The following is a 123,350-nucleotide window of genomic DNA, read 5'->3' as shown; positions in this document are numbered from 1 at the left end:
CATAGGAAAAGCTGTATTGAAGACGTGCCGTGAAGGAATCTGCTCGATGGGTTGACTTCAGTGTGTATGACCTGTTTTCCGTGTAAAACCCTTTTAGTGGGCGGACAACATGAATGTCATTCCAACAGACCACGGCTCTATTCAGTTGTATGTCGACGGACCCATCAACTTTTATATTTCCGGACACACAATACTCACGATGTAACCATTTAGCAGTATTACAATCAACATTTGTTTGTCTGTTTGTTTGTTGTTTAACGCCGCACTCAGCACAATTTCAGCATTATGACGGCGGTCTGTAAATAATCGAGTCGGGACCAGACAGTCAAGTGACTGACATCATGAGGTTCGATCCACGCAATTGGTATCGATGACATGCATCAACCAAGTCAGTGAGCCTGACCATACGATCCCGTTTGTCGCCTCTTACAAAAAGCATAGTCGCCTTTTACAACAAGCATGGCTTGCTGAAGACCTATTTTCCCCGGATCTTAGAATTAATAAGCCAAAATAAGTTACTCGATTATGGGATATTATTTCAAAGTAATGGTTCACTTGTATGATAAGAATGAACGAATTGGACCATATTAAAACCGGTAGTTAAGTATGACAGTAGTTGTTATGGCCACCAACGATCTTGAGGACGATAGGCGTAAGATGGAAAATATCTAGTTGACGTTTTGAATCGGTAGTTAGTTATTTACAGCCACAATATTTCAAACATTGACTTACTTGACGAATCTCACAATGGCGATTTGAGGTAGTCTGTCCCACTCCCCTTGCAGTTCAGCCTACGTCGTCGGCGTCCTATGACGTTTTGACGCACACATCTCCATATCATGTCCCAGAAGTGTTCAGTGAAAGAAAAGTCTGGCCGGGCTCTTTGCTGTCCATGGCATTCTATGGATGTTGTGCTGCTGGAGGCGAGGATTAACGACTCGTGCACAGTGAGCACGGGCGTTACAGTCCTGAAATACAAACGTCTACTCATACGCATCGCAAACAGGATAACAAAGGGTGTCAGTGTGTCGTCCTGATAGTACTGTCCTATGACCCTTGCTTGCACAATATAGAGTGGGGTTCGCACAGTCATAGTGATGCCACCCCACACCATAACCGATCCACCGACAAATGTGTCATGATGTCTCAGGTTGACATTGGCTTGACGTTCATTTCGACATCGCCAGACAAGACCACGCCCATCACGGAAGTGGAACTTTAATCGGGACTCATCAGAAAACATGGCACGTGACCAGCAACGATAACCCCAGTTTTGACGTTGTTTACGAAACTATTGGCGATATTGGCTAAATACAGACTATGAAACATAGAATATATTCGTCACGGCAAGTTTCCAGCATGCCAACAGCACGTAGACTAGTTCATAAACAACAATGAATGCAATCAAGTAAATCACATCTGTATGATAAGCAGAATCAGTAAGATTAACAGAGATAATGGTCCACAGAGATTAATCGACCTTCCTCGAAAGCGTCAAGATAGGAATGATACCGTACGCATGTGTGTGGCGCTACTGCATGAAGAACGTGCAAATTTTCGGATGTTTTTTGGTGTTTTGTTTTACAGACATAAACGTTCTTGCGTGAGATGTTTGTCGTCAACTCTTTACTGAGATTTCCAAAACGATTTTGATGCGAAATTCCTTGATCTATGTTATATAAACTAAAAATGACTTTAGATGTTTATTATAAAAAATATGAAAAAATCAACACCTGGTTATCGATTGTCCAATATTGGCACATATCATTCTCATTTGCCCAGGTTCCGTATGGCACACATGAAACAACCGATATTCAAGATGAAGGTCATCTGTTCTCAATATCTTGTATTACCACCATCAGAGTCCAAAACAGACTGGCATCGTCATCTCGTGGAAGCAATCAAATCCCAAACTGTGGCCTGGGGAATGTTCACACACACTGCCTGCAGTGCTTGTGCCAATTATCGGAGGTTGTTGCAGTGGATGATCCAGTGCATCAAATTGTGGCCATACTCTTTGACCTTGACACCATTGACGTCGCAGTCGCAGTCCGTCAAATTAACTCCTCGAACTGGTCCTCTAGTTCCTCGCTGTCTGTGCAGAAATCTGACGCAATTCTGGCATTGCCGTAGTTGTAGAGGTTGCCGTGGTGATTCTTTCAGGTAAGTGACGTAGCCGTATGAATCTGTCATGTGCTCTAATTGTGATACGTTGTCGACCAGATATGGGAAGGTCACGTGTTGTCCCGTGTGTCCGATAATGGTTGCACAGTCTTGTAATGGTGCTTGGCATGTTTTCACTGTTCTCCTGCTGTAGGATTGTGATTGCATGCAAATGAAAACCCAACGATTTTATAGCCTAACAAATCATGTTGCACGTGCATGTCATATTGGTGTGTTTCGGCGCCAGGCTCTCATGTGGTTGTGTTTTTGCGATGTTTCCATCTTCTGCAGTTCCTCATTTTTTCCAACAAATCAATCTCATGGATCAATCCACGCAGAAATGACCAACTCATATTTGGTATTAATTTTGTATTGATGTCGACAACACTCTGTACATGTCAGATATTTACGATTTTACTACTTTTGCGTTTATTTTTATTTTTTGCAGACTGAGTATATTACATATCAGTCACTAATGTAAAATATCCTTCCAAAATTGCAAAAATTATAGGGTAAATGCAATGCGACCTCATCATTCTTGCTCAAATGTGAAAAACGGCACTTATTATTATTATTATTATTATTAAATCCTTTCCATAATCCACATTAGTGCGATTCCGACCAAATCATGCGCATGTGTCTATAAATGCAAATGCAAGTCAAATGATTAACCGAGAGAAACAGGGTAAGGAACAGCACATGTCAAAAAGGGATCTACATCGTACATAATTTTGATCACCGATGCGTCAAAGTTGGAAATGTCTTCCATAAAACGTTTTGAAAGCCTTGAAAGAGAAAGAAAAAAACCTTTTTCAGTAAGTTTAGGAAAACATCTGCATGTTTATTGACTTCACAACTTGTGCCATATATCTGATAATTAGGGATTACACCGTTTGATGTGATCTACAATCGAGCTGTTTATAGGTCTGCATCATGTTGATATCGATGGAATTAGTTTAAAATTTCGAGATTCTTCTCATGATAAAACGAAGCAAAGAACGAGTTGCAATATGTTTGCAAGAAGAGGTAAAATCATTTTATTGAATTCCCCAGATAAACTGTTTATAGACAAATCCATACCATTGATTGGTCATGTAAATGTATGACTGCTATCAATTAACTAAGAATCCACCATGATTGGCAATTTGATCCTATTTGAAAGAAGCCCAACTTACGATGAATGCTGACAATAAGATGGTAATAAGATGATAAATGGTAATAAGATGATTAAAGAGCAGACACAGCAGCCAGAATCAACCGTTCGATGATGGAATTAGATACAAGTGATAAGTACAGAAGAACACGTGCGACTGTTTGGGGACATTTGCCTGTGCTGAAATATAATTCTATCAGGTGTTTGATTATATTTCATTGGACACCTGCACTCATGGCTGCATTGCTGGGTATATCGATGGATGAACACGTATATAAGACGTGATTGGGGGCGTTTGACAGTGCCTGGGGCTGAAGGAACACCTTGAATGCACGTAAGTCATGTTAATATTCTGATGTATACACCTGGAAAATGGTAAGCGCCACTCATTCCTTATTTTCGTATGTCCCGAACGGCGTATGATTTGAAAATAACTAGTAGTAGACATTTGGCATTGATCTCATTTGATTGAATATATAAGACCACTGTATGTTTCTCCAGATGGTCACAAGTGCGGAGTCATATCATATGTTGAAGCAATTCAAAGGGTAGACAATTAAGTATTTCCAGTGAACATTTACAAATTGTGTTTATATAAAACGTCATTGGGCGTCAATGGCAAAGTAGCGATAAAAAGTATATGATTGGCTCACTGAAAATCAGTTGGACAACAGATTGTCATTTGACCACATGATCGATTTCGATTTCTGTATATCAATGTGTATGTCACTGCATAAACAAAAGTGAATATATTCACTCAGAAAATACATACAGGATGCAATTTTTGAAATGGCTATTTTAAAGGAGGAATATATAAGACGTGGTGCCTAATATGTCCAGGTGTATCTATGTGTGAGGATTACATGTCTTCTTCATGCTCTGTTGACGTTATATCACCTATAGAACTGTTCTTAAGTTTGCAGTGAACCATGCACATTTGTAACAGACACAATACTTACTGATAACTAAAGGATCTTGATTCTCTATAGCAATGCAGACTTTACATTTGCTCAAAATATAATTATCATCATTCAATAACCAATGCACCATAAGCGTTTGTTTGGGAATAATTAGAAGTGAAGATACAAGGTATTCCAGAAAAAAGTGAGCGTATCCTGCCCCACCGGTGGCACCCATCACAAAACGCATGCAAAGGCAAGTCAAGGGTTCACCTGAACAAAACCGTGCTTTGCCATCCTGGAACTGAATGGTCTGGCCTATGCGCTGGGCAAACGGGATTACCCCTGGGCGTACCATTTGGTCCACATAATAACGATGCCAGGCCATGTTCCCTTGCATGATAATAAGAACCGCCTGCTGAGAACATGATGCTGCCACCATCGTACCTATCGTGCTCTTGGACTGCTGCCTGATAGTACCTTTCTCCACGCTGTCTCCAAAATCGTTGTCTACCATCTGCAAAGCGTAAACGTAAATTTGATTCGTCAGAAAACATGTATCTCCAATGCCGACCTCGAAAATGCTGTGCCCAATGTTGTCTTAGAAGCCTGTGTGCCACAGTCAGACGCATGCCTCTCGAAGGGCGTCTTTATATCAGACCCGCAGTGTTCAAACAGTTTTGTATCGTTGACGTCGAAAGTCGGATTCCCGTGGCAGCCCGAAAGTCGTCCCTCAGTTCTGGTGCAGATATGAATGTGTTCCTCAACGCAATAGTGCGTACATATCGATCCTGCATGGGGATTGTCTTTCCATGCCTTCCTCTACCACCCTAATCTTAACCCCACTCTTTTGCCGACATCACCTCACGATTTTAGATCTACCAAAGTGTCTGGCAACTGCGCACAATTATGCATTACCTGACCAATGAACCATGTGTTTGGGACGTGTATTTGGTTGGCACAGTCCAGTGACCAGGATGTGTCACCAGCGACGGCATGTTTTGCATGTGCAATGTGCAAAGTGTAAACGAATTTGCCGTACGCGTTCAGTGACTGTGTCTCGAGCAACATAGATGGTCATTTCTTTCTTATAGCTGAAATAGCAGGGTTCCCTTAAACATTGTTCCTAGTATATGTAACTAGCTTTTAACGTGTAATAACTTGGAGCCGATCCATTGCCCATTGAATAAATTGTTGTACCTGATGTCAACTGCCACGCTTTTCCATTACGTGCGCACGTGTTTATTTACGCAACGTTTGATAAACCAACCTGACTCTACTTCTTTGTGGTTTAGTGAATAACAAAAGAATAGTATTCAATGCAAACAAAACAACGCATTTCAACGCTTTCAAAAGTAACATATGGATTCTTCTTATACCTACAATGTCTAGACTATGTCGTCTAGACTGCAATCATGACAGGTTAAGTACTTCATGATATATATGTTAATTTGTATTTCATTTAGGACTCAACTCAAACACCTTATATTTCAGAAAGTGCTTTTAATCATGTTTGATTGGGTGTAACACATATACCACAAATATATACCATTTTTTAACATAATGTATAAAATTAACATTTTCTATAAAATTACATAATATTTATTGAACATTTTCCAGTTTCAAGATGCAGCTAACCGGGAATATAGCCGAAATTGTCGGCATATCTGGAGTGAAACAGATATTTGAAAGAGACAGTGGAATAATAAGAAGGTAATTGCGTGAAAGACTTCTTGATTACTTCACAGTCGGATTTCTCAAACGACAGTTGCATTATGAAAATATACGCGACAAAACCCCTTCCATACTCACAGGAAATATCTGAGCAACAAACATCTGAACTTTGTCCAAATAAGAAAGAGCTAGTTTATCGCTGCTTGTCAGTTCGATGTTCGAGGTCGTAGACCTTCATAACCTTGTTCAAACCTATGAGCATGGGCATGGAGCTAACAAACCAAGCATCAAAGTCAGGGCGACTCTGGGATTCGACACCACAATTATCAGCTTGTTGCACAGCTGTTCGAATTGCAACGTCTATGTCCATTGGGACATCAGTGCCCAGTGACTAGATGTGCCTTCATAAAGACAACGCAATCGTGACATGGCATAAACACATGCACAAAAGTTAAGCGCCACCCACCATATTTGTTAGTTGTTACTTTTGGCACTTAATGATGACTACTATAACGAGATTTACGATTGTTATAAGCGGTATATGTAAACCTCATGTGATGCAAAAGTTGTCCCAAAGCAAGTTTATCTTGCAATTGTGTTCCAAAAGAATATGAGTAGAAAGGAATTTTACCGAAGACCAGAAATTGAAGGATTATAAAACATTGAAAAACATTTTTTTTGTCATGTAACTGTCATGATATCAGCAGACCATATCAGGTGTCACATAGACACCATAGAGAGTGCAGAGTCTATTGCAAGACAGAAACTTCAGTAACGTGTGTATGATCCACGGACATTGACCACAGCTTCAACCCTACGCCTCATACTCATTACAAGTCGTTGAATGCTTCTCTGAAGCAAACGGATCCCTTCTTCATGAAGTGCGGCTTCAAGTCCAGCGAGATTTTGAACTGGGGGATCACGATGTCTGATTTTCCGGCCAAGAATGTCCCAGAGATGCTCAATCGGATTAAGATCCGGACTACAGGCCGGCCAAGGAAGAGTGGCAATAGCTTCTTGACGCAAATAAGCCAAAACTCCCCGAGATCTGTGTGGTCTAGCATTGTCGTCCATGTAAACAGGTCTTGTCTGAAGAGGATGTTTGTCAAAATGAGGGACTACCACTGGACGATGAACGGCATCTTGGTATTGTTGGCCATTCAGGTTTCCACGAATTGTCACCAGCGGAAGTTTGCAGCCGAAGGAAACACAACCCCATATCATGACAGACCCCCGCCACATCTTCTGGATGTCCCTGGGTGTAAAACGAGTGTTACGTTGCCTCCAAACACGTATTCGACCATCAACAGTTCGTAGCAGCATTCGACACTCGTCAGACCAATGGATCCTTCTCCAGTTGGCCAAGTTCCATCGACTACGGGCACGACACCATATCAGACGATTCCGCATGTGCCTCTCAGTCAGTTGAGGACGTTTTACTGGTCTTCTGGCGTTATAGCCAGCCGCTCTGAGGCGACGCCTTACGGTCATCGTCGAGAGTCTCTGATGGGTAATCCACTGCAGTCTTAAATCTGTTGAAGTGGCAAATGGATTTCGTCTGACTATCCTGAAAAGACGTCTATCCTCTCTGTTAGATGTCTTTCTTGGCCTACCAGACCTATGCCTGTCATTGACATCATTGGTTTGACCATGTTTGACAATCAAACGAGTGATAACACTGTGATGACGACCCGTTTGTCTTGCAATGGCCCTGCATGACATGCCAGCGTTTTTCATGCCTATTACTTGCCATCTTTCAGCGTTCGTTAACTTTCTCCTCACCATGGTTGATTTTCAACCTCTATTGGAAGGGGAATCTCATACAGGAGCAAAATGCAACCACGTGTCTGAAACTTGAATTTCACTATTTATAGGGTAGGAGAACTGCAACAACACGTAAAGCATGCTTTCCTTCTGGTATCTGGACAAATTTGGGTTCATGAAACTATGGAAGCCTAGTTCAGTCATACATCATCATATTTCGTATTTCTGATTCCCACACGTGAAATCAAAAGACTATGAATATGGTGGCGCTTAGCTTTTGTGCATGTGTATATTAATTAATTCAGTCATTTGACAAAATCGAGTTTTCTTTAACGTCTTTTGAATTTACTATTACATTAGTATTAACTCATATGTGATTAATTCGTGTAACTGATCCAATTTAAGACCATCTGGGTGTTGTCGCTGCTGTCTGTGACGGTCTGGCTGGCACTGCAACTCTACGACAACATCCACACGTATTTGATGTATCCGACAATAGTCAGCAGGAGGATTGTCTCCCCTGGCAGCATGGCATTTCCGGCCGTGACCTTGTGCAACGTCAACCCACTGAGGTAGGTGGATTTTGTTCCCGTTTATAGCGATATTGCAGGAATGACACGAGAGAGGATCAATCAAGCAATGATACCAGTATTCATAATATAATACACGTAACTGACAGGCTCGTTGCATTAAACTAACGGTATACATGGCTGTGAAGTGCAAAAATCTCGGAGTGTGTTCAAATCTAAATAGAAAAGTGACCATGGGATAATGTTATAAAATAACTGAGTGTCATCCCTAAGACTGAATATTTGAAACTACTTCAATTTTAATGTCCAAGGGAAACTCAAGATATAACAAAATATTTTTGTTGTTTAATATTCCTAGCTTTTAAATTTTCAGGTACTTGATGTCAATACATTTTCATTGAAACAGACGTCTTTAGAAGTTAAAATTCGGACCCGCGCATACAGTATTTTCAGTAGCTGGATGTAGAAATACCTCAATATCTCAAAGTCCCTGGTGCCATGAAATATGTGTCTTCTTCAGAACACGCAGTTTGTTCGCCATGGAGGAAGGGGATCATGCTTCTCCGACTGTATACGAAGCTATTACAGAGTACTACAGGCTGATCAACCCTTCTCCCGACACAAGTGATGGACAGACAGACATTAGGACAAAGAGGTTTCTGGAAGTCTTGGGACCATACCTGGACAGGATCTCACCACGTGACCTCTACACGGCAGCGTCACACAAGGCAGAAGCGTTCATACATAGGTGAGAAGAAATCACCATCAAAACCAAGTTAAGTTTTCAAGGAATCGCATGGACGCCAGAATGCTTTGGATAAATTAATTCATAATCATTAATCAGTGGAATTGTAGATGTGAAATGTTAGACCTAAGAGATAGACCCACATCATCTCACAGTAAGCACACCCATCCTTCATTTCATTTGCATATACAAGGAATATAGAGAATCTCACCCGAGTGTCTTTTGATATCAAATATATCAACACGAGTTGATAAAAGTGGAAAAATTCCGAGGCTTGCCGAGGATTTTTGCCACTTTTATCAACGAGTGTTGATATATTTGATATCAAAAGACACGAGGGTGAGATTTTATTTATCATCCAACATCATTCTTTCAACTTTTTCAATTTGTAGACAGTAATTAGCAGTGACTTCAGTGTAAAATGTACTGCAAACAGCTTCAGTAGCAGAGCCATTAGTGATGTCATTTGATTGTGATGTCATGGTAGCCAGTGACGTCACAATTGTCTGCAAAGCATTGTGATGTAATTTCATTGCAGTGTAGATATCGCTTGATCTAATCCAAGCGATATCTCCTGTGGGAGCCAGTTTTGGATGATAAAACACATTAACAAATAAAATAATAAACTTAACCTTGTTGAATGAGATGGTCAAAATTCAAGTTCATGATATTATCATCGTTTTCAAACAAATTATGACATGTTTACATAAATATATAATAAACCCTGATATTCACGTTTTGAATGTCGTGCATTTGTTTCCAACTTGAAACAACGGGTTTTTAGTTTGCATACTTGTTTTGCCGTATATATTCAATATTTTGTTGGGATTTTCAACTTTTTTCAAACGCAGTTTCTCTTTTCAATGAACACCAAGAGTATGTGTTGTGGGATAAGGATGATTGCTCTCCAGTCATGTTGTCATTTTCTCATCCGGAGCGCGAAAAATTAGTATGTCACCGTCTGTAAAAGTACATTTAACATCTTTTCCCCGTTTTTATTATGCAATAAAGTGACGTTTACTTTATGTATATTTCAGAATTGTTTATGTAAACATAGGATATATTTCAGAGCGTAATGAGTATTAAGGTATATTTGAAAATGGTTTATTTTGTGTTTTTATAATGGTATATTTGGGATAAATATTGGTATGATCGAGATGTTGTATGGGTAAAATATAATATTGAAAATAGTACTGTGTAGTTGTATAATTGAGGATAGTATAGTTTGTATAAGTGAGATGATGTATGTTTGAAATGGTATAATTTAAATGTATCTTTCAGGTGATAATGTATACTATTTATAAATATATTCAGCTTTGTATATTTGAGGTTGTTTATTATAGTAGCATATTTAACAATGGCATTTTCGGTATATTTGGCATGGCATATGTATGACGGTATCAACAGGTGCGAGTGGAGGAATGAGCGCTGTGGCCCTGATGACTTCACTCCTACCCTCACGGACGCTGGGTTGTGTTACATCTTTAACCAGAACGCGTCTCTCCACACGGAGATTTCAGGTCAGTTTCACCATCATGCGTCAGTAGATTCGTTTGGTGTTTGTTTGTTTGTGTTTTAACGCCATACTCAGCAATATTCCAGCTATATGACGGCGGTCTGTAAATTATCGAATCTGGGTCAGACAATTCAGTTATTGATATCATGAGCATCGATCCACACAAATTTACGGGTGAGTTTCGATTTACGTTTTGCGTTGATTTGACTTAAATCGTGAAGATTATTTTCATACATTTACTATCGAATTATTCGTATGCTATTGATGAAATTCCAATGTTACACAATATATAGTTTTCATCATGACGTCGCTGATTGACCCGTGAAGATCCGGGGTAGAAACAATGCTTGCCGTAAAAGGCGACTGTGCTTGTCGTAACGGGATCAAGTAGTCAGACTTCCTGACTTGGTTGATGCATGTCGTCGTATCCCAATTGCGTAGATCGATGCTCATGATGTCAATCACTGGTCCATGATTATTTACAGACCGCCGTCATATAGCTCAAATATTGCTGAGTGCGGAGTTAAACAACACACAAAGAGACAAACGCTCTTCTGTATCATCACCTTTTCTTCATTCCCTGGAATTACTAACAGAAAGTCGGCACCAGCCAATCAGAAAGTACCTTTTTTTAATATTTACAGCACTAGTTCCATTTTAGACTAGGTTTTTAAAAGTCAAAATTTGAAAACTGAACAAAGAAATTGTGGAATGTCAAACAGATTGCCGAGATTTATTGGCAATACTTCCCTCGGGATATGGAAAGTCTTTTCCCTTTCAAATGTTCGAGAGATGCTTAATGATTTTGACGGAATCAGTCATACAGCCCGCAATTGTCGTTCGCAGTTCCTCGTGTTTACCTTTTCGAGGTTGCGTGATTAGAAAACACATTTCCACTTCCATGTTCGCGATCAATTTGGTCGGGTGAAAGGTCGATCTGATTCGACCTGTCTTTGGAAGTCCTCCGATCTATGTGTGGCCGTAGCGCGCGCTAAGATCTGAGATTGTTTTTTCGCGATAGGGGTGAGTGAGTGAGTCAATATTTAACTTCGCGTCGGCACTATTTCAGCCATATAGCAATTTTTGCGATGGGCAAAGCTGATAATATACCTTATTATGAATGCCCATGATGGGTCAAAGTAAAATCATTTTTCAGACTTTTTGTAAATAATATCACAAAAACATACTTAAATAATGCGTAATAAACTGTTTCATTATTTTCATATACGCTCGACTGTGTATATCTGTACAGGAAGTGATGGTGGCCTAAAACTAGTCCTGTCGCTCGAACCGTGGGACTACATTCGAGGACCACGTGGTACGATAGGCGCATTAATCTACATCCATGACCAGGCAGAGCTCCCGACACTGACAACTAGTCGCGGAGTTTCGGTTTCATCCGGTACATGGACCTCTATAGGTTTAGAAGAAACACGGGTAAGCGACACTCACTGTTAGTATTGTACACTGCTGAAACAGCGTGGAAGTCACTCGCTCGATAAATACAGAAAGTTATTATTATTATTACAGGAATCGCGTCTTGCTGCTCCTCACGGAAACTGTGCGGACACTGATCTCAAAGAACTACCTCTTGGTACCCTGTACACAACCACCAACTGCATGATTAACAATCTCTTTCGATACGTCCGGGAGGCATGTGGATGTCTACATTTCTTCATGCCAAGTGAGTTGTGTATTCAAGGTTCTAACATTAAACGTCAACGTCAATCAGTCTCTATTATCTGCCGAAACATGTTCCAAAGAGCGTAAAAAGCAAAATAGTGGTAAAAATAATATGAATGGATCACTGACACCAGGTATTCACAAAATTGGTAAGCACTGGTAGCACAGCGCTGAACATCGGGCCATGGCTGTCAGAATCTGGACATGGGATCAAAACCAAGAAGGCGTTAAATTGAGTCTCCCTCCCATCCCACTGCTGTTTAACATTAAGCTGACTCGTTCATATATAAGTAGTACAATTAACAGGGGCGATATTGCCCCACACGTTTTTACCAATGTGCGAATTGTTTTAGGTACATCGAATACAACCTACTGCACATTTTCAGAGCTGATCGGATGTGTGAAGAATCGATTAGGTAAGACACCCATAGTTTTAATTGTCTGTCTTGAGTAGAAAAAAATAACAAAATAAACTTTGCATTTAGATACTACTCTAGTAGGGCTGATGTTGCATTATAATTAAGTGTTCCTATACGATTACTCTTTTGTTTTCGTCCGGCTTTCTCCAACATTTAGTTGACATGTCGTCATATATAAAAAAATATTGTTTAAAAGGGGCGTGAAATCCAGCTAACCCACTGGAATAGTGTTGTTTAACCTTTCAATTCAGTCACAGAAAGGATACTTGATTGTCATCATGTCTAAAAATGAAAGAAAAACTCCCATCTATACCGTCATTTTCTTTTTGACTAAAGTGTCGTTTGTTCTTGCTTTTTAAGTTGTTGGCCTTTAAAAGGGGAATATCAAAACGTTTTTAGAAAAATATCAACCATGGATTATATTGTCTTCAGACAAGATGGATAGGGCACCTCAGTTCTCAAACTGCACCACCCAGTGCAACGTGACCCGTTACAATCTCATCCTATCTGAAGTAGAGATGTCGAAGAGATCCATCATAACATCGCGTCTTGAAGACCAAAGTGACGTCAGTAGCTGGCCGGATAACCCAGATGAGAACCCTCTCTACGTGCAGTCCTGGGCGTTCCTTAATGAAATCGACCCCAGTGTTACAGACAATGTCTCAGCTCTTGCAGATCTGCTTGAAAATATATATTACATTAGCAATGGCATCACCGGAGACTTCCCCATCTTTCAGGATGCCCTGAACACATCATCCGATCTGTACCGAACATACGATGACTTCCGGTTTGATCTAACATTACGAACAAATATTCAGATTGGTACCAAATCTTGTAACAATTCATCGAACTTAAATGGGTGCTTGACAGCTTACATCGCGGCTGAGCAGGTTAATTATATAAAGAATGCTTTAGAGACATGTTCCATCACTGAAAGCTTTTTCCATGACATTGAAGAACATTTTGGACATTTTGAGGAAGCTATGTCTACGCTTTTGGAAGGAATCTCGTCCGAAACTGAAAAGAGGAATACGTCTTCATCGGCCCCGGATATAATGGCCAACGTGATGGTCAATAGGAGCGTGGATCTTGACCGGATCAGTGACGACTTTGCCAGATTGCGTGCCAATGTTTCAGCTCTTTTGGCCACGTATGATAAGATGGTTTCCCAATGCAAGGCTTACAAAGATGTCATCGAAGAGTATTGGGCGCAATCAAAGATAAGCAAAGCTGGGATTGAGAACATGATCAGGTAAGGTGTTGTCCAATGACAGTCGCCTTTTAATACCGTAAATTTATTCAGGAGATCAACACAGTGTGATAATTTAGTGTACATCATGTAAAGACCAAGTTATTTTCACATGCGTGTATGTCGCAGTGAGAACATTTAATCTGAAAAGACACCGCGTCCATATGATAATTATATTATAATTAATTATATATTTTCAGTTTTTAATTTTTTGAGTTTTAATTTTAAGAGTTATTGGGTATATACAAACATAACTCACAGCCTTCATTACTCCTGTCGTGTGTGCGATGTGAGTTTCTCTATTCTGAGCCTATATTTTACTACATCTTACAACAATGCATTTGGGGGGACAATAGTCAGAAGCGTAATCATTTTCCTCAGATCTTTTCTCGGACAGTTTATCGTTTTCGAATTCTTCTCTAAGATATCAAAATCAATAAGACGGTTCCTTAGTACTCACGATGGTATAGAAAGAAAACGTTCGTGAGAAGAGAAGCTTCGTTTGTGTCGGGGAAAGTCCTATCAAACATGTACATCTTCATAAGGTGGTACTTGTGGACCAATCTTCTGAGGCGTTGTACAGATACGAGTACATACTTGTAGGCGTGTCAGGATTCTATGATCATGAGCTCAAATGTTTGATTGTGATTCATGGTTTGTCACCACCATACACGCGTCCTGGAACGTTTTAGGCCTGCATCACTTTGGACCCTCCTCACACATTAAGCTGACACCCCGTGATGTCTCACCAAACAAATAACGTCACAGGTTTCCTTAATGCTACTGATCTAACGTTACCAAAAACGTTCTTGCAACATTCCTACAACATGACATTACTTTATACTTTTATTCATGATTGACGTGCGTGTCATATATTCACATCACTCCTTGACAGTGTTGATCTTTATTATGTTAAAGGTGTTGATGCATTTATGGACTGTTGCTTCAGGAATGTGGTTCTTTGAGCGGCCTTACTCTACTGGAGGCCATGAGGCTGATGGGCTGATGTTGACCTCTGTTTCTAATATCCAAATTAGTTTCTTGGTTCAATTAAAGGTCATGCTTTAGGTTTGAAAGCATATAATTTCTTACCCAGGACTGGATTTTGATTATAAAAAAACAAGAAAAAGCAACAGATCTTACAATAGTTTCTTGTAATTTATATAGAGTCACAACGTTTCTTAACGTCATGTTATGACGGGGGCACGGGGGGGGGGGGGGGGGGGGGGGGTGGGGGTCCAGTCGTCTAAGGGGCCGCGATTCGCTGTGCAGAGTTGCGTCCCTTGGGCACGCCAGAAACCTATGATTGTGGGTTCGAATCCCAGTTCGCCCCGATTATGTTTCCAGGTTTGTCAGCACCATATCCGTGCTCGTGGCTTTCACCGAAGTGGAAACGTCTGAGACCTGCATCACTTCGGGCTTTCCTCCCACCTTAAGCTGACACGCCGTGATATTATTGGAATACTGTTAAAAGCGGCGTTAAACCCAACTCACTCACTCATGGTATAACGTATGATTCCCACAACGTATCCAAAATGTTGTGATAACAGAAATACAGTTCAAACGGCGTTTAACCAAACCACCCAATCAGTATTTCTGCATTTAGGAACCCCGGGCCTAACCTGATGAAAGTTGACATCGGTCTGGTCGACATGGCGTACACTGAAGTCAGGCAGATGGAGGGCTACCCATGGATGTCTCTGATTGGTGAATTATAGAATAACATAGTGATTACAAAACGATGGTAACTTCGCGCAATGATAAAATTAGGTACAAGGATTGTAAACTGAGGGGCAAAAGAAATATCTTATATGTGACTGTACTGGCGCTCAGTCAGCACTCAAAGAGTACTTCTACATGGTTTATGATATAAAAAAATTATAAATTAAAAACAAAATACATTTCGCATAATAAACAACAGTTTATGGGTTTCTCAGAATCTTATCTTTGAAAATCAATAAAAATATATTCTGGTGCAAATTTTCAACATTTCAAACATGGTAGGCACCAAGGGATTCCAAATTCGTTTCTTACCCAAGCTTCATGGAACCAATTTTTTTTACACAAGAATACGCAGTCACAGATTACCCTTTACAAACTGTTGCAGGAATGAGTGATGGTTAAATAGACACAATCAAATTAACAACAGTTCTTTTAATTTTCAATTACATAAAAACACAAATGCGGTATACTTTCTTTTGCCCCTCTGTTTATATTGTATTAACACCTAATCCTGTTTTCAGCAATGTTTCAGGTCAATAACTGTACACTTATCAAACAAATAATAACTTCCATGATGTTTTCCTGCGGCAAAAGTGTACCATACAATCCTATTTGTAGTGTTGGTATTCACGGCGTTGCGCGTTAAGACAATAACACCATTATCTATTAGTTCTTTTCTTAAATAATAAGTGTTTTATGTTCATCATGCTTCAAGGCAAAACAAAGTATTCTGAAATCTCCTGTATAATGTACATAACACTATTCTCATTCAAGGCGACATCGGCGGAACTCTTGGGTTGTGCCTAGGTGGCAGTGTGTTAACATTGGTGGAAATTGTTGACGTCATCCTCACGTGGGTTTTCTTCAGAGATAAAGGTAAAGTTATGAAGTCAGGTTGATTTCAATGAAACATTTTCTCGTTTAATTTTTTGGTTATTGACAGGAAAATGAAGGCTCATAAGGAGCCCCGTTTGCACATTCGTGATTTCCGTGAAAAACAAACAAATTACACTTTCAAATTTTAAAACAGAGTCATTAATACACCCGGGACCCAACACACAATTTCTCGTCGTCTTCATACGTTTCTTCTCACTTGGTTAGGTCAGCCGAAGAGCATGACAGCCATGATTTTTGTCAAGTTTAAAAGGATAAACAAAACATATATTTATCACATTCTTTTATCACTATTACACATATTCTCCAAGATTCTAAACCTAAAAAAACATTAAATAAAACAGTAATTCGCACTCTTACGTCTCCTGATGAACGTATTGACCAAAATGTGTGGTGGAAAACGAATAATGTTCCTTATTACATACTTCGGTTTGATTTTTCACAATTTGAGAAAAGTTGTAGGTTCATTGCAGTGCACATGACACTTGATATTTCACTGAAGTGAACATAACTCTTGATATTTCACTTTAGTGAACGTAACACTTTGACGGAACTATTTTCATACAAAAGTTACCTCCCCGCAAATTGTCTCCCTTTATTGTAATTGTCTGGTCCTCACACAAACTGTTGACTTTCCTTTTACGTTAGTTCCACTTAGACAAGGCAAAATAATGACAGGTGGTCATTCATGGAGTTCGTATCGTTAACTTTCTTGCCGTTTGTTATTCTCTTGAAAATAATTCGTTATAAAGTGTAAATTTACCATTTAAATCGTCAATCGAGACTGTTTGTTTCGCAAAGCGCCATTTTTGTTACTTGACTAGCGTGTATTCCTTCGCTTCCAACAGCGGTCTCGTAGGTTTTGTAGAAGTTGTTTTTGTATATCATCATATCCAAATGTATGATAAAGAATTTTAGTGACCTTATATATGTTTTGTTACTTTTGTTTATATTCTCATACGATTTTGCATACTCGGAACTACTTTATAAGGTGCAATTACTGGTTTATGTTTCAAGGTTTAACATTTGTAATGAGACAAATTAATTTCCGGTAGACAACTACACAAAAAGCATAAAACAAATAGGATATTCCGTGTGTCTTGAGAAATATCATGTTCCTCACATCTCGTGACGGGGGAAATGAGATATTTTCTCTCGTGGCTACGCCACTCGTGAAAATAGCTCCTTTCCCCCCGGCACTTGAGACACACGGAATATCCTCTATGACTGTCATATACCGGCACTTAGACATGACCTGGTTCTATTTTGGAGCAAAATATCGATGCAAATAAAAGGAACTAACCCCATTCCAAATTCGTAAGAAATGTCTAAAAATATTGATTTCTAAAACCTACGTTGTATGGACTTATACATATCATTATATTTGTTGCTCTCTGCTGGGTGCTATGTACGAAGTGAACCCGTCATCTACAGCCGTGGACATGCAGGATCATGACATGAGTGTTTAGCTGTGCTAGGGTCAGCTACGTGCTTCGTTCCATACATAAAAACGCGAAATCCCTTTCCATAATCACAAGAAATATCTTCTGAAAGCAGATTACATTGTAGTCTCCTATTATGTCATGACCACGTGGTTATGGATCAGTTAGTGATGGTACCAGGTATTCACGAAAAGGTGGGCGTATCCTGTCCAAAGGTGCCACCCATAACGAACACATGCAAAAGCAAGTCAGGTGTTCACCCGAAACAAAAACCACGGAAAATCATCGGGCATAATTATGGTCACCTGTGCGTCAAATTTGTCCATCCACATCAAGGAAAACCTTTGAGCAAGAGTTGTATGAAATTTTCTCTGCACGAAAATGCTCGATTGTGAACTATTCAAACATTGTTATATGATGTTAATAGGTGATTACCATAATTCAACAGTAAAAGGACTCCAGTCTTATCAGTAAGTGAGCTAATGGTGTTTTACTCCTGTATGCAATCAAGTCAAACCAATGGTTGACTGACGGTGCAACAGCCGACCGTGAGATGATTATGACACGTGGCCAGCCAGTCAAACATTGTACCCGCCCGATAATCGTTCAATCAAGTCTGTCCCCGATCCGCCGCGTGGAGACGAGTTAGGTGAAATACCAATATTAAGATATGAACCTGAAATGAGATCTATATATTTATTCAAATCATACTAAGGGATATTTTTTGTTCCAGATAAATGTCAGCTCGAAACCGAATTGAAGGCACCAGACAAGGGCACTGATGAACGGACACAGTGCCCATTATAGAGCTCCCTGTGGTGGAAATGAACACATGATTATTTGGACTTGAAATGAAGCTGAAAATACGTCAGTTCCTCGGCAGTGTCTAATATACCTTTCAATATATTCAGCGATCACATCTCCAAGCAAAAAGTCACATTCAAACTATGTCTCGCTGAGAATGAACAGTGTCAAAGCATACTTTAACGCTACAATTGCACAGCTACCTTGTCAAATCTTGGCCAGACAATCTAGCATCGATCTACGCAATTGTGATACGATAATATGCAGCAACCAAGAGAGCGCCTGACCAAGCGATCCCGTTAGTGCCCTCTTACGAAAAGTATGGGTTGCAGAAGACCAATTCTAAACCGGATCTTCACAAGGCACATTTGAAGTCATCTTGTTGCATTTGACATACAAAAACCCTTTCCATTGCCACAAGAAATCTCTTCTTAAAGCAGAGTCGATCTTACTATAGCATGAGCATGTGTTTATGAACCACTGTCATATAGTGATGAAACCAGGGCCCACTTGCACGACGCGATCTTAGCGCTACAACTATTGTAAGCCTATGTTAAGTATGGGAGTTACGATCATCTTAGCGCTAAGATCGCTTTGTGCAAGTGGGCCCAGGTGTTCGCTTAAAGGTGAGCGTATCCTGCCCCAGCGGTAGCACCCGTCACAAACACATGCACAATCAAGTTAAGTGTTCACCTGAAAAATAAGGAAGATGGAATATAAAACATGCAATTGAATGGAACATAATTTTTGTCACTGATGCGTCAAATTTGGAAATGTCCTCGACATGTCTACCATAAAATGTTTTGAAAGCTTCACTAATGCCTTGCTTGTTTATGCCACAAAATGAGTTCTATGTTTTGCACTGTTCTTTAGCTGCATAAAAACACTGTATTTGTCGCGGCGATTGACAGAGATTACACTCGTTGCCACAGAGATGTAGCTTACGTAACTGACAAAACCATGGTTCCATTATCATAAAAAGGTAAATCACTATGGGGGAGTATGACACCAGGTGTTCACATGTTATATGGGACCACACACACCTGTAGCAAGGGGATCCTGGTGTCCTAGTCGCATTTCGCTGAACAGAATTGCAACCCTTTGGCGTGCCAGAAAACAAATGGTCGAATATTCGTCCTAAAATTTGTTTCTAGGTTTGTCAGCACCATACCCATGCTCGTCGAATTCACCAAAATGCTTTATTTGTTGTTTAACGCAGCACTTGCAGCAATATTCCAGCTATATGACGGCGGTCTGCACATAATCGACTCTCGGGCAACCCAATGATTGACATTATGAGCATCGATCTACGCAATTGGTATACAATGACATGCATCAACCAACTTAGGACCCCACATGAAGCTGACACCGTGGTATTACTGAAATACAGTTTAAAGCGGCGTTAAACTAACTCATTCATACGTTCACTATACGTCTGTAGTCATGCCGTCACGTTCAGCGTTTTTGAACGTGTTGTTTTAAATCTTTAAGTTAACACTGAGTGAGGGAATGTGTCTAACGCCACAGTAGAATACTCCAGCAATGTCATGTCATGACGACCCGTAAATAGCTTGATGTAATGAACATTATCATCCAAAACTGGCTCCCACAGGAGATATCGCTTGGATGCGATCAAGCGTTATCTACAGTGTGAAATTACATCACAATGCTTTGCAGACCATTGTGACGTCACTGGTTACCATGACGTCACAATCAAATGACATCACTAATGGCTCTGCTACTGAAGCTGTTTGCAGTACATTTTACACTGAAGACACTCCTAACTACTGTCTACAAATTGAAAAAGTTGAAAGAATGATGTTGGATGATAAATAAAATCTCACCCTCGTGTCTTTTGATGTCAAATATATCAACATTCGTTGATAAAAGTGGCAAAAATTCTCGGCAAGCCTCGGAATTTTTCCACTTTTATCAACTCGTGATGGTATATTTGATATCAAAAGACACTCGGGTGAGATTCTCTATGTCTCCCACGCCGTTAAACAGTTCACCGAACCTGACCACCCGATCTGTTTGGTCGCCTTTTCGCATATAGCTATAGGTTGACAAATCGGACATAACACCGAACCAATCGTTTTGAGTATTTATTTTCCAAACAATGAAACAAATATATATAAAACATTTTTTAATATCTGATTAACAATGAGGGTGTGCACTTTATGATGAAGCAATAATAATATCATTCGCATACACATTATGATGAAGGTTAAAAGAGCAACATGAAAACATTCAACTTGTCCTTACTGTAAGGCTGAAATGATATCACAGGCTTTGCATGCGACAAATTCTTTATATATTCATTCTGGTATAAGTGTTTAAGAATTATATTTTAAATCTAGAATAATTAAAAAAGTAGTTAAATGGTGTCACAGACATTACAAGGCACGCGAACGGTGTTTACAAAACATTACAGCGTTACAAATAGCTAAAAGTTTTTTTCAGTAAGACAGATAACTTACAACGACCAGTACGTGCCAAAATAGAGGTCCTGCTTAATTTTTTGGTAATATTTTCTTTTCTTCTGATAATGTCACTCTGATAGATCGGAATAATAGTACTCAAAATGTCTTCATTGGTGTGACTTTCATGGAACAAAGCAGACGTAAGCTCACACATAACTTAGCGTCGTCCTTTGACACCAGGAGATAATGACATACATGTATTGAATAGGCGGTGCGTAATGGCTCTGAAACACTTATCAGTCATCGATGACTGGTTATGACTTTAACCTTAGTCTAATGCTATAATTAATACGCGATCTTCTTTATACGAATTCCCACCAGATTAAGGACAAAGAGTCGAGAAGAAGTTCTGTTTAAGTACATGTACGAATGTAGTAGTGTGTTAAAACCGGAAATCAAATTGTGTCTTCCTTACACTGTTTTTTTAATCTGTTATTAAAAGAGGGACTGGGTTTTGACGCATTTTCAAGCGTGATTTAAGTCGGGCGTTAAACCCACTCTATGTCATTATACATATAAATCTAGTAGCCATGGCGCATATGGCGCAACTGAGCCTAGCTTTAGGGAATTAGTGAGTTTTGTTTAACGCCGCTTTGAACAGTATTTCAGTCATGTCGCAGTGTCAATACATATTTGGGAGAGCCTGAAGTGATGCATGACTTTTATGTTAAGTACTTTTGTGAAATCCATGCATGCTGACAACCAAGAATAATAATCAGAGCGAACCTGTGACTCGCATCCACGAGGAGACAAAGGGAGGTAACTCTGCACGGCACTTTGCGGTGCCTTACATTGGACGACTGGGCTTGCAGTTCTCTCGGTCCCTCTCTAGGGTATTGCACGATGTATTACGGTAAATAATTGTTATACTTTTAGGAGTTACGATAGGAGAACAGTATGTTGAAAATAGGTAAATGTATGAGCGGGCAGGTTTCGTATAGTGACTTAACGTTCCGATACGGTTCCTAATTTCACCCCAATGTAGTGCAATGTATATGCATTTTTGTAATCACATAGGATTTAATTTGAGCAGAGGCAGTCAACCCAAAAGTCTTAGTTTTCTGGTGTACTCATAAATGACAGTCACAAAAGAAACACTAGTCTTCAATTATCTGTGAAAACACAGCAATTCGGGGTCAATTCATGCACCACCACCATGGTGATTTGAATATTGTGTGGAGACAGTATTCCTGTAGACAATCAACACAGATGTATTTTCACTTCGCGTATTCTTGGTTCCATGAAGCTTGTCGTGCCGTCTGTCTATCTTCAAATCGGGACACGGTTCTGTAAACAAGACAGAATAACGTAAATAATAGTAAACTTCAGGTCTTCTGGTGATTTACAGGACGTCCATCAATGAAATAATGAGAAATAAACCCGAATCGTTCGTTTAATTGAAATGACAAACTTGATCCGTCACTGAGTGTATTCATGATCAAGTTTGAATAGTTATGTTAAAGTACAATTATAAGTATTGCTATAGGTGATCGTTAATACTTCACGGGTGCGTACTGACGATCTAATATATACATCAAGCCAGACTCGTCTTCTTACCCCCACCTCCTTTAAAGATACCGCTTTCAACTTACTTCACAGTTTAAGTTTATGTTGTTTCAAAAGACCCTGTCGTGTATATTTCCGACGTTTGCGTACAACCACTACTACGATGATGATGATGGCGGTAAGAGAACCGCCAACGATGATGCCAACAGTCGCCCCGACATTGTCTGGACCTGAAAGGTATTCGTATTTTTAGATTTACTTTCAACTGTATTACACATGCTTGTTAAGATGCATCAAGATTTACATTCAGTTGTATTTCACATGATTGTAAAGATGCGTCAACATTTACATTCAGTTGTATTTCACATGATTGTTAAGATGCGTCAACATTTACATTCAGTTGTATTTCACATGATTGTTAAGATGCGTCAACATTTACATTCAGTTGTATTTCACATGATTGTTAAGATGCGTCAACATTTACATTCAGTTGTATTTCACATGATTGTTAAGATGCATCAATATTTACATTCAGTTGTATTTCACATGCTTGTTAAGATGCGTCAATATTTACATTCAGTTGTATTTCACATGATTGTAAAGATGGTCAACATTTACATTCAGTTGTATTTCACATGCTTGTTAAGATGCATCAAGATTTACATTCAGTTGTATTTCACATGATTGTAAAGATGCGTCAACATTTACATTCAGTTGTATTTCACATGATTGTTAAGATGCGTCAACATTTACATTCAGTTGTATTTCACATGATTGTTAAGATGCATCAATATTTACATTCAGTTGTATTTCACATGCTTGTTAAGATGCGTCAATATTTACATTCAGTTGTATTTCACATGATTGTAAAGATGGTCAACATTTACATTCAGTTGTATTTCACATGCTTGTTAAGATGCATCAAGATTTACATGCAGTTTGGTCACCTCTTACTACAAGCATTGGGAGAGGTGGTGTAGTCTAGTGGTTAAAGCGCTCGCTCGTCACGCCGAAGACCCGGGTTCGATTCCCCACATTGGTACAATGTGTGAAGCCCATTTCTGGTGTCCCCCGCTGTGATTTTGCAAGAATATTGCTAAAAGCGGCTTTAAACCATACTCATACAAGCATTGACTGGGGCGGAAGATTTAAAACACACAAGGGTGAGGGAGTGAGTTGGGCTTTGACGCCATTTGTTATAGTATTTATGTCTGTCAGCGTACATCTTCCCGCGGCAAAGGTGTTAACGTACTTTATAAGAAAGTCCAGTTTCCACCCTTGCATAACTAGGCTGGTATTATGGAGTTTTGGCTGGACTAACGAGTCCATAGCATAGCATAGCATAGCATAGTCCAATCAAAATCGCGCAACGGAATCGAAATCCAGTTCGTAAACTGTCGTGCAGATTTCGGTCGAATGCAGGATTTGCAAAGCATGTACACCGCCAACTCGTTGTCAAGAGATATTTTCCATTTTTTTCATGTTTTTAATGAAGGTGCTCACGTGATTTGATGCATTTCGCGACGTAAAACCCGTTTTATCACAATATAGATCTTGATTATCGATTAGATCGTCTGGACTGGGCGCCGCCATTTTATTTGAAGCAAATGCAAGTGATACGACAGGTGGAATCTGATTGGTCCATAGGAGAGGCTTGGAAAGCACAAAACTCGTAATAGCCACTGGTGGCACTACGATCGAGCCCAGGAATTCCAGCATAGTTCGGCAAGGGTGGAAACTGGACTTTTATAGTCAGTTAACTCTCTTGCCTCGAGAAGATGGTCAGCGTAATGTGGGAAGAAAGACAAACGTAACGCAGTTTGTAAACGCATTGGTGAAACCTACCTGTACCGAACCCACTATCGGTATCTTTAAGCTAAAACCACTGAATCATCTGTGCCCCAGTTCAGTTATTTAGTAATATTTGGTAATAAGATTCAAAAGAGCTTCGACAAGCATTGCATGATTGAAAGGCGGCCCTGAAATTGTTGACCATTAATAGGTACCGTTGTATTCCGGCTTCTTGTCCTCGATTACAAGACACTTTGCCGACACGTCTGGCATCCAGCTGAGCTCGTTGTTGGTGCCCTTGGAACACTGGTAGGTTGTCTCCCCTTTCACCGTGCCCTTGTTACGGCAGCCGGTGATTGAAACGGTACTTCCAAATGTGTAGTTACGGCTAGATTTTGTAGCAAACGGTACGTCAAGTAGACCACAGGATTGTGCTGAAACGAAACCAACAATGTGTGAGTGCCATATGAAGTCCCGGGGTTATGATTCGGACGAGAGGTGCACACAGACCATCAGCTCGTAAACTCCCGTTCACCTTGATATTGACACAATTTATCATTACGAGTTTGGCAGAGACTTATTTTCGGTGAAATGTGTTTCTGTGACAATTAAACCCATCTGACTTTCCGTTTGGTAACTCAAGGTTCGAACAGGATCAAATATGACGTGACAAGCAAGTGACGTTACATCCAACATTATGACGTCACGAAAGCCGTAGAGGCCGGCTAATTTAACCAACGTGTATGGATTTAAAGATATAAGAGGGCGACTGGCCAATCAGACAGCTAGATTCTTTAACAACTAATGATAAGTTGTTTTATGACCAATTATCCTCGTGGCCTGTGTATTGTCGAGCCTGGCACCGACAAATCAATGGTTGATAGCATGGGTATCGCTAACGTGGCGTACGAAGCTGGATCAGCTATGACGCCGTTCCACATTCAAGTGCTACGACCCCTGAAGATTCGAGTTAGAATTGATCTTCAGCAACCCGTGCTTGTCTTAAGAGGCGACCTAACTTGGTTGATGCATGTCATTGTATCACAATCGCGTGGTTCGATGCTCATGATATCAATCACTGGATTTTGTGGTCCAGACTCGAGAATTTACAGACCGCCGTCATGTAGCTGGGATGTTGCTGAATGCGGAGTTAAACAACAAACTAAATCAAGCGCTACGGCTGTCGTAATTCCTGTAGCGTAGCTCCCTGGGTCCGTCCTACACCGCCGTCTTAGCGCTCTGATTGTAGAACGCATGTGTCAAAGTTCGGGAGTTACGGTCGTCTTAGCGTTTAGACCGCTTTGTGGAACGGGCCAAGATAGTTAACATTGACTTGCAATAGTCGTAGTGATATGCTTGCTTTGTGAAACGGGTTCCTGGCATATCATGGAACCACGGCAGGCCTGTTATAATTACAATGCGTATTAGAATGATGAAATAAAGTGAGTGAGTAGGTTCTACGCTGGTTTCAGCAATATTCCAGCGACATGATCACGGCAGGGGACACCGTTGTACTCATGTAGAGAACCGAAGCAGGACCTTAAACCACCGTGCTACACCAACCCACAGAACCCCTGTACTCACTATTCCACACATGTCCATGTTAAAAACCCGTATCAGGTCAGAGTGATATTAATAATACGTACTGGATAGCTGGAAGCTTTTAATCTCAGTAAACCATCCGGCCGCCAGCCTGGAAGCATTCGCCACTTCTGCATTGCCTGTTACGGCATAGTCGAACCGACATTGAACGTTGCTCCCGCAAACGCTGTCAAGGTCTGCGTCGGTGATACCCGACCCTGCAGGTATCTGGGAAGCATCGTAGATGGGGATGAAGTTCATGTCAGCGGCGTCGTTATGCTTGAACAAAGATTCACTTTGCAGCACGTTCCCTGAAAAAGTCAATAACAAATATTCTTTGAATCATGTATATGTTCAGTGGAACCATGGGTGGCAAAGTTATTTGAGATGCCAAAATCCGTTGTGCGAGTTGCAGTCTTCCGGCGTGCCATGACCCCATAATCTCCATTTCGAATCCCCGATTTCCCCTTATTGTGGCATTAGGTCTGTCAGCACCAGACCCACACTTTTGGACTTTGTATCCATGTGAAATTTTAACAAGTAACAAGTTATTTCAGGAGCATGTTTGTCTGATGCATTTGAGTGCATCAAATATTAAACCAAGACTAGAAGTACCTACATGTTTTGCCAAATGTTTGATAGACGTCTTCATTCGAGGCCCCGATGTCAACGACATCTCCACTCTTCGTGGTGAAGTCGTCAGCTTCCATGTCGTTCCAGGTGCCCATCAAACCAGAAGTCGTGTTCTTGTAAATCAAAATATATAATATTTCATCTCTGTAGTAGTGCCAATAGTTGTTATTCCTGGCTAGATTGTGATCATTGGTTTGAGAACTTTTTGCCTGTCTAAAACCCGAAACACAGCTGACTTGCGATAAACCTGCAAAACTGTGCTTCTGTTCGATTTCAAAATCTTGTACAACTCTGGTATAACTGTTAAAATGTAAAAAAATGCTTCCAAAAACATTCAAAAATTGTAACAAATCCAACTTTATAAATGATGGTTATCATCATCATGATGGCTTTAATGTTGGCAATGTCTTATTAAAAGCAAAGGCTCGAGTTAATGCAAACATAAAAAGGAATCGATTGAGAAATGACATTTCCCTTTTCTCATCGTGATTGTTTCGATGCTGTCCTTGTCATTTAATGAATCAGGAGAATCAAAACACGGTGATAACAGAGTAATTGGTCAAGAGTTCACGGTAGTTTTCCGATTACAAACAAACATGAGTTGATGCTCTGATATAGTTTTTAACGAATCAAAATGAAATATCAAGACAGTATCAAAGGCAGGTCAGGCTCGAACACTTTAAAAAGATACCTTTAACACTAGCAGAGTAGTGCGGGCTCTTAGGTTGACCGAGGCAAATCGCCATCACTCGGTTTACCCACTCTGCGACGAGCCTACCCTGTCGTGTTTAGTAGTTGCATTTCCTTTGTTTTTTGAGCGATGGACTTATGTGAGTATCATTCATGTGTTGCATTCATCCATGTATGTGTGTGTGATGGTACATGAATGCTTATGGGGCCAGTTCATCAGTGGCTGTTGAGGAGATGTACCTACTGTGTTTAGAAATTTGAGAGACGATACCTATTATTTTAATTTGGGACCGATGGCTTTTGCTCTGACAAGTTACACGAAGCCAGATGACAACCCCGATGATGATGTGATTCAACATTAACGTGTAGATTTACTGAGAATAAGCCTGCTGGTACAACGTGATTGCCAATGGAACAGTATGACTTCATACAACCGATAGTGTTCATTTGAGTTACTTGTCAGTTTCATGATTTTACGGCAATCGTCTCCAGCATGTTAAAGAAATGTGACAGTTATGAAACTGACACAGTGGCCATGGCTCGTGTATGTTTTACTGAGTTGTGCCGTGCTTATCTATTCTATAATTCTTAGCTCTAATAAATGTACTATATCTGCCCTTTCAGTCAATCCTACCAAAATAATAACATTGCATACATTGTTGAATGTGTGAAGCGACCTTTGATCTTGCAAATGTGAAAAATTTAAATAATAATTAACAATCGGTAACTAGCGTATTTTCCCTGACATCCTGTTAGGGTAATAAACCACCAGCTACCGTCAGTTCTATTCCACACAATGAATGCCTGTCAAGGGATTAATCCCCTGAGCAAACAACTGATTTCAAGCATTTTCAGTGTTGTTACTGAAGGGCATAAGGTGACGTAAGTTGTGGATACGGTAATCATATGGATGAGCAGACAAAAAAAGCCATAAAATGTATTTGAAAAAAAATCAAGGTGGAAGCAGGCCGACTGTGTATCGGCCAAACCGTCATAATGGTTAACATTGTGCTGTGCCCGTTTTCAACCCCAGTAAGGGGAATCCCCTCAGTGGCGGAATTTTTCGTCTGGGGGAGGATTTGGTCTGTCGTTGCTTATCGCGGATCGTCTGTTTTACGCTATTTGCCTTTTTCAACATTTATTTTTTGTCAAGCATTTGTGATTAAGTATGCCCTAAAGTATTAAAATTAAAAGTTGCTAGGTTGACTTTACTTGCCATCATTCTGATATGCGTCAGGAATATGTAATTTTAGAAGTTGATATAAATTCTTAAACATCAATAATGCAACTAAGATGATGATCATAAATCTCAGTTGGATGTTCTACGGGTTATTTTGAACTTTCTTATCCCTTTACATGCATCAAATAGAAAATGGCCATTTTGTATTTTAAACTGACGGCCAAAAGACAAGTCCAAACATAATCAATTCAAAACACATCGTCCAAACACAACAATGCTCTAAGCAGGTAGTCATAGACGTCCACGGCAGTTTTTTTGCAGCTTGGGAAGCCGAAACTACATGTGCAATAAAGGTATATAAATGATACGGACGGCATGTTAGACACTCACAATACTTAAAAACCACCACAGAAATGCCACGACTGGCACCCGCGTTGTTCGGGCATGATACAGATAGGAGCAACCCATGCCCACACTTCTGGAACTATTGGTTGCTCCCGTGTTGCTGTAACTAACTTGATGCAACGTTACAGGCAGACCGGGCAGACATCAGACAGGCGAAGAACAGGCAGACCAAGGGTAACTACGCCCTATGAAGACCGGTACTTGCGTACTTTGCATCTCCGGAATCGATTAGGGCATAGGTTAGTCGACAGACAATGGCCAGGCGATTCAGGGCTCACGGAACTAGGGATTACAGATGAAAGTTATGGACGGCGCAACATGTTCGTCAGAAATTGAGATGGGCCCGGTCTGTACGTCGTTGGCAGCGACGTGACTGGCAGAGGATCGTCTTCAGTGATGAAAGCCGTTTCTCTTTGTACACAGCTGATGTAAGACCGCGTGTTTACCGCCGAAGGGGAGAACGAACGGCGCGCACTGTGTTCAGGATTAAACCTAACTCTCTCACCCACTATAAAATATCCATCGCTGGGTTTGTGTATATTTTTGAGTTCCTGAAACTCTATTGATTCGTACATGTACAACACTATATTTCATTTTTAAGGGCTGTTCAGAGTGTCAAAATAGCTCCAACCTTGAAATCTGGCGGCATGTTGACGATGACGTGGAGGAGTCGGTTTGCTGCCGATACTTGCACCCCCACTCCGGACTTCATGATGATGGTGAAGTTGTCGTGACGGTTGTCGTTGGAATCAGTTGCAACGTTGATCACAGTGACACCCCCTGAACATTATAACATGATATTCTTAACTGACATGATTTCTTGGTTTAATGATATTATGCTATGATATGTAAATAATCAAATTTGGACCAGACAATCCAGTGCTTGATATTTTGAGCAACGATCCACCCTGCTCCCTAAGAGTATACAAAAACAACCAAGTCACCGTCCTGGCCACCCAATGCCTTAGATCGCCTCTTGCGACCAACTTTGGGGCGTATTCTAACCAGGAATCCCAACGGGGTGATACATATTAGTATTTTCCCCCTTGAGAATGGAAGATTTTCCAATATCCTTATTTGACAAACTGAAGTATCATCTACTGAAAGGCCAGTTAACACTTGTTACCACTAAACTCTTGCTTAAAGATGACCGAAGCATCAAACAGCTTGACTTTTCCATCGACAAAGACATCGAGACGCCTGCCACTGTTGAGCCCGGGGGGAGCGAGACGTATCTCCACCCTGGAACCAGAGTCACCCGACATGGCCACTGACGTCAACACGGTGGCGTTGAAGCGGTTACCGTCAGCTGAAACATACATCTATTGTTTATAAACGTCGGAACCAGTTTCAATAGCAACAACAACAAAACAACAATACTAAAACAGAAACAAATGTCTATAATGTCATCTTACGATGGTTTTGTTGTCCCAAGTCGAACTTCCCCTGAAGAGAAAATTGGTCTGACTTCACCAGGTAGTAGTCTCCCTTGCCACCAAAGTTGTACAGCTTTCCGTCAAATGTCGTGATATGGGGGTCTCCGTACGCGAATGCTAGAAATGAACAATATCTTCAATATCAATAATTGCTGTTGCTTTTTCTGATGTCATTACTTATTTTAGTAGCCTTTTAAAATTATGCCATATGTAGGTGTGTAGGAATATCAAAATTATGAACTTGTCCCTTGACAAGTTTTTAGTAAATTGACCAACATTTTGTTATCTCAAAATCGGTATTTTACAGCTTTCGGTTTTCGTTGATTTTGATGAATCAGTTTGCGTATCCCTGTGGCTTTTCTCATCACAAAAAATGAAATGATCCATTTCTAGGCCATAATGAAAAAAAAAGCCCCACACATTTTGAGCAGCCATGGGGACATGCTATGACTTCTTACAATATGTTACACAATTAGCTAAATGACACTCTGATAAACCAATCAAAAAGCGTGTCCTAAAAGTGGAATTGAAATCAGAAGAAGGAAGTAAACAATACAGACTTGTGACTTTGATTGGTCATACATGCCAAATGTAACACTCGATTCGAATATTTTATCTAAAGTTACTAAAGGTCTTCTCAATATAGGGGTTGTCCGCGGGCAACTGAAGCTGATGATGTTTGGTGCTTTGTTTGTCTGGTGATCTCACGTAACGGGTCGGTCTTGATCTCAAAACCCCTGCCCCGATGGAATTGGCAGATATTGGATACTGACTATTCTCTGGCAATGACGTTCGAATTTTCGATTATATTCGTTCCGCCGTGATATTGCGATTGTTATGGTATTGCTGACATGAACAAAACATATTTCTCTCTTGAAAATGTAGTCATATCGTGTCTTATTGTTTCCTGTTACAGCCCTCTATAACTCCTATTTTCTCCCCGATTTAGGAGTCGGTTCTCGTTACAGTCCCGAGTGGACCCCTCATCTGCTTTAGGAGGGAGGTACCCTTCTTAAGGAGGGTGACACCCATAACAGCCCAGAGTGACCCAATATGGCACACTCACCTGCTTAAGGAGGGGCCACTCGTTACAGCACCGGGTGGTCCAATATGACACCCTCACCTGCTTTAGGAGGGGGTACCCGTTACAGTTCCAGGTGGTCCAATGTAGTACCCTCACCTGCTTTAGGAGGGAGTACCCGTCATAGTGGCCCCCTAGTGGCCGAATATGACACCGTCGCCTGCTTTAGGTGGGGTATCCGTTACAGCACCGGGTGGTCCAATATGACACCCTCACCTGCTTTAGGAGGGGGTACCCATTAAAGCACCGGGTGGTCCAATATGACACCCTCACCTGCTTTAGGAGGGGGTACCCGTTACAGCACCGGGTGGTCCAATATGGTACCCTCACCTGCTTTAGGAGGGGGTACCCGTTACAGCACCGGTCGGTCCAATATGACACCCTCACCTGCTTTAGGAGGGGGTACACGTTACTGCACCGGGTGGTCCAATATGGTACCCTCACCTGCTTTAGGAGGGGGTACCCGTTACAGCACCGGGTGGTCCAATGTGACACCCTCACCTGCTTAAGGAGGGGGTACCCGTTACAGTCCCAGGTGGTCAAATATGGTACCCTCTCCTGCTTTAGGAGGGCGGTACCCGTTACGGCACCGGGTGGTCCAATATGGTACCATCGCCTGCTTTAGGAGGGCGGTACCTGTTACAGCCCCAGATGGTCCAATATGGTTCCCTCACCTGCTTTAGGAGGGGGTACCCGTTACAGCCCCAAGTGGTACAATATGGCACCCTCACCTGCTTTGCAGCACCTTGTTGTCTAATATGGTACCCTCACCTGATTTAGGAGGGGGTACCCGTTACAGCCCCAGGTGGTCCAATATGGTACCGTAACCTGTTTTAGGAGGGGGTACCCGTTACAGCCCCAAGTGGTACAATATGGCACCCTCACCTGCTTTGCAGCACCTTGTTGTCTAATATGGTACCCTCACCTGCTTTAGGAGGGCGGTATCCGTTACAGTCCCGGGTAGCCCGCTGGTCCATGTAATAATTACAGTGACTGTACTCCGTCCACAGACAGCAATAATAGAAGGTGACAACATCCTCTATCCAGTGAGACAATGAGGGGACGTGGCCGGGTTTGTTGTAGGGGGCGGCGCCCCAGTCGTGGCTGCGGTCGGGGGTGCTGCCTTGGTAGGTGTCGGCAGCGTAGATAAGTAGGCCGTCTTTACCGTAGCAACACTGATTTCCTGCTCCTGTGGATCTGAAAAATACATTTCTATGAAATACTTTCGGGAAGTAATAAAGATAAAACAGTGACGCGGGGTCTAAAAGTTGTGCCCTCTATAGAGTGTTTTCGAACTCTTGGTCGTTCCGGTTATAATCCATGTCAAAGGTCTGTGACTTGCATCTCGTCACTTGAGAATTTCCCCTCACATGAACCTCACGCGCCATCATAGAATGGACGTATTTCTCGAAGCGGCGTTAAAGCACGAGTTATTCACTCATCCACTATTGCATACTCAATTGTGAGTGAGTGAGTGAGTGAGTGAGTGAGTGAGTGAGTGAGTATGGTTTTACGGCGATTTTAGCAATATTCCCGCAATATCACGGCGGGGGGGCACCAGAAATGGGCTTCACACTTTGTACCAATATCGGGAATCGAAACCGGGTCTTCGGCGTTACCAACGAACGCTTTAACCACAAGGCTACCCGACCGCCGCTGCATACTCAATAAGTGCATTCTATATATTACACATGAAACAAAACGTAATAATATAACAAAGCCTGAGAAGAGTTATGAAACACTTATACCCCATCATCCCGAGGAAAGAGTGTCCACTAGCCTATGTCAAAGCCTATTTTGCCCCCTTGCCATTTCAAGCCTACTTTTCTTGGCGTGACCACATCCGGTGTTGAACGCGAGTTGTGTCCCTTTCGATGAAAACGCGATATCCAATCAGGTCGCTCTTCTTATTTCGAATGGTTTGACAATGGTGACTATTACCATTGTAGACGACCTGGTGGATCAGGTAAGGCAAAGATTTGAGATATATGCTTATACAAAGACACACCTTGCATTTATCTAGGATTCCAAAACTAAGTGCCCTTGTCCAGCAATTTAGTGAAAATCGTTATTTCAATCTATTTCGTCGGATAATCGAGACTGTTTTTTCTCTGGCGTTGACTTTTTATATTCTAAATTGTGATTATAAATGATTTTTTCTTCGAAATATCAGAGTTATTTTAACATGTTATTTTAACACTGTATACATGTAGCACCCATGTAGAAACCATGCATTAAGCCTCCCCCTCATTATTTTTCCTGTCATGAGTGAAATAAATAATACACAAACAAACCCAAAAAGCCACGACAGTAGAAAAACTAGCATGAGCATGAACTGGGAATTGTTTAATTCCCATTTGGGAATTTTTTTCTGGTATTTGTTACAGATTTGGGGCCGAATATCAGCCTCTGATCATGAGCAGGTTTAGATCCCAGCATACGTACGATGGTTGGAGGGACCGGACGCAGTGTATTGCCTCTTTATGGTAGAAGCAGTTGTCAGGGCTAGACGAGAACATGCTGCACCCAGACTGCGTCTGCCAGCGGCCGAAGTCGGACAGTCCCTGGGCGAGGTTACATGGACAATACAACAGCTTGTCCATCCACGACATGTCGACTTTGTCCTTGTTGTACCACGTCATGCACACCTTAGGGGCCCAGTTGGAGCCATGGAGCCTGCTCATTGCACCATTAACGAACCATCCGAAAGGTGTTACTTCTGATTTTACTGCTCTGGAATAGATTGAAAATGTTTTAATAATATCATGCAGATTAAGTGGTTCTATTTGCATCGATATTTAGTCTCTAACTTTATCATTTATTTTCGATATAAAGCCCTTTCGCTGATGTTGTCACTGGATAATACAAGTACATAAATGATATTTAATAATGATAACAGGCTTAAAGTAGTGTAATGCTTTAAGAAAATAAACATGAAATGATTTCTCATATATTTTACATTTGACATAATATAAATGCTAATTATGACTCTTTTCAATCGTTAATGACGTCATAATGGCGTAATGGTCGTTGACGTCACACCAAATGAGGGTCGTTGACCAGAGTCACTCTGATTGAAAGTAACGTCAACTAAGTGATATTCCACTTGCCATGTTACCCTTTCATTGAATATTCTGCTGATAAAGATTCACAAACCCACTCTAAAACCCACGTTGTATGGGCGTAGACATACTTTTATGTTGGTTGCATGGTGGGATGTCTTTTACTAACTAAATCCGTCATCACCCGTCACGAACATGCATGACAGTGTGTGTCTGTGCTACGTGCTATTTAACAGCATTGTGTCTAGAAATCAAAAGACAAAACCCTTTCCATAATCATAAAAAAATATCTATTAAAAGTATAGTCCATTGTACGACTCCTACTATATCATGAGCATGTGTTTATGAGTCACTATAAAAAAGTGATGATACCAGGTGTTCGCGAAAAGTTGATCGTATCCTGCTCTACCGATGATATCCGTCATAAACACATGCAAGGACTAGTCAACAAGAAAACACGGAAACATATGGTAAGTAAAACTAGGCAATTGCATCGGATCTCTTTTTGTCAAATTTGGACATGTCCGCGCGAAACATGTCTACCATGTCACCTCTTGAAAGCCTACCTGTAACCCTGATCAACAACCTCCAAGCAAGAGTCTTATGAGGTTCTTTGAAATCTTAGAAAGAGCATACTCGATTGTACCTCACAAGTTGTAAAATAGTCACCAAAGGCTGGACTTACATCTTAGTGTTGGCCCGTGTGCGGAAATTCCTCTTTAGCTCCACTTCCACATAGCCGACCTCAAACACGCCACAATCTTCCGGCTGACACTGGTGGTCCGAGGGAGTGAAGCTGAACTCTCCTGTGTTGGCTGCTTCAGGGGAGATGATGCGTAGAATCTTCCAGATGATCTTATGTGAAACATCGCACGCCATATTGATGATGTAAACTTAAGAATTTCACTGACAATAATCATTCACATACAATTTGTGGAAGAGAAACACATGTCTCGATGCCTTTAAGTTGTCCAGACTCCACAATCAACTGAAATCAGGTAACGCAACACCTGTCGTCACCGTTAGTAACCAGTTGCCACTGTTCCTCCTGACTCATGAAGATCCGGGGTAGAATAGGTCTTCAGCAACCCATGCTTGCCGTAAAAGGCGACTATGCTTGTCGTAAAAGGCGACTAACAGGATCGGGTGGTCAGGCTCGCTGACTTGGTTGATGCATGTCATCGATCCCTATTTGTGGATCGATCTTCATGATGTAAATCACTGGATTGTCTGGTCCAGACTCGATTATTTACAGACCGCCGTCGTATAGCTGGAATATTGCTGAGTGGGGCGTAAAACAACAAACCAAACCAAAACCATTGTTCCAACTCTCGTAATATTACAATATACAGTTACGTATCATTTACCAGATGGTTCGTAATTGACGAGAACATCTTAAAACAAATTAAACCAGATCCTTATTACTAATGCCGCCGATAAAACGTTGATGCTTCGTTAAGCAATATTAACGACATTGTGATGTCAGGCGAGTACTTTCATTCCTTACAATAAAATACTTAATGTCAATGAATCCAAGATTAGCAACAGGTGGCAATTTTGGCATTGGTTATTCGGACGCCCTTTTCTACTGATGACGGTAACGTTAACTTGCCGAACCTGTGAAGGACTTAGGTTATCATTATGTTCATTTCCAGTTTGAGATAAGCATTTGTTTCTTCATATATCAAACGTTTTTGCTATGTTACTGGGTTTCTCCCATCCCTTGCCCGCTCACCTGGTCTCCATCCTCTCTGTAGCCAACTAATCGGATCTCCACTAGAACCCCCTCGTCCTTTGACAGTGAATCTGGGTCCCATCTCATAGTGAGGCTTGGCGGGTTGACCTCTCTCCAGGGGTTACTTTCGCCCGTCGCAACCAACTCTAATCTTTGGCTCACTGCATTCACCATCACTGATAATTCATAAAACAAACTGTCATGCTAACGTTGAACCAACGACATGGGGATGGTGCAAGTTTTTTGTTGCTTCTGTATACTAACACGTCTATGAAATTTCGGAAGGTCCACAACAAAAGATGTTCCTTTTATGTAATTCTTTCTATGTGAGGCTTAGAACTTATCAATCAACCCTCATAAATCAAAGTGTTTGAAGGCTGTTTACAAAATATTTCATCCAACAAACAAATTTAAAATAAATGGTCACACAATGTAACCCCTCGAGCCAATATGTCTTTGGCATTTATCACAAACATCAGGTGCTTGGACATACACCAAACCCAGAACCTCATATGACAGTTCACATGTTACAGGCCAGAGACTCGTTCAACAAAACGATCGTAGGACTAAGACGATTGTATACGTACCTCCCCTACCTTTACATAGAATTACGACAATCGTAGCGCTACGATCGATTTGTGGAACGATGTCCTATCTGTAAAGTCAAGAGTTTTTTCCCGTGTTAACATACGTGAAGTTTATAGTCATGTCACTTTGAGACTTACCAATATAAATCTCTGTACTCCCAACATAGTTCATGCCGCCATCTATAGACACCGATACCGTAACAAAACCTTTCTGGGATAGTCTTGGCACTGGACACTTCAACCTCATGGAGTTAAACCTGAACCCCTGAGAGGTTACTGAACTCTCGCCACTCCCGAACCGACACACAACGTTCACGTTGTCGTCCAGACACGGACCGGAAATGTCCAGAAGCTCCCCTCCGAACATTCCGGCTACCTTTGGAAGAATCTGTAAATCTGAAAAGTTTCAATAATTTATGTTTCAAAGCATCAATTAGTATATGTAGGTGAGTATACAGGATCTCCAGGGACAAAAGGTGTCGAAAATATACTTAACGATAGAAATCGACCTATTAGGTATATAAATAGTATATAGATTATGTTGTTATGTGCTATCTCACGCGATGCTGCTGCGCACATTACCATACGTTTCACCATGGACCATGAGAACAGACATTCTAAAAAAATGTGTCATTTATGGAGAGAATATGTTGTATCGTGTGTACGAAGATACATGATGATATATAATCATGAAGATTACAAGTGATTTACCTCTGTCTCCTGCGCAACCACCGATCGCAATTGAATCTTTCGATATGCGGTATATGAATCTTCCAACGACGTCACTTCCTCTTTTGTTGGGAAGGTCAGGGAAGCTACATCCGGTACATACGCTTGTCCAGCCAACGCCGTGGCCTCCATTAATACCAGCCTGTAATGAGATCACTCAAACAGTTGAACAGCTTGTACGACACTGTAAATACAGTCATAAATCATTTATTTTTGGTATGTCAGCACTACATCCGGGCACAAGGTTCACCAACAAAGTTTTAAACGCCTAAGACCTGCATAATGTTAGGCTTTCCTCCATCATCAAGTTGTCATCCAGTGCAATAACTGAAATATGATTCAAAGCGACATAAAACCAACCCACTCACAAATCCCCTTGACAATACGAGGCAGTGTAGGTCACCAGGAACCCTACATGAATGGTGATGGTAGTCGCGTGGTTACAACGGTGTGTGTGCTGAGTGTCATCATATGTTTGGCACATATCTTTGCTCATGATATCAACCACTGGTTCACTTACATCCGCTCTCTACTCTCACCACTACAAGGACAAAACACTGTGAACAATACAAACCATGAATACACGTGCCAACATCGGTAAACAACCTCTTGAAATATTTATCTATTTTGGATACCATGTCAATACACATATGTGTCATCGTATCCCAGTTACGTGGATCGATGCTCATATCAATCACTGTATTGTCTGGTGTAGGCTCGATTATTTACAGACCGCCATCGTATAGCTGGAATATTGCTGATCATGATTGCGGCGGTACACAACAAACAAACAGACGGCGTGGAAGTTGCTCATAATATCAACCACTGGTTTATTTCATCCAATAACGTGATAATTCACAGGCCCTTCAAAACATATTAAGAATATAGTTGACTGCAGCGTTAAAGGTATCCATCAAGCGCTCTTTCCAAGCGCTGTTTAATCCCACGTCATCGTGCGCTTTTACCCGTCCTGGGTGTTTCTACACATATATCATGTGAAGTGTTTATTAACAGTAACAATGGCATCATACGTAAACAGGGAAATCCACCGCGTCCAGGTCCATCTATTTAGGTTGTCCAGCCTTAATGTCCCCTTAAGCAACAACAACTCACACACATACACATGTGAACTCAGTACAGAAGGGCCACATCTGCACTGAAAACATTAATCCATACCCGAATTCGTTCGTATTGATGCTGGTCATTTGAGCAGGTAACTGGCAATACAACGAAGCACATCACATATAAGACTTTCCATAAGGACATCAACTTGCAATACGACATATCTTGAGAAAAGACATGACCTCGACACAGGCCACACATGTGTTGGACGTACAACAGCTCCTCTGAATGCTGACACGATATGAAGACCTACAGCATGCTTAATAATTGACTACAATCAGCCACACATCGCCGAGGTGGGTTCAAGGTCGGTCGATGTTCAGACAGTCAGTTATACGGTCAATACGGCTCCTGCAGCAACCGAGCGAGACTGAGGTCAAAGGAATAGGCCGGCTGGAACGCAGATCTATTTTTACTCTTATTTGTTTAACGAGCAATATCGGTGTGTACTGTCCTTTTGAACAAAACCAACACGCTTGTTTTGCAACGGTTCATTCGAAGTCATTCACATTTCTGCTAAGTGGTGTTGGGCCTCAGAGTTGTTAACGAGGCATGTAATGCATGTATCTACATGTAACTACAACAGATGAGGCAGTGAATAGAGTTTTTGCTTGATAGAAGTACTGGAGTGGTACACCAGCTATAGCATCTTCGTTGAAAGGTAGTTGAAAGCGACTTGCGGTTTATATATTACATACTTGGTAGAATTGCTGGAGTGGTACACCAGCTATAGCATATTCGTTGAAAGGTAGTTGAAAGCGACTTGCGGTTTATATATTACATACTTGGTAGAACTGCTGGAGTGGTACACCAGCTATAGCATATTCATTGAGAGGTAGTTGAAATCGACTTACGGTTTATATATTACATACTTGGTAGAACTGCTGGAGTGGTACACCAGCTATAGCATATTCGTTGAAAGGTAGTTGAAATAGACTTGCGGTTTATATATTACATACTTGGTAGAATTGCTGGAGTACGTGGTACACCAGCTATAGCATCTTCATTGAGAGGTAGTTGAAATAGACTTGCGGTTTCTATATTACATACTTGGTAGAATTGCTGGAGTGGTACATCAGCTATAGCATCTTCATTGAGAGGTAGTTGAAATAGACTTGCGGTTTATATATTACATACTTGGTAGAACTGCTGGACCGGAATGTTCATAGTGAGGTAGTTGAAGACGACGAACGTGTGCATCTCGCAGGCAACTAGGACCATCTGGAATGTCGCGGTCTGAAATAGAAGTTGACCTAGATCACATCAGCATCTGAATAATATCAAGAAATATTACTATTATAGTATTAGTACAACGACTACTACTACCACTACTGCTACTACAACTACTACTACTGCTAAGTACTATCACTACTCTCCCTGACTACAACATTCCTCCAACGATTATACCAATACTGCATTCTCGCGACCACAGTTCCTGTCAATGACACTAGTACCACAACGGCCATTGATCACAATCATGGCCATCCACTCTCTACCTTGCAGGTGTTTGTTGCTTTGCATCCCATCTGGGCGTCGTCTACAGCGCCATACCACGTGACAACCAGCGCCACCACCGGTTCAAATGGTTCCCAGCCAATGTTGGCATCCAGCATGTACGTTTGCAGCTCTTTGAGAAAGTCCCCGCTTGTATTGGTGAATGCTAATCTGTAATAAACCTTTCCATCGTCTTCACTTAGGATACTTCTCCCAGAGAAATGGAACGGAGCGGCAAAGGGTAAGTCCATACCCGGATCACGTGCACTGTCATTGAAGTGAGTCTCCTCATATCCGACCCGTGAATCAAATCCTACAACTCCATCTTTATTTACCTGAAACAATGAAAATGAATTGGTCACTACGATTTGTTCAGATTGTACGAAATACCTTTTGTTTTTTATTTTTTCAAATTTTTAATTTGTTTGTTAGTTATTCAACGCCACCACTAGCTGTCTTGCGTCTATTCGACGGTGGCACGTAAATAATCGAATCTGGGCCAGACAATCAAGTGATCGATATTATGAGCAATGATCCACGCTGTCGAGGCATGATGATATCTATTCGTCCACGAACCTGACCACCCGATCAATTTTGTCGCCAGGGGGTTTGAGATAACTTCTTCGCATTTCGAATATATTGAATCATGTACGCACACATGTTTGAAACCTTAGCCTGCTCGAAATGTGTTTTAAAAGACTATACACAATGTACTCACGTAGACAGTGTCGTACTTTCTACCGAAGACGTTGATTTCGTACCCAAGGTATATTGGGAGGTTGCCGTCTGTCTGTAGGGTCATATCTCCAGCCTTAGGGCCGAACAGGTAGAGACTCCCAGCTACAAACACATCGAATATCAGGTAAAACCAAAACGCGGAAAACAGTATGAAACCTCGTTAATCTGGACCCTGTTAGCTCTGAAGACGACTTTTTATGAACTTGTTCAGAACGTCTATACATATTTACGGCAATGAAACTCTGTACTATTGATTCTTAAAATCATTAATCCAAACAATTACACTAGGAACGATATAGTCCGGATTAACGAGTTTTCACACTACAGCTTGTCTAGTGTGGCAATAGGCTTCCTGAGAAATTGCAGATCTTGATGCCAATCATTGGGCTGGTAATTTTTAAGCCTGCAACGTTCAACCGATTGCGCAAACTTACTTAATCTCCTAATCTCCCTATTGATGCTGATCTGAATCTCAAATAACGCACATGGCCGCCTTCACGTTCTGCCAGTTGAAACATCTCTGTTGAGTTCCCAGACCTAATCGTATCCATGTGTGCACTACTGTCATGTATTGACATTATAATTGACGTTACACAGCAACAATTACCAATACTATGTTGCAAGACGCTACAAGGGTAGCGAAATTATTCCGGCTCGCATATTGCGTATAGGCATATGTGGGTACATTCAACCGGGAATAATTTCTGTGAGATATCTTAGAATGTAATTACGAATCACACGGGTGGCCCAGTCGTCTAAGGCGCCGTAAGAGTGGCGACGCTTGTGTACGCCAGAAACAAATGAGCGTTGGTTAAAATCCCGATTCTAGGTTTGTCAGCACCCTACCCTTGTCCGTGGATTTCACCAAAGTGATAATGTCTGAGATCTGCATCACTTCGGTCTTTTTTCCCACATCAAGATGCCATGATGTAACTGAAATACTGTTAAAAGCGGCATTAAACCAAACTGACCCACTCACTCCTCAAGCGATACTTTTCCCGAACGAAGTCCCCAACAATAAACACCCAGAAGACAGAATGTTCCCTTTAACGGTGTCCGGACTAAAAAACTGTTTGTGTACGTACATATTCATGACAACCATGGTATATAAGTGTCGACAATGACGGAGCTCGACTTACTGCTACACTCGGCGGTGATGTCAGGGCTCCAACCTAGTCCTCCAGTACCGCCTCTGGTGCACGTGTAGGTGGTCTCACCACGGAGCACGCCCATGTTGCTACAATCGGTGATGGTGACGGTGTTGTTGAGGTTGTAGTTGTAGTTATCTTTCATGGAGTACTGTACGTCTAGGAGGCCGCAAGACTCGCCTACAGTAAGGGAGGTGATTTGAATAATTGACATTGGCTGTAATCACTTACTTGTGAACCAAATCGATGTAGATAATTTGTGTTCACATCTGATGAGCACGACATGACCTTGACACATAGGAGGTCATTATGGCATATTTTCCCGTTCGATATGAATTAAGATTTCAACCAATTCTTTTTGAAAGAGCGTTATTAACCGAATCATATTTACTGATACCTTTGTGATGTTAAAGAAAGAGATGAAAGACGATGTAAGTCTTCACTTATTGTCACATCTATACGAGTTATGAAGTACTAATTTGATTTAATAATTTTGAGTTTTTTAATTGTCGGCAATAAAGTTTTAATATAAGAGTGCGTACTGGTTTGTTGGAAGCTCTGCAGCTCCGTGAACCAGCCGGCCGCCATTTTGGAAGCATTCGCAATGTCAGCATTTCCAGTAACAAGGTAGTCAAAGCGACACTGGGCATTTTCCCCACAAGTTGTGTTGAGGTTTTCTTCCGTGATACTGGAGCCCTGGGGAGCGGCGAAAACGGGCATGAACAGCATGTCGGCGATGTCGTGATGCGAGAATAAGGACTCCCTTTCTGGCACTTCCCCTTAAAAGAGAATGATACTACATGAACTGTATGAAGGTTTAGTAAGTCGTTATCTCCACATTCGTCTCTACCATTCAGAGATTGAAGTATGCGGTCTGGCTGGTTGGGTTCATCGTAGCGAGACAACGTTGATCGTTGTTCTTGACATCAACCACTTGTCTATTTGGCTCAAATTTGTACAGCTGTAAAAACGTCAAGTGCGTCGAAACACAACATTCACTCGTTCATAGTATTTGTTTAACACCGTACGCAACAATTCTCTTGCGATATAAACAATCGAATCGAGTCTGGACCGGACAATCCAGTGACTGATATCATGAGTATCGTACCACGCAGGATTGTCGATACTTACATGTTTTCCCGAATGTTTGGTAAACGTTCTCTGCTGATGACGTAACATTTATGACCTCTCCGTCCACAGCTGTAAAGTCATCATACATGTCTCCATCCCATGTCCCCATCAGGCCTGACGTCATGTTCTGTTGAGTGAGTGAATCAGGTTTCAACGCTGCTTTGACCAGTATTAAAATATATTATTATTAGGTAACAGCGAGGAGTGAGTATGGTTTTACGCCGCCTTGGGGAATATTCCAGCAACATCACGGCGGGGGACACTAGAAATAGGCTTCACACATTGTACCCATGTGGGAAATCGAACCCGGGTCTTCGCGTGACGAGCGAACGCTTTAACCATTAGGCTACTTCACTGCCCCACTTGATGTAGGAGGAAAGCCCATGTGGTGCGGTGATGAAGTAAGTGATGCAGGCTGTTGAACGTATGTCTTATAACAGGGACAGAAAACATATTTTGTCCCTAAAGAAATAAATGATTACTGCTTATGATCACCTGGAAGTTGGGCGGCATGTTGACGATGACGTGGAGGAGTCTGTTCACCGCCGCTACCTGTACCCCTACTCCTGACTTCATGATAACGGTGAAGTTGTCGTGACGGTTGTCGTTGGGGTCGACAGCAATGTTGATGACAGATACACCACCTATATGTTTTGAGATTATTCTTATGTTCAAGATGTTTTAGGCTTAACAAAATGTTTAGATGCCGTCATTGCGATTTCCAAAAACAATTAAGTGTCTTTCATGGTTATTTACGCTGTGTCTGAAATGGTCACAACAGACACTATTTCAAATGAAAAATGGTTACATGAGCACGTGTCTTTTTGACCTTCAGTTGCAAGGACAACTGACACAAGGCTTTACCGCTGAACTCTTGCTTAAAGATGGCAGCAGCATCAAACAGCTTAAACTTTCCATCGACAAAGACATCGAGACGCCTGTCACTGTTGAGCCCGGGGGGAGCGAGACGTATCTCCACCCTGGAACCAGAGTCACCCGACATGGCCACTGACGTCAACACGGTGGCGTTGAAGCTACTACCGTCAGCTAAAACAAACGTACATTTTATATATTATGACATTCATATAAATATTGGCATACTCAGTCAATGGTCAAGTCAGTGATCTACATGGCATATACAATCATATTAAACGTTAATATCTTCCATAATTCCATATTACCATGGGCTTGTTGTCCCATGTCGAACTTCCCTTGAAGAGAAAACTGGTCCGACTTCACCAGGTAGTAGTCTCCCTTGCCACCAAAGTTGTACAGCTTTCCGTCAAATGTCATGATGTGGGGGTCTCCGTAAGCCATGGCTGTCGCAAGAAGCATATCGAAATTCTTACTAGAAACAGAGAACTCAAAACTGCGATATTCAGCACAAGTCAATGTATTTCAAGGGACTGTACACCTTATACTATGCTCTTCTCAAACGTCACCTGCTTTAGGAGGGCAGTGCCCGTTACACCACCAGGTGGTTCAATATAGTTTCCTCGCCTTCTTAAGGAGGGCAGTGCCCGTTACTGCACCGGGTGGTCCAAAATGGTTGCCTCACCTGCTTTAGGAGGGTGATACCCGTTACAGCACAGGGTGGTTCAATATGATTGCCTCCCATGCTTTAGGAGGACAGTGCCCGTTACAGCACCGGGTGGTCCAATATGGTTCCTTCACCCCGCTTTAGGAGGGCGGCACCTGTTGGTACAATATGGTACCCTCACCTGCTTTAGGAGGGCGGTACCCGTTACAGCACCGGACGGTCCAATATGGTTCCCTCACCTGCTTTAAGAAGGCGGCACCTGTTGGTACAATATGGTACGCTCACCTGCTTTAGGAGGGCGGTACCCGTTATAGCACCGGGTGGTACAATATAGTTCCCTCACCTGCTTTAGGAGGGCGGTACCCGTTATAGCACCGGGTGGCTCAATATAGTTCCCTCACCTGCTTTAGGAGGGCGGTACCCGTTACAGTCCCGTGTGGCCCGACGTTCCATGTAGTAGTCGCAGTGACTGTATCCGACCCACAGACAGCAGTAGTAGAAGGTGACGACGTCCTGTATCCAGTGGGAAAAAGCGGGCACAAACCCGGGTTTGTTGTAGGGGGCGGCGCCCCAGTCGTGGCTGCGGTCGGGGGTGCTGCCTTGGTAGGTGTCGGCAGCGTATTTCAGCACCCCATCACTGCCGTAGCAGCACTGGTTGCCTGCACCTGTAGATCTGAAGGTAAAGACTGTGACTTGACCAACAATGTGTCGACATACATGTATGTTGCTCGATCCATTATGTGCGGACACGAGTGGACCAGTCGTCTAAAGCGCACATATCGCTATGCAGTTAGGCTTGCCTAAGCCTATGATCATGGGTTGTAAACCAAGATTTAATATTTCTGACAGTGGCGTTTATTAACATTCATTCACTCAGTCATTATAGTATCAACTTAGCACAACTACTCTACTACTTCTACTAAAATACGGCTCGCTTTGGTAATGTTTTAGGTTGGCCGCCACCATACCTGTGCTCGTGGAAAGTGTCTCGGACCATCATCATTTCTGAGAAGCCCATATCACGCTGACACACCCTGAATGAACTGAAACGCTTTTCGGAGCTGCGTTTAAACCTAACTCACTCACGCACAATTTAATCAGACAGACCCATGCCAGCTGTTTTAACGTGATCCTTTGGGAATATAAGGCCCAGTTTCTATGGATGTAGGTACAACACTGGAGTTTGTGTTTGTTAACAGGGCACGGTAAAACCCTTGTGTGTCAATGTTCAATCGCCCCGCTTGATGCCGAGTTCCTTCAGTCTCACGGGCAAGTAGTGTGAGACGAATTTTGGTGTCTCGGATATTGCTTGAATTTTACCCAGGGCCACATAAAACGAACGCTAATTACTCGACTCTCTGTCAACAACATCCATATCTCTTTTTGACGTTTTGACTTCATCCCTAAATCTCGAAATAACTTCATACCAGTAAAATAGGTGACCAACCATGAGATAAGGGACCTTAGGGTGAAACATCACATTTTGACTTTTCATTATATATTACATTACAAAAATACAATTCACAAGCTTCAATTTATATTTATTACAGAGAACCATCATGGCATCAAATACTTTGACTCATTTTCTGCAAAGTCCCATTTTCAGACTCATAACTGTTTATGTAATAATTGCAGTTTTTAGATATAATGCCTGATTAATTGAACGCAGACATGTATGCTGAAATATTTTGAAATAATGATTTATAACATTACCAACTAACGAGAGATAATAGATATTTTGTACATCCTGCACACATGGCCAATTTTACGGAAGAAAGTTGACGTCAAACGTCTTTCTTTATGACGCCACAGTACAATTGTATCCCAGCACCAATAAGATCTCGTTTCTACACCTCAACGCAAATACTGTTACAGTAACAATACACCCTTTTATTAGCCATATATGATTGTTGTAATGCAAAGACCATTCTTGACGTAAAGTGTTGATATATTTAATAAAGATAGTCGCTTGCCCTACCGTCTCGTTTTAGTTGAAATTAAATTGTACTAGGGTCTATGATCTCACTATGGTCTTCATTCGTAGAATAAAATGTACATAATATCACAAATAACCTTTAACAAGCAAACACAACACAAACAAAAAAGTTGGTCCAAAACAGTGACTTATAATTTCAAATGAAAAATGGATATATGAGCACATGTCTTTTTGACCTTCTGAAGACACATCAGTTGCAAGGACAACTGACTCAATTAAGGCTTTACCGCTGAACTCTTGCTTAAAGATGGCAGCAGCATCAAACAACTTGAATTTTCCATCGACAAAGACATCGAGACGCCTGTCACTGTTGAGCCCGGGGGGAGCGAGACGTATCTCCACCCATATATGATTGTTGTAATGCAAAGACCATTCTTGACGTAAAGTGTTGATATATTTAATAAAGTTAGTCGCTTGCCCTACCGTCTCGTTTTAGTTGAAATTAAATTGTACTAGGGTCTATGATCTCACTATGGTCTTCATTCGTAGAATAAAATGTACATAATATCACAAATAACATTTAACAAGCAAACACAACCTCAAACAAAATAGTTGTTCCAAAACTGTGACTTATAAGTGACGAGAGAGTGTTATACATTTGGAACACACAAAAGAAGAGGAAAAGTATATTTCAGGTTTTCTTATCAGAACTTTTAAAAAATACATGTTGGACAAATGGATTGCTCCTGATCTAGTAACCCACTGTTCAAAGCATCTCTTTGTCCCTGGTAGTTATAATTGTTGATACTTACGATGGTTGAAATGACCGGATGCAATGGACAGCCCCCTTGTGATAGAAGCAGTTGGATGAACTTGATGACCATATGTTACAGCCTAGGTCAGGCTGCCAGCGACCGAAATCCGTCAGGGCTTGACCAAGATTACATGGACAATACAAGAGCTTGTCCATCCAGGACGTGTCCATCTTGTCCTTGTCTGACCAACGTGTACAGAGTTGGGGTGGCCAGTTGGATCCGTACTGCGTGGTCATTGCATTGTTTACGAACCAGCCAAAGGGGAAAGGGTCTTCAGGGCTCATAACTCTGAAACAACGTAACGGTTTATATTACGTTATATTACTTACAACGTTGTATAGGTGAGTTTGTAACTTTAGTTTTAAGCCGTGTGAACAATAATTCAGTTATGTTAGGATGTATTAGCTTATATAAAAAAAGGAAATCGAATGTGATGAACGTCACGTTTACTGTGATGAAAGCCTTGGTATAACTGAAATAGTTTTCCAAGCAACGTCAAACATACAACATACAACATACGAGGTGGGGTAGCACAATGATGTTTGTTTGTATGTCGTATAACACCACTCTCTGCAACATTCGAGCTACCTGTATATGACGTAAATGATCGAGTCTGGTTCAGACAATGAAGTCAACGTCATTGTGGGCAACGATCCACACCGTCGGGGTAAGAGGACACATCATCAACCAAATCACCGAGCCTGACCATCCGATTCATTTGGCTACCTCTGCCGACCAGTGCATGTTGCTTGGGTTTATTCCTAACCGGAATCCCCACGGGGTAGCATTGTGATATAGTTTTCAGTATTATTTGATACTTTTAGAGATAGTATTCGGTCACTTTCTCCAGTTGTGAAACTTGGTAATGATACCTTACACCTTTGGACTGACCATAAGTGTTGTATATTCACAATGCAGGTATGTACTAGTAGTAAAATGTAACACGGATGTTTGTGAGAATTCTTTATAAATACAAGAACATGTCATGTTTGTTTGTTGTTTGACGCAACACTCAGCAATATTCCAGCATATGGCGGCAGGTATGTATATAATCGTGTCTGGACCAGACTGTATCCTCAGGCATTAGGGATCGTGAGGTGCTTGGTTAGCTTTGTGATAGAAGCATTTACCCGTATAGCTGAAGACCACGTGTGGTGGGTTCCTTACAAATTGCTGTACTATTTCAAAAAATAGCTTACACAACGCACTCGTCTCGGATCATCAAATGTACACAAACACAAATAGGCAGTTAAATGTCATTACTGTGCATCTATAATTCAAAATAATTCCACGAATTATTCCCACTTGTAAGATATGTGAAGCTTATCCGTGATATCTTCCACCGTTTTCATTGTTGCAATAAACAGTGGTGTACAAATGTGATCTACTCCATTTAGTAGCGACAAGGACCTACACTCTTGACGTGGCCACGGTGTGGTAAGGAGTCTGCAGCTGTACCTCCACGATGCCCACCTCGAACAGCTGGCAGTCAGCTGGTTGGCACTGGTGGTCTGCGGGGCGGAAGCTGAAGTTTCCTGTGTTGGCGACAGAAGAGGCTAAGACGCTCAAGGTCTTCCAGATGATCTGAGGGGGAATAGTGAGGGGTTTGCATACATTATACTGCATTTGAATTTGTCGGAAGAAACTTATAATTCACGTATATCATGGACGTTTGCCACTACGGTGCTGGATAAAGTGGATAAGGTGCTATCATACTAAAAGGTTCATAATCAGGGCGAATCTGGGTTCACCGAATCCTGGCATTTGAAAGGGATACAACACTGCTTTCCAGTCTCAGCCGTCCAACACCATTTGGCCACCAGTGAAAATTACACATGCGGGAGAGGGGAGAAGTGTTTGTCCTAACCCCGAATGTTAACATATTTGACCAAATCCGAAGGAGAGCGTGTAACATGTGTTCTAAGCGGAAAAAATAATCTGAAATAACACGTTTAAATTTGAAACACACTTTCCATAAACCTTGGGATACGGTCGTATGTTCTTAGATATATTTGGTTTCGTCAGTGCCCCGGAAGGATTCAGTTTGAGTCTGATTTGATCTTCAGCAAAGCATCACGATGTGGCTCCGTGACGATGTAGCTCACCAGTGACAGCTTACAGATATAGCAATTCTATTACAATTGTTAGCAAGAGTTAGCTACTTAGTACAAGAAACATGCATGCCCCCGCACCTAAATGACTTTTAAATATTTTGGTCTATCTGGCATTGTTAACACTATTTTGAAGTCACATTTCGACCATGATCATAAGGTGTGAGTGATTGAGTGAGTATTATTCTACGAGGTTACTTTGCACAATTCGAGCAGGATAGTGATGTAACAATAGCATAGATGCAGGGAGCATATCAAACTGACTTTGGTTCAGGTACGCATTAATAATCATGTAAATACGCTAATCATTTAAATACATCTTTGTCATCAACACGTTTTATCAAGAAAGAACCGACTCGGTTTAAGGTGGAAAGTGAGTCACATACCTGAACAAACAGTGAACAACTTCCGACAGGGAAAAAGGACAGATGTAAGCATTATCTCGATTAATGAAAGCAATCATAACGAAATGGTATCTAAATTGACAGAATACAATCGAAAAGTTATAAAAGATGATTCCAAGATGATTACTGTCAAAACACCACTGCAGTCAACACAACTTTCACATCAAGAACTACAATGAGACTGTAAATATGACCATGTAATATTTCTGTTCATGATACATTCCATCGTGGGATATAAAGAAAATATAGATTTGTTCTATACAACCTTGGTATGTTTACCAACACGCTTAGGATATACTCTATATGCATCTGAACTGCCGGGCAGAAGAAAGTTTACACTTACAATTGAATTTGACCAAACAATTACGAACGTCATCAAGACGTTACTAGGCTGAAACCACTGTAAACATTAGGTCCAAAACACAGCTATAATACCCGCATAAAGTATACAACCACCGAGTTATAACCATTTCTTGTGTATTATTTGTAGCCACCATCCAACATGGGTGTATATTTTCTTTGGCCGAGCAGTGTATATCCTGACTGACTGGTCGATGGCTTACTGTAATTTATAGTTAAGCTAACTGCACTGCCAGAGATCTTTTCGTAGAATTACATCTTAGTAGGGGCTTTCTACAGAACTGTCCCTCTGTCCCAGGGGTAGTCCATAGAATGTCCCTCGTTAAAACGTGTTGTGTGGAGTACATGTAGTACCCGTTTGAGAGAAAAACAAAGCAAATCTGGCATAGTAATACGCATCCTCAACATGCCAACTTTAGTATCAGCCTTTACTTTCTCCATGTCAAGTTCTCACCTCTGTCTCCGTCTCCCTGTAACCCACCAGCTTAATGTCCACCCTCGCGTCTGGGTGAGAGGTAATCGTGTCTGGGTCCCATGTCATATTCAGTTCTTGGGGTGTCACCTCGAACCACGCCGGGTTCAGTACTAGACTTGATTTAGGCAGACGTAGTGGCATAACTAGAAAACATAGACATCAGTCCACCATGGTCAACCACTATTTCCGTTTTATTGCAGGGGAAAGGAAATGTGGTTGAAATGTTACCCATAAGGTTTGAAAATTGGATGTGATACCTTTCCGATATATGCACACGTGATTATTAATAGCTGATTGGTCATGTTTAGCAATATGGCGTCATTTTGATAACGTTACAATGTGACGTCATCAAGTGTTCGCGACGTCACATAGTGATAGCGATAACGTTAAAACAAGAACAATTAGTTGATACATATATAATTCAATGTGAAATTTCCTTAATCTGACGTATTACACAAACAAATAAGTCCTTGTTACGAACAATAGAACTGCTGTAAAATATATCCAAATTATGAGAAAAGGTATAATTTGCTTTCAACATAATTGTGCGTAGAACATTTTCAAATTTGTTTATAGTTATGACTTTCTAAGAGGACAGGAAAATACACAAGAATTTCAATGAAGCAGAAAGAACATTAATACGTGATATGAAATTATAAAAGTAATTGATGAATACTGCAGCTGTCACACAATAACATACCAACGTTGATAGCTCCTTCTCCATTAAACATGATCCCACCATCCACCGACACAGCTACCGTCACTGACCCTCTCTGTGTGAGTCTCGGCACTGGGCACTTCAACCTCATGGAGTTAAACCTGAACCCCTGGGAGGTAAATGCACTCTCGCCACTTCCGAACCGACACATGACGTTCACGTTGACATCGTCCATACACGGACCGGAAATGTCCAGAAGTTCCCCTCCAAACATTCCGGCATATTTTGGGAAAATTTGTAGCGTACCTAAAAGAAGTGAGAGGGTTATTTGTGTTTAAAGACGCTTTAAATTCATTCTTTTATATCACGGCGTTTTAACTTTAGCTTGAAAGAGAGCCTTCAAATGAACACCGTTTGATCCGTGAATCCAAAGATTGCGGGTTTGTTTCATACCGACCAAGGATCATCATAAGGGAGAAACAATAATTCAATCCTACAATTAGTGGATCAGGGCTAGATGACGCAATTGTGCGCAAGAAATACGTATACCATTGCATCCGTGAACGGTATTAAAGTGAAGTTAAGCAAAATAAATACAACCCCACATGAACATCTATTAAGACCCATGCTGGATGAGGTTAATATGACCATATTATAATAAGACAAACAACTGTAGTGCATACTTCCATCGACAGTGCAGCCTGAACGTTCAAGTTGATCATTAGACACTCGGAAAATGAATCTGCCAGCGACGTCACTTCCTCTTGTAGAAGGCAGGTCGGAAAGGTTACATCCGGTACATACGCTCGTCCACCCAACGCCATGACCTCCATTTATACCCGCCTTCAGAACACACAAAGCTACAGCAGGATTGTTATCATAAAGATGCATGGAAAATATACTAGATAATATATAACACGCTGTAATGACAACATATACTCGACCGTTGACCATTGACCAATTCATTTTCATTTTTGTTATGACCACAAACATTATATAAATCACATAGATATCGCGTATCGTCAAAGTATCATATCTCATGTAGTTATAATATTTGACTTCGTCTATCCGAAAAACGAAGAATGAATACAGTGTGTCACCGTGGCTGTAAAATGCAGGGCAAAAGAAATAAATAAAAAATTGGATTACTCATTACTGTGTCCTGTGAAACTACGACGACCATGTTCCTGGAGACGTCTGTGCACGTCATCACATGTGAGGTACTTATTGACATGACGCATGGAATGTCGCCAATGATGCCCGCATCAAATATATCACAATCGAATAACCGTTTCTTGTATGTTTCATTTTTAGCCACCATCAAACATGAGGGTATACTTTCTTTTGCCCGGCAATGTATGTTGAAATACTTAATACATGCACGTACCTGGTAATAGTACTGTACGGGCAAAGGCATGTCGTTGTAGTTGAAGATAATGAACGTATTTAGTGCGCAGGCAACAAGGACCATTTGGAATGTGGCTCTCTGAAAGCAATAAAGGACACTGTTATATTTTTGTTTATTAACTATAACGTAAATTTATTTCATTAATTTAAAAAATGTCTTAGGCGCTGCAACAAACTTACAAAGTTGCGTACCTTGGGTGTATCAGGATTCTTTGCTGATGGACGGTTCAAATCTCTCATTTACCCCCATATAACCATTGTCAGCAACTTAAAAGATGTGACGCAGTGATACACGTGTACATGAATCACTGAAATACTTCAAAGCTCCTTTAAACACAAGTCACTAACTCACTTTGTGAATTTTATTACTGTGGGAATGTGTGTTGCAATCTGAGTATTTGATAAACCTTGTCAAATGGGAAGCAATATTCTTGACTTCATACTGCGTGTGAATACTTACTAATAAGTATTTTTCTAAGTTCCAAATTTTAATATCGTGGCGAGATGAACCATGTATTCTTTGTATATTGTATACAAGCTTCACTTCAGTTAATGTCTCTCCTCTATGCACACAATGCGGTTCAGGTTACCAATATAAAAAATGACGTCATTCATTGTATTATTACGTCACTGTATTTTGAAGTGCGAAATTTAATTGAAACGCCATCGATAGAATTACATTTAAAGTCAAAATAATTAATACCAGCCTAAAAAATGGTGAAAGCTCTGAATGACACGGAACATGGCGATGTCATGTATTACCTGACACGCTCCCTCTGCACACGGCTCCTGTGACGCGGCTGTGACGTTTTCCCACGTGACCACGAGAGCTACAGTCGGTTCGAACGGAGAGGTACCAACTGTAGCATTCAGCATGTAGTACTGTAGCTCCATCAGGAAGTCTTGGTCTTCACTAGCGTTGTTGAAATGAAGTCTGTAGTAGATCTTCCCCTCCGAATCACTTGTGATGTTGTTTCCATCAAAATGGAACGGTGCCAGAAAGGGAAGATCATGGTCGGGGTCACGGTCGCCATTTTGAAAACGGACTTCTTCGTACTTGACGTCCGGGTCAAGGCCAACAACACCATCTTTGCTGACCTTATTCATAGACATACAGCATGGGTTAGTAGTTTCTGCAAGTAGGGTTGTGAGTTTACTGTTGTTGTTGGTTTGTTGTTTAACGCCGCACTCAGCAATATTCCAGCTATTTGACGGCGGTCTGCAAATAATCGAGTCTAGACCTGACAATCCAGTGACTAATGCCATGAGCATCGATCTACGCAATTTGGATCGATGACATACATCAACCAAGTCGCCTTTTACGACAAGCATATAGTCAAGCATATACCTTTTATGGCAAGCATGGGGGTTGCTGAAGACATATGCTACTCCGGATCTTCACGGTTCGTGAGTTTACTGAAACATCGTGACTGAATTTGTTTATTTGTTGTTTAATGCCGCAATATACCAACTAATTCATGGCGACCTGTAAATAATCGAGTCTGGATCAGTGATTGACGTCATGAACATTTGTCCCCGAAACTGTCCCCGATATTCGAGGATATCCAAACATTGAAGTCACCAAGCCTGACCACCCGATCAATTTGGTCACTACCTACGGCCAGCATATGTTGCTAGGGACCTATAGCTATATGAGTCATTTATTATATCCCGGGAAGCTAACGGGGCGACAGACGACCAGCTAACAGACGACCGTGAACATGCGTATATAGGTACCAGGTATATGATACTCTTCGCCTACTCTTATTTTCACCAAATACAGAGAATCAAAGGAGTTTATTATGGAACGCTATAGGATATTGAGACACTGACACGTTGCGACGTTTTCCAGAGAAGCATTGCATCATTTCACGAACGAGACCCATATTTTACGTACGCGTCATGACAAGAACAATTACGAAAGCTATTCAGAACTCAGTTTCACTTCTGTAGTTAATGTGAAGATACATTGCGTAGACGTCAGCAGGCAACAAATACGTACAATGACTACTTCCAATGTGTGTTTTTTTCCAATTTGGAAATGACAACAGGGTTTTGCTTTAAAAGGCCAATTACAATTACAGAAATGTCACGCGAAAATGGTGCAAATTTAGTATCGCGATATGAATCGTATCTTGAATCAAATATCGTGTTACGTATCGTGACTCAAGTATCGTACGTGATGTAAACGTATCGTCCCATCCCTAAATTGCTTGTTACATGCAAGCGAGCTTCAACCAAATGTGGCAGGCTGGACCTAGCTAGGGAAAGTAGAGCCAATCAACAGTTTTTCGGGCATCAAAGATGTGACAGAAACGTGATACACTTCTATAAACGAAACATGCTACCTGTGACATCGTAAGACAGTCCCTCAGATGTACTCACGTAAACGGTGTCGAACTTCCTGCCGTAGTAGTTGTAACTGTTGCCAAGGTTGACGGGTGCGTTGTTTGTGAGCAGGGCCACGTCTCCTACCCCGGGACCAAACGGGTACAGGCTGCAGTCTGTAACACAGATCAGTGATGACTTGCTGAACGCTTGAGAAATGATTTACTCGATTATAAAGCATGTCTTATGTAAAACTTCTTCTTCTAATTCTTCTTCTTAGTCTACTTCTTCTTCTACTACTTCTTCGTCTTCTTCTAATTCTTCGTCTTCTTCTTCTTCTTCTTCTACTTCTTCTACCTCTACTTCTTCTTTTCGTCGTCTTCTTCTACGTCTACTACTTCTTCTTCTGCTTCTATTTCTTCTTCTTCTTTGTCTTCTTCTTCTACTTCTGCTTTTTCTTCTACTTCTTCTTCTACTTCTTCTACTTCTACTTCTTCTTCTACTTCTTCGTCTTCTTCTACTACTACTACTTCTTCTTCTTCTACTTCCTGTTCTTCCCTTTCTTCTTCTCCTTCTTCTTCTTCTTATTATCATACATTCATTTTACCGCAGGTATCCAAGTACTAGTATCTGATCAAATGCGGTTTTATTTGTTCCCCGACCAGTGGATCCAGTTGCACTCTCAACTCCATGGGCAGTATACAACCAAAGCTGCCTAGGGGCGCTGGAAGGTTTTTTACATCCACCTCACATATAGGTTCCCATTCCATGCGTGGACCAGAGGCACAATTGTCCAGTCACTTGTCCAGGGTTGCACCACACGTTTTGACACTTGTATTTCGGGTGTATGTACGTATTCGTGTTTCCATCAACTGGTCATCTACCATCGGACGAGTGGGTTCTTTTGAGTGCACATGGTGTATGTATTGTTGGGCCCAAGGCTGAATAACAACCTGGTCACTATATAATCCCCTTTTATGGTTAATCGACTATTTAACATATTTATAAACATAAGGACCACTATTCAGTATTCCAGCAACATCGCAATTGTGGATAAATAGCTAATTTAACGATAAACGCTACGAATAATCAGGTCAATGCGTGTTGTCGTCAAGCTATGTCACTGTGAGGGGAGCTTACTCTGGAGGCCGTGATGGTGAACATACTCAAGAAAAGTCTATAATTCCATAAGACTTCAGCACTCTTTTCACAACCTTCTCTCTGGACCTACAGGTGGTACATTTTAACACCAACGTTAACATGCCAATAAAAGAACCGATTTGCAATCAACAATATTTGGCTTCTTATATGGGTATTTGGAGTCAACTTCAGATGCCTTCAACCGTCTATCTTGTAAATCACGCGAGGGTACTGCAAGTGTACACAACACTCATCTCGGTGTCTCAGCCCGATATGCCGGCCTAACCAAACAGGACCTCTAGCTGACACAGGCCCGAGGCCCCTGCTACATATATTCCCACGTGGTATACTCTGGCAGCTACAGTGTAGGGTTTCTTCACTAAGGCGAGGTGTAAATATGACGGACGTTGTGTGTTTGCCGTCAGGATAAAGTTTAAAACACATGACATGAAAATAAACCCTTCCATTGTTATCTTTGTCATGAATAAAATGTTGAAATATAATCCGCGGTTCTGTCGTAGAAATAAATGTATATACATCTTAACGTGCTCCCGGTCTGAGAGAATAGTGGATCAAGCCAACAAAATCATGTACATTTATATATATACACACAAGCACACACATGTGCAGACACGCAAGTACATTCTTATTTGTGCATACACAAATGAAATGATAATTAATATTGTTGCATAAACCGTGTGACGTCAACACACGGTGTCTTATGTTCCGCTGTCTTGATCATGAAATATGTCATTTTGATCTATTCTTTAATCTCTACATAATTTAATTAAAGCCTTTGATAGTCTTTCACTAGCAATGAGATTCACCTGATGAAGGAGCAAGAAGTAGCTCTGAAACTTCGTACAAAGAATAAAAAAAGTTGCTATCCATAAAAAGTGTCATGTATTCACAGTTTAATCAGGTGACTATCTGAAATACAAAGCAGTTATGATGTAAACAGAATGAAAGTATTTGTAAACCAATTAGCTCAAACTTGCAATGTCTTTCCAGTTGAATATCAGTTAACCAATACGTTACTATTGTCCTCACTATGTTCACCAATGGTGTAAACGTCTCCAACTACTGGTATTCCTTCTACAGTGAGTGGCAATGAGTGGGTTTGGTCTAACGCCGTTTTGAACTTATTTCAGTTATATCACGACCTGGCACCTTGATGAAGGAGGAAAGCCGGTTTTAGACGTTTACCACTTTGGTGGTGGGTGGGTGGGTGAGTTTGATTTTACGCCGCTTTAGCAATTGCAATATTCCAGCAATATCACGGCGGGGGACACCAGAAATGGGCTTCACACATTGTACCCATTTCGGGAATCGAACCCGGGTCTTCGGCGTGACGGGCGAACGCTTTAACCACTAGGCTACCCGACCGCCCCTACCACTTTGGTGAAACCGACGGGTGTGGTGCTGGTCGCCATACCAAGGAACATAATGGGAAAGAATCTGCGAATCGAAACCAAGAGATGATCATGATCAGTCAGAGGCAGCCCTGCACCGAGACTCAGACTGTAGGGTCACCTGGGACCCTCCTCGTACATTAAATTGACAAGTACACACTATATAAAATTCACGAAATAAACTGAAACAAAAAACGCATGTCTGCAAACAGATAAAGTATGTGAATTCCACGAGGACACGTGTTGCGCTGACAAACCAAGTAGAAAATTGAGAATTAATATTTACGACAAGCGGCATATCTAACATAGCTATAGAGAATATCGACGCCTTAATCCACATGTCCGTTTGCCATCATGTGTTAAAATATATAACCGTTAAACGTAAAACAAAACGTTTTAACTTTTTAAATAAATAATTTACAAGCGTTAGGGTTATTAATACATAGTATTACCCATTGCATTAATCATATTGTCACCTTGTGTGGCATACATTTCTTACCTGAATATGTGACAAGACAGAGTACAGATAATAATCGCAACATCGTTGTGTGGAAATAGCGATGACCTTAAACCCTTGCTTGAAGATTGTACCCCCCGCACCGCGCACACGTTGTCGGCGAGGAATTGGCGTGGCCGTGTCTTAAGAACGGAACCTCAAGTACATGCACGCACAGATCCGGCCATGGTTAGCCCCAACTCAGAGCGAGGCCAGCTCGGTCGTCTAGCAAACACACTGGAAAGGGCACACCCCCCATGATCTATCTCAATTCTGGGTCATATTGCCCACGTCTGAGGGTATTGTACAGTGGTTATGTAAAATGATAGCTGTGATGCATCTAAACGACGTGTGCCAATGTATAGTGTGACTCTAAAAACAGTGGGTATGAAGAAGGGTTTCTATAACTAACGTGTTTCTTGTATTAAAGTGTTCAGTACTTTCTGCAAGAGCGTATTGAATGACGTGAATTGTAGTTGAAAGAGCTCTTGGATGTATGAACCTGAGGTCTAGCGTGTTAAATTTCGACATGACATGACTTTGTATTCTCGCGGTGTAGTTCAGCGGAAGAACTGCGACGCATTAACAGGAGATGTGAATATCTAGGTCAGGACATGTATGTTGAGATTCATTGTGATGTCATGTCATTGTCACGTCTTTTTCTTTACTTATAAGCAGTAGACACTCTGCACTTGTATACGGCAGACGAAATTTAAAATTAAGATAACAATATTTTTTATTATATTCAACAAAATCACTTGATTGTCTTGTTTGTTTACCGGCCCCCGTCGTATGGCACGAGTACTGCTGTGCAGCGTCAGGCAATAAATACTTACTTGTACGCTTGCCCTCTTCGCCTAATGATTTTCACTGAATTTCAGTTGTCAGTTTATATATTTTCACAGCTTTTTGCCAAATGGAATCTGTTTAGGCGGATAATGTAGATTGGTTATTCTCATGCATTGATGGGGCGGTCGGGTAGCCTAGTGGTTAAAGCGTTCGCTCGTCACGCCGAAGACCCGGGTTCGATTCCCGACATGGGTACAATGTGTGAAGCCCATTTCTGGTGTCCCCCGCCGTGATATTGCTGGAACATTGCTAAAAGCGGCGTAAAACCATACTCACTCACTCACTCACTCATGCATTGATATTTTTATCTACATGTACATGGCTTTGCTTGACATTGTTTCTTGTGCTAAGATGGCATCGTGTTTATTGCGCTGACGCATTGTGTTAATTGTGTTGATGACATTGTGTCTATTGCGCTGACGCATTTTGTTAATCGTGTTTATGACATTGTGTCTTTTGCACTGAAGTCATTGTGTTAATTGTGTTGATGCAAACGAATAAAGCGACAAAGCCCTTTCCATATCCAATAGAAATCTCTGCATAAAGCAGAGTCGATTTTACGATTCCGACATTATCATGAGCATGTGTTATGAATCACTAAGAAAAGTATTAATACCAGGTGTTCGCCTTTATGATCCCCGACCAGTTGGTCCGTTTGAATTCCAGTTGCCATTCTCAACTCCCAACCAAAGCTGCCCAGAGGCTCTAGAAGCTGTTTTACATCCGCCTCACATATCGGGTACCCATTCTCTGCTAGGTGAACAGAGGCACATTTGAACGAAGCTACTTGTCCAGGGTGACTCCACAAGTTTGACACTTGTCACTGCTTGTGTTTGGGGTGTATGTACGTATTCGTGTTTCCACCATCTGGTCATCTACCATCGGACGAGTGGGTTCTTTTGAGTGCACAGAGTGCATGTACAGTATGTATGATATTGTGTCAGTTGTGTTGGTGACATTGTGTCTGTTATGCTGTTGGCATTATTTGAATTGTACTGATGACATTGTGTGATTGTGCAATGAGTATATTGTGCGGATAACATTGTGTCATTTGTGCTGGTGACATTTTTTCTATTCTGCTGATGTACAACACATGTAATATATAAACAAATAAAACAAACAAATGAACTTTTCACCAAATGGCTTGGACCAAAAACATAGTTCGTTACATGCTTCAGTTCGTAATAAGCGTGTTCGTTACAAATGTAGACAACTGTTTTTGTATTGCACTGATGACATTGCGACAAATGTGATGTATATCAATATTTCAGATAATATAATCATACTATAATGCTGAATAGTGATGAATAAGTACACGTGGTGTACTGTAATGTTGTATGGCACTGTACATAATACATATTTATGATGCTGTAATCATGATATTAATTAAACATAGTGCGGAAAAGTGATGAATCAGTCCACGAACATGGTGTAGTTTAATGCTGTATGCCACTGTGTAGCAATATTTAAGGAGATGTAATATATCATAATGCTGAAGAGTGATGAATTACATAGATACTCTCAACAATCTGGTGTTGTGTTGCTCTGCCTGGATAATTTTGGAAAGGGGTTAGCCATGCAGTCATCCCCGTCCTACATGTATGTATTTTCAGTTATGGGACAAATGGCATGTGTGATGAGAGTGGGAGGATACCGATGCCTGTTACATTCTCGAAGATATTGACTTTGCCATGTATGTAACCAACTACAGAAGGAATTGTGTATTAGTGAAATCTTTCTCATTGTCTTTACGTGATGTCATCAACAATAATCTGCAAGTAATTGATTGATCCTCGTAGATACTTTTAACATATATCCTGTTCTGTGTAGGACCCCGTGGAGATTCCGTTTTGGAATAGGTCCCAGGCGACCTATGCTAGTCTTAAGAGGCGACAAAATGGGTCTCAATGGTGATCATGGGGTAAAATTGGGTTTAATGTGCATATGCGCGTGTGTGTTCTCTAAAATAAGACGGGGATACTCGGACATAAATCAAAATTTCCAAAATTGTACGAAATATAGGTCCTATTAATAGTTGTATGATAATAATGAACGAATTGGGAACACATGATTACAACCGGAAGTGAAGTATGGGAGTGGATGTTATGACCGCCAACGATCTTGAGTGAGTGAGTATGGTTTTACGCCGCTTTTAGCAATATTCCAGCAACATCACGGCGGGGGACACCAGAAATGGGCTTCACACATTGTACCCATGTCGGGAATCGAACCCGGGTCTTCGGCGTGACGAGCGAACGCTTTAACCACTAGGCTACCCGACCGCCCCCCCAACGATCTTGAAGAACGATAGGGGTAAGATGGGAAATCTCAAAGTTGACGTTTTTGATTCAGTGGTGCGAAATACCCGCCACGATTTGTCAAACATTCATTCCATCGACGAGGCATACTGCGTATAAGTCTCCCAATGTCGATTTTGGGGAAATCCGCCCCACTCCTCTAGCAGCGACTGGCCAAGTTCAGCCAACGTGGTCGGCGGCCTATGACGCTGACGTACACGTGTCCCAATCATGTCACCGACGTGTTCGATAGGGGAATCGTCTAGGTTTACTGCTTACCCAGGCATTCTATGGATGCTGTGCCGTTTGAGATGGGCATTGACGATTCGTGCACGGTGAGCATGTGACCCACACGCCTAGCAAACGCCTAGCATACGGGACAACAAAGGGTGTCAGTATGTTGTCCCGATAGTACTGTCCAGTTACTCTTCCTTGAACAATATGGAGCGGGGTTCGCTCAGTCATAGTGATGCCACCTCACACCATAATCGATACACCACAAACTCTTACATGAGGAATCAGGTTGACATTGGCTTGACGTTCATTCTGACGTCGCCAGACAGCCTATCAAAGAAGTACAAAGTGTATCAGAACTCATCTGAAAACATGACATGTTACCAGAAACGATTAATCCAGTTTCGACGTGTACACCATTGACGTATGTTGGCAATATGACAAATTGTAAGGAGCCCCACATCACGAGGCCCTCGAGCATTGGGATGAGCTGCATGTATACGATTCTAATCGTCTGACCAGTAACTCGTACTCCAGTATCATGGTGTAAGTTTGCAGTAATTTGGTTCACCGTTTGATCTCGATTTCGTAGAGCCTGGTTTTGGATCAATCGATCCTGTACTCTGGTCGTTGACCTTGGACGCCCTGAACTGGGTCTATCTTCAACATTTTTGGTTTGTTGGTACCTGTTCCACAGTCCGCTAATCACAGAAGAGCCGTGAAGATCCGGGTAAGAATAGCTCTTCAGCAACCCATGCTTGTCGTAAGAAGCGACTAACGGGATCGGGTGGTCAGGCTCGCTGACTTGGTCGAAGCCTGTCATCGTATCCCAAATGCGTGTATCGATGCTCATGATGTCACTGGGTTGTCTGGCCCAAAGTCGATTATTTACAGACCACCGTCGTAAAGCTGGAACATTTTCGAGTGCGGCGTTAAACAACAAACAAACGAGCTAAACACAGACTGTGAACATTGAACGTATTGGCCACTGCACCCTGGCTTCTGCCAGTTTCGAGCATGGCAATAGCCCGTATACGTAGACGCTCCGTGCGTTGCATACGCCGCATCGCTAGTTTATACACAAACAATAAATGAAACCAAGTAAATCACAACTGTTTGACAAGCAGAATCCATAAGACTGACAGAAATAATGGTCCTTGAAAGTGTCGGGGCGGTCGGGTAGCCTAGTGGTTAAAGCGTTCGCTCGTCACGCCGAAGAACCGGGTTCGATTCCCGACATGGGTAAAATGTGTGAAGCCCATTTCTGGTGACCCCCGCCGTGATATTGCTGGAATATTGCTAAAAGCGGCGTAAAACCATACTCACTCACTCTTGAAAGTGTCAAAATCAGAAATGACACCCTGTGCTCGTGTGAACCGCTACAGCACGAGGCATGTGCAAACTATAGGATGTGTTTTGGTGTTTTACAGACATAAACGTGCTTGCATAAGATGTTTGTCGTCAACACTTATCCTTATCCTAATACTAGGTATTGACATTTATATTTCATCATCCCTACTTCAAAGACTACATAGAGTGGATAACCTACTTAGACACAGTGTACTGACTCCAAACGGATCAGTCCTGTTATTCCCGTAATGCCGAGCGCCAGGCAGGGAATCAAAAGTACTTAGTCTATCTTTTAACGTCTATTGGTAATACGTGGCCGAGGATCGAACCACCTGCCTTCCGCACTTCGGGCTGACATTCTATCCACTAGACCACGGAGTTGTGACTGTGGTGTGTGAAATATATCGACACAATGATCACTTCCCAGCAGGCACGACAATGTTGAATCAGTGTTGAACACAATGTCGGATTACAACATTGTTGAATCAATGCCAGATTAAATTTTTTGAATCTATATTGAAAACAATGTTTGAATTCAACTTATCTTCAATATCGAATAGCCAATGTTGAATCAATGTTGAAAATAAGTTGAAATCTGACATTGTTTTCAACATTGATTTTCAATGTCGAACAGACCCGTGAAGATCCGGGGTAGAATCGTTCTTCGGTAACCCATGCTTGTTGTAATAGGCGATTATGTTTGTCGTAAGAGGCGACTAACGGGATCGGGTGGTCAGGTTCGCTGGCTCGGTTGATGCACGTCATCGTATCACAATTGCTGCGGATCGAGACTCGATTATTTACAGAACGCCGCCATATAGCTGGAATATTGCTTAACGTGGCGTTAAACAACAAACAAATAAAATCAATATCGAACAGTCAATCTTGAATCAATTTTGAACCCATTGTCAGATCTCAATATATTTTCAATATCGAACAACAATGTTGAAACAGCGTTGAAAACAATATGTCGATAAAAAAACAACAACCGGGAAAGGCATGTGTGTGGGTAGACCTGGCCACCTGCCCCAATCGGCTTGATATTACTGGAATACATACTAGAAGATGTGAACGCTGTTCATGAGCGCTGCTTCCTATCCAAAGAAGCAGTTGCAAACAAGACACGGTCAATAGGAATAGATTCAGGATGTTGTCCCACCTGATGAATTATTAACGCGGTGTTCAGGTACACAAGCGTGAGTGTTATATGTTGCAGCACACGGACAGGTAATGCGACACTGGCTGATTTGGCCTGCGTCAACCGGCTGTTAGAGCGACAAAAATCTGTCAGCACAAACAGGTCACTGAGACCGTACCAAGTGACGTCTCACTGAAATATATTGCTTTATGTGGCGAAGCGACAGATGCATGTCTTACATGGGAAAAGCGTGCATATATTAATATAACCAAGTTGTTGACATATCGCTACTGGGCTCCAATTGTTTGTGTTTTCAAATGTGGATAAGACCACAAAATTATTCCTCGATTATTCCTGAGTTTTTTAAACATTCCTCAGATATCATTGTACCTTACCTTGAACTTATATTTAATGTTATATTAGAAAATGGAACATTTCCAGATGCATGGTTAATAGGGATAACTGTGCCAATACATAAACAAGGTGATCTAAATAATATAAACAATTACAGAGGTATTTCACTGCTAAGTATATTTGGTAAACTATTCACAAACATAATAAATAAAAGGTTAGTGTTTTGGGCAGATACCCTCAACAAAATCAATGAAGAACAAGCTGGATTTAGAGAGGGCTATTCAACTATTGACAACATTTTTATCCTCCAAGTTTTAGTTAACAAATACCTCAGTGTCAAGGGTGGGAACTTTATGTGCTCTCCGTTGACTTTGCCAAGGCATTTGACTCAGTGCAGAGACATAAACTATGGAACCATTTAAGATCACATGGCCTCAGCTTTAAGATGAACAAACTATTGGGTAGCATTTACGAGAATATTAAGGTGTGTGTGCGAAACAATATTGATATTTCAGAAACATTTATTAGTCAGTTAGGAGTAAGACAAGGATGTACCTTAAGCCCATTTCTCTTTACTTTTTTCATAAATGAACTGGCTGTACAAATAAATACCAACTGTAATTATGGTGTTCAGCTCCATCCAGATATTACACAGATATTTTTACTTTTATTTGCAGATGATATTGCTCTCTTTTCATCAACAATCAAAGGACTGCAGTGTCAAATTATTGAACTTGAAAGTTACTGCAATAAATGGAAGCTAACAGTTAACATGAGTAAAACTAAAGTTTTGGTATTTAAGAATGGAGGTCATTCAGCAAGTAAAGAATATTGGTCCTTTAAAGGACAAAAAATAGAAACTACAGGATTTTATAAATATCTTGGTGTTTACTTCAGTAGAAACTTGTCATGGCATAAACATTTGTATCAAGCTGCTTTACAAGCAAGAAAGGTCTTTGTAAGTATCCATAAGAGTTTGAAAGTTTTAGAAAACATTTCTCATCAATCTTTTTTTAAAATATTTGATATATAGATACTCCCCATTTTGTTGTATGGGGCAGAAGTCTGGGGTTTACAGCACTTTGATGCCATAGAAAAGATTCATTTATATGTTTGCAAAAAGTTTTCCAGCTTGGTGGTGTATGGAGAATGTGGAAGATTCCCTCTCTATGTATATTCAAATATAAAAGTTATTAAATACTGGCTGAGACTTATTGACATGCCCTCATATAGATTGCCAAAAAAGTGTTATAATATGATGATAGTTTATGATAATAATGGGAAAAGAAACTGGGTTACAGGTGTTAGAGAATTACTTTTCAGTTGTGGCTTTGGTGATATTTTGCAAAACCAAAATGTGTATTCCAAATCAATGTTTATACTTTCATTAACCCAGAGATTAAAGTATATTTATTTACAATCTTGGACAGCATCATTGACTCTAACAAACAAGTGCTTTTATTACAAAATGTTTATATCAGAAATAATTATGGAAGATTATTTATCAAAAGTTAATGTTAAAATATTTCGAACGGCTCTTTCACGTTTTAGATGTTCTTCTCACGACCTTTTAATAGAAACAGGGCGCTATGTAAACATTCCTCGTGAAGAAAGAATCTGTAATCTATGTAGTTTAAACTCAGTAGAAGATGAATTTCATTTCTTACTAGTATGTCCAGTGTATTTACATTTTAGAGAAAAATACCTGCAAGCTTATTATTACAGGTACCCTAATATTATTAAATTTGTTACACTGCTGTCAAACACAAAAAGAAGTATCTTACAAAATGTTTCCATGTACATATATTATGCCTCTTTATACCGACAGAACCTTATGAAAGAATAATCTTATCTGCTTGGTATTAGGAAAATATTGTGTATATACATTAAGTACATATTTATAGATGTTTGCCTTATGAATAAACTACAAACAAAAGAGTTAGAAATGGTATTAAACTACTAGGCTGTCATATGATATTGTGGGATGTGATATTACAAATGGTTTAGTATAGTTATATGTATATAAAATGATATGATGTGACATGACATGATGTGATATGATATGATAAGTGTTGTGGTGTGATATGATACATGAGGGGATATGATGCAATATGTTATGTGTATTATAGAAATTGTGTAAATACTGTGGTTTTTTTTAAAATTAATTATTTTTTTTAGTGTACATATTTTATGGCTTGCGGTCTTCCAGTGTTGAATAAATATTGATTGATTTATATGATATAAATTGGCATGGAATGACATGGCATTATATGGTATGATATGATAAGATATGATGGGACAAGCTATGAAATTGCTAATGTGTTGTGTGATATGACATGTTGAAATGTGATATAATATAGGTGTGATATATGGTACGATGGTATGTATGGTTTGGTATGTTATGATATGATAATGGTATATGAAATAATACTATATAGTATGATCTTATAATAATGATACAATATGAAATGATGTTATAGAATATGTTGTATGATATAACAAGTTGTGATATGGTAAAATAGAAATTATGAAATTACAGGGTATGGTATTGTACTGTATGTGTGAAATTATGTGACTGCGTTGAGATGCGAGGTGGAATGACGTGAGGTGATTTGGTGAGATATGTACATAAATTGTATAAAATTGTATATTCTTCAAATTGTACTATAGGCCTGTCGCCTCTTCAGTATGTGAATTAAAGATTGAAGACCACAAAAATAAATATAAAACGTCAACGCCCGAGTCCATTATCTGCCGAAACAGATATAATTTCATTTGCAAAAACATTATAGGTGAGGTGAAATGGGGTTTAACGTCGCGTCCAAGATTATTGCACTTACATAACGACGTGCATGTAAGTGTGTGTGTTTGTGTGACTGCTTGTACTAGTCCGGACTCATGCCGATTTATAGTGCTAGCACACTGAGATACCATGCCGCAGTTTAACATGAATACCCCACTCAGACACAGTATACTGACTCCAAGCCGACCAGTCCTTGTTTTAGCCCCATAATGCCGAGCGCAAGACAGGGTAACAACAAGTACCATCTTTTAACGTCTTTTGGTATGACGCGGTCGGGGATCGAACTCCAGACCCCCAAAAAAATTATATGACTGGATTACTGAAAATCAGTGATGACACCAGGTGTTCGCGAAATTGGTAATCGTGAACAGCCTTGTTTGATATCACTTTCAAAATTGGTTGGCAGGTAGACTTACAAACCAGCCTACATTCACTCTTGCATCAATACCCTCCAGACTGTTTTCAACGGGTGAGGGTTGCATAAAAAGGTTAACTTCAGGATGAAAAATTACTCAGAAAATAAATGCAGAATGAAATTAAATACTTCGCAAAAGGACATTAGGGCCGAGTCGAATTTTAGATTCGGTCAGTGGTGAGAAATAAGAATTTGTATTTGGTCTAATATAAAGTTTGCGCAGAATAAAACGATTTCAGTCGTAAAGTTGACATACATCATGCACGGCTAATAAAACATAACCGCAGTCTAAATTTACTTAACATGACTTTTGCACCAGCGAAATATGAGATATAAACCAAGGGGCCATCCATGTGAATTGTACGGGGAGTTTAGGGAGGTTAAAACAATTCCCAGCAGTATCCAACAAACTATTTATTTACTGCGCACCATCAATCAAATATTGACAACAAAACAACCTATTCATTTTTTCACCACCGCCAACAAACTATTCATTTTGGGTATATTTCAGAACAACCTATTCATTTTAAAATCTCGCCACTCCCCTATAGAAATACAAGGGATGCTCCTTTACACGTATTCATAAAGCGACAAAACACTTCCCAAAATCAGTAGAAATCTCTGCTAAAAGCGTAGTCGGTTGTTGGATTCCGACGATGTCATGAGCATGCTTTCATGAATCACCATCAAATAGTGATGATACCAGGCGTTCGCTGAAAGATGAGCGTATATTGCCCCACCGATGGCACCCGTCATAAACACATGCAAAGATAAGTCAAGTGTTCACTTAAAAAAATATCAACTCAATTATGCTTTTCTCTGAGATAGATGGTGAGTGACAATAATGTTATGGCGCTTCCTCCAACTTTCCGGACATATCGACCAACAATCTATTGCTTACTGATCGATCATTAGAACAAGGAAACAAATGAACACAGCAGGCAATAATGAAATAATATGAAACTTTTAATCAACACTAACTGAATACACATTGCAACGGTTAAATAATATTTCTTCAGTTTTTAAAGTTTGATATCATAACATTTACATTTATACCTGTATGTTCTTTCGATAAAACAACATTCTATAAACGCTATGAAGAAAAGCAACGATTCGAATATGCCACAAATGACGTAAGTGGTGGTTTCCAAGAAGAAATACGCTGCCCTGGATTAAAGCAACTCTTTATGTGTACGCTTCACCCGTTAGTTAAGGGGTTATTGCTCTTATTTAAGAAATAAAATTCTATACTCGCTTCCTAAGAAAATTAATCTAATCCGAGCATCACGCTTATGGAGGGATCCCTGCCGTGAAAACAGATTCGTGAAAAGGCTGTAAAACTGACCGGTACTTGTGACCAACTCGGAGCCAGCCATCACGAGCGTCTTGTTAAGTCCATAAGCTTTTTATTTGAAGGAAAATGTGCTAGTTGGATTACTTCAAGGTGTGACATTGTTGATCGGTTTTTCAAAAATGGTTTAAATAGAGATCGAAGGCGTACCTCTCTACTCTTGTTCAACTTGGTTGGTGGACGGTCACAATTGCAAGATGAAGGTAAGTTGGGGTACATTTTATTTTAGATTCAGTCTTGTTATAATTTTTCTCAGCAGATTGATCAAACTTTTTTATTTTGAAAATGTCCTTTTATCATAATAGTAATTCAATTTATGAATAACGGAGTCCCTTGGAAATTGTCCTGAGAATTTTCATACATGTATGTCTGAGAACTGTTTCGTCCCAAACATTTGCGTATTTGTGACTTTAACGGGTAGGTGTCAAGAAGGATGGTTTTAGAATGTTTTAAAGGTCCTAGACTTGCGCTTGTTAGATATTCAACCGGATTTCCGATCTTGATAACGTCAAAATCGTAAACGTGCAAGTTATAGAAAAGGCAAAAGACTTGTCATATCGTGACTTTATCATAATGGTTTAATCTCAAAGAAATGCAACACTATATGCACGGAAATTAGAGCCATACATCGATGATGTATTTATTTCAGATTTTGTATGTTGAAATATTGAAATATGCTTCATATTGTTCACGTGAAGGTGTCCAAACCATATGCTTTGGAAAAGTGAAATTTTGAAAACTTTATAAAACATGTTGGCCTTATAGCAAAGACAATAATCACTACAAATCGGCATCGTTTGTATAGTGTTATCTGTTGTTGGCACAAGTGTTAATCCCAATCACTTTTGTCTGAAATACGTCAAGCAATGTTCTGAACGCTTACATCCCCAACAAACAAAATATGCCGGTTGTGAATTCTAGACCAAGGTACATCACTCAAGACAAAATAAAGCCTCAAGAAGCGAACTTAAAATATTTAGCTGGTTTCGGGTCACTTGGGCCGATATAACTTACACGCCATGACTCAATTTGAACCAATTCCATTGAGTTGAGTAGGATTTATTTGCATGTTTGTGTATCGTAAACAAAAATAAAACAATAAAATTGTTTGGTTAGAATGAAGGAAGCAAAATAACCTCCAAGAACCTGTAGGTGGTTCACACATCCATGGTAACACGCCCCAGCGAGTAATCGCTCAAGTAGCGCACGTAAAATACCCGAAAATATATGTAAGGCGAGCGCTGATTTAAAATTCACAGACATGATGTAATCTGAAGTTGATCCTGGACGTGATGATGGTAACAGTTTTGTTTTTGTTTGTTGTTTAACGCCGCACTCAGCAATATTCCAGCTATATGACGGTGGGCTGTAAATAATCACTGGCAATCCAGTGATTGACATCATGAGCATAGATCTACGCAATTGGGATACGATGACATGCATCAACCAAGTCAGCGAACCTGACCACCCGATCCCGTTAGTCGCCTCTTACAACAAGCATAAGTTGCTGAAGATCTATTCTAACCCGGAACATCACAGGTAGATGATAACAATAATACAACTAATTAATAACATGCTTGCTTCGTTTCAGGTTTTCATTATATTAACATGTGTAACATACACACTGGCGGCGTCGGTGAAGCAGCATTCCCTAAGCAAACGCCAGGCTGAATATACGCCTCCCCTCCTCTCCAACGTCGCCGACATATTCGGCAAAAACTTCCCCTTCCAAAACAGCGTCGGCCTCAACAACCAAGACCCACTCCTTCCTTCTGTCGGCAACACACCCTTCAACCCCTTCGGTCCGAACTTCCCATTTGGAAATCCTGCACAACAGAACGTTCCTTACAACAGCGGTAATAACAACCACTACAACAATTTCTACAACCACCTCGACACCCACTTTCCCAACGCCAACAGCAAATGTGTCAAGGCGTACAACATTGAAGCTGATCTCGTCGTTCTTTCTGACAGCACGGAAGGATACCCTATGTAAGTTGTCCTGACTTTATAATGAGACACTAACGCTTGTTAAGTATGTGTGTGTATACTATTAGCTCCATATGTGAGGAATGGTGAAATGGTGTTTTACGTCGCGTCCAAGATTATTGCACTCATCTAGCAACGTCTCTCTCTCTGTCCCTGCTTGTACTAGTGCTAGCCCACTCGGACTGGGATACCATGCCGTAGTTTAACACTCAGACACAGTATACTGACTCCGAGCCGACCAGTCCTTGTTTTAGCCCCTTTATGCCGATTTATACATGTACTTTGCATTAAGGGGAAAATGGAATCCAACAGAGGACGCCAAGGGCATCTGAATATTATAATACACCGATATTTATTTCAATTTGTATATATTTCGTTTAATGATAATTATTTATCATATAAGGCTCTTGCTTATTCTGTATAAGCCATATTTTGTGAAACGGACATTGTTTGTAAAAATAGATACAGGTGTCATTTTTATACTGGTTTCAGAGAATTGTGATTTGCTGCAATAAATATTTCAATGCATTTTAAAATGCAAAATACAATAGAAAAACACCAAATTTCCCTATGTGAGATATTGACGCAATGTCTGTAGATAAAATAATTTCAGAAATGTTAAAGAGGCGATTCATATCGAACCTTGGACTACTATTTTAAATCCATGATCACGGTACCATGACAATCTATGTCTATATTGTGTTTCAGTGATGCCATTAACATTGAGAGATCCCAGCGTCAGGACCTGCCCATCTACCTACCCCCAGTCCTCGCTGAGACCACCAGCGGCGTGTTTGACGTGTACGTATCATACAACTGAAGATAAACAATACAACAAATGTTTGTTTACTTCAAACAGATGATGTGTAATGAAACTAAATAAAATCATTTAAATAGATTTAACGATCAAACTCACTGAACAAAACCAGGACAGCTGGAAAGCTGGAAACTGGTTATGATATCAACAAATCTTTATGATATTGAACCGATGATGTATCACTGATTCCAGAGACTACTCCTATTCGTGCCCAACTATCAAGAAGCGACTGAGGAGCTTCGACAGGTACGGCGGTCGTTGTTGGGTGCTGTCTGACCTGCAGGAGGTTGACTACGGATATTGCGCGTAAGTCATACGAGGTTCATACGTTTATCTACATTATATACCATGTACACCGGTCTTACACGAACCTCAACAAATACCAAGTGAACATCCTTAATTCATTATAAAAGTCAGAATTTGAAATTAAGATTCGAAGTATTACAATGTGCATTGTATATTTATTTCTTGTTTTGAACGAATCCGAGGTAACTGAATTCAAGTATGTGACATTATGTTTCCAAACGAGCGGACTATATTTATGTTATATTGAAGTATAATGTTATTTTATATATATGGGCCTGATTGTCTGAACATTATAAAGCAGTGAATTTGAAAAAAAATTATATTGAAAAGATAATCTATGAAAGAGAAAAGGAAAACAATGGACTGATAGTGTATATGTACATAATGGATGAGGCATATTTTGTAACAAAACCTCTAGTTAAGAAAACTAATGAATATATGAAGGTACCAAAAACCCGTTTGCGAATAATTGTTTTAAAAATAAAGTATAAAGTAGTAACTGAGTCATTACAAATCACAAATATTTCGACAAGGAAAACACTTTCCCATCCCTGACAAGTGGGAACAATCTGGCATATGGCAGGTGTTTTTACCTGTATTACTCGGACGCGATCAAAGGATTAAGGATAATCCCCCTGACTTAAACCCTCAGGGGGACATCATCACGCCAAGCCAAATGTTCTGTACCCTGCTGCTTTGTATTCTTTTATCAACCTGCTTGAATGTGTTTTTGTCGATCTAAGGATTTATCAAGCCATTAAAGAATGATTCTTTTATTATTTTTAGTCTTGGTTGAGTTTTTAAAACAAAACGTACAAATATTGTGGGAATTGCTCGTCTGATCGGTTTAATGTCTTTGTCATGCTTGTGCCGGTGTATATGGTAGAACGCACAAAACCTGTTGAATATCAGACACAAACTTCACCAACATTGTTCTTCAGTTGTAATTGTGCAAATAAACCCCTTGGGGGTACAGGTCAGAACCGATCCCCAACGCTCTATCCCCGGTAAGATACTACAAAATTGGTTTGGGTGGTCAGACTTTGTAGCTTGGCTCATTGTATGTCATCACACAAGCAAGGCGTGGATCGTTACTAAATTATATTTTGCCTAGTACTGATTCGATCATGTACAGACCGGTATGATATAGCTGGAGTACTGTTGTCAATGCGCTAAACACGTTCACCCAAATATGTGAACAATACGTTTTCTCAAAAGTTATGACTAATATTGTAAGTTTGGAAGAAAGCATAGTTACACCTTGATGCGTTTAATAATCTTAGATCTATGTATGTTTTTATATAAGTTAACACGCATGAAAATAACTAAACAAATACATCTTGCAATTCGAATAATATAAGACCACGTATGACTTGGTGTCATTGATCGTTAGCCATAAGCAAGTACTTGGTGACATTGATCGTAGGCTATACACAAGTACTTGGTGTCATTGATCGTTAGTCATAAGCAAGTACTTGGTGAGATTGATCGTAAGCTATAAACAAGTACTTGGTGACATTGATCGTTAGCCATCAGCAAGTACTTGGTGACATTGATCGTAAGCTATAAGCAAGTACATCGTGACATTGATCGTTAACCATATTAAGCAAGTACTTGGTGACATTGATCGTTAGCCATAAGCAAATACCTGGTGACACTGATCGTAAGCTATAAACAAATACAAGGTGACATTGATTGTTAGCCATAAGCAAGTACTTGGTGACATTGATCGTAAGCTTTAAACAAGTACTAGGTGACATTGATCGTTATCCACAAGTAAGTACTACTTTGTCAATGGCAATAGGATGATAATCGTTTCATGGAGTACCAATGTCATGCATAAATGACCTGTTTTGACTCTTTCAGCTACAACTACTGTAACAGCCACCACCACGGCAACGCCTTCCAGTCCCGCAACATGTGCATTGAGTCTTACGACATCGTGTACGTCTGGGCCTACTGTGACAATTACGAAATCGCGGCGGTGAGGATCAGAGAGGAAGCAATCCGTGTCCCCAAATACTGCTCCTGTAAAAATGTCAGATGTGCCTGAGAAGCCAGGTCTACCAACAATCAAAGTAGTAATAGAACCCTTGTGGAATCTTCTCAAGCAATTGTTTTATAATATTTTTTAATGAATAAAGTTTTGAATGAGAAAATGGATTGTGATTCTTTAATATATCACGTGGTTCGATGCCCGGTTGCACCACACCATACCACAAGATGTTAAAATATGGTACTTTTTGTTACCCTGCCTGGCGCTCGGCATTAATTATGGGATAACGGACTTGATGCTGTGTTTGAGTGGCTGTATCCATGTTAAACTGCGGCATTGTATCTCAATGGGCTAGCACTATAAAACCGACATTTTGACCGGACTAATACAAGCGCATACGCACACACACAGACAGACACGCACACACATACCCACACGCGCTCTACATATAAGTGCCATAATCTTGAACGCTACATCCCGAGTCCCCGGAAAGAAGGACACAAACGCCAATACTGCAGAGATACCTCATATGCAGCCCCATTCTCTTCCACTGAACGAACAAGTGTACCGTAAATAATGACACCGGGTAATCGGGAAATGGGGAATATGTTTACATCTACCGATATCTTGACGGTCACGTTCAAAATCTTTAATATTTCAACAGAAACGATTTCATTTTATAGGCCGTCGACCAATATTACTTTGATGAAAACATTCAAGCAAGTATTCATAGTAAGTTACATTTAACCAAGATCCAAATAATATCCAGTTTTTCGTTTTTGATGTCATGTCACCATTTCTGAAATACTGTACTGTTAAGAGGATTCCAATACATCTAATTGTTTTTGCGAACAATGAATAATACAATAAGTGAGTGAGTGAGTTGGGTTTAACGCCGCTTTTAACATTATTCTAGTTATATAATGGCGTGTCAGCTTAATGTGGGAGGAAAGCCCGAAATGACGCAGGTCTCAGACGTTTACCACTTCGGTGAAACCCACGAGCACGGGTATGGTGCTGACAAACCTAGAAACATAATCGGGGCGAACCGGGATTCGAACCCACAATCATAGGTTTCTGGCGTGCCCAAGGGACGCATTTCTGCACAGCGAATCGCGGGGCCTTAGACGACTGGGCCACCCGTGCCCCCTACAATAAGTAATAAACATTTTCATGATCATCGGCATATAATAACAACATATTTTTAGGTTACATTCTCTTTTATGGTATATGCAAACCCGTTTACCAAAAAGATGATTATGAATATATTGGGGCTAAGGATACAACCTTGTCTCATACCAGTGTTAAAGTTACTATGAAAATATGGAGTAACACTACATACAGTTTTTACACAGGTTATAACATCCGAATACATATTTTTATGTTACATAGTGAAGATTTTGCAAAGAACATATTAATTGTAAAATTCCTCTGTTATTGTTCGGGTCAGTCACTAGTCCAGATTTAAGAAAGGAAATGATCAAGTCTGCATCCAACCTTCTGAGAAGATTAGATTGACCAGTATTTTGTTTAATAAAATTTTAAATTATGGTATGAGATGGAAATATGTGAGACACGTGGCATGGAATTGATACCATTCTCAAAACCAAAATGATTTGAATGAATATTTGCAATCTAGGATAAGAACCAAGTCCAATCATATTAGTTAGAACATATGATTTTTCAACTTTGTACACCATTATCTCACACGAAAATCTTCATTTGCCGGTAAACGTTCAAAGGTTAAGGACAGGTTAAATTTGTCAATAATGAAAGCAAATGTCAGAGAAAACTATATGTGATATGCTGGAAATTAGGGGATATGACAGTTAGAAGAAAAGTAGGCATCCCATTGGCATCAACTGTGCTCCCCTCAGTGCTAATCTGTTTCTTTATGCATACGAGTCGGATTGGCAATATTAAAACAATGGAATTTGGAACTAAGATATATGCATAAAATTCAGAGTGACCAATAACTATCCCCAAAAGTTGATTTATCAACGTTTCAACACTCACAGCCTTAGTAAGACCTCCAAAAGTCTTATGGTAGACATGTGAAGGACATTTCAAAATTTGCCGGATCAGTGAAAAAAATGATACCAGATGCAATTTCCTATTTTTGACTTGTTCAAATGTTTCACGAGTGAACAAGTGACTTGCCTTTGCATGTGGTCATGACGGGTGCCGCCGGTTGGACAGGATACGCTCACCTTTTAGTTTCTGTATTTTGTGTCTTTAACCCTATATTTATATCATATAAAGGTGGTTAAACCTTACGACGATAGAGGGTTGCATACACCAGAACAAGACATGTAAATATCACGTAATTTGTCCATTGCCTTGTTATTCGAAAACTAAAAGACAGAAGCAGAGTTGATTGTACAATTAGGACTATAACATGAGAATGAGATTATGAACCACAATGAAATAGTGAAGTTTAAAGCATAACGTTAAACGACCTTTTGAGATGTTGCAAATATTTTGTTTCCGGATTAAAGGTTGGTTGGTTTTTTGTTTAACGCCGCACTCAAAATAGTTCAAGCTATATGACGGCGGTCTGTAAATAATCGAGTCCGGACCAGACAATCCAGTGACTGCTATCATGAGCATCGATCCACGCAGTTGGGATCGATGACATGCATCAACCAAGTCAACGAGCCTGACCACCCGATCCCGTTAGTCGCCTTTTACGGCAAGCATGGGTTGCTGAAGACCTATTCTATCCCGGATCTTCACGGATCGGAGGTACAACTCAAGGTTAAACTATAGTGGAGTGTATAACCACAGTGACCGAAAGGGCACATGAAGGGCACACGAGCCGATGCTTCCCATGGAATAATCTTCAAATCATCCGCCATAGAAAATATGTCACTTAAAAAAAAATATATGGTGCTGCACCTGAGTTGGAGACAAATGTGTAGTTGCACAGGACACATGTAGCCTGACTATTTCCGATGAGAATTAGGAATGTTTCACGAATGTCGATTAACGTTCTTTAATAACTGTTATCAAAGTATGGACACAATTTCATCACATAGAGGACTTAACTTACAATTAGTGTCCGATACATGTACAGTAGTCCCACCTAGGTTGGACTACTTTTAATGAGCTCAATATATCGACGTCGATGCTTACTTGCTGGATAACACCTATTTGATAACACTTTCAATAAGTATAGAGCTTGGTTTCCCGACGATTGAGTGATTCTGTTAACAAACATAAGTTGACACGATATGTTTAAAATATATGCGACGGTTCACTCACGCGATTCAAACTTATAACATATGGGAATTGAAATACATAATAAACTTCGCGTTTTTAAGAATGGTATATGATAAAAATATTATTACCCTTGTGTGTTTTCTTATCGTCAAATGTTACATAAATAATTCATTTTAATCCCTAATACATGATATTTACCAAACAGAAACACATTCGGCTTGTAGTTATATTTGTCAATTACTTGATACCACATACACTGAATACAATATCAAAGAAAGTTATTTTTGAATAGCTGTGTAAGTTTTTGTTCTGATTTCCAGGCAGATTTGACAATGCAGTTGTCATCCCTACGTCGTGTGGGAATCAGGTTTGGTATTAGTCACCTGTCAACTCCGGCTGCTGTGATCAACTAATCCCTGATATCATCCACTAAGCCAGACTAATCCTGACATCACTGTCACGCCGAAGGCTAGTACACTAGCTGAATAACTGCAACTGGCCACCCGCGACTTGCATCTCATCAGTCCAGGGGCACGGGCTGGTCAAATCCACTGACCAGTCAAGGGTATCCTTCAACACGCACCTTCTTCTGGCCACCTTGTATTAATGACCATTGTGACTGATACCGCTCACGGGCATGTTACTGGATAACACCTTTTAACAAGTGAAATAATGTTTCCTTTAGATGTTGTTAATCTTGAGACATTACACACAATGACTAAGACTAATTTGTGAATGCTAATACATTCAAGATATCAGTGTTAACGATAGTCCCAGGGTGTACATAGACATGGGATCCTGTCCCATGTCATCGCTGCTTGTTAGGTAATAACTATGATGGGAAGTGATACACAGATTCTTCAACAGTTTGTTTTCTTGATTCTGTGGTAGTACGAAGAAGCAGCTGTCATCTGATAACATAATGAGCACTGAGGACAGAGATAAGTGCTCCGGGTGAGAATCGTCTTACTATCCGTATCTATGAGACTCACTAGGTGCATATGACAGCGTTCAGAGCTGCGTCCTTTATTCGCCAGGATCCTCGTATCTAGCTGCCGAAACCAAGACTCGACCTGAGTGTAGTGTGTCAGCATCATACATACATTAACCCGTGCAACTGTTTTTTCGCAAACTCTTCTAATAATTTGTCAGCTTAAGCCTTCCTCCCAAAATAAGCTGGCGTTGTAATGTAAATACATGTATAGTAGTATTGCCTTTAACGTCATATTCTTTCCTATCATAAATGATTTTTTCCATTTTCAGTCCCGTCTGATCCTGGTCGCTTGTGTGTTCTGTATAATGGAATGTCAGAATATTATGCAAGGACTGGGTATAGCATGCATCAAGGAGTACCAGTATGTGTCGATGTGGGCCTTTTGTCAAGGCCTTGCCCCCAAGAACAGATCACGCTGAAGCGGCAACAGGCTCCGATGTGACGCTAATGACGGACACTACCAGATATATGTCTATGTGCAAATGTATGGTCGCAATGAAGGGGTCAGAGGTCGTGCGGTCAAGGTCTTCAAACTGAACTATTGTCATATGGATACCTACGAATTGTAAAAATGATCTTTAGTCAACTTAACTGTAATACCAAGATACACTCAAAGAAAAACAGCCTGTCTATTGCATGTTATAACATAACTACATAAACTTCACATAACAGTATACAGCTGTAGATATTTGGGGTAGATACAACAAACAGGAATACATGTATATGGACACATGTACAATCCAGTTCATGTTGTGCTTTTTAGAAATGAAAAAAATGATGTCCTTTAACATTTAAATACATTCAGCAAAACCACTGATATATGAAATAAACGATCTCATCTATTGCATGACAACTTTTGAATATTTCGGTTGATGATGCTAGCTGGCAGATTGATACTTTAGTAAATTATCTACATCAACAGGTGTTCAAGCGCATGGGCCGTGTATATCTTATAGTAGATTAGTTCGAATAATAACTGGACTATTTTTTCTATATTAATTTTCATTTTGTTACAGTTATGATAATGCTAATCTTGAACAGAACATGTAACCTGCAACATGTAACCTCCTTTCCTGTTTTGAATTTCAGTTTTTGATAAAAGATATAATTATTATCTATTGGTATCACGTGACTTGTCAAATAGCAGTCAGTCGCCATCGTGTGATATGAAACCGTCAAGAGTAAGAACGTTGAAAATGAAGAATGAAAACTATTCGTTGCATGTTTGTCATCGTCCGGCAAACCAGGGATTGTGATCATCAACACCCCTACCAGACGGCGTGCAATGACACAGAATCAGCTTTGTCATGAACCCCATTGTAGTGGGAGGTTGTAGTCGGTGATTCTTTCACTTGTGACTGTGTAGAACGTCCCATCGTTAATCATTAAGAGTGAGACTTCCCAATTGAAAATTATGTAGACTTTCCAAACGATAAAGATGTAGACATTACCATCTTTAATCATGTAGACTAAGACATTCCCATTGAAAATCATGAAGACTTTCTCAAAGATAAGCGTGCGAACTTCCCCATCGATAATCAAGCAGACTTCCTCGGCGATAATCGTGTAGACTTCCCCATCGATATATTCATACTGACTTCCCCATCGATAATCGTGTAGACCTTCTCATCGTTATTCCTGTGGACCTACCAATAGATAATCATGCAGACTTTCCCATAGATAATCATGTAGACTTCACCATCGATAATCGTGTAGACTTCCCAAGCGATATCGTGTAAAACTTTCCGATCGATAATCGTGTAGACTTTCCCATGGATAATCACGCAGACTCTCCTATCGATAATCATGTGGACGTTATCACCAGTATTATGTAGATTTTCGCATGGGTAATCCCGTAGACTTTCGCATCATTAATCATCAGAAAGTTGATGTTTCGTGATTAACGAAATCACACTTTAGTTCATCATCTCCAAAGTTCGTTATGCAAACGTTTTAGCCTGTGGTATTACTTTTCACACCCAACTCACTTCCTAGAATCTTAAAAGAAAAGAACGTGTATTTGGCATGAATTTGATTACAATGCTAATTACCATCAACAAATAATAAAGTATCATATGTGTTTATTCCTAATACTGAGAGGCCATAGGCCTATAGTGCATGTTATATAGTAATGGGTGTATATACATTTATAATGTAACACATTTGGAGCACATAATGTAAAACAATAACCAGGTCAGCGAGACTGACAACCCGATCCCGTTTGTTGCATTCCTAGGACAAGCATGGGTTGCTGAAGACCAACTCTAAGCTGGATCTACACGGGTCAACCGTAGCATCAAGATTTTGTACCCCTCTTCGTATGAAGAACGCTCAAACCATGGCGGTTTGGGCGTTCGGTTCATTGCGCTAAGTACACGCGAACGACTAGGAGCCATCGCAACAAGGTCATTTTTACAACTTCAAGTGCAGGTGACCTTGTGTCAAGGCTAGATGAATGGTACACTGTGCACGTACACAACACAGTTGCTGATCATGACATGATTGACAGTCTTGTCATGCCATCGACTTAAAGTGGCAGGTGCATTGTATTTGTGTCACAGCTCGCATCTATAGCCAGAAATACCTCCGTTGGTATGCTTCACATACTCCACAAATGCAATTTTACAAACAACGTAAATCGGTTATTTATAACAAAGTGTGATATTTCTTTACTATTTTTATACATGTTTGCTGTACATAATTTCAAACGTTTTAGTCTTTTATAACTCTGTATTGAGTGGCCTAAGGAATAATGTTATGTTGTTTTAATATGTTTGTATATTTTATACTGTATTACTGGGGTGAGACTAAAATAATCAATTGTCTGTCTTATCTGTCTGCAAACGCTGATACAGCTTCTGTGGGATGGGATGCTAAGTCGTTAGGAAAGGGGGCGTGAGGTGCACTTTGAATGGAAAAACAACGGATATCACATACTTACAACAATTTATGTTTGTCATCAAGAAATATTCAAATAATTGTCATTTTTCTTGTTTTTCATGTTAGCGAATGATTCAGCTACACGGATCACCCCTGTAACAATGAGCAGGGTTACAACGTGTACATTCAAGGCCGTAGTAAAGTTTTCAGAACGTTTGATGGTACACATGTGGGGGCCATTTCCACATTGGACGCATCAGGGACAAAAAGCATATTCAGTGCAATTCCATATTTTGACTTATACCAAATGTTCACGTGATGCTCATGTTTTCGGTGAACACTTCACCTGCCGTTTGAAAATGGAGCCACCGCAGGAGGCACTCATCTCATAAAATCGTCCAAGCGTATGATTATGATTTTTGTAGAATTTATTCATAGGATTAACCAAGCGTTTCTTTCGATTATCTCCATAGCCGCGAATAGCTGGAATATTGCTGTTGGCGCTTTAAACAACACTTACTCGCTCATTAGATTATGTACATGTCGTTATATTTGCAGGTAAACAAACAAACAAACAAACAAACAAACAAACAAAACACGATTAAACATAAAAAGAGAACCGAGGTCAAACAAAATAGAAATGACCAGTTCAAGAACCACACACCAATTACAGTAAAAGTCGCAAAGACGACCCGTTATACAATGTAGATGAAGGTCAAGGCACGTATTCTGACAGGAAATCTCACATGTACTATCAGATATGATTAAGACATTATTGGTTATTGCTTGATGTATTCAGATATCTAAAAGTAATTGTTATTTATGTACAAACGTTTCCCCCACTTTGAACTGTGCATAGTTTTTAAAGGAGAGTTTAAAGGATATCTGTTGAATCAAAATGTTTTTTAACATCCTAAATAATCATACAAAGTTCATAATTACTTTCATATATGATTTCATTGTTATCTGCAAAGCAACAAACAGCTGCCTTGATCCCACGACCAGCATGTATGCATATCGAAATCCCAGCTGCAGGCCGAGCTGTAGATGTAACGTTCACTTTTTGACCACATGCGACTTGTATTCCGATTTAAGATATGAGTTTTGGAAACATATTTTGAATATTGATCCACTATTTATACAGCTTCCACCAGTTGACCAGTTTATTTATTTAAGGAAAATTTGAGATAGTTATTCATGTAAAATCCTAGCTGCCCTAAGATATAAAATGTTTCAGCGTCGTAAATTCTGTGTCAACATTAATATTTAATAAGAGGTTTTAAAATATTTTAATTATTAAATTAACTACATGCACTTTGTGCATTTGTATGGTTATTTTAGTGACAAGAGTGTCTCGTAGGCCTCTCTGGTCGGATGTTGTATGTTTTTTAATATGAAAAAAATGTAATTTATCTGCTTATGTACAACATGTGACAGTTTAATAAAATATCATTCTTCTTCTTCTTCTCCTTCTTCTTCTTCTTCTGTAACGTCACAGTACAAATGCGCCTACGATTTCCCTTTGTTCAGGGCTTAAATCTACATGACAATGACGTGCTTTTCCGTTATTCTCGGCGACTTGAAGACGCGAAATGGGGTATTGTTTTTCGTGGGGTGTAGTCGTTCATCAAACAAAATACTAAGTGGGATTTCTTCAAATTTTTCAAGCGAAAAAGTGAAAGATGATGTTAGATGACCCAAAAGAAAAAATAAACGCGAAATCATTCTCACGCGTCTACTGACATAAATATTTCACTCGGTTCTGACAAGAAATAGAAACTTTTATCATCACGACGTGACAGAAATACCGAGACTCGAAAAATGAATTGCATGGTATAGAATATGTACCTGCTACAGACAGTCTCAGGCAATAAAAGTAACTCGTGCTACTTGATTTGTTTTGGTCATTCAGTCGGAGACATTCAGTCCCCTGTGAAGACTCTAGGTTAGAAGAACCCCTGCAACCTACATTGTGGGTGTTGTAAGAGGCGAATTTATGGATGTGGAGGTCAGACAGTAATTACGTGTCATCATATGCGTATTAGCGTATGCGTATGCGTATGCGTGACAGTTGCTCATGATATTAACCCGTGAAGATCCGGGGTAGAATAGGTTTTCAGCAACCCATGCCTGTCGTAAGAGGCGATTAACGGGATCGGGCGGGCAGGTTCGCTGACTTGGTTGATGCATGTCATCGATCCAAATCGCGTGGATCGATGCTCATGATAGCAATCACTGGATTGTCTGGTCCAGATCGATTATTTACAGCGGCGTTAAACAACAAACAAACAAACACTGGTTTGACTGCGCCAGGCCGACGTCGTATAACTTGAGTGTGGCGTTATATAACAGAGAAATAAGCACACACTTGAAGAGAAAGGAAACTACAGGAATATATTCACACGACGACCCTGTACATTTGATTACTTTCTTGACAATCGTGACAGATATGGTATAGTTGAATAATATGCTCATACGATGTCAATTGATATAATTGATGATTGAATGTACACAACAATACTTTGCTCGTCACATACAAGGATTTGGTAAAAGACATCCAACTGATTCGTCTATTTCTAACTTTGGAATGTAGTCAATGAATGGCTACATTGATAAATGCAGACTACAATTATTAGGAAGGCTCTGCAATAACGATTGTAATTCAATAACTAAAGATCTATTTTGTGCTCACATTGCTACCAAAGCTATTGTCAATATTAGCCGTCCAGTAAGCATATGCAACATCCTTCTATATACAGCTAAAAATACCATTTAGATAACTATATAAAGGCATATACTGATAGCGCTTCATTCCCAACTAAATCGGCTTGGCGAGCTCTGTTAAATCAGACGTCCATCAGAGAATGAACTGTACGTCTGGAGAGAGACCAGCACAGAGGCCAAAATTCATAAACGGTTACAAATGCAAGTTTTTTTTATAATGTAATGTATCTCTATCCACATTTAAGACAGCCCCTGCAACTTTGTATTAAAATCGGATCAAGAGCAAAAGTGTCGAAAGAATGTAACCATTGTAATAGACATTGCTATGACTATGATTGCCATATTATTTTGCACTGTGAAATGTTTATGCCTGACCGAAATAATTTCTTCTCATGCCTGATTGATAAACTTGATGTAGATGTATATGTGAAAACAGATATGCTTGACGATGATGATATACTTTCATTCTTTCTCGGTGCAGATGTCCATGACCTGACAAACGAACTTGATTACGATACATGGCAAAGCATCATAATGTCTTTCTGCCACTTCATATTTAATTTAAAGAAATACCTTATGCATATCTACTAGCTACCTTACTGCTCTCAAAATGTACATTGTAAATTGTTTATTCATAGCACTGTATAACATGATTTCATTGTATATAGTCAAGTGATTTCATTGATGTATTGTAAATATTGTATTTGCCCATGTAAAATCTTCGGATTCAACTCTGGAGGAAATAAAGAATTTCATTCATTCATTCATTCACAGCAGACATAATTCAAAATTAATATATCGTTTTGAGTTTACAAAATCAGTAAACGCGCTATCGTGTCACAGGATTTCAGGTTCATCACTTGATTGTTGGGTGTGTTCACATGCCGGCGTCTCATGGCAGGATGAGTGTCACAAAAACTAACTGAACATGATTTGTTATTTGGGCCATCATTTTCCTATACTCTTTGTTACCAAAATATAACAACGCGAGAAATTACATCTATCATATCGACCCGTGAAGATCCGGAGTAGAATAGGTCTTCAGCAATGCATGCTTGCCGTAAAAGGCGGCTTTGCTTATCGTAAGAAGCGACTAACGGGATGGGATGGTCAGACTCGATGACTTTGTTGATGCATGTCATCGGTCCCAATTGCGTGGATCGATGTTCATGATATTAATCACTGGATTGTCCGGACCGCCGTCATATACATGTAGCTGTAATATTGCTGAGTGCGGCGTTAAACAACAAACCAACCAACCGACATGTATCATATCAAGGATAACATTTAACTGTATCCAGATTCGCCCTGATGATGTGTCTATGTTTATTAGTAACATACACGTACTCGTGGGCTTCACGATAGTGGTAAACGCTTTAAATCTGCATCCCGTCTGGTTTTGCCAACACATTAAGCCGACACACTGTGAAATAGCTGAAACACTGTTAAAAGCGGCGATTTCCAAATTCACTTGCTTTAACCGTACGCACTGTTACAAAAAATTGTGTAAATATACTCACCATCAAAAGAAAGGCGAACCATAGAAACATATAGAGAATCATGTATGTTCAGAAGACATGTTTCCAAGGTGTACCACTTAATGACAAAACTAACAATCAGTCAAGTGTTACCACAGTGTCTTTATTCTTGTCACGATATGCTGCGCATGATTTCCAAACTTTACACGCTAATCCTGCACGAGACAAATGGCGCATCTCGAGTCATGGATCTATGACGTCACATGTGATGCGTTCACGCAATATACTAATATGCTCGTTTGTACATCAATATAATAGATCTTGAATAGGAGTACTGTGAGTATACATACAAGACATGTTTAGATTTTACCATGTACAGGAATGTGTTTAAATCCTAAACGGAACAAACATGTTGTGTGATCTATAACGTACAGGGTCTAAACACATGGAATGAGCTATCTTCTCAAAACCCTAATAACGACGTAAAGGTAACATTCCCTTATCTAAACATGTTCAAATGAATATAATTTAGTATTATCCTAATAATCTAAACATGTTTATTAAAGGGCACGTCAATGGGCATTAACCAAAATATGTATACGATGTAAAATATGTATTGAAATTAGATGTACAAATCAGATTCAGATGCACTCGCATAACACATATACCACCAGGACCCACACTTGTTAGAATATTAACATTAAAATGTACAAATAATAATAATAATAATAATAATAATAATAATAATAATAATAATAATTATTACATTTATGGTGACTAGGAACTTATATTAAAATTTGCAACAACACACCCCGCAGTACAGGCGGTAGGGTGAAGGACTACAAATCAAGAGGTTGCAGGTACTTATCCCGGTACTTTAAAAGTGTTGTATTCCTAAATGTGTTTGTTGCTGTATGACGAGTAGTATTTCTGTCATACAGGAAAGTTTGTTTTGTTTGTTTGTTTGCTGTTTAACGCCGCTCTTAGCAATATTCAAGCTTTTTATCGGCGGTCTGTAAATAATCGAGTCTGGACCAGAAAATCCAGTGATTGATGTAATAAGCATCGATCCGAGCAATTTGGATACGACGACATACCTCAATCCCGATCCCGTTAGTCGCCTTTTACGACAAGCATAGTCGCAACAATGGATATTAATGGTTTGCTGAAGACCTATTCTACCCCGGATCTTCACGGGTCTCATACAGGAAAGGGAAGCAATGAAAGTATATCTGATTACTACGACAGACCCTTAAGATTTTAATTACCCCCATACATCTATATCTACATAATACGCTTCAAAAACAGACACATAGTAAGCGCCTTGTTTAAAATACCTACTATAAATTTTAAGGGGGGGGGGGGGGGGGGGGGAGGGGGCGTAGAGACACGGGTCTTTCTCACTTTGGGACAAGGACCGTGTTAAAGTTTGTGTTTAGGATCTAAACACAATTTTAAAGTGCATGCACCATTTAAATCATGCATTTAAATAAGTCATTTCAAAGCAAAGTGTATAGTAAGAAAATGAAGATAATTTAAAGGTATAATCTTGCATTTAATCATGAAAATACAAGTAGAAATGCACACGTGTTCCAATATACACACCCATGTTAATGCTCCTACGTGGCAAATGATAACAATGATTACGCAATCCAAAGGGATTCAAAGCAAAGTGTACATTAAGAAAATGAAGATAATTTAAATGCATAATCTTGCATTTAATCATGAAAATACAAGTAGAAATGCACGCGTGTTCCAATATACACACCCATGTTGATGCTTCTACGTGGCAAATGATAACAATGATTACGAAATCCACAGGGTACCAGACACCTATTTTCCATACAACCCCATACAAGATGATTAGTCTTAAACAGCTTTGTCTTCTACATACAAATTTCAAACTGAAAAAGACCCAATCGGCTATTTGATTAACTCAAACAACCTTGACTGATATATCACTGCTTGTACTATCATTACGTTAAGCCTATATAAGTAGAGATGGGCAGCGTCACGGCCGGAGTCTCTACTCTTTAGTGACCATGTAAAGACTGCACGGTAGTGGGCGATGGTCAAAGTAATTCCTGCCCGTTACCAATGTAATAACGATTAGAGGAGAAATAGGTGCTTGTTTGTACCCAACTAGCGGCCAAATCCATCTTTATTATGTACCCTAAACACTCCTTTTCGTCACATGTAGGCAGTGTTTACTTGACATTCTTAATGGTTGTTATGACCATGGGGGTGAGTTTATTGCCCTTGTGTTTCTGGTATATAAACACCATAGTTTGGTGTGTTTAGCATCAATCAGTTGGAGAGTCATCTACAGCAATCAGTTACACGGTCTTGTTCAGAAGCCTACAGCAACATGATGGTAAGTCGCAATGTTTCCATAATTTCCGACAATAATGTTCTCAATGATATATCAGTAATGTTCAAGCATGTGTTGAATTTATATCAATATATATTTATGTATTTTGTGGTTTTCTGGTGGTTAAATACTTGAAACGTAATTCACGCAGCAATGAATGGAGAGAGTAATGTAATTTCAAGAATATTTCCAGTTCATCACGAGTGTAGGTTTTGATTTGGTAGCTATAATGCTTCTGTATGGGTTTACGTTCAGGATATGATAGCAACCACCGCTTGTCATGCGAAGCGATTTAATGAATCAGATGGTCAGGATTGGTGACTTGGTTGATTGCGTGTCATCGTACCCCGACGGCGCGGATCAACGAGCATGATAATCAACCACTGGTTTATGTGCTTCAGACCCGATCCAGATCCGATCAACAACAGGCCGCCGTGAACAAAAATGATTACAGCGTTCAACACAATATTTCTACTCACTATGATTATACTGTACAAGAGATACGATTTCTATTACTCTAAATGAATTGACGTTTTATATTATATATATTTCTTTCGACTTTTTTCACGAGATGTCAACAAAATAACGAAACAGATCGTTTTAACTAATGAAGAAATATATTTCTGACGTTCGTATAAAATGTAGTTAAATTCTAAAACGTTTCGTTCATAATTGAGTTTCATAATTTCAGATGTACATGTTATTGGTGACTCTGTCTCTACCTGCGATGGCATCAGGGCAGTTTATCGGTGGTGGGGGCGGAGTAGCCCTCCCTGGCTCAGCCGTCACTCCGCCGCCGCCGGTCACATTCAACGTTGCTGCTGCAACTGCACCAGCTGCTAGCGGCGTCAGCGGCAACAACGACATCGCCAATAACAACCAATACTTCAACAACGGATTTTTCCATAGCAATAATTTCAATACCGGATACGGCTTCAACACCAACACACATGTCAGCACCGACAACTGTCCCAATCAGACCGACTTCTCAGCTGATCTCCTTCTGTCTAGCGATCCTACCGGGTACCCAATGTAAGTACGGCTTGATGAAATCACTTTTGCCAGACGAAAATATGGCACCATACCATGTCGAAGTGTATTTCTTTTCGCGAACATCACTGTCATCACTGATGTTCAGTGATCCATTCAGATAGTTTCCCCCGCTATTTTGTCTTTTACGCCCAATGGTATATGTTTCGTCGGATAATCTAGACTTGGTATTCTATGTTGTGGACCTTTAATATGTATCGATATATTTTAGATCATATCTTAAGATACAACATCTGTTGTTTGAACTCGTGAAGGTCCGGGTTAGAATTGATCTTCATCAAAGCATGTTTGTCGTAAGAGGTGACTAACGGGATGAGGTGGTCAGGCTCGGTAACTCTGTTGATACACCATCATGGTATTGCGTGGACGGCTGGTCCAGACACGATTATTTACATACCGACGTCGTGTAGCTGGAATATTGTCGAGTGTGACGTTAAGCAGCAAAATTCGATACTTGTCAACATACAAAAATGATCATTATTCTTTTCATAACCTCCACAGAGATGCCATCAACCTTGAACTGGTAAATAGACCCGACCTTCTCAACTGCTTAGCGAGAGAGGTTGTCCTCCCAACCGCACCTAAAGTACCCGCAGATCCTGTGTAAGTACATAGAATGTAGCGTTCGAACTCTCAAAATGTTCATTTTATTTAATTATTAAAAAAGAAATATATATATTTAAACCATTGAAAAATTGGTTTCGTGGATAATGTAGAAAACTAATGGTAGCAACTTTTTGACGAATATAGTGAGTTATTAATAAACCTGAGCTCAAAGCACAATCACGTATGGTACACACATAGTTTGCATTTCTATGATGATCTGATGTACTGGCACTTGTCATATCTATGCATTCGGAGTTGTATAATCTCAATTCAGTCTGACGTATTGCTTATCATTCCAGGCTTACAGTCGTCAAGCAAACCTGCCCCTCGGCTAACCCCATGCTTTGGAGTTTCTTCCGTTACAATGCAAGATGTTGGTTAATACAGAATGTCCAAGAAATGGTCAACTTTACTGTGTGCGGGTAGGATTTGTTTGCATATCTACCTCCCTATTACGACAATAGAACAACAATAACAAAAACGTTGTCTTAATATCAGATGTCAATGATGCATAGTGTTCCAACACAAGGCCGAAGATATAATTATTAATCATATATGCCAATCATTTGTCACAAGGAGTTTTGAGAAGCTATCTTAAGAACGATGACAACTGAAGCGGTCATGGTTTAATTCACACTCGTTGGTGATTGGTGTTAACTGTGCCATGAATATACCGATTAACCTTGAATGTGAAGTGGGCAGGGGTGGTCCTGTCATATAAGACTCCTATGTTCCTAAGTTCGAATCTCAGACAATTACGTGTTAAAGCTGAAATGCCACTGTTAAGCGCCGTTCAACCAAACTCACTCATGAATGAATAATGTATTGTAACTGCATAAAAATTGAAAATTATACTCGTGCACAAGTATGCACCATTGGAAGGTCTGATATTACCACAAAATTATGAAAACGATGATTTATTGTGCATTTGACTTTCTTTCAGCTCTGTTCGCTGCCAGAACTGTGACCACTTCTTCTCAAGTAGCGGCAGCCAGTCTAGGTGTATCCGCCAGTTTCAGTACTTCTCCGTGTGGGCCTTCTGTGAAGGTCTCCCAGCACTCACTCAGATCTCCAGGGAGAGAATCATCCTTCCGTATGCCTGCAATTGTCAGAAGATTCGCTGCTACGCCAATGATTACTTTTGGCGGAAGAGGAAATAGAGTGGGATCATGATGATCCTACTTGCGCCCTCTTGTATAGCAAGTCAACCTCAGGCGTGTTACTTTAAATGTAGTTTTGTCACTTTGTCCACTTTTGTATTTTTTAGTATATCGCTTATATAGATCTTGTAGTTAGTATGTGATATACAGTGTATTGTGCGTGCGAATATTCCCATATATTACAAAATATAGTGTTTGTATAATTGCTCTTCGAAATTCGATTTGTTAAAGAGACACTTTTTTATTGTTCCCATTTTATTATGATCGTGTGTGGTAATTTGTGATTGTACCCATTTTGTTTATGTTTACAATTATTCACTTCAATAAAATATTGTATGGTTTGAATTATAGGTTTTGATATTATTAAACATATTCCCATTCTTATCCCAAAAGGGGACCGCCTCCGTGGTCTAATGGTAGAGCGTCCGTCTGGAGAGCGGAAGGTCCGGGGTTCGATCCCCAGCCGCGTCATACCAAAAGACGTTAAAAGATGGTACTTGTTGTTACTCGGCATTAAGGGGCTAAAACAAGGACAGTATACTGTGTCTGAGTTGGGTATTCATGTTAAACTGCAGCATGGTATCACAGTGTGCTAGCACTATTAATCGGCATCAGTCCGGACTAGTACAAGCAGCCACACACACACACATACACGTGCATGCACGTCGCTATAAAAGTGCAATAATCTTGGACGCGACGTTAAACCCCATTTCACCTCACCTCACCTCACCTCACCTCACCTATCTCAAAAGGAACTAATGTAACATTCGGAGCGAAACCATTTATTCCACAATGACTTTTGGGATGCTTTTGGGAGTTGTCCACAAACTTATAAACGTTATTGATCGTTACTAGACTGAAAACTGTCGCTACAACAGTGCAAACTTATGATCCAAAACATAACAATAATATCTGTATATTATCTCACCATCGAATAACCATTTTTTATCTGTTTCAATTTTTAGCCACCAACAAACATTGATGTATGCATTCTTTTTACCAGCAGTGTAGTTTCTGTTGGGATAGAAAGATATATCGTTCATGTGAGAATATCTCAAACTATCCCCGCACAGACATATAACATGAACCTAAGTACTTTAAACTGAAAGTTGCAATATATGTATTATACCTCACTGTAGCTTAACCTTGTCCAGTAGCTTGGTATGTTAATATGTTTGCCAAAACACAAATCTCCTATTCGTCAACACATCAGTGAGATAGAATTTGACTTTTTTTACTTTCGACATTATGCAAGGAACACTAGTGAAGTAAGTTAGGATAAGATGTATGGATGAACAACTTCTTTATTACAATTAGGAGCGACGTTTCGGTGTAGGTTCTAACACCGTTATCAAGCAAGTGAACGTGTGAGAACCTACACAGAAATGTTGCTCCTACTTGCAATAAAGAAGTTGTTCATACATATATCTTATCCTTACTTAGAACTTCAACTTCTAAATGCCTCTCAAAAAAAGTTACCCGTGAATTGTGTATGATGTCTTTAAGTATTAACACACGTGTCTTGCTCGCGGTGGCTCCGTCTGAAGTTGAAATTAAAAACTAATGAACGTAAAAAACTATTACATACTTATTGCTCATTTAGCGTTCTTTGTCTTGGCCTACAAACTCACCGTAGCTTAACGACTTTGAGTTAATGGACAAACGTTTATGTTTACTTTCATATATCCATAATTCAGACGTGAACGATCTCATCTAGCGCAGATATCATGTAAGTATTATTCAATCAGAGTCATCAGTCATCATCAGAGAACATCAAACGACCCATACAATGTTTAGTACTGAAGTACACCCCGATATTAAGATGACATAATGTTCTACAGCAAATGACGTCATTGTATGTGATGATGTGATATAATAACAGTAATATTCAATTAATAAATAAATAAACACTCGATGAACGACTATTATATTATATGGAATTTGACAATACATTCTCGTAGTCTTTCATCGAGTGTTTCGCTTCAGATATATTGCAACTGTTGTTTTGAATAATTTAGGAAGGGGAACATGGTATTCAGTAACATTTCTGAAATAGGATCTGTAATGAAATTGCCTACCGGGAGGATATGCGAAAGCAGTGCGAAAACTGTCTATATATATATATTCTCTTGAGGATCGGTCATCAGCTAAGTCGTATTCTTACGTTGATTCGATACCGCTGGTTGACCGTTCAGAATGCAGGGCTCTAACCTGCCATGTCAGAATCATTTTCAGGAGCTTCATGTGGTGATACTCACTCCGAGGAAACATGAGGTTAGTTGTTTGACCAATTGACACAAAGTAGAGGCTAGTTTAGTAGTTTGAGATGTATTGAACGTTTTGCCTCAGACAACAATTCATCAATTTATATCCAGGGCTCGAATGTTGCTATAGATGATGACGGCAATGACAATGTACAATGTATTATGTTACAGTCAATGTATATAATCAGGCAATATGTGTATTGACTAAAATGTTCAGTCATTATACATATTGCCTAATTATAGTCATTGACTGTAACATGTATACGTACATATGTTATAGCTAGATACACAGCTGCTAACAAATGTATTTACGTGTATAAACATATACGTACATGTCATTAATACAGCGGGCTTTAGTGCCCGTGACCAGACACTGTACCATCGTGTACTCGTTTAGTTTCTAATTATTACAGTGAGTGAGTGAGTGAGTGAGTTGGGTTTAACGCCGCTTTTAACAGTATTCCAGTTATATCACGTTTACCACTTCGGTGAAACCCACGAGCACGGGTATGGTGCTGACAAACCTAGAAACATAACTCTGCACAGCGAATCGCGGCGCCTTAGACGACTGGGCCACCATCGCCCCCTAATTATTACAGAAACCTCTGTAAATTGTCGAACGTATTACGGCACACGTCAACTTGGTGCAAGTCAGCGTACTGTACCCGATAAGTTTCACGTTTCACAGTCAGTGCTTAACAGACTGTGGCACACATTTGACAGACACAGAACGTTGATCAGGACAGGATCGACACCACTCGCCAGGAATCGAGGCGCAGACAACTCAGGCACTGCGTGGATATAGATGATGGTCACGTGTGATGTTATCAGACGGATCCAGATTCACCCTTCTGTTACTAGCGTGGTCGTGTTTGGAGACGTGTCCATCAACGTAACGTCGACGTCAGTGTTCGCCATCATGACAGGTACAATGTATAGTGGTTGTTCAGTGATCATGATATGGGCTCGGATCAAAATTCTGCGTGTAATATTTCATGAAAGTATCGTCATACACATCCAATACACGAATCGTCATACACGAACCATACGTCAGCTCAAGCCACCTGACTCAATATGCAAGGCATGTTAATACTATACATCGTTCTCTAAAATCCGCCGTACATTTACAACAATATTAAAAGATCCATGTGCCTTGAAGTGAACTTGTCTGAATGTATGAATTCCGAACAAATATAACAATTTATCATATAATGGGTAGGTTTCTCGGCAAGATAAAGCCAACGGATAAAAACGATATCCGTTTGGGTCATATGCGGATAGAGATGCAAATATCAAAGGTCAAGTAGGGACTACTTTCACTGTTTATAAACAAACATGGCGTCACCCTCGTCATTCGGCGATCGAGTCAGAATTAACCATCGGGAAACTGGATAAACTACAGGGATAATTGCTATCATTATCAAAAGAACAGCCTAATATACAGAAAATCCGTCTCTAACTGTGACGTAGCGAAGGCATTTTATAAGTTTTGGCAACTTTAGAGATATAAATTTCGAAACAATTTTGCGATAGCACGAGGCTTAGCCAAGTGGGATTAGTAGCCATATCTGTGCTTGTAGACCTCTGCGGCTTGAAACCTTCTCCACAAATTAAAATAGTTGGATTTGGCCGAAATATGTTTGAATTGTTACCTTGTTTCGTTTTGTCGTTGTGTGTACATCTGACTACACTTCTTAACGTTATGACAGGACAGACCGGCTGTCAACAACGTCTGACCGTGGCCGTGACGTCTCATAGACTAGGGTTAGAGTAGCTTCCCTTTGACAAAGGGCAGTTACTCTAGCGGAGAGACCGATGGATTGCCGCGAAAGGCAAATAAAAACAATTGTTGTTTTGCGTGTTGTATGCTGCTTCGCCACTGTATAAGAAAACAGATTTCAGTTGGAACTATATTGGCTACTGTCACTGTCCGACTGACACATCACTTACCCTGTGACGTAATAAATATTAATGCGCGCATTCCAGGAAAACTCGCAACGTTTCGCTAATATATGTGAGAGAGGGAAATCGATTTTGAAGCACAGAATTAAAGAATGACATTATATGATAAAGAGGTTATCACGCTTGTGTGTTTGCGGATGGTAAATATCCTGTATTAGGAATAAACACTATGTATTTAGCTCGCCAAGGCTCGCTAAATACAATGTTTATTCCTAATGCAGGATATTTACCATCCCCAAACACACTCGCGTGATAACCTCTATATATTTTAAAAACAAATGATTTAGAAACGATTTACACTTTGCAGTACTTGTTATCTACACTGTCAACCTGTAGACAACAGGTATTACTGTCAGGCAAAAAAGGTATACACTTAAAAATATCACAACGTTATCAGATCGTTACTAGGGTGAAACTGTTGCCGAAACAGTGCAAACGTAAGGTCCAGAACACACAAAGTACACCACCACCGCCATATCTTGTTTAATTCATTTTTATCTACCATCAAACATGGGTGTATACTTTCTTTGGCCCGCGGCTAAGTTCTCGAAACAATGATATAAAATATAATACTTGAATAACAATCTCGCGCGTGTAAGAAACCTCTAATCTATTCGTGGGTTCGAATCCCGGTTCGATTATATTTCTAGGTTTGTCAGCACCATACTCGTGCTCGTGTGTTTCTCCAAAGTGTTAAAGGTCTGAGACCTGCATCCCGGAGGGTTCCCTACTACATAAAGATGACACGGCGTTATATAACTGGAATACTGTTCAAAGCGGTGTTAAATCCAACCCTGCATTAGATGACCGGGCATCCCGATGTATGAAGTCACATGTGATGCGTTCACGCAATATACTAATATGCTCGTTTGTACATCAATATAATAGATCTTGAATAGGAGTACTGTGAGTATACATACAAGACATGTTTAGATCTTACCATGTACAGGAATGTGTTTAAATCATAAACGGAATAAACATTTTGTGTGATCTATAACGTACAGGGTCTAAACACATGGAATGAGCTATCTTCTCAAAACCCTAAACACGACGTAAAGGTAACATTCCCTAATCTAAACATGTACAGAGTTGAAACATGTTTACGACAAATGGATATAATTTTGTATTATCCTAATAATCTAAACTTGTTAATTAAAGTGCACGTCATTTGGCATTAACCCAAATATGTATACGATGTAAAATATGTATTGAAATTAGATGTACAAATCAGATTCAGATGCACTCGCATAACACATATACCAGCAGGAGCCACACCTGGCAGAATATTAACATTAAAATGTACAAATAATTATTATTATTATTATTATTATTATTATTATTATTATTATTATTGTGACTAGGAACATATTAACATTTGTGACAACACACTCCGCAGCACAGGTGAAGGACTACAAGTCAAGAGGTTGCAGGTACTTATCCCGGTACTCTAAAAGTGTTGTATTCCTAAATGTGTTTGTTGCTGTATGACGAGTAGTATTTCTGTCATACAGGAAAGTTTGTTTTGTTTGTTTGTTTGCTGTTTAACGCCGCACTCAGCAATATTCAAGCTTTTTATCGGCGGTCTTTAAATAATCGAGTCTGGACCAGAAAATCCAGTGATTAATATAATGAGCATCGATCCACGCAATTGGGATACGACGACATACATCAATCCCGATCCCGTTAGTCGCCTTTTACGACAAGCATAGTTGCAACAATGGCTTGCTGAAGACCTATTCTACCCCGGTTCTTCACGGGTCTCATACAGGAAAGGGAAGCAATGAAAGTATATCTGATTACTACGACATACCCTAAAGATTTTAATTACCCCCATACATCTATATCTACATTATATGCTTTAAAAACAGACACTTAGTAAGCGCCTTCTTTAAAATTACCTACTATCAATTTCAAGGGGGGGGGGGGGGGGGGGGGAGAGAGACACGGGTCTTTCTCACTTTTGGACAAAGACCGTGTTAAGGTTTGTGTTTAGGATCTAAACACAATTTTAAAGTGCATTCACCATTTAAATCATGTATTTAAATAAGTCATTTCAAAGCAAAGTGTACAATAAGAAAATGAAGATAATTTAAATGTATAATCTTGCATTTAATCGTGAAAATACAAGTAGAAATGCACACGTGTTCCAATATACACACCCATGTTAATGCTTCTACGTGGCAAATGATAACAATGATTACGAAATCAACAGGATACCAGGTACCTATTTTCCATACAACCCCATACAAGATGATTATTCTTAAACAGCTTTATCTTCTACATACAAATTTCAAACTGAAATAGACCCAATCGGCTATTTGATTAACTCAAACAACCTTGACTGATTTATCACTGCTTGTACTATCATTACCTTAAGCCTATATGAGTAGAGATGGGCAGCGTCACGGCCGGAGTCTCTACCCTTTAGTGACCATGTAAAGATGGTCAAAGTAATTCCTGTCCGTTACCAATGTAATAACGATTAGAGGAGAAATAGGTGCTTGTTTGTACCTAACTAGCGGCCAAATCCATCTCTATTATGTATCCTTTTCGTCACATGTAGGCAGTGTTTACTTGACATTCTTTATGGTGGTTATGACCATGGGGGTAGGTTTATTGCCCTTAGTTTTCTGGTATATAAAGACCATAGTTTGGTGTGTTTAGCATCAATCAGTTGGAGAGTCATCTACAGCAATCAGTTATACGGTCTTGTTCAGTAGCCTACAGCAACATGATGGTAAGTCGCAATGTTTCCATAATTTCCGACAATAATGTTCTCAATGATATATCAGTTATTTATATCAATATATATTTATGTATTTTGAGGTTTTCTGGTGGTTTAATACTTGAAACGTAATTCACGCAGCAATGAATGGAGAGAGTAATGTAATTTCAAGAATATTACCAGTTCATCACGAGTGTAGGTTTTGATTTGGTAGCTATAATGCTTCTGTATGGGTATACGTTCAGGATATGATAGCAACCAACGCTTGTCATGCGAAGCGATTTAATGAATCAGATGGTCAGGATTGGTGACTTGGTTGATTGCGTGTCATCGTACCCCGACGGCGCGGATCAACGAGCATGATAATCAACCACTGGTTTATGTGCTTCAGACCCGATCCAGATCCGATCAACAACAGGCCGCCGTGAACTAACATGATTACAGCGTTCAACACAATATTTCTACTCGCTATGCTTATACTGTACAAGAGATACGATTTCTATTACTCTAAATGAATTGACGTTTTATGATATATATTTCTTTCTACTTTTTTCGCGAGATGTCAACAAAATAACGAAACAGATCGTTTTAACTTAGGTACAAATTAATAAAGAAATATTTCTGACGTTCGTATAAAATGTAGTTAAATTCTAAAACGTTTCGTTAATAATTGAATTTCATAATTTCAGATGTACCTGTTATTGGTGACTCTGTCTCTACCTGCGATGGCATCAGGGCAGTTTATCGGTGGTGGGGGCGGAGTAGCCCTCCCTGGCTCAGCCGTCACTCCGCCGCCGCCGGTCACAATCAACGTTGCTGCTGCAACTGCACCAGCTGCTAGCGGCGTCAGCGGCAACAACGACATCGCCAATAACAACCAATACTTCAACAACGGATTTTTCCATAGCAATAATTTCAATACCGGATACGGCTTCAACACCAACACACATGTCAGCACCGACAACTGTCCCAATCAGACCGACTTCTCAGCTGATCTCCTTCTGTCTAGCGATCCTACCGGGTACCCAATGTAAGTACGGCTTGATGAAATCACTTTTGCCAGACGAAAATATGGCACCATACCATGTCGAAGTGTATTTCTTTTCGCGAACATCACTGTCATCACTGATGTTCAGTGATCCATTCAGATAGTTTCCCCCGCTATTTTGTCTTTTACGCCCAATGGTATATGTTTCGTCGGATAATCTAGACTTGGTATTCTATGTTGTGGACCTTTAATATGTATCGATATATTTTAGATCATATCTTAAGATACAACATCTGTTGTTTGAACTCGTGAAGGTCCGGGTTAGAATTGATCTTCATCAACGCATGTTTGTCGTAAGAGGTGACTAACGGGATGAGGTGGTCAGGCTCGGTAACTCTGTTGATACACCATCGTGGTATTGCGTGGACGGCTGGTCCAGACACGATTATTTACATACCAACGTCGTGTAGCTGGAATATTGTCGAGTGTGGCGATAAGCAACAAAATTCGGTACTTGTCAACATACAAAAATGATCATTATTCTTTTCATAACCTCCACAGAGATGCCATCAACCTTGAACTGGTAAATAGACCCGACCTTCTCAACTGCTTAGCGAGAGAGGTTGTCCTCCCAACCGCACCTAAAGTACCCGCAGATCCTGTGTAAGTACATAGAATGTAGCGTTCGAACTCTCAAAATGTTCATTTTATTTAATTATTAAAAAAGAAATATATATATTTAAACCATTGAAAAATTGGTTTCGTGGATAATGTAGAAAACTAATGGTAGCAACTTTTTGACGAATATAGTGAGTTATTAATAAACCTGAGCTCAAAGCACAATCACGTATGGTACACACATAGTTTGCATTTCTATAATGATCTGATGTACTGGCACTTGTCATATCTATGCATTCGGAGTTGTATAATCTCAATTCAGTCTGATGTATTGCTTATCATTCCAGGCTTACAGTCGTCAAGCAAACCTGCCCCTCGGCTAACCCCATGCTTTGGAGTTTCTTCCGTTACAATGCAAGATGTTGGTTAATACAGAATGTCCAAGAAATGGTCAACTTTACTGTGTGCGGGTAGGATTTGTTTGCATATCTACCTCCCTATTACGACAATAGAACAACAATAACAACAACTTTGTCTTTGTCATATCAATTGAAAATAATGCATAGTGTTCCAACACAAGGCCGAAGATATAATTATTAATCATATATGCCAATCATTTGTCACAAGGAGCTTTGAGAAGCTATCTTAAGAACGATGACAACTGAAGCGGTCATGGTTTAATTCACACTCGTTGGTGATTGGTGTTAACTGTGCCATGAATATACCGATTAACCTTGAATGTGAAGTGGGCAGGGGTGGTCCTGTCATATAAGACTCCTATGTTCCTAAGTTCGAATCTCAGACAATTACGTGTTAAAGCTGAAATGCCACTGTTAAGCGCCGTTCAACCAAACTCACTCATGAATGAATAATGTATTGTAACTGCATAAAAATTGAAAATTATACTCGTGCACAATTATGCACCATTGGAAGGTCTGATATTACCACAAAATTATGAAAACGATGATTTATTGTGCATTTGACTTTCTTTCAGTTCTGTTCGCTGCCAGAACTGTGACCACTTCTTCTCAAGTAGCGGCAGCCAGTCTAGGTGTATCCGCCAGTTTCAGTACTTCTCCGTGTGGGCCTTCTGTGAAGGTCTCCCAGCACTCACTCAGATCTCCAGGGAGAGAATCATCCTTCCGTATGCCTGCAATTGTCAGAAGATTCGCTGCTACGCCAATGATTACTTTTGGCGGAAGAGGAAATAGAGTGGGATCATGATGATCCTACTTGCGCCCTCTTGTATAGCAAGTCAACCTCAGGCGTGTTACTTTAAATGTAGTTTTGTCACTTTGTCCACTTTTGTATTTAGTATATTGCTTATATAGATCTTGTAGTTAGTCTGTGATATACAGTGTATTGTGCGTGCGAATATTCCCATATATTACAAAATATAGTGTTTGTATAATTGCTCTTCGAAATTCGACTTGTTAAAGAGACACTTTTTTATTGTTCCCATTTTATTATGATCGTGTGTGGTAATTTGTGATTGTACCCATTTTGTTTATGTTTACAATTATTCACTTCAATAAAATATTGTATGGTTTGAATTATAGGTTTTGATATTATTTGCTATATTCAACATATTCCCATTCTTATCCCAAAAGGGGACCGCCTCCGTGGTCTAATGGTAGAGCGTCCGTCTGGAGGAAGGTCCGGGGTTCAATTCCCCAGCCGCGTCATACCCAAAGACGTTAAAAGATGGTACTTGTTGTTACTCGGCATTAAGGGGCTAAAACAAGGACAGTATACTGTGTCTGAGTTGGGTATTCATGTTAAACTGCGGCATGGTATCACAGTGTGCTAGCTCTATTAATCGGCATCAGTCCGGACTAGTACAAGCAGCCACACACACACATACACGTGCATACACGTCGCTATAGAAGTGCAATAATCTTGGACGCGACGTTAAACCCCATTTCACTTCACCTCATCTCACCTACCCTAAAAGGAACTGATGTAATATTCGGAGCAAAACCATTTATTCCACAATGACTTTTGGGATGCTTTTGGGAGTTGTCCACAAACTTATAAACGTTATTGATCGTTACTAGACTGAAAACTGTCGCTACAACACTGCAACCTTATGATCCAAAACATAACAATAATATCTGTATATTATCTCACCATCGAATAACCATTTCTTATCTGTTTCATTTTTAGCCACCAACAAACATTGATGTATGCTTTCTTTTTCCCAGCAGTGTAGTTTCTGTTGGGACAGAAAGACATATCGTTGATGTGAGAATATCTCAAACTATCCCCGCACAGACATATAACATGAACCTAAGTACTTTAAACTGAAAGTTGCAATGTATGTATTATACCTCACTGTAGCTTAACCTTGTCCAGTAGCTTGGTATGTTAATATGTTTGCCCCCCCAAAATATCCGATTCGTCAACACAGCAGTGAGATAAATTTGACTTTATTTACTTTCGACATTATGCAAGGAACACTAGTGAAGAAGTTAGGATAAGATGTATGGATGAACAACTTCTTTATTACAATTAGGAGCGACGTTTCGGTGTAGGTTCTAACACCGTTATCAAGCAAGTGAACGTGTGAGAACCTACACAGAAATGTTGCTCCTACTTGCAATAAAGAAGTTGTTCATACATATAACTTATCCTTACTTAGTACTCCAACTTCTAAATGCCTCTAAAAAAATGTTACACGTGAATTGTGTTTGATGTCTTTAAGTATTAACACACGTGTCTGGCTTAATCGTTTAGTGTCTAATTATGACAGTAACCTCTGTAAATTGTCGAACGTATTACGGCACACGTCAACTTGGTGCAAGTCAGCGTACTGTACCCGATAAGTTTCACGTTTCACAGTCAGTGCTTAACAAGGGACGAAACCGCCTCGTCTTGTAAAGATCTGTGAAAGGTACCTGGAAGTGTAAGGTTATATGCAGACGCTTACCACATATATGTTGGAAATACAGGAGTTAAATACCAAGCGTGATAATAAGGAAGGGATACATGTTCTCGATGATGAATACAGATCCACGGTGTTAGGAAGTTATGATCTGAATGACAGATTTGCAACATTTACCACACACATGTGATGACAAGAATGCAAAGCTGGTATGTTTCGTTACAGGTTATGGTTTTCTACTCAAAGAAGTTAAAGAACACCGGGTTCTATCAATTTAATTGTTAATCTGTTATGCCCGATCTTTTCATTTTACTATATATGATCCATGACTGATTAAGTGTAGTGATATGAAAGAATCAGATGACCTTGAACTTCTTTAGAGTAATGTATATCACAAAAGATATGATGGTGTCCAGAAAAAGCAAATATGGTAAATACTGAACGATGTCATTTATCTCCAAATGTCAAACCTGGTATCATACCAGTCCAAAATTAAAGACTTATATGCACTTAACATGCATAGAAATCCCGTTGTGTCGGTTTTTATTTATGTGGAAACCTCAGTATGTTGTTAGGAAGTATTATGTATTTACTGAGGGGACTTACCAACGATTCGTTAATGCGGGCATGTGTTAGTCCGGACGATTATGGTTTCACTAAAAAACGGTGCAATAAAGTTAGATTATATTACCTAATGCCGGGTTGTAACACGGGGAAGAGATTACACATAGCTGTGTGTCGTTATTGTCTCCTGCACACGGTTGACCATCGAAGGCTGGGGCGGGAGCGTCACACGATCTTGTCCGAGTCTGCATCCCCTCCCCACAGTCTTGGCTGCAGTCTCCCCACGCACCCCAGTCAGACCAGAAACCGTCAACTGTGTGGAAACATGGACAGATTGTCGAATCCGTTAGGCCCATGGAAAGAGTCGATGCATCACAGTTTTAAAACAACCGCACACAAACGTGAACCATGTGTCACCGCTTGTAAAGGTAATTTGACATTGATGGCAAAAATTCGGAGATTAAAATGAATGGATGGATAAAGGATTGCCTGGTATCCTGTATTTGTGTGTGAGAATCTGTGAAATCTAGTTTTTCCGTTCAAATTGTATATCGATTGTGAAAAACTAAAACTAAAACTTGCTTCTTCTTTTTGGAAAGCGCGACAATGCGACATTACAATGCATGGTAAATATACTGAAAATAATGTTAAGGGTGGGTTTTTTTCACACTGAATGCATCAACCCTCATCGCACACATAATTATTTTCTTACCTCCAATGACCTCTTTGTGAGAGCTCTATGCTAATGTAGTTCATAAATCGGTTCAGGATTTATTGATATGATTATGTTTATATTAAGACTACACAATGTGAATGTACTTGATAACCGATATCTTCTCACGGTGAAAGGTAAAACATTAAAATCTGAATTCTGTTCAACTTTTACCAAAAAAATATAAACATTGACCAATGTCAAAATCAAAATATTGATTTTTTTACATTATAAACCATTAAAGGACAGGAGTGTATAAATACTACAATTCAATTGGCACGCGTCTCAAAGTATTCAACCCTTTAATCAATGATAAAAATATTCACACAGTTCACAGGCGGTGTCATTAGGCCTCCAGGAACATAGTATGTGATAAGGGCCCGTTTTGGCATGCTGGAAATGTCATACTTTAAAATTAAGATAACCCTTGTTATGACAATTATTGAGCATGTCCATATGACCGACACAAGAATTGGCTTCAATGAGTTAAAAGAGACGATATCTCTTCGAGAGAAATTCTATAATCAATACAAGTAAGAATCTAATAATACTCCTAAAATAAGCTTATTTGTCCTTTTTAATTGTATTATTTTATGTTTCATCCTTACCTCGACATTTCATGGTGTTAAATGTCCAAAATTTGCAAATGTTGAACATTGTTATATCCCATTCTTCTTATTCGAATTCGCGATGTAAAATTTCTGAACTTTTGCTCATTCTTAAATTATGCAATTTGACATCTTGTTGACCAAAACGGGTCCCTTTACTTTTCAATTGGAGATATGGGCTTGAAGTCATTTTAACATGTGGAAACATTTACCTGGAATAGTTGTGGCGCAGTCCTCATCCAGGTAGCCATCCATGTCGTCATCAACTATTTCAGATGAAGATTAGTTCCGGTTATAATGAATCCACAATATCATTTAAATAACTTCGGTATAGGCCAAAGTATACGCTGTCCACACTAAGAGTATGGTTTTACGCCGCTTTTAGCAATATTCAAGCAATATCACGGCGGGGGACACCAGAAATGGGCTTCACATATTGTACCCAGGTCGGGAATCGAACCCGGGTCTTCGGCGTGACGAGCGAACGCTTTAACCACTAGGCGACCCGACCGCCCCTTCCGAGGCTACGAAATACCTTCAACAGCTCATGATCATTCCTGTATATCGGTGTTTCAGTTTTATCTTTATAACAGAACAGTTTCGTATACAGCAAGGACAGAGACATTGGTTCTCCATGTAATGCTCTCAAGCAAGTGAGTCATGTTCGATCGAACAACATGTTATATACAAAACGTTGATCAGGACAGGATTGACACCACTCGCCAGGACAGACAACTCAGGCACTGCGTGGATATAGATGATGGTCACGTGTGATGTTATCAGACGGATCCAGATTCACCCTTCTGTTACTAGCGTGGTCGTGTTTGGAGACGAGTCCATCAACGTAACGTCGACGTCAGTGTTCGCCATCATGACAGGTACAATGTATAGTGGTTGTTCAGTGATGGTATGGGCTCGGATCAAAATTCTGCGTGTAATATTTCTTGAAAGTATCGTCATACACATCCAATACTACTAATCGTCATACACGAACCATACGTCAGCTCAAGCCACCTGACTCAATATGCAAGGCATGTTAATAATATACATCGTTCTCTAAAATCCGCAGTATATTTACAACAATATTAAAAGATCAATGTGCCTTGAAGTGAACTTGTCTGAATGTTTGAATTCTGAACAAATATAACAATATATTTTATAAACAAATGAAACGAATTACACTTTGCAGTACTTGTTATCTACACTGTCAACCTGAAGACAAAAGGTATTACTGTCAGGCAAAAAAAGGTATACACTTAAAAAAACATCACAACGTTATCAAATCGTTACTAGGGTGAAACTGTTGCCGAAACAGTGCAAACGTAAGGTCCAAAACACACAAAATACACCACCACCGCCATATCTTGTTTAATTCATTTTTATCTACCATCAAACATGGGTGTATACTTTCTTTGGCCCGCGGCTAAGTTCACTGTACAGAGTTGCGTCCCTTGGCCACGCCAGAAACCTATGATTGTGGGTTCGAATCCCGGTTCGCCCCGATTATGTTTCTAGGTTTGTCAGCACCATACCCGTGCTCGTGGGTTTCACCGAAGTGGTAAACGTCTGAGACCTGCATCACTTCGGGCTTTCCTCCCACATTAAGCTGACACGCCGCGATATAACTGGAATACTGTTAAAAGCGGCGTTAAACTCAACTCACTCACTCACTCACTCGTAGCGGTGTCAACCCTGCATTAGATGACCGGGCCACCCATAGCGCAAGAGGGGTGGGGATTATGTCTGTGTGCATACGTGTATATGCAGACAATGTATCGCTCGAAACTTTCCCATCATTCCTTTTATAGATTACTTTATCTATACTAATGACCGGTGGTCTGCCGACTTTCAATACGTATTTATTCTATCACTTCATCTTCCAAGTAACCTTTCCCCAGCCACGTCATACCAAAAGACGTTAAAAGATGGTACTTGTTGTTACCCTGTCTGGCGCTCGGCATTGAGGGGTTAAAACAAGGACTGGTCGGCTCGGAGTCAGTATACTGTGTCTGAGTGGGGTATTCATGTTAAACTGCGGCATGGTATCTCAGTGTGCTAGCACTATAAATCGGCATCAGCCCGGACTAGTACAAGCAGCCACACACACGTACATGCACGTCGCTGTATAAGTGCAATAATCTTGGACACGACATTAAACCCCATTTCACCTCACCTCACATCCAGTTAACCTTTACTTTTTGATATTTATAAAATACATGTAATTAAAAATGTATTTCTGTGCCATTGGAATTCTCGTTTCAATACATATATATGGACAGTTGTATATGCACTTCATAAACATACTTGATTACTCCTATACATTTCCTTTAAAGTACATGTGCGTTTCGCTTTGTGTACGTAAAGTCGTGCGTAATGACTTGTCTGTGGACGCAGTTTGTTACTACAACTCAAATAAATAATTACCCATGTCTCAGAAGAAATAAACCAATTCCTAAATTCATTCGAAGCAGATTTAGAAGCTCATGTCCAGTACTTTTAATAATGAACATATTTATGATAAAAAATTTAAACAGTTATAATAAACAATCTATGAATTAAACCCCCAGTACTCCATGTGGTGATTCCGAATGACAGGTGATCCCGGCTTAATGGATGACCACACCAATCTGATCAGAGCTAACCTAAACAGTCCACATCTGTTAAAAACTCAGTGAGTGAGTGAGTTGGGTTTAACGCCGCTTTTAACAGTATTTCAGTTATATCGCGGCGTGTCAGCTTAATGTGGGAGGAAAGCCCGAAGTGATGCAGGTCTCAGACGTTTACCACTTCGGTGAAACCCACGAGCACAGGTATGGTGCTGACAAACCTAGAAACATAATCGGGGCGAACCGGATTCGAACCCACAATCATAGGTTTCTGGCGTGCCCAAGGGACGCAACTCTGCACAGCGAATCGCGGCGCCTTAGACGACTGGTAAAAACTCAGAATAAGACGAAGGGCCGAGGTTCGATTTCAGTAAATTCAATTACTGGCAGGGCATGTTACCCTCTGTATGCATCACTGGTCAACGTTTTGTCTTCCAGGATAACATTGCTCACCGTTGTTTGATTGTCACTAGTATTAAGTGAGTGAGTTGGGTTTAACGCCGCTTTGAACAGTATTACAGTTATATCGCGGCGTGTCAGCTGAATTTGGGAGGAAAGTTGGAAGTAATGCAGTTCTCAGACGTTTACCACTTCGGTGAAACCGACGAGCCCGGGTATGGTGCTGACAAACCTAGAAACATAATCGGGGTGAACCGGGATTCGAAAACACAATCATAGGTTCTGGCATGCCTAAGCGACGCAACTCTGCACAGCGAATCGCGGCGCCTTAGACGACTGGGCCACCCATGACCCCCACTTGCATTAAAAGAACACAGTAACCAAGAAAACACGTGTAGGACATACTCGGAAGACACCTTCAACTGTTTTTCCCCTTGTGTTTCCCCAAGAACTCGTTGAAGTACCGATCAAGTCTTTCATTGTTATGATCCACTAATTACCAATATATCTGCATATATTTCACATCTATTGTCATTCCTGTACATCGACTACTTTTATCAATAGCATGTATAGTATACAGTAAACTACGGTTATAACGAACACACTTATAACGAACTGACGGATATAACGAACTTACTTTTTTGGTCCCGACTATTTGCTGTAGTTATGATGTATAAATGCTAACAACGAATTACGGTTATAACGAACTTAAATTAGTAGTTCCTTTGAGTTCGTTATAACCGTAGTTTACTGTATAATGAATTCGGCTCTGGTAAATATCTAATCATTTATCAAACACATATATCATCATGTTTGTTTTCTAATACTGGATATTAAAGGGAGTCTAATTTGATTTGAATACATTCATTTCTGTCCTCTCACGGATTTGAATATGTTTTGTTACAGAAGATTTGGTTTCGCACATACTAGCAAGAAATGTTCCGAATGGGTTCTTAAGTTATAATGGGAAATAAAAATATTTTCAGACATTAATTGAGATATTGTTATTCAACTTTTGAAAGTAACCGCTTCTTGTTGAGAGATAGAGGATTCGAAATTTATGCACATAGTAGGGGTGTAAGAGGTAGTATAGTGATTAAAGCGTTTGCTCATCACGCACAGATTCGATTCCCCATGTGGCTTTAATGCGAAACCCATTTCTCTTGACACCCGCAAGGATATTGCTGGAATATTGCGAAAAGCGGCGTAAAACCACACACACTCACTCATATACTCACTCACTAACCCATCCATCTACATGATGTTTAAATGTAATACATCTTACATGTTGCCGCTTTTATTTATCTGATAAAATGTAATTTTGATAGACATAGGTTTCGGATGCATACATCCTTATGAGAGACGGGTGTAAGCACACGAGAAACTGATTACGTAATTTGTTCATATATGAATATAAAATATAGCTGATGAACTTCCCTTAACAAGTTTGGTTGCTTTGATGTAAAGTAAGAGAATCTCGATCGTAATTCAACTAAGGGTTCCTGCGATGGGTTATGCAGAATAAATTATGCAAAAATTCGTTTTTGCAACATACCAATGGTCACTTCTTGGTCACTGGGGCGTTGACAAGTCCATACTCGTGTCCAGTCACATTAAACCTAATGAGTGACGGTAGAGGAGAGCCGCTGTCTGACGACGGGCGTCCATGCCATGTTTGCCACTAATGACCATGAGCAAGATTAACTGTAATCCTAACAGGCCATCATTTTCATACTGGTAACTGAACATCATAAGAATTGAAATGAAACGAGTTGAATTTTAACAGGGATGTCCTCGTTTTGAGTGTTTTGTCAGAGAGTGATTGATGCAATAGTTTGGAAATGTGAATCTAGGATCTAACTAATAATGGTTTCTCAGTTTGGTATTTCATAATAGGATATATCAGTGTTGTATATAAGGGTTGAAGTTTTAGCTGTAGAAGTACACTTACACTGTAAGCTTGAACAAGACAACAAGGTCGTCAATGATGAAGGTAAGGAACTTGTTTTCGGATCATAATACACTAGCCATGTTATTGTAGTATACTCACATTTATACTTATCTTTATTATGCATTTTTTATATCAAACAATCGTTGTTGAATTAAAATAGAGAATTTAGCATGTTTATTGTTTACTTTAATCGTCATGTACTGATATGCGTAATATGTAATGTAAAATGACCAGATCAGGTAATCCAATAAGGTCATATAAATATCATGATTATTGTTTCCTCTTAACCGCGAGACCGCTTCCGTGGTCTAGTGGAAATGCGTCTGCCAGGAGAGCTGAAGGTCTGGGGTTCGTTCCCCGGGCGCGTCATACCAAAAGACGTTAACAGATGGAACTTGTTGTTTTCCTGCCTGACGCCCGGCAAGGACTGGTCGGATCGGAGTCAGTATACTGAGTAGGGTGTTCATGTTAAATTGCGGCATGGTACCTCAGTGGGCTAACACTATTAAATCGGACTATTACTCCGGACTATAGCTAGTACAAGCATGCAGGCACGCACGCACGCACGCTCGCACGCACACATGTACGTCGCTATATAAGTGCAATTATCTCGAACGCCATGTTAAGCCCCATTTCACCTCACCACCTCTTAACCGCGATCTCTTTCCTCTCAAAACCAGTTTCGTTGTTTTGATGTTTTACAATATCGCTATTTAACTGCCTGCTTTGATGAAATATACAGGAAACAAATTTATTGGAATTTCCATGTTCTAGCGCTTGATTGGTTATAGTTTACCATATAAGCATAATGTTAGAGGGGTGGGTTCCGAAGGATTGTATATTTTGATAAGATTCAAATACAATTCTTAACCAGAACATTTATGTTTGCACAAGAACCACTTTCATTGTATGTCTAAGCATATATTCCCTTATATTTTAAAATCAACTTTGCATTTTCTGAAAGCGTTATTTTTTGGATGAACAATTGTTTGTCGTTCAGGTCCAAGTCCTCCTCGCAGTATTGGCACTGACCCATTGTACAGCTGGTCAGTCATACCCATCCCCTGCGCCGTCTGTACCACACATGGATCCTGGTTCTCACGGAACCAATGCTGCTTATACAGGCGTTGCCAGGACAGACACCTTCCACAACAGCGGCAGCTCATCCTACTCCAACAGCGGCAGCTCCAGCTACAGCTCCTACAGCCACAACAGCAACAGCAACTGCCCGCAACAAACTGACTTCTCTGCTGACCTACAGCTGTCTAACGATCCAACTGGCTATCCAACGTAAGTTTGGCTGAGGGTGGGATTGGGTAAGATGGCGAATCACAAAGCCACGACTTCAAGTGAAAATGTTTGATTATAACCAAATGAAAATCATTGTACTAACTGATACAGGAAGTTAAGGTTCTTGGATGTGAGTACAGTAAACTACGGTTATAACGAACTCAAAGGGACCACTAATCTTAATTCGTTATAACCGTAGTTCGTTTTAAGCATATATACAGCATATATGAAACAAATGGCAGGGACTAAAAAATATGTTCGTTATATCTGTCAGTTCTTTATAAGCGTGTTCGTTATAAACGTAGTTTACTGTACATTTATTTGTTGAAACAGTTGTTTTATTAGATCACCGTATATGTTTCATGATCTATAAAGGACATCTCAGTCTAATTATATACCTGTAAGCTTATGTGAGTATTTGTTCATGGTGGAAATATTCACACCAGCATGTCAGTGAGCAATCACCTTGTTATATATTGACTCAAGAAGTACACATTGACATGACAAAGATCTTATTCGTGCATATAATTCACTAAAACAATGTCTCATGTCATTTACAGAGACGCTATCAATACTGAACTGACTGCAAGGCAGGACCTGTTGAACTGTCTGGCTAGAGAAGTCGTCCTGCCTACAGCCCCCCAGGTCCCTACAGATCCAATGTGAGTACAGCCAAGCGTAAAATCTTATATGGTTTTCCATCATCAACTAAGTGTCTCTATGTTACCACAGCTGTTGGTCATTCAGAAAAGCAAGTCAGAGCGACTGATGGACTTGGACTTGGATTGCTTTATTGATAGTTTGTTTTGGGTGATTTACTACATCAGATATCAATTCGGAATATGATATTTAGCTTTATGATATATTCATGTGACTTAAACATGTTCATAGGTTGGTGTGTATAATATGTCATCACTGTCCTGACATGTTTTTGGCCTATAAACCCGGAAGGAACCTAGAAACCTTACTCTAAACGTATATGTTTCCTTATTCAGACTGAAGCATATTGTATACCATTATGTACAGTCATGTGTATATCTCGTTTGAAGTGGATCGGCGAAACATATATTTGTACATTAGCATTGTATGGAAGGAGATAGACAACTGAATCTGGAACTGCTGCAGAACATGAATTTACATGCTTGATTACAGGATCGCTCAAGCCCAGGACACATGCCCTTCAATAAAACCAGAACTATGGAGTTTTGTCCGATACACCGGAAAATGCTGGATTATCAGGAATGTCCAGGAGGTGCTCAACTTTACCATTTGCGGGTAAGAGACCATGTGGCGGTCCGTCAGTTGTTTGATTTTGATGATAGTACTACTACTACTACTACTACTACTACTACTACTACTACTACTACTACTACTACTACTACTACCACTACTACTACTACTACTACTACTACTACGACGACGACGACGACAACTACTACTACTTAGAATGTATGCAATACTACTTAGGATCTATGCAATACTTATGTTTTCTTTTATCGTGTTGTAGAGTTATACAGTGAATGTATTTTAGTATTTTAGTAGAGTTTGGTTTAACGATATCATTCAGTTTTAGTTCATCTCTGTTAACAATCTTTGAATTTTATTGGTTAAACAGACGGAACACAGTACAGTTTGTACTGTATACATGTAGCAAAATGGATGGTTTGAGGTAAAACCAAAAACAGCCAAGGTCTAAAGAGTTCAATCCTTTGATTCCAGATTTACGCATTGTCAGTCGTGTAACGACTTCTTCTCCGCCAGTAGTGGCACCAGCAAGAAATGTGTCCGCGAGTTCCAGTACTTCTCCGTGTGGGCTTTTTGTGAAGGTCTCCCTGCACAGAACCAGATCTCTAGGGAAAGGATCATCCTGCCAGTGTCTTGCAGCTGTAAGACCGTCCACTGCTACGCCAACGATTGGTGGTGGAGGAGATAGACCCAAAGTGTATAGCTCAGTGTATTATATTTGTCCAATTCATATAGTCGGTAGTTTTAGTTTCGAATATTTTGTGAACTATTTTCTGTGAAACATTTTCATATATAATATACAAAATGTCATGTCATAAATAAAGAATTGTTAATAAGCACATCATTGTTTGGTGTCTCCTGTTATTGAGTGAGTGAGTGAGTGAGTGAGTGGGTGATTGATTGATTGATTGATTGATTGATTGATTAAGTGAGTGAGTGAGTGAGTGAGTGAGTGAGTGAGTGAGTGAGTGAGTGAGTGAGTGAGTGAGTGAGTTACACTATATCGCGACGTGTTAGATTAATGTACAAGGCAAGTCCAAAGTGACTCATCATAGCCCCGGCAATCTAGGCCATTTTTGAACTCAACTTGGAACAAATTGCAACAGAATTTATTTCACCACATTTTTACAAGGTCCCGGAAACAACATACTAAAAGTCCCAAGCAATCCCAGTTTGGGAAATATGTCTAATTTGCATAATCCAATATTCAATGTATCTTCCATATTCAAACGCGGTTCAATGTTTTAATGGTAAGGTGAGGTGAAATGGGGTCGTCCAAGAGTATTTCACTTATATGGCGACGTGCATGCACGTGTGTGTGGGTGTGGCTGCTTGTTCTAGTCCGGACTGATGCCGATTTATAGTGCCAGCACACTGAGATACCATGCCGCAGTTTAACATGAATACCCAACTCATACACAGTATACTGACTCCGAGCCGACCAGTCCTTGTTTTAGCCCCTTAATGCCGAGCGCCAGACAGGGTAACAACAAGTACCATCTTTTAACGTCTTTTGGTATGACGCGGCCGGAGGTCGAACCCCGGACCTTCCGATCTACCACTAGACACGGAGGCGGTCAATGTTTTAATGAAAAAAGCATGTGTTGTATCAGTGATATTAACCAAACAGGTGAAACCCACGAACATGGGTATAGTGCTGACAATTTTGTTTTTATCATTATTAGGGTCATCATGTGAGCAGCGATATATATTTTTAGCTAAGGGTCGCAACCCTGTACAGGGAATTGCGGTATCTCAGACCGTTGGCCTCAAGTGCCCTCCTTATAATTACTTTATAAATGGAAATAGTATAACCTATATGTGAAGTGAAATGGGGTTTAACGTCGCGTTTAAGATAACTGCACTAATATAGCGAGCAATAATCTTAAGCTTGGACGCGACGTTGAACCCAATTTCACCTCACCTCACCTCGGGGCTACGATATATCTAAACATACCGAAGAGTTCATTTAGTTTATGCAATCCACACTCTTTTCACGATTACGTATTGTGGTAAGACATATAAGTTTATTAAACATTGGTTAGATACTTTTGATTAATTAACGCTTACTTTTTTTTCTTTGTAAATTCGCCATTCTCGAAAGTTGACGAACACGCTGTATTTTATACTGTCGTTGAGCAGGAAGAGTAGAAATTCACATCCTTTTAGGGCATAATAGTACTTAATTAGAGTGGATTTCTGTATCAACTATGTCATATCATTTCTTTCACGTTTTCTCTTACATCGCTTGTTAGCTTGGTGATAGACAGTGCCGCATCTTACTTGAACATGTTCATGTCAGCTTTAACAATATTAATACATTTGTTGTTGACAATATGTTTGAGAGAAAGAGGGAATGCCTGTACCGCGCCACGGGTTGGTGTCTTTAACATGTATCCGGATTGACAGATTGCTTCATGGAATGTCTTGGCGATGCGCACAGGGGTACTGTAAAAACAAACAAACGATTGAACACATAGCTCCACTTTCTAGTTTTCAAGTGATTTACTCCGAATTAATAATATGTAGGTATGATCGCCGATAATGAAATAATTAGCCAATAACACTTTGGCCCGTATTGGCCCGGCCCGGCCCGGCCCGACTTTAAGGCAATGCCACGATTGAACAGTTGGTTTTACCCCTGATTTTCGGGAGCAGTTTATCATTTAGGGTCGAGCGTTGCACTTGTTGAATGCGTATCAACCTACCTGAACCCGATGTATGTACAATAACTGTTCAATGACAATACATACTTGACAACCTTTTTGAAATCCTTCCTTTGCTTTTATGCATTATATGATGTGACGATGTATTGCGAATGAGTGAGTGAGTTTGAACAGCAGCTCAAGTGCATCACGGTTCGTCAGCTTGATGTGGGAGGAAAGCCCAAAGTAATGAAGATCATTGATGATCACCACTGTAGTGGAACGCACGGGTATGTTGCTGACTAACCTGCACATAACCAGAGCGAATCTGGTACTCGAACTCACGGACATCGGTTTCTGGCACCCTCTTGGCCTGGAGGGACAGGTCTGCACAGCGCATTGCGACCCCTGAAACGACTGGGCTACCAAGCCTCTCAACAGATATCTGTACATCCTCTATACTATAAATACTATTTGATATACATGCTTCTGGTATGATCGGAATCGTACAATGCACTCAGCTGTCAACAGAATCTTCTCATGATGATTAAGGAGACTGGTTTGCCACTTTCATTTGGTGGCTATTGGGCCCAAGGTCCACGTCACTGTAGTCATTTTAATGTCCGCCAAGGAGTCCTAGCCCTAGTTCCAATATGCCAGGAATGAATAAAATGGAGAGGCCATCGTAAGCTAGGAACCTTTATCTCAGGACACTAGTTACTGTGGACACGTTTACACCGGGTCCCTGCGGACTGTTGATGGGGTGTTATGCAGTACCCATTTCAAACCTTCACATTCACTACGGGCCAAACATACGTATTGCTAGTATTCGTTCTGTCACAGTAGATGAGCAGTAGTGATAACACAACGGGAAGTACACACATTGCGGATGGTAAGGGTCTATTTCCTGTTCGTGCTGGATCGTGATCTAAATTGGGATAAGCATATTGTGTTGTCAAGGGTATTTCAATTTGTCTCGGACATATAAATTAATAATGTATACTTCCTGGTTGTATTCACTGACATGTGATTTGACATCTAACATTTTGTACACAATGACCCAAGGCGGGCACATGGTCTCCGAAATAATGTCATGTATAGGTTTAAGTTACTCATTGTTCTACAACGGAAACCATGAGTATTAAAGGAACAAGACGCTTTACTTCAACAGTGAGTGAGAGAGGAATGGGGGTGAATACATATGCTCTGTGGTCTGTAAGAGTGCCACGATACGCCCAGGCTTGGTTGTATTGTTTCTTTTTCTTATCCATGAGGGTTCATGTTTTTCATGGCCAGGAAGTTTTATGACGTCTTAATTGTAACTAAAGCAATCGCTGTGCACATTTGCGTGCCAGAATTATCTCGTGGTTGGTTCGATTCCCATATTCGTCATGAGTATGGTTCTTGGTTTGTCAGCACCATACACATACTGGCGGGTTCCATCAATGAGTCTAATACTACAAGCTGCATTACATCAAGCTGACACACATAGAGAGAATAGTGACAGAAAGAGGGCGAGAGAAAAACTTAAGCTATGATAAATTATGCCCTACCCTTTACATGAGATATCTTAAAACGAAAGCAAATGTATATATATATATATATATATCTTAAAACGAAAGCATATATATATAGAAATAGAGAGAGAGAGAGAGAGAGAGAGAGAGAGAGAGAGAGAGAGAGAGAGAGAGAGAGAGAGCGACAGAGACAATAGAGAGAATAGTGACAGAAAGAGGGCGAGAGACATAAGTAGCAAGATTGAAATATACAAGGAAGTACTCGGGCAGAGATAAATATGTATATAAATATATCTCTCATCTGAAAGAACATCACCCATCAGCTGTAGGTTGACTGTGAATGCCAGGGATAACATTACAGTCTATTCCAAGATGGGGACGGCTTGGTTCATGTCTGTCAGTGTGGTGTTCCTTCTTTTTATTGGACAGTGTCATGGTGTTACAGGTAAGTCATTGTGTCCGCTCATAACAGAAACATCATTTTAGTGATTAGCATGACTGTCGGCATCTCCAATAGCAAGCATACCGTGTTGCTTAAAAATTCCTCAAACAAACGGTCATTGGTACTAGTATCACGATGATTATGATGATGATGATGATGATGATTATGTAAGGAATAAGTAATCTCATAAAGGGATGAAAGCAGGTTTTTTAGATTCACCTAGCTGGAGGTTCAGATTGATGCATCTCCATATCTATATACTAGTAAATATGGAGATTCAGCTAAGCTGTAAACAAAATGCTTGCTGTTGTGATAACCCCCTGTTGACGTAATAAGCGCCCAGGGCGCTCTCAAAATTAGACATAGGGGGCTCTTATTAGAATATTACTTTGGTGGAAAAAACAGAGTTGAAAGATAAATTTCGTGGTTTATGCTGACAGGCTGAAATGTTATATACGACACATATATCTTTCCAGAATTTAATTGCCCATAATTAAGGGTGCATATAACATACGAGTGCGTATTATACGCGAATAAATAAGTCTTGTGTACATTGATCAATCGGAAGGGGTGCTAATTGGGATTGTTCACTAGCCAATATATTAGCAAATATCACTGTGGGCGCTTCTTAGAGCGGGGTGCTTATTACGTCGAATACGGTATTTTTTATTCAATATAACATGTCATTTTCCCAGGATGAAGGAGGAAAGGGCTGTGTCGCTGTTATTTCATACCCCAAAAATAATGTTCAGAATGAAGGGGGAAACAGAACACTGAGGAGCTATGACACAGTGTAGAGACGAAGAATTTGAAGTAAATGCCCCCTCATAACGTAGAATTTATAGAATACTAAACTTTACTCCCGTATAGTACCAACTTTATGAAACGAGTGAATAGTTCTCTTATCTGACGAGGGAAATAAGTCAGATACCGGAACAGTTCACGAGTTTAATAAAATTGTTATTGCGCGGGAGCGAGTTTAGTATTTTATTTATTACTTGGGCGGGTGAAGCATAATTTGTGAAATTCTGTTGCTTGATACACAGGCGAAACATTGCCATGTGACGTCAGCCTAACAACAGGGTTGCTGGGGTCATCGAGTGTACATAAGCTCCTCTCGGTGATCTGTAACCTCTACACGCAAGGTCATTAAATAAGCCCAGGGATGTTGAGAGTTTTCAATAGATGTCAACAAAACTATTTCCGGCAGTACATAAGCACGCGCTTTGGCATTATCCCGAGCTGCCCCAATGTTTGGCTAATCAAAAAGTGTAATTTCTCAACTGTTTGGCACGTAGAGACAACTGGATGCTGTGGCGTGGCAGGCCTAAAAACGTCACCTAGACAAAATCGTCTCTTACCATTATTTGCACCACGCAATAGATTCAAATCTGCCCCTGTTATCAATAGAGAATTCCGTATAAGAACGGAGAAGCAAATTTCAACATCTACCGTTAAAAACCGGCTCTATGCAGCCCGCCCGAAAGCAAGACGCGTGACCCTTACAGCTTACCATATGCGGCAACGATTTGGGTAGGCTAGGCAACACCAGGGACGGGCTGTGCACCAATGGCGTGTCCATGTTAACAAATGAATCAAGGCTTTGCCGGCGATTCACAGATGGCAGAAAATGTTGTTGGCGACGTAGCGGCGAGCAGTATGCCAGAGCAACAAGTCTTGATCGTGATCGGTATGAGGGTGGTAGTGTCATGGTGTGGGGCGGTATCACATATGAACTGGTTATGGAATGAACACTTGACTGGCCAGCGATTACGTTGACGAACCCCCGTGAAGATTCCGGGGTTGAATAGGTCATCAACAACCCATGCTTGCCGTAAAAGGCGACTATGCTTGTCGTAAGAGGCGACTACATGTAACTGGATCGGGTGGTCAGGCTCGCTGACTTGGTTGATGCATGTCATCGATCCCAATTGCGTGGATCGATGCTCATGATATTAATCACTCGATTGTCTGGTCCAGACTCGAATATTTACATACCGCCGTCATATAGCTGGAATATTGCTGAGTGCGGCGTAAAACAACAAACCAACCAACAACCAAAGTTGATGAAATGTCGCGTCCTGTCATCGTTCCATGCGCTGGAATTATCGGCAGAAATGTTGAACTGAAAGATGGCAATGCCAGACCACATCGTGCCCAACGTGTCCCAGCTTGGGGTAACTCTTCAGGAGGATTGACAGGCAATATTAGGCAACCGTACACAACTCTATCACCAGTATGCCATCACGTGAGGTGGTGAAATGGGGTTTAACGTCGCGTCCATGTACGTGTGTGTATTTGTGTGACTGCCTGTACTAGTCCGGACTGATGCCGATTTATAGTGCTAGCTCACTGAGATACCATGCCGCAGTTTAACATGAATACCCAACTCAGACACAGTATACTGACTCCGAGCCGACCAGTCCTTGTTTTAGCCCCTTAATGCCGAGCGCCAGACAGGGTAACAACAAGTACCATATTTTAACTGTGCGTGTGTGCGTGTATTGATTCGTCAGTGAAACACGTCGTTTGTGGCCATCCTGTTTGATCAGAAGGATCCCAATGTCGTCATGTCAGGTGATCCCTGAGCACTGCGAATTCCCAGTCAAAATGAAAGATACAAAACGTCAACGCCAAGGAATAATATGTAAGCATGTCCTGTTCTATCGGAAACTCCAAAAAATCCAAAAAGTTTCACATTAAATAACTAAATGTTTGTTTGTGATTTAACGCCACATCCAGCAATATTTTAGCTTAATGACAGCCAGTTAAAAATCAAATCTGGACAAGACAATCCAGTGATTGATGTCATGACCAACGAGCCACGCCGTCGGAATACGATGCCACGATAGGAACCAAGTCACCGAGCCTGACCACCAGAAACATTAATGCGTGGGTTGCTGAGACAATAATTTGACACGCCGTGATATAACTGGAATACTGTTAACCAAACTCACTCACTCACTAGAATTCAGGCGACTCTCAGAAACTTACGACTGGCGTTGCGCTACAGTACGATCGCCCTGTAGAACGCGACCCTGCACTACAAAGTTTACAATCAGGTCACAATAACCTATGACGTAATTTGTGGAATTTTGTCAGCGAAACTACAAATGTATGCCTAGTGTTGCTTGGGTCATCGAGAGTGCATAAGCTCCTCTAAGTAATCTATCAGCTCCACACGCAATGTCGTTGAAAAAGCCAAGGGATGTTGAGAGCTTTCCATATTTGTTCGTGAAACGTGTTCCCGTAGTAGATAAGCAGGCGCTTTGGTATTAGACAATGTGTAATACAGCTGTATGTTTATTAAACGGGTGACCTCGTCACGGGCAAATAATAAATTATAATAATCCGCCACTTACATCATTACAGATATACCGACCATTGCTGGACTCCCGTCGATATACAAAGTGAAAGAAGAGTCTAGACTCAGGATAGACTGCAGTGCTTACACAGCACCAGGCAACCCTTCCACAACAAGGTACAAGTGGACGTACAGTGGTTCTACTGTCAGTACAGGGCCAATAGTTGACAGAAGCAGCATCAGAAGGAGTCAGGGGGGACAGTATACCTGTACTGCCAGCAACACAGAGGGTTCAGCATCTTCATCAGTCACTGTGGATATACAGTGTAAGTAAAGGTTGTAAACAAATTTGTTTCAATAAATATTATCTCGTTCTTCATTAGCAACACTGACTCATTTATTATACTAAGTACAATATTCCGCGATTATATAACAGATGCACCTACCATTGCTGCACTTCCGTCAATATTCAAAGTGAGCGAAACGTCTCATCTAAAGATAGACTGTAGTACTTACACAACACTGGGCAACCCTTCCACAACAAGCTACGGATGGACGTACGGTGGTTCTACTGTCAGTACCGGAGCAGTACTTGATAGAAGCAGCATCAGAAAGAGTCAGGCAGGACTGTACACCTGTACTGCCAGCAACACCCTGACACCAAGTGGAACGTCTCAACAACAAGGGAGAACATCAGCACAGGTTAATGTGGATGTCCAGTGTGAGTAGCTTGTGATTCGTATATGCATTGTTGCTTCATTTGTATATATATGTATTCATGTACTGTGGACTAAAACAAAACAGTACGAAGTATAGAATAGAAACCTGATTTCAAAGGCTGAGTTATATTCGAATGGATGTTTAAACTTAAATACATGCAGTTGATGGTTAACAAGTCCTTCATAAACTAAACTTCAAACAGCGCCAATCTACCCACCATGTTACAAGCAGCCCGACTTTCCCATCGGTTACTTAACTTCGATCCAATAGGCAACACTACTAGAAATGTTTCATGGGGTTGGGGTTAGGGTTGGGGATGATGTGTGGTGTGGTGTGGTGTGGTGTGGTGTGGTGTGGTGTGTGTGTGTGTGTGTCTGTGTGTGCGTGCGTGTGTGCGTGTGTGCGTGTGTTGATTCGTCAGTGAAACAAGTCGTGTTGTGGCCAACCTGTTTGATCAGAAGGCTCCCAATGTCGTCATGTCAGGTGAACCCTGAGCACTGCGAATTCCCAGACAAAATGAAAGATACAAAACGTCAACGCCAAGGAATAATATGTAAGCATGTCCTGTTCTATCGGAAACTCCAAAAAATCCAAAAAGTTTCATATTAAATAACTAAATGGTTGTTTGTGATTTAACGCCACATCAAGCAATATTTTAGCTTAATGACAGCCAGTTAAAAATCAAGTCTGGACAAGACAATCCAGTGATTGTTGTCATGACCAACGAGCCACGCCGTCGGAATACGATGCCACGATAGGAACCAAGTCATCGAGCCTGACCACCAGAAACATTAATGCGTGGGTTGCTGAGACAATAATTTGTCAGCTATTGAAAAACGATCCAGCTTCATTTATTTAGCACCTTTCTTCCGAATTATGTGTATCTTATTCAAAGAAGTTCGAAACAGAACACATCTGTTGCCTCGATAGTAATCCCGTTTGGTTGTATATGTCACAGCGCTAAGAAACGACAAGGTATACTATTAATCCACCTGTAGATATCGCGGCCTATATTATTCTCCTTTCGAAATTGTCCCTTCATGCTCGTTTCAACATGAGATGTACTGCTCCCAATGCTTCGCTCGCCCGTACCGAGGATTTAGAACCCTCCACGATGACAGTGTCACCATACGCGACACCAGAGGGACGGTGTATCAGATATTGGCTAAGAGAGGTATTGAATTGGAGGAAAAGATGAGCTTACAACACAAGTGAACTAGTTAGTTAGTTAGTTATTGAGATGCATTATTCCTCAAGGACTTCATCGTTGTAAATATGTTCCTGGAATATCATTTGTCATAAAATAAACATTACTAACGAAAATAAGAACAGTTATAAAAGAAGCAAAACCCTTTCCAAATTCATCAGAAATCTCTACCAAAAGCAGAGTCGATTGTACGATTCCGACTATATCACGAGCATGTGTATATGAATCACTATCAAATTGCATATGCATATACCAGGTGTTTTGGAAAAGGTGAGCGTATCCCGCCCCACAGGTGGCAATCGTTACAAACACATGCAGAGGCAAGTCAATTGTTCGCCAGAAGAAACGCGGGCAAATAGGGTAAAATTCAAAATAGGGAATTGCATCGGACATAATGTTTCTCATGTCAAACATAAATCAATGTAAGAAACTTTTGTAAGGAAATTTGTTTCTATAAATAGTATCTCGTTCTTCATCAGCAAGACAAACTCATACAATATGTATAGCATACAAAACGAGCTCCCGTGTACTATCAATTTTATGAAACGAGTTAATAGTTCTGGTATCTGACGAGCGAAATTACGTTGATACAAGAACTATCTACGAGTTTAATAAAATTGGTATCACACGGGAGCGAGTTTAGTATTATATTTATTACTGGCCATTCATACCTTTTTTTAGAATTGTACTGTCGTGTGTGAATAGATAGACACTTATAGGATCCACAGCATTATCCAATTGAGTTGAACACAATAATACTTAAAACATGTCCAAAGTTATTAATTTAATACAATACATCGACCCACCTTTAGAATTCAGGGGAGCACGGGTGGCTCAAGTCGTCTAAGGCGCCGCGATTCGCTGTGCAGAGTTGCGTCCCTTGGGCACGCCAGAAATCTATAATTGTGGGTTCGAATCCCGATTCGCCCCGATTATGTTTCGAGGTTTGTCAGCACCATACCTGTGCTCGTGGGTTTCACCGAATTGTTAAACGTCTGAGACCTGTATCACTTCGGGCTTTCCTCCCACATTAAGCTGACACGCCGTGATATAACTTGAATACTGTTAACCAAACTCACTCACTCACTAGAATTCAGGCGACTTTCAGAAACTTAAGACTGACGTTGCGCTACACTAAGATCGCCTTGTGGAACGCGACCCTGCACCACAAAGTTTACAATCAGGTCACAATTACCTATGACGTAATTTGTGGAATTTTGTCAGCGAAACTATGTCTAGTGTTGCTTGGGTCATCGAGAGTGCATAAGCTCCTCTAAGTGATCTATCATCTCCACACGCAATGTCGTTGAAAAAGCCAAGGGATGTTGAGAGCTTTCCATATTTGTTCGTGAAACGTGTTCCCGTAGTACATAAGCAGGCGCTTTGGTATTAGACAATGTGTAATACAGCTGTATGTTTATTAAACGGGTGATCTCGTCACGGGCAAATAATAAATTATAATAGTCCGCCACATACATCATTACAGATAGACCGACCATTGCTGGACTCCCGTCGATATACAAAGTGAAAGAAGAGTCTAGACTCAGGATAGACTGCAGTGCTTACACAGCACCAGGCAACCCTTCCACAACAAGGTACAAGTGGACGAACGGTGGTTCTACTGTCAGTACAAGGCCCATAGTTGACAGAAGCAGCATCAGAAGGAGTCAGGGGGGACAGTATACCTGTACTGCCAGCAACACAGAGGGTTCAGCATCTTCATCAGTCACTGTGGATATACAGTGTAAGTAAAGGTTGTAAACAAATTTGTTTCAATAAATATTATCTCGTTCTTCATTAGCAACACTGTTGCTTCATTTGTATATATATGTATTCATGTACTGTGGACTAAAACAAAACAGTACGAAGTATAGAATAGAAACCTGATTTCAAAGGCTGAGTTATATTCGAATGGATGTTTAAACTTAAATACATGCAGTTGATGGTTAACAAGTCCTTCATAAACTAAACTTCAAACAGCGCCAATCTACCCACCATGTTACAAGCAGCCCGACTTTCCCATGGGTTACTTAACTACGATCCA

At 40.2% G+C, this 123,350-nt stretch overlaps 7 protein-coding genes and 2 long non-coding RNA genes across 9 annotated transcripts in view; 8 read left to right on the top strand and 1 right to left on the bottom strand.

Annotated features, from left to right (window-relative positions):
* Positions 1 to 4,845: 4,845 nt before the first annotated feature.
* On the top strand, positions 4,846 to 11,611 carry LOC125376209 (acid-sensing ion channel 1A-like). Its single transcript, XM_048388162.1, has 5 exons — positions 4,846 to 4,989; positions 8,059 to 8,225; positions 8,704 to 8,931; positions 10,336 to 10,448; positions 11,601 to 11,611. The coding sequence occupies exons 1-5, from the start codon at positions 4,846 to 4,848 to the stop codon at positions 11,609 to 11,611; spliced, it is 663 nt and encodes a 220-aa protein (XP_048244119.1).
* Positions 11,612 to 11,705: 94 nt separating this feature from the next.
* LOC125376092 lies at positions 11,706 to 12,548 on the top strand. The gene is made up of 3 exons (XR_007218989.1): positions 11,706 to 11,881; positions 11,975 to 12,128; positions 12,481 to 12,548. It is a non-coding gene; the product is annotated as an uncharacterized LOC125376092 (long non-coding RNA).
* A 2,857-nt stretch (positions 12,549 to 15,405) lies between these two features.
* Positions 15,406 to 19,129, top strand: LOC124112931 (acid-sensing ion channel 1-like). Its single transcript, XM_046473126.2, has 3 exons — positions 15,406 to 15,502; positions 16,292 to 16,393; positions 18,587 to 19,129. The coding sequence occupies exons 1-3, from the start codon at positions 15,421 to 15,423 to the stop codon at positions 18,658 to 18,660; spliced, it is 258 nt and encodes an 85-aa protein (XP_046329082.2). The 5' UTR covers positions 15,406 to 15,420; the 3' UTR covers positions 18,661 to 19,129.
* Positions 19,130 to 20,747: 1,618 nt separating this feature from the next.
* Positions 20,748 to 58,492, bottom strand: LOC124112947. The gene is made up of 33 exons (XM_048387878.1): positions 58,275 to 58,492; positions 55,281 to 55,399; positions 53,658 to 53,993; positions 52,876 to 52,974; positions 52,172 to 52,331; positions 51,531 to 51,794; positions 50,810 to 50,973; positions 48,895 to 49,064; positions 47,478 to 47,768; positions 45,131 to 45,402; positions 44,371 to 44,508; positions 44,054 to 44,236; positions 43,685 to 43,833; positions 43,190 to 43,316; positions 42,601 to 42,837; positions 42,050 to 42,238; positions 40,891 to 41,012; positions 40,175 to 40,507; positions 39,816 to 39,914; positions 37,539 to 37,698; positions 36,966 to 37,223; positions 36,241 to 36,416; positions 35,191 to 35,360; positions 33,889 to 34,176; positions 32,369 to 32,640; positions 30,342 to 30,479; positions 30,053 to 30,235; positions 29,558 to 29,706; positions 26,638 to 26,764; positions 26,084 to 26,329; positions 24,653 to 24,871; positions 22,733 to 22,876; positions 20,748 to 22,427 (listed from the first exon to the last, which is right to left on the bottom strand). Exons 1-32 carry the CDS (start codon positions 58,315 to 58,317, stop codon positions 22,734 to 22,736), a joined length of 6,024 nt encoding a protein of 2,007 aa, XP_048243835.1. The 5' UTR covers positions 58,318 to 58,492; the 3' UTR covers positions 20,748 to 22,427; position 22,733.
* A 10,752-nt stretch (positions 58,493 to 69,244) lies between these two features.
* Positions 69,245 to 74,270, top strand: LOC124112937. The gene is made up of 5 exons (XM_046473131.2): positions 69,245 to 69,265; positions 70,654 to 71,054; positions 71,760 to 71,852; positions 72,061 to 72,174; positions 74,041 to 74,270. Exons 1-5 carry the CDS (start codon positions 69,260 to 69,262, stop codon positions 74,225 to 74,227), a joined length of 801 nt encoding a protein of 266 aa, XP_046329087.2. The 5' UTR covers positions 69,245 to 69,259; the 3' UTR covers positions 74,228 to 74,270.
* Positions 74,271 to 87,706: 13,436 nt separating this feature from the next.
* LOC124112926 lies at positions 87,707 to 90,792 on the top strand. Its single transcript, XM_046473121.2, has 5 exons — positions 87,707 to 87,712; positions 88,531 to 88,871; positions 89,391 to 89,492; positions 89,795 to 89,917; positions 90,439 to 90,792. The coding sequence occupies exons 1-5, from the start codon at positions 87,707 to 87,709 to the stop codon at positions 90,653 to 90,655; spliced, it is 789 nt and encodes a 262-aa protein (XP_046329077.1). The 3' UTR covers positions 90,656 to 90,792.
* A 7,736-nt stretch (positions 90,793 to 98,528) lies between these two features.
* On the top strand, positions 98,529 to 99,631 carry LOC124112964. The gene is made up of 3 exons (XR_006857704.1): positions 98,529 to 98,636; positions 99,156 to 99,257; positions 99,560 to 99,631. It is a non-coding gene; the product is annotated as an uncharacterized LOC124112964 (long non-coding RNA).
* Positions 99,632 to 111,304: 11,673 nt separating this feature from the next.
* LOC124112927 lies at positions 111,305 to 112,159 on the top strand. The gene is made up of 2 exons (XM_046473122.1): positions 111,305 to 111,501; positions 111,946 to 112,159. Exons 1-2 carry the CDS (start codon positions 111,365 to 111,367, stop codon positions 112,157 to 112,159), a joined length of 351 nt encoding a protein of 116 aa, XP_046329078.1. The 5' UTR covers positions 111,305 to 111,364.
* A 3,789-nt stretch (positions 112,160 to 115,948) lies between these two features.
* Positions 115,949 to 123,350, top strand: part of LOC124112948 (hemicentin-2-like) — a 20,623-nt gene continuing 13,221 nt past the window's right edge. Inside the window, exons 1-4 of the mRNA XM_046473157.2 lie at positions 115,949 to 116,078; positions 119,448 to 119,705; positions 119,816 to 120,100; positions 122,793 to 123,050. Of these exons, the coding sequence (XP_046329113.2) occupies positions 116,006 to 116,078; positions 119,448 to 119,705; positions 119,816 to 120,100; positions 122,793 to 123,050 (874 nt within the window). The 5' untranslated portion in view covers positions 115,949 to 116,005. The remainder of the gene's footprint in view (positions 116,079 to 119,447; positions 119,706 to 119,815; positions 120,101 to 122,792; positions 123,051 to 123,350) is intronic.

The sequence above is a fragment of the Haliotis rufescens genome, unplaced genomic scaffold, assembly GCF_023055435.1.
Source record: "Haliotis rufescens isolate VD_foot unplaced genomic scaffold, xgHalRufe1.0.p SCAF_7, whole genome shotgun sequence".
Lineage (NCBI taxonomy): Eukaryota > Metazoa > Mollusca > Gastropoda > Lepetellida > Haliotidae > Haliotis > Haliotis rufescens.
The sequence above is the reverse complement of the archived record's forward strand: the minus strand, read 5'-3'. Positions and strand labels throughout refer to the sequence as shown.

What these genes read in the sequence shown, in the direction of transcription:
- LOC125376209 (XM_048388162.1), top strand. Translation starts at nt 4,846, where the DNA reads ATGCCTCTCGAAGGGCGTCTTTATATCAGACCCGCAGTGTTCAAACAG. An exon ending in TGCAACGTCAACCCACTGAG is followed by an intron (nt 8,226 to 8,703) that starts GTAGGTGGATTT and finishes TGTCTTCTTCAG; the next exon opens with AACACGCAGTTTGTTCGCCA. An exon ending in GCAGAAGCGTTCATACATAG is followed by an intron (nt 8,932 to 10,335) that starts GTGAGAAGAAAT and finishes CGGTATCAACAG; the next exon opens with GTGCGAGTGGAGGAATGAGC.
- LOC124112931 (XM_046473126.2), top strand. Translation starts at nt 15,421, where the DNA reads ATGAAAGTTGACATCGGTCTGGTCGACATGGCGTACACTGAAGTCAGG. An exon ending in CCCATGGATGTCTCTGATTG is followed by an intron (nt 15,503 to 16,291) that starts GTGAATTATAGA and finishes TTCTCATTCAAG; the next exon opens with GCGACATCGGCGGAACTCTT. An exon ending in GGTTTTCTTCAGAGATAAAG is followed by an intron (nt 16,394 to 18,586) that starts GTAAAGTTATGA and finishes TTTTTGTTCCAG; the next exon opens with ATAAATGTCAGCTCGAAACC.
- LOC124112947 (XM_048387878.1), bottom strand. Translation starts at nt 58,317, where the DNA reads ATGTTGCGATTATTATCTGTACTCTGTCTTGTCACATATTCAG. An exon ending in CGGTCCAGCAGTTCTACCAA is followed by an intron (nt 37,699 to 39,815) that starts GTATGTAATATA and finishes ATCTCATTACAG; the next exon opens with GCTGGTATTAATGGAGGCCA. An exon ending in GTCCGGTCCCTCCAACCATC is followed by an intron (nt 32,641 to 33,888) that starts GTACGTATGCTG and finishes TGTATTTTTCAG; the next exon opens with ATCCACAGGAGCAGGAAATC.
- LOC124112937 (XM_046473131.2), top strand. An exon ending in AGCACGGAAGGATACCCTAT is followed by an intron (nt 71,055 to 71,759) that starts GTAAGTTGTCCT and finishes ATTGTGTTTCAG; the next exon opens with TGATGCCATTAACATTGAGA. An exon ending in ACCAGCGGCGTGTTTGACGT is followed by an intron (nt 71,853 to 72,060) that starts GTACGTATCATA and finishes CACTGATTCCAG; the next exon opens with AGACTACTCCTATTCGTGCC.
- LOC124112926 (XM_046473121.2), top strand. An exon ending in GATCCTACCGGGTACCCAAT is followed by an intron (nt 88,872 to 89,390) that starts GTAAGTACGGCT and finishes TAACCTCCACAG; the next exon opens with AGATGCCATCAACCTTGAAC. An exon ending in GTCAACTTTACTGTGTGCGG is followed by an intron (nt 89,918 to 90,438) that starts GTAGGATTTGTT and finishes ACTTTCTTTCAG; the next exon opens with CTCTGTTCGCTGCCAGAACT.
- LOC124112927 (XM_046473122.1), top strand. Translation starts at nt 111,365, where the DNA reads ATGCTTGATTACAGGATCGCTCAAGCCCAGGACACATGCCCTTCAATA. An exon ending in CTCAACTTTACCATTTGCGG is followed by an intron (nt 111,502 to 111,945) that starts GTAAGAGACCAT and finishes CTTTGATTCCAG; the next exon opens with ATTTACGCATTGTCAGTCGT.